At 42.6% G+C, this 139,004-nt stretch overlaps 7 protein-coding genes and 2 long non-coding RNA genes across 25 annotated transcripts; 3 read left to right on the top strand and 6 right to left on the bottom strand.

The window, feature by feature from the left end:
• Positions 1-4,289: 4,289 nt before the first annotated feature.
• On the top strand, positions 4,290-14,262 carry EIF2B2 (eukaryotic translation initiation factor 2B subunit beta). Its single transcript, XM_083618934.1, has 8 exons — positions 4,290-4,571; positions 6,919-7,039; positions 8,386-8,540; positions 9,131-9,294; positions 10,368-10,463; positions 11,352-11,489; positions 11,921-11,987; positions 12,717-14,262. Exons 1-8 carry the CDS (start codon positions 4,406-4,408, stop codon positions 12,872-12,874), a joined length of 1,065 nt encoding a protein of 354 aa, XP_083475060.1. The 5' UTR covers positions 4,290-4,405; the 3' UTR covers positions 12,875-14,262.
• On the bottom strand, positions 13,666-31,520 carry MLH3 (mutL homolog 3). 11 transcript variants are annotated; one of them, XM_083610300.1, is made up of 13 exons: positions 31,385-31,519; positions 26,652-29,946; positions 25,911-26,009; positions 25,151-25,221; positions 23,896-24,000; positions 23,252-23,324; positions 22,102-22,173; positions 21,222-21,330; positions 19,972-20,131; positions 16,937-16,960; positions 15,712-15,790; positions 14,770-14,921; positions 13,666-14,082 (listed from the first exon to the last, which is right to left on the bottom strand). In XM_083610300.1, exons 2-13 carry the CDS (start codon positions 29,881-29,883, stop codon positions 14,002-14,004), a joined length of 4,257 nt encoding a protein of 1,418 aa, XP_083466426.1. In that variant the 5' UTR covers positions 29,884-29,946; positions 31,385-31,519; the 3' UTR covers positions 13,666-14,001. The 11 variants fall into 11 exon arrangements, 6 of the variants coding, with proteins under 6 accessions (XP_083466426.1, XP_083466425.1, XP_083466430.1 ...); XM_083610299.1 differs by having other exon boundaries at positions 31,265-31,471; XM_083610304.1 differs by lacking the exon at positions 25,911-26,009 and adding an exon at positions 30,936-31,033 and having other exon boundaries at positions 31,099-31,469.
• A 1,312-nt stretch (positions 31,521-32,832) lies between these two features.
• On the bottom strand, positions 32,833-35,156 carry ACYP1 (acylphosphatase 1; the record flags this gene model as incomplete). 4 transcript variants are annotated; one of them, XM_083621952.1, is made up of 3 exons in its annotated part: positions 32,833-33,265; positions 34,188-34,283; positions 34,980-35,156. In XM_083621952.1, 3 exons carry the CDS (start codon positions 35,154-35,156, stop codon positions 33,050-33,052), a joined length of 489 nt encoding a protein of 162 aa, XP_083478078.1. In that variant the 3' UTR covers positions 32,833-33,049. The 4 variants fall into 4 exon arrangements, with proteins under 4 accessions (XP_083478078.1, XP_083478075.1, XP_083478076.1 ...); XM_083621949.1 differs by lacking the exon at positions 34,980-35,156 and adding an exon at positions 34,746-34,853; XM_083621950.1 differs by lacking the exon at positions 34,980-35,156 and adding an exon at positions 34,596-34,736.
• On the top strand, positions 34,544-40,748 carry ZC2HC1C (zinc finger C2HC-type containing 1C). Of its 4 annotated transcripts, none has more exons than XM_083615603.1 (4): positions 34,544-35,100; positions 35,619-35,698; positions 37,095-38,382; positions 39,401-40,748. In XM_083615603.1, the coding sequence occupies exons 3-4, from the start codon at positions 37,114-37,116 to the stop codon at positions 39,704-39,706; spliced, it is 1,575 nt and encodes a 524-aa protein (XP_083471729.1). In that variant the 5' UTR covers positions 34,544-35,100; positions 35,619-35,698; positions 37,095-37,113; the 3' UTR covers positions 39,707-40,748. The 4 variants fall into 4 exon arrangements, with proteins under 4 accessions (XP_083471729.1, XP_083471728.1, XP_083471730.1 ...); XM_083615602.1 differs by having other exon boundaries at positions 34,963-35,100; positions 35,619-35,714; XM_083615605.1 differs by having other exon boundaries at positions 35,046-35,086.
• A 1,788-nt stretch (positions 40,749-42,536) lies between these two features.
• NEK9 (NIMA related kinase 9) lies at positions 42,537-68,141 on the bottom strand. Its single transcript, XM_083611858.1, has 22 exons — positions 66,839-68,141; positions 64,516-64,693; positions 63,780-63,835; positions 62,082-62,152; positions 61,193-61,298; positions 60,472-60,603; positions 59,772-59,882; positions 59,319-59,383; positions 58,966-59,016; positions 57,784-57,976; positions 57,126-57,270; positions 56,330-56,530; positions 55,637-55,683; positions 54,327-54,482; positions 53,851-53,959; positions 52,389-52,550; positions 50,734-50,904; positions 50,492-50,554; positions 49,268-49,458; positions 46,663-46,824; positions 45,701-45,913; positions 42,537-44,935 (listed from the first exon to the last, which is right to left on the bottom strand). Exons 1-22 carry the CDS (start codon positions 67,025-67,027, stop codon positions 44,813-44,815), a joined length of 2,895 nt encoding a protein of 964 aa, XP_083467984.1. The 5' UTR covers positions 67,028-68,141; the 3' UTR covers positions 42,537-44,812.
• A 3,762-nt stretch (positions 68,142-71,903) lies between these two features.
• On the bottom strand, positions 71,904-96,968 carry TMED10 (transmembrane p24 trafficking protein 10). The gene is made up of 5 exons (XM_083620548.1): positions 93,237-96,968; positions 87,562-87,682; positions 79,346-79,425; positions 74,978-75,104; positions 71,904-74,101 (listed from the first exon to the last, which is right to left on the bottom strand). Exons 1-5 carry the CDS (start codon positions 93,483-93,485, stop codon positions 73,980-73,982), a joined length of 699 nt encoding a protein of 232 aa, XP_083476674.1. The 5' UTR covers positions 93,486-96,968; the 3' UTR covers positions 71,904-73,979.
• Positions 96,969-110,874: 13,906 nt separating this feature from the next.
• On the bottom strand, positions 110,875-115,501 carry LOC310766381. The gene is made up of 2 exons (XR_014550117.1): positions 113,693-115,501; positions 110,875-113,384 (listed from the first exon to the last, which is right to left on the bottom strand). It is a non-coding gene; the product is annotated as an uncharacterized lncRNA (long non-coding RNA).
• A 5,802-nt stretch (positions 115,502-121,303) lies between these two features.
• On the bottom strand, positions 121,304-124,403 carry LOC310763854. Its single transcript, XR_014548851.1, has 2 exons — positions 124,242-124,403; positions 121,304-121,616 (listed from the first exon to the last, which is right to left on the bottom strand). It is a non-coding gene; the product is annotated as an uncharacterized lncRNA (long non-coding RNA).
• Positions 124,404-127,808: 3,405 nt separating this feature from the next.
• FOS (Fos proto-oncogene, AP-1 transcription factor subunit) lies at positions 127,809-131,270 on the top strand. The gene is made up of 4 exons (XM_083615921.1): positions 127,809-128,300; positions 128,959-129,204; positions 129,562-129,669; positions 129,791-131,270. Exons 1-4 carry the CDS (start codon positions 128,160-128,162, stop codon positions 130,397-130,399), a joined length of 1,104 nt encoding a protein of 367 aa, XP_083472047.1. The 5' UTR covers positions 127,809-128,159; the 3' UTR covers positions 130,400-131,270.
• Positions 131,271-139,004: the final 7,734 nt, after the last annotated feature.

Raw genomic sequence — 139,004 nt, forward strand, 5'->3', positions numbered from 1 at the left:
ATTTTAGCAAACTTATAATTTTGTTCTTTGTGCCCAGCATTCTATATTACGATACCTCTACTATTAAGTTTATTGCTATGGTTCTCTGTTTTGTTTGGTACTATTTTATATATTTGGACGAAGTTTCTTTTTGGGATAATTGTCAATGACTGTAAAAAAGAGATTATATACATACATACACACTCAAAATTCCATTCATAATATAAAGTGATCTCTGCTATTCCTGGAAGATTGACAGCAGAAGGGAGAGGGGTGGGGAACTGGTGTCTGGACCAAAATAATGTACGTCTTCTCCTGACTATATCACCTCTCTCCCCTTTGCTTCTTGAGGGTACTTGGTGCCAAGGTTACAATAACCTTCCTGGGAAGAAGCCAGATGGGCTTTCTCAGAGTTTATAATGGATCCGCCTCCCACAGCTGAAATAACATCAGCTTTAACCCAAAACTTTGATATTGGGGCCAATAGGAAAGATGCTAGACGCAGAGCAAATGATACAAGGGCCGGTGGCGACAACTCAAAAGTAGCATCCTACTGTAAGGCCAAGGGAAACTGACAAACCAGGCTGGGTTGGAATAAACCCAGCCAATTAGAAGCAGGTTGCTGATACTCAAAATCGGAACAGGAAGCTCTCTGCGGACATGTATAGGAAAGAGCATGACCTCAGAAATGTCTTGTTCAAATGAGAAATCGTGGGATTGTTACTATTTGGGTCAGGGAACACCAAAGAGAGTTATGGGTAAAGAAAACAAAGTTTCTGAGAATTGCCAAGATGAACCTGTGGGTGGGAGACACAACTCAAGTCTCATGGCGTTCTTTTCCAAATTGACCTCACCAGAACCCAAGTTAGTGAATATCAGACTGCAAGCTGATGAGGAAAGCAAAATGTGATGGGCTACTTCCAGTAAGCCTCAGACATCTGGGAGCACGTTCTGGGTGATAAAACATTCTCCAGAATAATGATTCAGTTACCAGCACAAGCACATATCATGACATATCAATACAGAAATGTGGAAATATAATGTGGTTATTTCCTAACTGTGATATGATCAGATTAGAGAAAAAGGAAGTGTTATTTTTATTGTTTTTGTGTGACTTGAAAAATACTGAATTTAGCTGTACAACAGCTGAAGAGAATTTAAACCACCCAAAGATGAGACTTCATTCTCTGAGCATTCCTTCTCTCTGCTTGGTAAATCTGCTCAGTTTGGCTCAGTGCATCTGAAGGTTGGTGGTTCCAGCCCATCAAGGACGGCTGTGGGCAGGAACTCCTACATGGCTGGGGTTGGACTAGATCAGGCATAGGCAAACTCGACCCTCCAGATGTTTTGGGATTACAACTCCCATCATCCCTGTCCTGTTAGCTAGGGATGGTGGGAGTTGTAGTCCCAAAACATCTGGAGGGCAGAGTTTGCCAATGCCTGGACTAGATGATCCTTGGGTTCCCTTCCATCTCTACAATTCTATAATCTATGATTAACCTAGCACACCATATAAAATGAATATTCACCCCTGTTACTGGGAGGACTGCCTAGATTCTCTTTATTTCTTTTCCCTACCTACTAAGGAATCTGTACCTCCATCTATGAATGGAGACAGAACTGAGTAACAGCTGGTTGTATTTCTAGAGTTGGAGGATCAACCATCATGTGTTTCCTTCTTCCAAGGAGGAATTGGTACAACCTGATACCTACATAACAGCTAAAGGAGCCTCACTTAAATGTCTGCTAACTCAACTCACACACCTCCTTAAGTCTCTTATCAGATGCAGAGAAGCAAGGCTTGCACACCAGCCCAAAAAAGCATCTTTTCCTGATATCCTGCCCCTGCCCAATCAAGCATGATGAACAGCTCTGAAGCACTTGAAAGGTTGCACACTATTTTGTGACATTTCAGTTGGCCTAATAAAGGTATTGAGGATGTTATTCATTGCATCCCTTCCTTTATTCCATATCACGCCTTCTCCTGTGAGGCAGCTCAGGTCAGGCTAAGAGAGAGACTGGTCCAAGCCCAGTCACTGGGTTTTATGGCCAAGCAAATACTTGAAGTGTTTTTTATAAATATATATATATATTTGCATGAGAGAATGAACTTGCCCGGAAGCCATCTTCTACACATGTTTAAGACAAGAGCATTCTTAAGAAATTTCTCTGAATCATTTCCACAGAATTCAAGTCATCTGCTCTTAATTTTATCACTCTTAGCAAATGTAGATGATGTTGAATTAATTATGTACTGCTTAATGCCAAAATAGGCTTCCAAGCCAGGGGTTCTCAAATTTTCTAGTCCCAGGGCCCTCTTGAGATGGCTGAAAATTACTGAGGCTCACAAAATTATGGCACAGAGACACAGTTACTAAATGGTAGAAAATGGAGGGAGAGTTTGGCATATCAGCTGGCAGTTACTAACATCATTTTTTACTGATATCCAATCCATCTTTGGAAATTGTTAAATTCTTTGTCATGGCATTTTCCTTGTGGCAATGAGTTCCATTGCTCAGTTTTTCTGAGGTCCTGTACAACCCCCCAATTATTAAGCAGAATTTGCTGATACAGATACACATGGTCCCCATCTATACTACACATTTAAAGCAACATAATGCCACTTTAAACAGTCATTCTAGGACTGTTAGTTTGTTAGGTGTGCTGAGAGTTGTCAGGAGACCCCTATGCACAGAGCTACAATTCCCAGAGTTCCCTGAGACGAGAGACTGACAGTTAAACTACTCTGAGAATTGAAATCCCTACCCTTTTCTTGATCCTTACATATTTTTGCTCTTGTCTGTGCAAACCTTCTTTTTAAAAAGTCCCAGGAGGTGTGCAATATACTCAGCAACTATCTCTCCTCTAGCTCCCTAAGCATAAAAACTGTATCTTCTATTCTCAAATAAATCTCCTTCCACTACCAACCAGTATCCCTTTATCTTTTGCCTCCAAAGTCCTGGAACATTAAAACCCTCCATGGCTTTGCCCCACCTTATCTCTCACATGATCATGAGCATAGCCAGGATTTATGTGGGTGTTCTGCCCACCCCACCCCACCCCACCCCATAAATACTGGCTATGAACATGACTACAATATAAGATGGGGGAGATCTGTCTAGCAGTTTGGAATGAAATGTCTCAACAGGTGTTTTTTTTTTAAAAAATATCTTTTTACCCCAAGTGCTCAGAAAAATCTGTCAAAAGCTTTCTACAATTTCTACATTTAGTTAAGTGTTTTTATTTGTTTACTTGATTGGGGGGATGCAGCACTCCCTGCTGCTTATGCCCGTGATCATGATGGACCCCTTCCCATGATAACCTTTGCTCACCTGTGCCAATACTCACAGCCAGCCAAAGGTGTTCTGCTCTGCCAAAAGACTCTTTTCCTTCCCCAGCAAATTATGACAATTAACAGTGGTTCAGCCCGGGCAGGGCTGGATTTAGGTTTGAAGAGGCCCTAAGCTACTGAAGGTAATTGGGCCCTTTATATGTCCAGCTGTCCTTTGTCAACAACAAATTGTTGCTGTTTTTTTGTGTTGAATATATGCTATATGGTAATTTATGGACCTAATAGGTATCTAAAGCCATTTGCACATGTTGCCACGCAACCAGTCCATGCAGAATGTAGGCACCTTATATATAGAAATGAGCAAACCAGTGATATTTTAGGGAGTAGGCTAGCAGGCGGGCCCCATTACTTACATCATAGGAGCCTACACAACACAAAACACTGTTGCTGTATGTAGGTTTTGTTTTACTGTATTTGTTTTTTATCTTATATTTTGGAAATGTACATCCAGGGGTTTTTTTCCTTTAATTTTTGGGGGGGGCCCTAAGCTCTAGTTTGTTTAGCTTATACGTAAATCCGACACTGGGTGCGGGGTACAGCTTCTCCATCCTATGCAGCACAGCTACCTGACATGCTACACCTGCCAGCATCCCTTTTGCAGCTGCGCAATAAGCAGGGACAAAGGAAGCTGGATTAGGCCACGGGCCACCGTAAACACAGAATGCTGGACGAGATAAACCTTTCTGGTCTGGTGCTGCAGCGCCCTTTCCGTTCTCAAAACAGGTGCCGCTTCCTTTGGTCTCCCCGTCCTGAAAACAGCGCCTTCCTCCTCCGGCTTCTTCCGCGTCGATGACGAAAGGAGTCGGAGCGGCCACAACGACGCCGCGTCCCTCCCGAGAACGCACAACCAGACCGCGAGGCAAGCCCCGCCCCCTCTGGAGATCGGGCCTATCAGATCTCAACGGGCGGCGGGGCAGGTTCTTCGGTCGTCCAATGGCAACGGGCCTACCCGGAAAAAGCGCGTGTGCGTCGGTCCGGCTGGCTACAAACTCCTTTTGCTTTTCGTTCCCCCGGCCGGATTAGTTCCCACGCCCCGCCAACCCTTTCCATCAACCTTCGCTTCGAATTGCCGGGATGTCGGCCGCGGCTGCGAAAAGGGAATCCGATCTCTCCGGGCAGATCGAGGACTTTGTGGCGCTGCTAAAGCGGGGCGGGAAGAGGCCTCGCTCGGAGGATGTTGCCCGGCAGACGGTGGGCCTGCTGCGGAGGATCGTGGCGAACGGGCGCTGGGACAATGCGGGTGAGAGAGGAGCTGGAGCGGCGGAGGCGGCGAAGGAGCCCTCGCCGCATGCACGGGCTCCTGTCGCCGGGCTTAAACCCTTTCTTCCCAGTCGTGCCCTCCACCCGTTTCTTCCCTAAACCGAGAAACAAAACCGCGATTTTACTTCGGTTGGCTCCTTTCTCCACAAGTAGCTGCAACGATGGCAGGACTTGCCTAGCTCACCACACATATTTTGCCTTTCCACCTCGAGCGGTCACAGGTGCAATGGAAGTTTATGACTCCTGCACCTTTTAAGCAGAGATTGGTGACCTATGGCCCTGTAGATGTTGTTGCCCCTCCAGATCCCATCGTCCCTGACAATTGGTCGTGATGGTTGGGGCTGATGGGAGCTGGAACACCTGGAGGGCCACTTGTATTTTAAAGGGTCGTATTGGAGAGCTGATTATGGAAGGTGCTTCTTTTCCCCCCACCCCTATGTAGCTGCCAACATTTTCTTATACACAATTCTTTTTTTTCTTTTTTTACAAATAATTTTTATTAACCGACCAATCAAATCAAATCAAATCACATCACATAAATTCCAAATTACAAAGCCAAATTTTTAATTTTTTGTTGGGGGTACCCATATTTCAAGTTCCGAAGGGGGATCCAATCATCTTCTTGCTGCTGCATTAATGTCCACAAATCTGTCCAAATAATGTTCATAATTCTATCCAATCCTATCTTGCTGTTTCCCACATCTCATCTTGCTATTTTGGTATATTTTTCCTTTCTCCTTGCGACCTCTTCTGATAATCTCCTTAAGCAGGTAAAAACAAGTTGTAATCCTGTGTGAATTTTTCCGTTCCTCCAATAGCCATATCAAGATGGTTTCCATATATCATCACTTCCATAGATAAAAGCACTCTTTCCATCATTAATCTTCGCAAATCTGTCGCCTTCTTTAGTCTCTGAGGAGGTTCGCCCACAGTATAAAAACAGATCCATTCCTCCTCCCAGACATAAATCTTTCGACAGAACTTGCCAAAATGGTGACGCTGTTTTTTACTGCGTCATCCCAAAGCTCTTGTACTTTCCTCGATCTCCTTAAAACATGCTTTTGGTTAGAATTTATTTTCACACAGTCTTAGATCATCCAGCTTAGGTCATTTAATCGGCATTTCTGACTTGTGGGGGGGGGGGGATTATTGGTTAATCACAAAGAAGAAAGAAAGAAAAGTTTTTCCCCCTCCCCCATCCAGTCCTGCTGCCGACATACCGAGCCTTGATGTGTCTTCTCATGATATATTCCTGTTTATCCGACCCGTCTTCTTTCACAGAGGTCCCTTCAATTAGCAGTCTTTACTCCCCATTCTTCACTTGAAATATGTGCATTTGCTTCTTCCTAATTGTTTATTTTCAAGTTGCTGCAGCTAGTGGTGCGATCAGAGACAGCGTCTAGGAGAGCCGAAGTCCACACAAGGGCGTTCTGCCTAGTGCCCTCACCCCCTCGAATCTGGGGGTGATTTATGGGCACAGCAGGCAAGGGCAGCCCCCCCATTCCCTTGGGGGGGCAGGGAGGCTGCATACTCCCATTACAGCCTCTTAATTACCTCGTGTGGGTTGGATAGATGTTATTGTCGGCCATCTTCCAATGCGCCCCTAGTGGCCCCCTTCTTATACACAATTCTTAGGGGGTCCCTAGATTGGTGTGCAACCCGTCTTCCATGTGATAATGGTGCATTAGTGGTGGTTTTCTATTGGACCTCCCATGCATTATTACATTTTATTAGTATTTCTGCAATGCATCCTCAATGTCATCACATTATTGCTGTCTAGAGGGTCACTCTTGCGCTGGCAAAAGACAAAACAATAACTCCAGAGCCTCTGTGATATAAGTTACAATATTTCAGTTAAAAGCTATGGGAGATGCCCTGAATTGAAATGAAGCAGTATGTTTGCCCCAAAACATTTGCAGAAGTAAACAGTATTGAGAGTGGGATTGCCTATAACCACCCCAATACAATCATGAACACAAATAATATCGAATGCCCAATAAAAAGGATGTCTGGGGCCCTTAAAAGGTACATAAGCCAAACACCCCCACACCCCGCCTGCAAGTGGTTATCCTGTCCTTGCCTCTGTTGATCTGTGTAATGTAGGCACTTTTTACTGGATGTATCATCCTGATCTGGGTAGGCTTGTTTTAATCACCAAAAAAGGGGGGTGGTGGAAAGTAATTCAATGTATCACACAGCCCCCCCCCCAGGTTCCTGCCAACCGGATGCAGGCAGAGTGAGTAGTTTGAAGTATCATTTGAGTGTCTACTGTGAGGAGTAGACACCCTGTACTATGTAATTAACTTTGAAAGTTCCTTACATTTCAGGAGAGCTGATAAGCATAATTCGTCAGGAGGGTAAGAAAATGACTGCGGCCCAGCCATCTGAGACCACTGTAGGCAATATGGTGAGACGAGTGCTGAAGATAATTCGAGAGGAGTATGGCAGGTAATGGTTGCTTTTGTTTGATGAGAACCTAGCCAATCTAATTTCTCTAATGTAGAAACCACCTGACCTTACCACACCTGGAACTTTCTGTTTAAAATTTATATATAACCATTGGAACTCATTTGTAGAAAGGGTTTTGAAACAGTTGATTTTGGAGTGTTGAACCTTTATTCCGCTATTTTTAGGACCTAAATTATTCATGTGATTATAAGCTGTTTTATTTTATTTATTAAATTTCTATACTACCCTTCACCCGAGGAACACAGGGTGGTTTACAAGCTAAAAATAGAAAAATACATAACACAGTAACAAAACAATACCCCCCCCCCCCCGTTTAAAAGGCCAAAGTCTGTTTAATTAGTAAACGTCTGAGAGAGGAGGAATGTTTTTGCCTGGCACCTAAAGATATGTAACAAAGGCACTAGGTGAGCCTCCCTGAGGAAAGCATTCCATGTCTATGACAGGGGACTGATATCAAAATTCCCCACTTTCAGACCACCCTCTTCCTGCCCAGTTGAAGGTCCAGAGTGTGACCTGCCACATGTGTTGGGCTGATGATATGTTGAGACAGCCCCAAGGTCATCATGGTAGTGATGAAGCCCTGAGCCACCCCAGAGCACTTTACCATGGCTGTTGAAAGCCCCCAAAACCAGCCGTCCAGGAGCCCTCAACATCATTCTGAGACCCGCTCTGTCAGCTCAGGTTGGGAGACCGTGGGCAGTGAGGCAGGCAGTAAACCAGCAGAATCCCTAATCTGTCCCAATTGCTTAATGCCAGGAACAAATACTTAGATCCCCCACAGCAGCCCTGTTTTTATTTCACCAGCCCAGCTAGATGATGTATTTCAGCTGGGGGTAGAGTGACAGGTGTTGGTGAGAGTGGCTGAGTCCAGGCCTCAGGGCTTTGGTCCTGCAAAGAGGCATCCAAGCTTAGGAGTCTTCAGCTGTTCCTGGGGTCCTCCCTCGCTTACACAGGAGTGGTGTTTTAATCTGTTTTTAATATTGTGTTTTAATTGTAACCCGCCCTCAGCCCTTAGGATGAAGGATGGGTAAGAAATTATAATTAATAATGTGTTGCTACTGTATGTACCATTCCCTGGCAAAGTAATTACCTTGAGTTAAACCACAATTGCACATGCTATTCTTTTTCTTTTCTGGCCAAACACACTTGAGCTGTGTAAGCAATATTGACCCAGGATATTTGGTTTTTAGAAGGACTGACATAAATATAATCAGATGTTCTTAATTCCTTCTTTGATGGGAAGCCACAATGCCTGGTCCAGCATGTAACTTAGTCTTCCAGCAGGATTGTTTTTCTGTTTTGAAAAAGTCCCTTTTGTTTTGCAGGCTTCGAGGATACAGTGAGGAGAGTGACCAGCAGGAATCACTACACAAACTTCTGACCTCGGAAAGTAGTGACGACACTGAGAGTTTCAATATCTACTATCCTCCACTCAGGGCCAATATCATTGAAATTATTAGTGAACTGTTGATTGAACTAGGTAAGAGAGAGCAGTATAATAACAGGAATAACTGTGGGAACTACATGATTGCTAGTAAAATGAGAAAGTTCCAATAATGAGTATTTCTGAAGTGTTCCACCCTTAACTGCTGCATAATGCTGCCTTCCTATTAGGAAGATCAGAAATGAGAAGAAACAGGTAGAGCTTTTTCCATCATTTTCAGCTGGAGTAGTGTAAGAAGATTTTAGTACTCATGATATAGTAAGTGGTACAAATATAGCCCACCTAGGTTCAAGATACAGACGTAACCACAGGAAGCTACTTCTTGCATGGAATGAAAGCTAAACAGTTTGTGTCTGTAATCTGTAGGGACTGTTAAAAGTTTATATAATGCACATAATGCCCTTTCATCCAATTGTAATTGCAAACCATATCAGTAATGTGTCCTTTTTTTCTTTTTTAATGCCATAAGCCCTTGGCAGTATACGATTCAGGTATGGTAGGAAGTAATGAGATTCCACCCTGTTTGGATTAGTGCCTCATTTCCTAGCTAATTTGCAGTGGAGGAGGTGTTGGGCCTGTCTTTTCTCTTATGGCTGGATTTCTTTTTTCTTTTCTTTTATTTGCAGAGGGCACCACTGACAACATTGCCATGCAGGCCCTGGAGCATATCCACTCTAATGAGGTGATCATGACCATTGGCTATTCACGCACAGTTGAGGCCTTCCTGAAGGAGGCAGCACGCAAGAGGAAATTCCATGTAATTGTGGCTGAATGTGCACCCTTTTGTCAGGTGAGGCCTGTTATCTGGGCTATCCTTGTCCCCTGCTCACTGTTGACTATGGAACACTTCTAATTGTATTTTTGTTTTGTTTTATTTATTTAACAATTTTAACAAAAATAGAAACTGTATATTTTAATCATAAATGAAATATTTTTTTTCCATTTATGGGAATGTATACGCTTTGTGAACAGGCAGTAGGTTAAGGGAAACTTCTTACCTTTCCCAGTAGGAGGATGGTAGTTTTTCTGATGATAATGGCTTTTATGGACAGTGTGAAAACCTTGCATGCCTGAACAGCACCCATTTCATAATAAATTCTGATTCCTGGCAGTTTTGAGATACAAGAAAGCATTTCTTCATATAATGCATAGTCAACACACCATTGATATTATTCCCATGCTGTATCAACCAACACTTCTTGTTGTTCCAAAGTCTGCTGTTGCAGGCAAAGCTCTAATACGGGCTCAGACTTTCTCTGTGATGGAATTCCCTGTCTGGAATTCTTCTGCTGGAAGTGGCAGGATAATAGTGCCAGCTTTAAACATATCTGTTCTCCTAGGTGTTTGGTGACTGACATATAGGCTATTCAGCTTTGTGTTTACTGATAAATCTATTTGTTGTTTCTTTGTTTAATACATAGTTCTATAGTATTTTGGAAACTGTCCTATGGTTCTTTTGTAATGAAGAACAGTCTAAAAGGTTCTGTCAATAATTGTTATAAATAAATAACATAGTGATTTAATTGCCACAAGTCTTTGTGGTGAATGATGAGCATTACTGTTTGTTTTTAAAACATTAGGTGAATACTTGAGGGATAGATAGTAGAAAAATTAAATCATAGGTGTGTATCTCCATCTTCAGACTTCTGACTGACCGATTCTGGGGTTAAGAGGTGATGGATATTGTCAAGGAATCTGTCTCGTTACTGTTGACAGAAATAATACTTGGATTAGTGGGACTATTGGTGTGACCTGGCTTGAGATGAACTGTGTGCTCATAAAGCTTCAGAAACTCTAGCTTACAGGCATTACTTGCCTGGCCTTTCCAATGCACATTGTCACTTTCCCCTTTTTCCTTTTCAGGGTCATGAAATGGCTGTCCGTTTGTCTAAGGAGAACATAGAAACGACCGTCATGAGTGATGCCGCCATCTTTGCTGTCATGTCTCGTGTCAACAAGGTAGGCAGGTTGTGATTGTTTGGTTTGTTTCTGCTGCTATGTGGACCATACTGGGAAGCTTGTAGATTCAGAGTGGTGAAACCCTTTTAGGCCAAGGGCTGCATTGAACTATTGTAAACCAGCCAGGGGACAAAGTGTAAACAATGGATATGGCTTTTTGAAAAAAGACAAAAGACAAAATTTGGTGGGCCACAGAAAACAACACCCCCAAAACTTTTGGCATAACAGCATCACAGTGCAATACCTATGGAAGTAGTCATTGAAATAACTAGACTTTAATTTTTTTTTTTTAAGTTTTAAATAGAAGAAATGGAGGGCGGGCTGGGGGCCCCACAAAAATCTTTCAGCATCATGGCATCAGAGACAGAGTCCAATAGCAGTCAAAATTCCTGTTCTGAAAAACTGGAGCTGGGGGGGGGCATCAAAAAAAGCTCTTGGCTGACTACATGTTATCTGGGGAGTCCCATAAGAGAGAAATTGTGTTGGGTCAGATGGGTCAAGATCAACCTTTTTGACAAGCAAGAGGGCCAGACTCAACTACAGTTTTGCTAGTGGAAGCCAGTGCAAGAATCCCTGCTAGTGCAATGGGCTCCCCCCCCCCCCGTGCTTCCCCCAATACGCTCTGGAGGGCTGAGAGTCACCCCCAGAACAATGTGCAGGGGAAGGAGAGATCACTTCATTGGGAAAACAGAAATGCTTGTGCTGCCAGAATGATCTCCTTAGTGCTATGATGAATTATACTCAAAATTTGCTCCCCACTCAAGTTACTGGTTCTATCATACGTTAGGAAGGCTTCTCATCATGCTGTGTCATGATCTAAGATAAATAACTTCCACCACATTGTAGTTCATTACGATACTCTGGTTTCTTAATATTTCTGTATTGCAGGTAATAATTGGAACAAAGACTATCTTGGCCAATGGTGCCCTGATAGCTGTCAGTGGCACTCATACCTTGGCACTGGCAGCCAAGCACCACTCCACCCCTCTTATTGTCTGCGCACCCATGTTCAAGCTCACACCACAGGTAGGTGTAGTAACCTCTGAATAGTATCTCTACAGTCAAGAGCAACACAAATGCTCAGAGAGAGCCAATGCTGCTGCACATGGATGAATCCAAATGCATACATTAATATGGACCTTTGCTAGCGCAAGCAAGTTGCAAAATGCCCGTGTGTCTTTTAGAGAAGACCATAAAGTAAATGTGTCAGTGCACTCAAATCCTGTCCTGCCCCGCTGGGTACTATTTGGATCGTATCTCTTCTGAAATCTAACAAGGCATATGGAACAGACCAGGGCTATGTGAACATACAAGCGCTGAAAATGATATTGGATACAGAATTCAGAGGCTTAATAATAGTAAGAAATGATAAGTTTTAAAATGTACAAGAAAAGTACCCATGCTGCATCTCTTGCATAGGATGATAGTGATGGTGCCCTTGCTGTTCTCTTTTCCAGTTCCTTAATGAAGATGACTCATTCCATAAATTCGTCTCTCCACAGGAAGTGTTGCCTTTCACAGAAGGTAGAATTTTTAAAAATTCTTTTGAGAGGAGGCTACTTTGTAAACTACTTTTAGTGACTCTGGACCTTTGAAAGCCCAATCTATACATGTTTTCTTAGAAAGAAATCCCATTGTGTTCAATGGGGCTTACTCCCAAGTAAGTGTGCATAGGATTGCAGCCTGAGTTATTAAGCTTCAATCTTAAATTCACTGACCAAAAAGCAAGTCTCATTGAACTTCATGGGACATACTTCTGAGTAAACATGCAAAAGGTTGCACTGTTAGTACTAGGGAGATATTCACTATGCTTACATCCTGATCTACTTTAAGCAATAACTGTTCTGTAACTGTTTCTTCAGCTAATATATTTTGTACATGCCTTCCTCCAACTCATATTGGGCACCGAAGGCAAAATATGGTGTGATATAAGCAGTGATATACAATTAAGATAATTTTGGCTAAGCAAGCACGGGCAATGGTCCCCAACTGTGTCTTTAAACGCTGCGGTTCTGAGGGATTCTCAGTGCAGTTTTCTTTTGAATAAGCACGCTTATGATTACACTGTTGTGTACTCAGGCTTTGAATAATAGAGCACATGAGGCAAGATAGGTTTTTATCTCACATCTTTTTGCTGCATTGTCTCAGTTTTTTCACTGATTCTTATGTGCCATACACTAAGTGCAAGGCCAATTTTTTTCTTGTTCACTTCTGTTGTTCATTTTTCACTTAAATTGCATATTTTTCTTTCAGGAGATATTCTGTCTAAGGTCAACATTTATTGTCCGGTCTTTGACTACGTTCCTCCAGAACTTATCACACTCTTCATTTCAAATATTGGAGGCAACGCTCCTTCCTACATCTATCGTCTAATGAGTGAACTCTATCACCCGGCAGATCGTGAACTTTGAGCTGTGGACACCATTTATATCACGGAGTAGATGTGTACTTTCGCCTGAAGAAGCAGCGGCAAAAAAAAAAAAATGTCACACTGCAGGAAATGGACTTACTGTCTTCAAAACATACTTTATTTGATCTTTGCTTTCTCTGTCAGAAAAATCACTGCTCCAGTCCTGGGTTCTGTCAGCTTTATTGAAAGACATAGTATAAATCTTGGCTGAGAAAGTTTTAGGATAGCATAGAGGCCATAGTTCAGTGGTGGCCTAAACATTGATAGGGAATTTGCTTGCAGCTGCTAAGCCACCTTCAGTCTGTCATCACAAATTCTCCTGTAACAGGTCCAGCTCCTTGATTCTTCTACTTTGCTTCTTGAAATAGGACATAGAAATAAAGTTTAGCTATTCAGATAGTTTCTGATGGGAAGTAGCCTGCTCTCATTCTTGTTTCAATTAAATGCTGATGATACTTGCATTCAGGGCAAGTTAAAGTAACCAATTCTACAAAATAGCATCTGAATGCTTTAATTATTTAGTGAATTATTATTATTTATTGAATACCGCCCTATACCCAGAGATCTCAGGGTGGTTCAAAGAATAAGAAGCATTTTATATTGGTGGTAATTCAGTTTGAAACTCTGCATCAGTTGGATAATGCAAATCAGCATTTAAAAGTGACTTGAAATACCAAATGACAAAAATACTAAGGTAAGCAGTATAACAATTTGGTTGAAGCAACAGTTCTGATCAAATGTTGAATCTGTGTAGGACCATAATGGTATGACCATAAAGCAATGAGACAAGAGTGTGATTCTATTATTATTTTACTATTATTATTTTACAAAACAACCTTTCAAAAGCATTTAATTATACAGTGCTAGTGCAATGCAAGTCACTCCACATTTTTCAGGAGCACAGATGTGAATATTCTGCCTCATATTTTTTTAAGTATTAGACAATCCTGGTCCTTGCTGAATGAATTCAGGATGCTGAAGTTCCTTCTTTTCTTGCGCTTTCAGAGTTGATCCCAGTCCCACAGTAATTTGTGTTCCATAACAGGAACATCTATTGGCGTTTGCCTCAAGCACTACCTGTTGAGAGGCATCAGCATTCAATGAAATTTTAAGATCTGGTCAGCGCTTTCAGGTACAACAGTCCTTCTCTTTCCCAAAGAGTTGCCAGCACTTCACCATTTTCTTTAGTTTAGCCAGATTAGGTTTAGGCTGAAGCGGAAAAAAGAACATTAATGACTTGGTCACACATACCTTAACTCAAAGAAAATAATCCAATAATATTGCTTATAAAATCCTGTACAAATTGATATTTAAATGGAGAGTACCCTCCGAGTTTACTTTTTGTTTTTCTGCAAAATTAATTAAAACTTGTTATACAATTATCATGAACAGTGCTTGTTTCTACTTGCCTGAGAGTAAGCCCCACTGAACTCAATATGACTTACATCTGAGTAGACATTGTATAGGATTGCACTGGAAAAGATCTGCAAGAAATGTATTAGATTCTTGCCTGGTCCTGTTCAGAAATCCACATGGACATGGATGTTCAGTTCTGATTCCTCATGTGTTCCTTTACAGGTATTATTCAAAAAGCTAAATCTTATTTTGAAAAGGCCTTTATAGTAGTAGTTCACATAGGACTTCAACTGAACTAATTCTCAGATGAGATGCTGGATAGTTTTTGCACATTATTAAATCTCTCTATCCAAATTTGAAGTAAACCACATCGGGAAGGTTCTACCCTAAAAGGTTGCATGTAATATATACACATACAGAAGAAGAAAACTGAAGTAGTGTGTTCTACCCAGGCAAACTTGATAGTTAGTATGAAATTTCTGTTAGGATAGGCACACTCAGTCACTACATCCTGTGTATTTTGTCTGCTGAATGTAATACCTGACTTTCCTGCTGCAAGTGATCTACATCAGCAAGAGGCAGCATCGAAGGTCTCCCATGAGCACATTGAAAAGGTAACTGACAACATGACAAAGCTTCCATAAGATGGCAGCTCTCCTCCAAAGTCAAGCTGTGATTGAACTTAATAGCACCTGAAAAAAGAAGAGGCTGGATGGAGTAACTCTACAAGAAGGGCAGCTCTTTCCTAGCCATGAAGTTGCATAAAAGGAGAGGGACCTCCCCCCCCAAAAAAGCTCTATAACTATGTTAATATCTGTTTCACTACGGCAACCAACAGCACACAATTTGCAACTCATACCTGTAGTAAAACCCGTTTTTTGCCCGTGAGGGTGAGGAAGAAACAATAGTTGTGAAAATCAAAGGCAGATTTCTCTCCACATTTCTGCTTGTGTATGCAAGTTTTTCACAGAATACACATGACATCATCCACACAACATCCTCCTCATCAAAATGCCATTTCATTCCCCACTCCCCCATTACTGTTCATGTGTATCTGAAGAAGTGTGCATGCACACGAAAGCTCATACCAAGAACTAACTTAGTTGGTCTTTAAGGTGCTACTGGAAGGAAAAAAAATTTTTTGTTTTGACTATGGCAGACCAACACGGCTACCTATCTGTAACTGTTCATGGGGAGTTTGCTTCGGATCCTCCATGAAAATGGTAAATCTGGATTAAATGGGAAAACAACATGGGATGGCATTTTGATAAGGATGATGCTTTTTAGATGCAGCACAAAACTTGCATGCATGAGCAGCACTGAGTTCACAGTAAACTGATATACGGAAGCACAGTTTCAGTATGAAACATCATAGATCCCTGCTGTTCTGCTTTTAATGAAAGCTACACCTGTCCTCTCTGAAAGTGTGAGGAAGGTTTCTGTAGAAGAAAGGTGGCCCAAGATAAACAATGCTTTCCTTACCATGGCAAGCCTGGGAAGCCAGCACCTTCAGAACTGTTAGAGGGAGTGTCCCTCGTGCCCCTCCTGTGGATTGCAGAAGCTGAAAAACAACAATTGTTTCTAAAGACAACTAAGAATGAAAAGTCACAGCAACTAGAGATAGTGAGGTCCCAGGTGGTCCATATAACCTTGCCTTTCTCATGCCATGCTCTGCACCAGCAGTCAACTAGGCATATCCACGCTTCCTGTTGCCCTGCTGCTTTCACTAGGTGAAACCCCTCTTTAGCACTCAATCAGAGCAAACAGCAATTCAGCTTTCCCCCTGGATTCACACTGGCTCCAATTTAGTACTAAAGAACAGTCTTTCCCCGGGAAAGGAGCAGCGCAAGGGGAAAACTGCTCAGACATGGCACAAGTGGAGGTGTGGACAAGCTCTAAATTTGAAACAATTCACTGTTGCATCCAAGCATTAGACTCCTTCCTCAGCAAGGAGGGGGGAGTGCTCAGCAGAGAGCTCCCTTTAAGGATTTTGCTCCCAGTCCCCTTCATAATCCTGGGGATGGTTACTAACTGTTTTCCTTCTCCTAGTAAAAAATCTCATTCAAGGGTAAGTTGTGAACAGCCCTTAGGCTGTTACAGACTGTTAGTTCCTTTAACAAGGGAATATGAATTCTCCCCTGGTTATTTTAGAACCCTACACAATAAAAGAACAATTTATGTGGAGCACTGTATATTTCCCCCCCCCTCCTTTTCCATGTAACAAAAGCTTGTACCACAGATTCTCCAGTGAAAGGCCATTTGTGGTTTAAACATACATGGTTATTTATTTACTGATGTATCTGCTACCTTCTAGACACTGTTTTGTTACTGTGTTTATTCTGGGAGCTTCACTATTTCTGGGCTGTGTTGTTTTAGAATCTCAAAGAAGGGGGTGAATTGCCGTCTACCAATGGCAAGAGTGAAGAATGTACATTTGCTTTGAAACAGTTAGATGTCACAGGTCCAAGGACAACATGATGCGGCTGCTCTCTTTCTTCCAACTCCTCCCCAAGCATAGAGGGAGGGCTGGCTTTTCTTATCCTCCTGTTCTGGCCACCGGTGGGAAGGAGTCTGCCCCAACCTCAGGATTCCAAAACATGCAGATGGAAATTCAATATGCTTTCCGACTTTAGGAGGGTAATGTGCGAGTCATGTCTAATTCATACAGCTCTTCTTTATAAACCACACATACCCACACACACCATACCTCAATTTCCTCTCGAATGAACTCCTAAAAAAATACAAAAGATACAGATCAGACAAATGAGGTTATGTTCTTTTCTCACCCTCACAAACAAAATCTCTGTCCTTCAAAAAGGGATTATCAAAACCATGGTAACAAAAAAACAAAAACAAAAAAAAATCAGAATACAAAGGATCTATACATGCCCATTTCAGCACACCAGATGTCTCAGAGGAAAGTATGTGGATGGAACTAAGAAGCCCATTATGTAGTAAACTTGAAGATATAATGTTAAATTTATTGTGTTTTAATTAGTTATTATAAACTGCCCTGGAAATTATGAATTGAAAGATGATACAGAAATGTTTCAAAATAAATTAATTGGTAGAAGTCAACTAAGTTTACTTGGAGTACACCCACTGGAATTAATGGACCTAACTTAGTCATGTTCATTAATTTCAATGGGTCCACTCTGATTAAAACTTGGTTGACTATCAGTCTTAATGGATTTTCATGCATGAGTATGACTGCAGTTTCCCCAAACCCATCTTGCCAATTACAATGGAAAATAGGCCAAGCAAATTCTAGGTATAAAATGCTCTGTAGGTTTAAGTATCATTTCTATATATTTGGATGTTAAATAGATTAGGATTAGGCTGCTATCTGTATGAAGCAGCTAATACATCTGCAGAGTAAATAACCTATCCACTTTAGGTAAGAATTATTAGCAAGCTGTTCCAGTCTGCCTGATCAAGACCTGTATGTAACACCGCCAAAGCTCAGGAAAAACTTAACTGATACAGTGGAAACAATACTGAAAGATCATGCTTTAATCTGGTAGCATCTCTGAATAGAATTTTCCTCATACGTCTTCCAATATTTTTATTCTCCTCACCATTCCAGATCCTCAGAGTCTATGCCTAATGTGCAACATAATCCACATGTGGAAACTGTTTTCAAATACAGATGTCCAAAGTGGATGCATACAGGAGAAACATAACCTATAACCAGACAACACATACCCAGCTTCTGAGGCACCCTCTCACAGTTACCTACAGTCATTAAATGTGAATGTAATTCCCCAACTATATTAATTACATTATTTCCCTTAAAAGTGCGGCCTTGGCTGTCATTCAGTGCATTTTGTAAAAACTCTGGTTATTACAGAATGTCAAAAACTGAATGTGCCCTTCTTACACAGTAAGCAAGATGGTATGTGTGCCAACACACACACGAACCATCTTGGAGGAAAGGCAGCTGTTAATTCGCTTCTTTGTCGGAAAGAGTACCCACTCACAAGTCTCAATAGGCCAAGTTGAGGAAAGCAAACCTATCTCTGTTAACAACGTAAGACTTCCAATACAATTGTATGAAGTGCTCCATCCCTCTTTTTTTAGCATTGGAAAGAGCTTTATAAAACTGCATTGACAACCTGTAACCCACGAAGCAATCCTGAGGTTGAAATGAATCAGAAATCATACGTGGTAAATGAGGACATCTGGTTTCCGAAAAGTAATACAAGCTCTAAACTGATCTCTAGCCTGTTTCTTAAATTAAAAAGTGACAAATATGAGGCTGTATTCCCCAAATGTCTCAGCAAATGAAACTGATTTGTAAAAATGTTACATGGAAAAAATACGAGAGACATTACACATACTTCTGTAAAACAAGAAAATCTTTAATAAAAAATAAATAAATAAGAGAGAGATCATTACAAGATGCTGGGTGGCATATTAAAAGGTGCTAGGTGGGTAAGAGACAGGGCGATATTTCCTATCCAACATGCCTTTTCACCCATCATTTTTAATTTTTGTTGTTTCTTGCATTTATTTCTTCCAATCAATGAGGTGGGTGAGGTTAGGAAAAAGTCTTTCTTTTTGTGTATAAAATTTGGTGCCCTTTGACCAAGCAATAAACGTTTTTTATATGATTACTCTAAAAAAAAAAAATATTATCACTGGATTGTTTCATCTTATTGTATATTTATTAATAAGAGATGTTTTCATTAGCCTATTGTTTATATAACTATTTACATGTTGTTCTGTCTTGTAAATGCTCGTGAATTATGTAAACTTTTTGAAGTTGTAAGCTGCTTTGAGCATGATCTATGATGAAAAAACAGCATACAAATAAACAATGACGACACATGAAAAAAAAAATGAGGCTGTAGTGGGTGGCATGGTAGTGCTGCTCACCTGGCCCCCCACAGCTGAGTTTCAGCTTGTGGCGTTTGCCTCCTAGGTGGGTCATAAGGAAAGGGTTAAATGAGTGTGAAGTGATTGGCCAGTAGAAACTGATAGGAGGAGTTAGAGTTAGAGTTAGAGTGGTTGAAAAGTGAGTTGAGAGTTGGGAGTTGGAGAAGGAAGAGGGAGGAATAGTCTGTGGGTTGGTCGAGTTGTGTGGTGAGAGAGTGAGAGGAATTGTTAGGTGGAGTCAGATAGTTAGTTGGGATAATCAGTTTGAAGTTGTTAGGAATGAATAGGACAGTTAAGGAAATAAGATTAAGAAACTGACAAGAAAAATTAACTGAAACCATAAGCTTGTTCATGCCTATAAATAAACTTGATTATTTGTTAATGTTAACAACTGACTGGACTCTGCGTGAGAGAACCGGGTTGGTGGCAGTGAAGAAAGCAATTACAGTGGTGGCACAGGGTAAATAGACTGTCAAACGCCCGGGGACCCTGTGTGATCGCCACACAGCTGTTTGCCCAGAAGGTGAGGGAGAGGGGCAAGGTGGCACAAAGGTTGGTGCAGTGCGGAGCCAATCTGCCACACCAACCGGTGCATTTGCACCACACCAACCTCTCCAGCTGGCAAGCAGCAGTGGCTCCACTGTCAGGTCAGTCCCACCATGCTGTCTGTTACTGGTGCAGGGTGCCACATAAGAGTTCTCCCACACTTCATGGTATCTTTCTGTTTTCAGGACTTCTTACAGACTCCTAGTTATGAAGGGCAGGGAACAAGAGTAATTGTAATGCAGACAGGACTTCCAAGCAACTTGCTGCCGATCGTTATTATAGAGCAGACATAGTAAATTATTCACATCCACATATCACCTGCACAATGCTCTTCGTCACTGTCTGCCTGCCACGGCGCAATTCATTGGCCTCTTTCTCCACAAAACACAGTGGCACTTTCCCAATAAGAATCTGAGAGCGATTATTCTCTGGAAAGGATAATTCAAGGCCGAAGTCCTCCAGACTTTTTTGGCAGCACCTAGAAATTAAAATGTAAGCACAAGACTCTGAACTGGAAGATCAGCACTGGATATTCCTTTCCACCCAGTGCACAAACTCCCAAACTACAATTACTGCACTTTCTTAAAAAGAAACAGAGTATAATCAAGGATCACCACAATCATTTGCTGATATACTTTCTTTACCATAAAAAAAAGTGAGAAATAATTCTATGGAGGAACAGAGCTTCTATTACAGAGCACCACTCATTGTTCAGTTCAGGAAAAAAAGTTTATGATTAGATTTAACAGCAAATGAACTTGTATTTGAACCTATCTTTTTAGATTGTAAATTTTATTATGATTTATGGTCAAAACATACCCTCTTACACCACAACCAAATAAATGTTTATTCAGAAGTAAGTTGCTTATTTCCAGGTCAGTGGATATAGTACGGTTTCTTTAAAGTTTGAATATTATTTATTTGTATAGCTGAAGACATTGCAAAAGATTAAAAATGTAAAACAGAATAAAAGCAGAATACATTACACAGTTAAAATAAATATTAAAACCAAACTTTCTGTCAGATAAGAGTTTTCTCCATTGAAGAATTTATGTTATCATCCCCACTAACTTTTCTCCTTAAATTGCTGCTTTAAAGGCAAAACAAGCCACTTTTTCAGAAGTGTTGGGGGGCCTGTACCCTAATAAAGTTTAATCTAATACCCAATTGATCTCCAACTGGGAGATTTAAATACTTGAACAAGACTGCTCTTGGAGATTGAGCAAACAAATCTTTTTCACTTCCAACCAATGTAACTTGGAACTTCATAATTCGTCTACCACAGAAGAGGAACAACTCAGAGAAGGAGATACTCATTCAGCTTCAATATCACCTGTGCGATACCAGCTACACTGGCTGCCAGTGTGTGTCCAGGCCTAATTTAAGGTGCTGGTCTGTCTTATCCTTGTGAATCTGTGTTATTCTTGGTTTTAGAAATAATTGATTTTTTATACTTGTAGTTTTTATTGTTGTAAGCTGCTTTGGATGGGCTTAAACCAGAAAAAGTTGTGTGTATTTTAAAAGAGAAATAAAAAGCACAGCCAATTCACAGTCTGGCTAATACCAACCATAAGAGTCTCCTCTGCTCCTCTGTAATCTCAATCTCCAATGGGGGGCAAACAGTGGAGGCCAGCAATTTCTTCTTGCCCAATTTTTCTGGTTGCTTCTCATAGGAATCTGATAACAACAAATGCACTGTTATCTATCTTATATATAAGAAATGTGCCTTACTGCCTCATCCTACAGCCCTATGTTTTAGAATGCAACATGCATGCAGTTTGAAGTAACATAGTACAGTATTTTCTTCAGCAGTGGACGCGGGACCTATAATATTAAGAACTGAATATTCTCTATTTTCAACCACAAGCTTGCTCATGAGACATGAGGATTCCCAGCCAGTATCAACCACGGCTATCCGAATAGGTAACAATTATAATTTCCTTTAACGCATGACCCACCCAAAAAATAGCCAAGCAAGCTGTTACAAGTATAGTGACTCCATTTAAATCCTTTAGCAAACACTTTTTGCAGTCCCAAGGGCTTTTCACATTCTTGAGCAATTTTCGCTGCCAGGCTACAACCAGAAAAGTTTCTCTTGGACTCTTCTCTGCAGAAAATTCATAACTCTTGTTGACAAGGAGGTCAACGAACTGTTATAGGCACAATGGACTGCTGCTGTGTTTTACTGAGTTGCAGCCAGAATCTCCTGAGGCTTGAAAAATACACATCCCTTGTTGGACAGAGGAGATTATTCACAATCAGCTAAAAATATGGGATGTAAAGAAAAATCAAAAGAAGCCAACCTTGGGGATGCTAGTTCTCACAATGAAACTGATCCCGTATTTTCATTCTCTACAATTAACTGACATACATCACAACAAATCTAACACAGATTTGCATCAGAAAAGAAAGAAAGCTGCTCTTTTTTTTAACTACCTGTAACTATACCTGTAATAAGTTGCTCTAAGCGGATACGCTCATGGGCTGCATGCTGGTCCACCAGCACTAAGAGATTTCCACCTAGATCAAAAGCATCATAAAAAATTCAGCATATAAACTTGGCTACAATTTTCTTTTGATCTCATCTCATCCAATAGAATAAATACAAGTTTTCTGAGCATATGTTGGAAATTTTTTTAAAAAAGAAAGAGGAGATATTATCTTATATGTCATGCAGCAAAAAAGTATCGGGGAAGAAGATAAAATGCGTAATAGTTTCTGTTATCGTTTAAAAGATTCTTTTAAATCCCATTTTTGAAAAACTAAATTATGTCAAAGGCTTGGTATGGGGAAAACCCCCCACCAAGGAAGTAACTTCTTACATACAAGCTGTGGCAATAATATTGTGTGGAAAGGATTGGAGATAACAAAGAATACTGAAAGTAAAAGAATAGCTAAAAAATGTTGAGATTGGGCATTAATGGAAAACCTGTCATATTACTTTCAAGCACTAGAAAAAAGAAAATTGCAGTATTTTTACACATTACTTCCCCAGTCAAAGAGCGATCTTAAGAGGTTTTAAGGTGTTAATATTGTATAGTCTACTCTCGATGCAAGGTTAAATAGGTTCTCTTTTGATATGTTCTACAGATGAATTCAATAAAAGTCTATTCTACACACTAATTTATGAATTAGCAATCATTATTTGAATCTACATCATATCATTAAGATATTTTGTAGATTTGTCCTATTGACCAGGGGTTGGGAACCTCCAGCATGCAGACCAATCCTGCCCCACAAGGGGGATCCAATTTGGCCCACAAGACCATCTTCCCCAGGTCACCCCCATTGGGCCATCAGCTGACAACATTGGTGACATCAACTGAGAGGCTGGATGATGGAGTTTAGTCTTGCACTGCCTGTGTGCCCCATTCCCAGCACGGAACAGGATCGTGCAGCCAAGGGAACAGCATTTAATTTCTGCTCTTCAACTGAGGAGTAGAGATTAAAGTCTTCTCAATAGCAACATGGCCCAAGATGCCAGCCTAGAAATGCCATTACTGGCTCAATATGAAAAGAGTTATGTCATTGTCCCGGGTAAAGCCAAGTTCTACAAAAGCTGCAAAACCCCATTACTCAGAGGAAGTAGCATTCTTACCTGTGTCTTCATTCTCATCAGCCGTAGTATTTATTAAACAAGCAATAAATTTATTGTCCACTTGATTAAGAACCTGTAACACATTCAGTTGACTATTCATTAAAACTTGCAAATAAATCTATAATAACTGTATAATAATTCAACAAAGATGGGACGCGGGTGGCGCTGTGGGTTAAACCACAGAGCCTAGGACTTGCCGATCAGAAGGTCGGCGGTTCGAATCCCCGCGATGGGATGAGCCCCTGTTGCTCGGTCCCAGCTCCTGCCAACCTAGCAATTCGAAAGCACATCAAAGTGCAAGTAGATAAATAGGTACTGCTCTGGCAGGAAGGTAAACGGTGTTTCCATGCGCTGCTCTGGTTCACCAGAAGTGGCTTAGTCATGCTGGCCACATGACCCGGAAGCTGTACGCCGGCTCCCTCGGCCAATAAAGCAAGATGAGCGCCGCAATCCCAGAGTCGGCCATGACTGGACCTAATGGTCAGGGGTCCCTTTTTAATTCAACAAAAATATTTCACTAGTTCAACAATTTGTTGACATACACCAATAAAACATTCTTTGCTAACAACAGCTATTAACTACTGCACTGTCTGTATCTTTCCAACTCAAAAGAAATGTTTTGTGCAAATTGTTAGCATATTTACCTGCACTGAATCAATCATCTTCTTGGTGAACCTATATGGGTACAGGATGTTATGGATTTTCACAGCAAGATTATCAGCTTGCCCACTGCTCACATTAAGAGCAACCTATAAAACATATAATCAAAATTAACTTATTAGGATGACCGCTGGAACAACAAATATCAGAACTCAAAATCATATGAACAATTGTTTTTAAACAATGCTCTTCATAACAGAACTCAAAGTCCCATTTAAATAGTATTGACATGGGTGTTTCCCACACCATCTTGCAAACCTCTGTGGGACGCTAAATGAAGTTGTAACATCAACAGTGTGCAGTCCTTCTGATCAAGATAAGTGGTTTTTTGCAGCAATCTTACCCAAAACATTTAAATTGGTCCCACTGATATTTGAGAAGCGATGTGGTCACCTACTCTAGTATCTGCATTTTGTTGTATTTGGAGTGGATGCAATGAGCTAGTAAAACTATCACCCACTATTGTTGTCACCTTACACAGATGCTTAATGTCTACATCAGTTTGAGATGATAACGATAACGATGGAAGCTATCCCTTACTGGACTGAAGCTTGAAGCTGATGTTATTTTTTAAAAGGCAACAGCAGAAGGTTTGCTACTTTGACTTGACTACTGCCAAGTTAAAATATGAATATAACCTAATGGGCATAGTGTATACTTTCCATCACTGACCAACTCCTTCTATATATTTACTTGAAAGAAGTTTCATTGAAGCTCAGTTGGACTCAGTTTCAAATAAATACCTTTATTCTAAAGATAGCCATATCCCTCATGAGTAAAGAAACTTAATTTAAATGAGCAGTAAGTGCAATGGATAATACTATAGCTTCCCTATCACATTACAGAATCCAGTTAGTCCTACAAGAATAATCACATCGCACTATTTACATTGCCAGAGATAACTGAAAACTGTGCTATAAACCATTTAGCTTATAACTAGGGCACAGTGCTTTATCCTCAAGTCAAGATTGTTGTTTTGGTAATCTAAGCAGGGCCTATAAAAGCAATTTGGCTTCCAAATGAAACAGGATAAGCTTTTGGAAAAGTTTGAACAAAAATACCACCAATTTCCAAATTGCATGAAGGACTTGTAGACTCAATAAGCATAAGAGGCGTGAGTGTAAGTTTTTGGACAGTTCCATAAATCTATATAACAATTATTATCTCAGTCCAAAAATCACAAGTCAACATAAAACAGAAGCAAATCCCAATAATTAATGGTGACGCAATTCCACCCACCTCTGGAAAGTGAGCAAACACAGGATTGTCCCATTCAGAAAACAAGGACTGGAGAGATTCTCCTTGCGTATCTAGAAGAGAATATATGCAAAGTATTGAAACTATGGGGGTTGGTTCATATTTTTTTCATCTACAAGTTAAGATAATATCCAAGTAAAAAAGCACACTGCCCATTATGACATTTGAGATTTTATTTTATCACATCTGCACAAGATTAGAAAACCACTTCACTGCACTATTTATATAGAAGGGTACAAAGCAAAGTTTGTATCTCCAAACCGCTGCTTAAGTAGCTCTGTCACCTTTAGGTGAGATTTTTAAAAGGTCAGGATCTTCCTCCAGTGTGTGTTTTAGTACAACAATCTGCCCTGCCTTGAAATGTTAAAGAGGGCTTGAAGTAAGTTGCTCATTCCTACTAGAGAAAACACATACCAGAACAATGATTCACCTTTCCTTGATTCATAAAGATCTCAAAAATTAAATATGGTGTCATTTCCAGACAAGAACTAGGACAATCAGAAGAAAGGGATTAATTTTCCTCTTCAAATCACTGTTGTTTACATAGAAGTAGGCACTGCATGCTATCCACATTTTAATTGACTTTGACCCTTAAAAAAGTTATTTCCAATTCCACACGTCAAGTGATTCATACAAGTCCCATTGTTAACAGACCTTGAATCACTCCAAGTTCCTGTTGGGACAGCTGGCAGAATTCTTTGGTTTGTTATTATTTAACATAGTACTCTATGTCCTGGCCTACCTCTGAAATCTTGGCTTGCTAAACTCCTCTCTTGCCGAGGTCTTGGAAGGAAGGGCACAATAAGCTCACTTCTAAATGGGTGGCATCTGCACTGAAACCCTAAATACCCAACAAAAGAATTACTTCTATAGATGTGCTTACAAGTGCTAGTCTACAAAAATGTCGACTTGCTGTATTTATTATAAAAGGATCAATAGGTGATTAGCATAATACAAAACATTAAAGAATCACATCAGTGCAACACTGTAATGATGGAGAAATAAGATTTAGTCAACATTTTATGAATTACGAAAGACACATCAGCAAGGAGACCTGCATATAAACTGTTCAGAAATAAAAGAACAGTGGTTTTCAGCAGGGAGTGCGGGGGAGGAAGAAACTCCCAAGTGCTTGAAGGAAAATTCATTCCAGGCCCAACATGTTTCAGAGGCATGTTTTGAACAGTTCTCATCAAGTGCATAAAAACACTGGTGACAATTCTTGTTCAGAGAATGTATTCCCTCTCCCTTGAAGGACTGTTCCAAAAGGTGTTGAGACTGAAATAAATATTTTTTTCAAACACCTGGACTTTCTTCCTCCCTCTCCCCCTACTGCCTATCCTGCTACAGGTGGTTACATGGTTTTGTGCTTATAGAATCACAGAACTGAAGGGGGTCATCTCGTCCAACCTCCTGCAATGCAGGAATCACAACTAAATAATCCCTGACGATAAGCAAACCTGAAAAAACACTGTGAACTTACCACTCTCCATGACAACGTTTACAGCCACTGTGCTTATATCTTTAGTACATATAGCCTGAGGTTCCTCGCTGGGAGCAGTATAGGTGCTCAGTCCACTCAGTTTGTTGATGTATACCATCCTACCCAACGAAGCATCAAACTGCTGAAACCATTCAGAATGATGCAACTGTGGCTCTTCCTCCTCAGCTGCACTTGAGTCATCTGCAGCATCCTCCGTATTGCCAGTCAAGTTCACATTTTGCAGTTCAGAGGCTTTCCCAGCTTGCTTTATAAATCCATCCACAATGCCTGCATTTTCACAGGAGCCTTCAGAATCAGCCTTTTTGTTGGACAAAGCTAAACTTCTGTTTGGGGAACCTGCATATTCCCCAGCAGTGTCAATGAAACAATGGCTGACAGTATCTTCCGCGTTCCCAGGTCTTGTGCTAGAGATTCCTACAGGATCATCCTGCTCATCAGAGGCTGAAGCAAAAGAAAAACTCTCCGCTCCTATTTTTCTTGGGGAAATTTGAGGTATTTGGCAAGCACTCTGCAAAAGATTATTTTGGGATAGGTGGTCATGTCTGACTTCATCTTTTTGGCTTGAATGTGCTTGGGATTGTTCTGAAGTATACCCTAGAGGTTCTGTAGTTAAAGTTTCTATAAGGCAGTCCTTCATTCTAGATACTTTAGAGGCAAGTGTTCCTGTGAAGTTAGTGTCAGAAAGAGGTTTATTTTTTATCTGAGAGTATTCTGTCAGTGTCAGAGGACTCTCCCTTATATGAACAGCTTCTCCATGTAATAGACTTTCTTTTATGGAGTGCTGAGATCTTTCTAAAGAAAAAAGGCAATCATGACCACTGTTATTAGACACAAAATGTTCCTTAGTTGGAATTTCACAAGTACTAGAGTTCTGAAAATTTGTATTCTCATTAGTGGGATACCTGCCACAGGCTGGCCTTTTAACCTCACTCTTTTCCGCATCAGTTGTTGGCGTACTCTTTACGTTCCCATAATGTCTTCTGAATCTATCTAATGACCCCAGCTTTGGATGCAAGCTTAGTTTTGTAAAGCCACAGGATCCAGGCCTAACTGAAGGATCAATCATTTCCCTAGTCCGAGTTGCACTGTCTAGATGATGAACAGGATCTGAAGGTGCCTTATAAATAAATTCTTTGCCATGTGATGTTACAAAGTCAACACTACCATGTGGAGGAAAAGAAACTACCTCATTCTTTTGACCTGACATGTTCTTCTTCCTCATACATTTGTTTCCAATGGCAGCACTGGTCCTCCAGTTTTCTTCAGCACTTGGAGTTTTCTCTGAAAACTCTAGCTTTTTTCCAAATATATCCTTGGCACTTATTGGACCCAGTTGTGTCTGTCTGTCTAATGAACTGTTAATTTCTGTTGTTTTGTGAGGTGGCAGATTTTGCATCAGATGTGTTATAAGGCCTGTGGAACACAACTTAATTTTTTTCCTTCCCATTACCACTTCTCCATTGACATTTGATCCTGCAGACGGTTCCCTACCTGTCACTGGCTTATATTTTCCTATCAATCCATGTCCAAGAAGAGATTCACCTTCAAACTCATTAACATCTTCCATAGCTTCAATATGTCTCAGAGTGACAGTGCTGGGGTTACTTTCCTGAAGGGCTCTGTCTTGTTGCCTATTTGCACAGTTATCATGTTTCTCAGTACAAAGTGAAGTAGAAGCATGCTTGTCTATTTCTAAAGCACCTGTCCTGTCCTGTTCGCCGATTTCTTCGGGACACTTGGAATTAATTGGCTCAACAGGGAGATTATCAGAAATGTTTGATTCTTGGTGTAGGTTACCCAACTTTGGCAAGCTGGGAATTGTGCCATTTTTGTCAGGCAGAAGATTCTTCACATTACTGCTCCTCAGATCATGAACAGGTCCAGTGCTAGTCAAATCTGAGCCAGCATCTATTCCCTCCAAATTGTTAGTTGGTGCTGTGTGGTCTGACGTCTTATTTTCATGAATTAATTTCCTTTTGACAGACTTTGACTGCAGATTAAACATTTCATAAGAATCCACAATATTATCAGAAGCTCTCTTGAAACTCTCCTGCAAGTCCTTCTCCTCAAGGAGAGATGGGTGTAAATCTACAGTTTTAACTAAACAAAAGTCATTGTTTTCATTAAATTCCTTAACGTCTTCACCACATAGCTCAATAAATAAATGTTCTCGCTTTAAAAAATATTTTACTCCTTCCTCAATGCAATCTAGGAGAGCATTCCAGTTGTGAAACTCTATTAGAGTTTTTGCAGGTTCCAAACACACATCATACGCATCATATGGACATTTCACATTGATAATAAAGACTCCATAGAGCTCTGGGCCAGAGCGCTGACGAGCAGGACTTGAAGTCGAAGACCCACTTTTTATCTTACATATAATGCTTTGTTTTCTTAATAAAAAGTCAATAAGTTTATGCAATCTTGTTTTTAATACCAATCTATTATTCACATATAGAAACTGAATATTCTTATTGTAATGCCCTTCAGAACTGATAAAACCACTTATCTCGAATACTGCAGATTTATAATTTATTTCTCGTAATTTCTGGGATCTACCTAGATCATAAATCTGAGAAAACCGAGATCGTGTATCTTTAGTCTTTGGTAACTGAAGCACCATTGAACAGGAAGCATCATTCCTTAAAGAAAATGAGATGGAGGGATGAATAAGTGAAAGAGCCTCTACTTTATGCCTCACTCTCTCAAATTCCAATCTGGAATCCATGCACTTTCTTCTCACAGGTAATTGGTGGAATAAATTGTATGCAGTCACTGTTGTTCCAGCACTTGGTCTATTCAATTCTGTTTCAGAGACTTCCAGTCCTTTTCCATTGTGAAAAAGTTTTAGGAAGGTTTTTGCTACCTTATTTGTCTTGGATGATATTTCCAATATACTGGCCATGTTTGCTATGCTTGCCAAAGCTTCTCCACGGAAGCCATAAAACTTTAGATTTTCTAGGTCTTCCACTGAGTAGCATTTACTGGTAAAATACCTATTTCCCACTTTGTTGAGGTCATCTCTTCCCATCCCACTGCCATTATCCACCACCTGGACTTTAAAAGTTTCCATATCCAATCGGACAGCCACACATGTTGCTTTAGCATCTATGCTGTTAAGGACAAGCTCCTCAACACACTGGCCTAGTGAGTTGATGGCCACTCCAGACCGCAAGCTGGTTTGCACTTCTTCAGCCAAGCATTTGATCATCACAAAAGTGGAAGGATGAAAACCTCAGGAGACTGGTATGTACTGCCGCTTTCTTTGAATCCCCTATAAGAAAACAGAGTGAAAACAACCAAAAGCTTAATAGATATATTTAGCCAGACGCCTCATAAATTCCTTAACATTTCCCTAGTTTGTTTCCATGGTCATTCCTGTTGCTTTACAGCACAATCCTATATTTGCCTACTCATAAGTAAGCCTCATAGAGTCAAATGGTGCTTAGTCCCAGTTTGCAGCATTTGTCAACAAAATTCAGTTCTCATTTTAGAAAAGTTCAGCAATTGCAGAATAGCTCCATTTGTTTCTAAGTTGATTCAACACTTCTTTATGTTCTGTCCAAACCATATGAACATGCACATATACACAAAATCCAAAGCCATCAATGCCAAAGCTAAATTATGACAAATAACTGATTTTTGGTGAATTCAAACATATGGTTTCACAAATTAAAAACAACACACATATACACGCAGGATTGTGTCAACTTAATATGGGTGAAATTAAGCATAACTGCTGGACACTAATGCAGAGTGCCATAATTTAGCCGGCACACGAATGGTAATAAGTATACACAAACATTGTGCTTATTACAAATGTTCTAGATGGGGGCTTAATATTGTAAATGGGGCATTAGCAACATTTTTAACCTACTGGATTTTCCACAGAAAGGGTAAATCTAGGAAAAAATTATGCTCTGGTATTTTCATGCGAATAACATTACATGGATGCTGCAAAAATAAATAAAAAAAGAGAACTGATTTCACAATAAACACTTATTTGGAAGCACCCAAAAACTGTACAGTCCATTCAGACTAGTTACACACAGAAAGAAGCTAGTGTGGTGTTGGCTTTGAGAGGATGCATAAAGTTAAAAAAGGAAAAAGGAAGCACCAGCTAGCCACCGCTTCCTTTGCTTCTTGGTTACTGCAATGCCAACTCCCATTGCTTAGGCCAGTATTTGCAGAGCAGGTATAGAGTCATGGTTAAAATACTGGCTGAAGCACAAGTTCAAAACTATCCTCAGTTTTGACACTCACTCAGGAGATCTTGGGCCAGTCACCCACTCTCAGTCTATCCCACCTCATGGGACTGCTGTTGTGCCAACCAGGGTTTGAGAAATAGAATAAAGGAGTGCCTAGAAGGAATTGAATAAAGCCAATGCACTTTTAAAAATACAATTAAGACCCCTTATGAAGCGACTGCAGCTGATAAGAGGAAAGACTTTGGGGTGACCAAAGCTGGAGAGAAAAGCAGGTGCTCCAGACTTTATAAAGACAAAGTAGAAAGCTGTTGGGCTGCCCCAGGTAAACCACTGGCCAGACTCTGTCTCCTCCCTCCTTGCATCCCAGGCGTGGTCGCAACAGACCCGCTTCTCTTCCTCGCTCCGCCTCCCGCAACCGGATAAGGCACCAATCCACATCGTGGCAGCCAAATCGACTTGCATCTCCCGCCGCCTCAGCCGGTGAAATTAACTGTCAGACACCACCTGAAAACTCGACGGCGGCAGCGCTGAGGACGGAAGCCTGTCGTTGTTGTAGTTGTTGTTGCTGCTGCTGCTGCTGCTCAACAGCCACCGGCGAAAGTATCGGGACACCGATTCCCCGCGTACAGAAACGCGTTGCAATGCACCCTGGGTATTGTAGTCTTTTCGAAACTCTCATTCTCCAGCCCCGCTGGTAGGATCCTTTGTGTTTGCCGCACACAGTCTGTGTTGGACGTCTCTGGGGCGCTCCTAATGAAGGAAGGGCCGATAAGTCAGCCCTGCAAAAGCGGCGTGGAATAAGCAGCAGCAGAAGAAATCTCTGTAGGCAAGGGAGCGAAGGAACTCAGAAAATTTGTTTCTAGCGCTGTGCATTCTTTCCATCCGATGAACTGGGCTCTAATCCATGAAAGCTGATAACATAATAAAATTGATTAGCCTTTAAGGTGCAATGATAGTGTTTTAGCTGAACAGACTAATGCAGCTGCCTCTGTGAAAATTATTCAGAGGCCAAGGCAAATCAGGGGATGAATGTTGGGTTTGAAACACACAGGTTGGAGCCTTTTTTGTGCTCTTTAAATTCGTCAGATCTGAGCATTAGCTATATAGCCTTCTCAATGCAGTGCAGACTGCATACACATGAAGTGTTTGTAAAACAGTTTTATATGGATAGGCTCCACTGTTAAGAATGTAAGAGCCTTGCTGGATCAGGCCAAAGGCCTGTCTAGTCAAGTAACCAGTGTGGCCAAGCACATACCAATGGGAAGCCTACAAGTGAGAAGTGAATGCAACAGCACTCTTCCCACATGTGATTCTCAGCAACAGGCATTCAGAGACATACAGCCTCCAATAGTGGAGGTAGAACATAGACTTCATGGTTAGTAAGTAGCCTTTGATTATCCTTTCCTCCGGGGATCATTCATTCCACCAGATTTACCAAAGGCCCAGCTTCATCATGTACCTCCTACCCCTGAACTATGCAAGCTTGTCATTATAAAAACAACTGTTTTAAAAACTAGTGTCCGAGTTTGATGTATTTTCCCCTCTTCCCTCCTTGTCCCTTTTCCCTTATGTGCTGTGGCTTTTTAGATTGTAGGCAGAGGTGAATTTTGGGCAGTGCAATCGGTTCCACCGCACTGGAGGGCGCTGCAGGGCTTTGCAACTATAACGTAGTGAATTGAGCAGAACCAAAGGTGAGAGGCTGAGGTGGTACCAGATTTTGGCCTTGCACAGGGTGCCACTGACATTTTAAAGACCAAAGTCTGCCATTGTTGTAAGCCTGTGGACAGGGACTGCCTTGTTTTAATTGATTGTATGTAAAGCCACTCTGGGAGCCTTGTTGATTTAAGAGCAGGGTACATATGCTCTAAACTTTTTTTGGCATCTGCCTGTCTCAAGAGACAATGGAGTGCACCTCCAGGGGGTGATGTTAAATAAATAAATTAATAAACAAACCTAAGCATACACTTTATTAACAACTCTTAACACATCAAGTTCTTAGAACATTCAGTGTAACCAATGTAATTACAATATAAATAAATTTAAATATACTGTTAAAAGTGAATAAATCTGTACATAAACAATTAATATAAAAACTAAAGGGAGTGCTTTCTTCCCAATGAGCTTATTGCTCTTACTATAAATATAGTGCTTTCCCCCCCTGGGGCACTATTATTTGACAATACAAAAGTCACTATGCTCTAAACGAGCGATCTTCTTCTCATTGCGGAATTCAGCTCTGTCGATGCGGGACTTGGGGCTTCCTGTCTTCTGAAGCCATTCTTGAAGTTGTCGCACCTTGACAGTAGGACCTTGGATTTGGCCTTGCACAGTGCCATAGTCAGTATTCTGCACCCAGCCAACGACACCCAACTTCTTTCCTTCAGTCTAAAAAAATATATAAAGATGCAATTTATATGCTGGAAAAAGAAATAATAATACGCTGCCTTGTGGGACATATCTGAGAGAAGGAAAGGCTAAGGAGTATACATTATACAAATCCAGAGTGGAGTCCCTAAGACAGTCGGATGGCGCCTTGTACGCTCCTTCCGGCAGCTCCTGCAGCCATGTTGGAGCAAAACATATTGCTTTCCTTTCCTTTAGACCACATCAACAAGGCCAAAAGGAGTGTCTTTTTGTCTAGGCAGCCCAGGACCTCCATATACACTGCCCAGGCTTGCGCCCCAGGGAGGTCACTTCAGTGCTGCTAACACAGCAAAAACAACACAGGAGGCAGCAGTTAAGAGTTACTGGTCTCTGCTGCCACAGCAGGCACTGTAATTCTTCAGCAGTTTGGCTCCGTTGTCAACATATATATGCTGAAACACACATACATACACACACACACACACACAAACACACAGAGTAATTAGTCTGAATAGAAAGGAAACTACAGAATATATTTGCATAGCAACCAATACCAAAGAAGAAAGAAATAGCCACTGTTTAAAATCCAGGCCTTTTGACAATACAAATTGAGGATCAGCGTGGTTTACTCTTAAATAAATGGACTGGAGATAGGACTGTAGCCCAAGGCTGTATCCACATACCCAGCTTAAAACACAGCTAGAGATACAGTTGTGGCTAAGTAGTGCATGTATCTCAAAGAGGCAGTAGGAAAGCACTGGAGGCGGGAGTGTATACACAACATCATCTGCTCAGCTGCCCAAGCAAAGCTTCTAAAGCGCTCATAATGCTCACGCTTCCCCCCCAAATGCCTGTGTGGGCGCGCTGGGGAGACGACCGGAAAAGTCACACACCACCTTCCCTTTGCCTACCCCAGGGAAACCTCAGACTAGAGCACACCCACCTGTGTGTTTTTGCGGAAAAACACCCCTTGGACTTTCCCGAACACTTCGTAGTCCACTGAAATGAGGCCGTCTCCCTCCGCCATGGCCGCTGGCGCCTGGACCAAAAGCAGAAACGCGATTAGGCAGAAAAGGAGACGCCGAGGGTGAGGGTCCCATATTGCCCACCCCCGCAAATGCTGGGAGAAGACGACGGTAATCTCCGCAGCCTCCGACGAAGGAGCCATGGTTGTGGCGGCGGCGCCTACTTGGCCCAGCGACTCTCCCAGGGAGAGAGGCCCGCCTCCCACTCGGCGCCAGCCCCGCGTGCTGCCCCATATTAGGGAGGGCAGAGGGCGAAGGGGCGCGGCGGGGTCAGGGCACCGCCCATCATTTGCATCCCCTTGGCTACAGAAGAGGGAAGGAGAGACCTGCCGATTCAGGAGCCTCTCGGCGTGTTATATCTAACCGCGCGAAGCTCCCGCCAGGCTCGTCGCCAAGCAGCGGAGCCGGTCTCCGAGCTCCCAGTCAGGAGCCAGGGGCACCTGGTGGCACCAACCGCCACTAACGGCTCGCCTTACCATGGAGCTGCTCTGGGCCCAGGTGACTAGAAGGGCCCCAGAAGATGGAGCGGAAGTGGAGACGGTCGTCAAGGAACGAGACCCGACGTCTCTTTCTCTAACCCTTCCCCTGCCCCCGCTGCCTCACCGGCCCTTTTCACGCTGGAACGGCAAATAAGCTCGAACCATAGAGAGGGGACGACCATTTCCCTTAAAAATAAATAAAAATAAGTCAACGCACAGAGATATACAGACCCTAAAGATGCGGACAGGAAGCGGGGAGGACGGAGCCGGATGTAGCACGCGGGCGCTCGTTGCTAAGCAACGGTGGTAAACAGCTGCCCTGAGGATCGGGTGCTGCGGTAAGAAGAGGCAGGTGAGAATAGGCTTGGCTTGAGGGGCTGGGGACGAGTGTCTGGAGCAGCCAGACATGCTCTGCGAGGGCGGGCGAGCAGGCAGGCCTTGCGAAGCGCGGGGGTCCAAGTTACCCTGGAGACTGAACAGGTGGGTGTGGGTGTCCCCTCACCCACTTCATCCCATATCTCGGTGGAAGATGTTTGCTTGGCTCCTGTTGCCCCGCGTAGAACTGACCAGGTAGTCGCTTGGGGCGAGCGGTAATAGGACGCTGGGTTGAAATCTTTTAATTCCGCACCTAACTGGCAGTCTTGTTGAAGAATAAGGGCCGGGGGACGGGACCCTGTGGCCAGACACAAATTGTTGGTCTCCAACACCTGTCAGCCTTAGCCAGGATAGGCAAGGGGATAGTCAGGGATGATGGAGGCTGGAGTGCAACATCTGGAGGGCCGCTGGTTCTCCACCCTTGACTTGAGGATGCAACCTCTATTAGTTTCCCATAGGAATAGCTACCATGATTTAAAAGAATTATTTTGGCAGGTATCTTGCATCAGCTTTCTGACATTGAGGCCCATCTCTTGCCAACATCTGATGAAGCTTCTACTGTAGTCTAAACAACTGTTCAGTTACCTTAAGGTTAGTGTACCTGTAATGAGCTATCAAACACCTGTCAGGCCACCTTCCCATTATTAGGAATTTTGCTGATTCCATTAGGGTCAGTAGCATCATTACCCTAAACACTGCCTTAGATGTACACTATGTTACTGTCTTCTATTACATGAGAACTGTCATAGTGAATGAGAGCAATAGTATATCTAGTTAAATATCCTGTATCCTAGATGCTATACGTATACTGTCAGCTGGATGCTATATATAGAACTTTATCCATTTTATTTAGTCTGCCGCCTTTGATTGTCAAAACCTTTCATAAGCATAGGTTGGTGCACCAGTTGAACAGATAGCTTGATCACAGTTGTCCATACCCTGATATAATCTAGGGTTGACAGATGTGATACATTGCATGTGAGGTACTTTTGAGTAATGGTAATTTCAGTTGGTTCAGCATACTTTCTGATCATTTTGAACATATTTCAAGTGTATTTAAAAACTTCACTGGCTGCTCATCAATTTCTGAGAGCTGGTGCTTATCTTTAAATGACTTGATACCCAGGTACCTGAAGGAAAACTTACTACCATGTCAGCTTTCCTGTGCTTATCATCTTTGGAGGCTCTCTTCTAGGTACCCCCACTATTTGAAGTAGGGAGGATGGAGAACAGAGAGGGTCTCTTGGTTGTACCACCTTGTCTATGAAATTCCCTCTCCAGAGAATTTTGTCTGACACCATTATTACTATCTTTTAGCAGTAGGTAAAGGCTACATACAAATAGCTTGTTTGTTAAAAGCTTATTAAATAATTGGGTAGCAGAAGCAATATTAGAGAAGTGTTGTGGATCAAACCTGTAGACAGAAGACCAAGTGTGAAAAGGTTTCCTTGCACTAACCTTGAATCAGGGGTGGGATAGTGGATTGCATCAAGTTATGAATCTCCCCACCACCATTTATTAAAGTCTTTGTAAAAGGCTTTCTGTGCAGATATAATGGTTTGATCCCTCCCTCTGCCAGTCCATTTTAAGAGAGGAAAGGTCTGGACAACTTGATACACTGTTGACTTCTTGTCCCCTTTTCTACACCATTCCTACTCCCTTAGGCCCTGATGTCAACACAGAAATTTCTAATGGCATAGGGTCAAATTTGCCTGGTGAACTTGCATTTGCACAGATTTAAGGATTCTGGATATTGTGATGATACAATGTCAGGCCCTCATGGAATATTCTGTCATCTTCCCCATATGCCAGTGCTGTTTCCATCACTGCAAAGCAAGGGCCCCCTGTATATATCTGTAAAGGCCCCCTAGAGCTGATGTGTACTTGCTTTCCCCTATTATAGTAGGGGGAAGGGATTCTAGCATGAGGGCCCCAACCATAGCATGTATGTAACTTGTTGCATTCCCCCAGGCTTTATTGGAAATGCTGAATGGCTCATTTGCAGCTGGCCGTGTGTTCACATATGGATCCAATGGCAGCCAATTCCAGCCTTCCTGCAACAAGCCAGGAAAGATGCCACCCTGAGGCTCTTAAAGAGCAGGTCCAGCTAGAACACTTGAGGAGTAATATCCAGCAGCAATTCCTGTGCAACAAAGATAAGAAGCTGGCAGATCTTCATATCCAAAAAGGGCGGAGCTCTTCTTGTTCTCAGCCTGCAGAAACTAGTCAACTGATTTTGGAGAAGGCAGGTTTCTATTCTGCTGGCCCACGCAATTGGTACTTCAAGGGCCAGGCCAACAGTCTGCCCTCCCACTGGAGAACCAAACGGAGAGAAGGTGTGGACAGGTCATACCCTCTAAAACCAGTCTTTCCCCATACAGCTGGGAATGTTCACCTGCCCAGTTCTTGGCAAGTTGGGAGCCCACCAGCTAGAAAGACTCCTCCCATTAGCCCTAGCTCAGAGAAAAAAGGAAGGTCACATGCAGTGAAGACTCATCATGTTAGAGGGCCTTCTCCTTTTTCTGTAGAGCAATCCAAGAGAGCAGCTTCTCATTCCCGTAGGGCAGAGTCGGGCTACATTCAAAAACTGGAGGCTGCTGGGCGGAGCTTAGAGGAGGAGATCCAGCGCAAGGAGGCCCTGCTCAGGGAGAAGCTGAGGAGAACGGAAGAAGAGCTTCGAAGAATCCAGTGGGAGAGGCAGCAGGCAGAAGCAGAAGGAAGACGGCAGCGGGGAGGACTATGTATGCCTGAGAGGAAAACAGCAGGTATTACTCAGGGCCATGTTTCCAGGTCTATAGCGCAAACGCGTGACTGTCCAAAGGTACATATTCCAGACAGCCCTGCTGTCTCAGTGGGGACTACCCTGCCTCCCCAGGCACTCCACATGGAAAAGCTAAAAAAGCAAAGATTGGTGGCTAGCAACAGTAAAATTCGAGAGAATGTATCCCAGATTTCAGCCACTTCTAGCCCAGAACTGGCTTCCATGCGTGACCAGGCTCCTTCTGCAGCAGCCTCGTTGGGACAGGTTGACTGTGTGGCAGCAGAACCCTCATATACAGAGGCTCCAAGCAGTGTAGAGGATTGGGGAGAGTGCAATTTCTGTGGGCGAAAGCTTTATTGCTCCAGGTTGGAGAAGCACATAAGCATCTGCAGGAAGAATCATGGCTCCAAGAGAAAAGTGTTTGATTCAAGCAAGGCTAGAGCAAAAGGCACCGAATTAGAGACCTATTACCTATTGAAGGGTACAGACACCTCTCAGGTAATACATTTACTTACTTGTTATGCATACCCTGCTGTTCCTTTGGGTCTGTTTGGAACTTTTAGACAGTCACTGATCAGCCTGGGCTCTTTTTAGCTTTAATGATGTACCAGCATCATTTGCCATCATTCTCTGGTTTCCACTTTGGTCTGGGATGATGGTCATTCTTTAACGCTTGGAGTTCCTTTCAAATCATGTGGAATTCCTAATAAATCTTGATGATCCCTAATATCCCTCTAATTTCCATTCATTTACTTCAATTCAGCCATGGGTAGGGTGACTGCTAGAAATTAGACCAGACAAGAGCCCAATAAGTAGGTTGAAGTCCTGGTAAAAGTTTAGTTAAATACACCAAGACTTAGCAGGGAGAATGCTAACTATTTTACCTTCTTTCATCATACAAAAACGAGATGTTGAGGATGTGAAAACAAATTTTCAAAATTATCAAATAAATTTTATGTAACAAGTCAAGTCACTCATAACTAACCTACAAATGTCACAGCTGCATGGTAAGATTAAGATCAGGCTTAGAACGATCCTCTGAAATTAAGAATGAAGGAAGTACTCATATTTAAAAGTATGGAACAGTCCAGTGGCATTAAAGTCCTTCTATTTTAGAGGGTCTGTTCAATTTCATCATCAGATTAACTCTGGTAATTTTACCCCAGTTTAAGAGATTTCATCTGCATTCCAGTTACAATGTTCAGATGATCTGAGTATTGGCAATGATTTTGGTAGAAAACCTAGTGATATCATTCTGCAGTGGACCTGTGAGTTAGTGATATGACTTTTTAAAAGCATCACATGTTCTGTCCACCTAGCAGAACTTTGGTCTTCACATATGCTATGTAGTTCCATTTGCCTTATAGGGACCAAGAACTTGTTACATTAGAAATGTCCTGCTATCTGGTATATGATAACTAAACTGTGTCCAGAACAAAAACAGTGGCAGGAAATATCAGAGTGTGAGCTAACAGGTTGTACTAATAGTTTCTCCCTTTCCCCCTTCTCACTACAGAGAAAGAATTCCAGACAAAATTTTGAGGCTTCCAAGCAAAACAGTGAGATATCTAAGCAAAGCAACTGGAGACAGAAGCACGAATCGTTCATCAAGACATTGCGTAGGGCTCGTGAGCTGCAACGAGTAATCTCCAAAGGAGGGAAGGCATCAGACCTCCCCCCAGCCCCTGCTATGGAGAACCCAGACTACAAGTTATGCCCTTATTGCACCCGTCAGTTTGCACCTAAGGTGGCTGAGAGACACATTCCCAAGTGCAAGAACATTAAGAACAGACCCCCACCGCCACAGCAAAAGAAGCGCTGATAGTAGTGGGCCAAAGTGAGATCTGCAACTGGCATCATCACATTGAGGCTCCCTGCCATTTCCTTGTTTGATAGCACAGAGTAGCAGACAGCATTCCCAGTGCTGCAGTTTCATTTTATATATAAATACAAAGGTGTGAAATCAGTGAGAAGCCCATAAACCATGAACAGATTATTAAACCCCATGTATTGCATATTAAGGTCCAGTGCTTTGTAAAATAGTTAGACCTAAGGTAGTGCTCTTACATCTGTGTTGCTGCTGTTGGCTGGTCCTCATTCCCTCCCCTTCACAGAACCCATGCACATTAGGATTTCTGTCTGCCTCCTAGGACATGGGATTATGTGCTAGAAAGATACTACTGAGAATTATCAGAAGGAACTCTTACCTGTCTTGAGGTAATCTTCAACTTTGTAAGGCACCTGCTAAGTGGACTACCATTCTTGGTTTACATGTTCATACAAGAACAGAGAATTCTTAGCTCCCATAACTGAAATGAAGGTCTTAAACTACCCAGATGCTCAGCATTACGTAAAGCTCAAACTATAGAACTGTATTACTAATATAACTGCTGGGAAGGGGGTGATACCTACTTAGATATATTGCATGCTATCCATCTCATCTGGCCATTAAGTTTTCTTGCCTATCTACAAATACTGGCAAACAGAAACCTGGTCTGTCCAAATTTCTCTAAAGCTAAAAAAGAATGGCTATGGGGAATATGAGAATGGTGATTGTAAAATGGATTGATTACTTTAGCATGATTTGGCCACTGAATCCTACCTCTTTATGCAGTCATAAGCTCGGGGAGCGGGGAAGGAAAACTAGTTAGTTATTCAGGAGGTGGGCATTTGGACTAGCCATATCTCTGGTGTCAGGTTAGTGGCTGAGACATTTTGGGGGCTCACCAACTAGAGAGAGTGTTAGGCAAGCAAGGGGAACAAGTGCATTAAAAGTGCATTAAAAGCAGGGTGTGTATGCATTCATTGTCTCCCAGTGATGAACTAACTGTAATAAAATATGTGGAATGTGGCAACTTGGAAAACATGGGGGAAATGTAATAATTGAACGTGGGAATCTATTACCTCCATCACAGCTTCTTCAGAGATACCAGCATTATTTTATGCAATGCAGTACTTCAACAGATTATGTGGTTCATAAGCATTGCTACGGATGTCCGAAAGCTTCAAAATGCAAGTGTTGATTCACTTGTGAGAAATACTGATATGGCTTTAGAGATTGTAAGGACAAAACTAGTGGTGTGCATAAGCCCCTTTCATATCACCGGTCATAAAAAAGAGCAGCAAAGAGTACTGATGTGTTTAACTTTGTAAAAAAGTAGGACATGGAATTCAGGAGAGTATCCCCACTGTAGGAGCTACTATAATGGAAATATGAAACAATTTTCAAAACACACTCCACATTTCTGTTACTAACAAAGTTAAAAAAAAATGTTGAGGACAAACTGGTTTTCTCCATTGCACGCATGGCTATTGCCAACTCCCCTTGTTTGCTTTCTGTATGCTTTCAAAGGTGATGTTATCAAAGGTTTTCACTGCTTCTCCTGCACCAGCCAAAGGAAATTTTAAAATCCCTTCAAGAGGAATTAAAGAAAAATCCAGAACCCATTTTCCTTGAGTTACAACCATTTAGAGATTATCTCTTCAACAAAATAGTTTGCACTGTCTGCAGAACAGTAAGAAATATGCACTTGGAGAGATTCAGATTGTTTCAAAGGAGTTAAAAACAAGCAGACCCCCCCAAAAAAACCCCTTGCAGTGTACTCTATTATGCATGTGTGGCTAAGGAAGATGCCAAAGCCATAGAAGAGAGAGATGGCTCTACTCTTATTTGGGTCTTTCTTCATATGCAAAATATATATCGTCAGTTGTGTATAAAGTTTCTGAATACACTTGAGCCTTGATTTGGCACCAGAGGCCTGAGGAGGCAATTTAAATAGATTGATTTTTGCTGCCATCTGTGAGGTATGGAGTTTTTTGACTGTGAATCCAAGCCAACATCAGCATCACCTCTGATATGCAATATTAATAGGGGGACTGTATTGCAGAGCTTCTGTAAGTAACTCTCTCTCAGCACAGCCCTTCAACCTGCTATGTGGGTTTAACAGTGAGAGAGTTCTATGCTGATGAGCTGCATAATTTTTAATCATTTCTAAATAAACACACCATTGTCCCCAAGAATGACAGTCAGCATATGGGAACACTACACAGCACTGCAAATTCTAGGAGGGCGCATCTCCAATAAAAAATATCTGCTATACCTGCTCTCCTTATTACCTTAAAAAAACAACAACCCAGAGATATGGGTCCTCTGCTTTTCCAAGATACAGTACTCTTGAGAAAACAGGGAATACTCATCTCTATTAGTTGTTCCAGACTCAAAGATACATATCCACCTCTCAACAGCAAGTTATATTTCTAACCAGTGTGTGCTACCCCTGTCTTCTTAGTGCACTGGTTACTGATGGCAAATAAAGCTGATATTGCTAACGAAATTCACATGACGAAAAATATGAGTGATGATAGCTAATTCTGTAGAGCCAAAGTTGTAGAGATTTTAAGATGTGCCTTGCGGGGGGCGGGGGGGGAGCTAAACAAAACTAGAGGCAAGCTCTGTCACTGAAAGCGCAAGACATCCGTCCTAACATTTCTGATGACTGCAAGTGTACAACCGAGTAATGGAAAAAGTTTGTTCCATTCAAGCAAGATGAGAAGTCCAGAGTTGATGCTGAAATCATGGATCTGTACTTGAGCTACAAGTAAGCATACATTATCTCATTTCTATTAGAAGAATTCAGAACACACGAGGCAAATGAGTGTCAACATTTATTTAAACAGAAAACGTCAAACCATTCCACCATTGAACCTTTCAAAAAATAGATAATGACAAACTAGTTTTCAACTAGAGTGTCAGTGCAGGCATGTTTCACATTCCATTATAACAAATTAACAGCAATGCTAGCAAGAGACTGACATCTACAGAGCTAGCACTGCTGAAAGAAATGGGTCTGAAACTGCTCAAAGGCACACCTGGCCCATTTGCCCTCTAGCCTAGGGCAAGATATGTGTTTAAACTGCTTCTTTGGTTGCATAGCAGGGTTGGTGCATATATTATGGTCTGTAACAGGCACAGCTTGAACAGCGTGAATCCTAAGGCACATACATATATTGCTGTGGAGCACAGATCATCCTCATTATAGTATCTAGTACTCCACAAGATCCAAGGGGGAAATTGTCTGTGCATTTCACTTACCAAACATGTAACACGGAGCAACTCCCATTTGCTCAGCAATTCCTTGAGTTCAGCAATATCCAAGAGTTCATTCTCTCTTAGTTCCTACTTTATAACAGGACAGTCTCTACAGCCGCAACAGCATTCTCATATAAAAATAATAAAACTGCTCCAATACTTTTGGAGACAAGATTATCGATCAAATAACACAATAACCTACGGTTCATTTGGTATTTTATATTCAAGCTCTTCTCCTTCCTCCACCAACAGTAAGGAAAGGCATACCAACACTATTCTTGGGGATGAACAGAAGAAAAAATGGTATCTAAGTCAGTTCCAAGACAGTATTTGGAGAAGAACCAGGTAACTCCTCAACAATGGAACTATTAGGGTAGGATACTCTAGCACCTGTTTCCAGCCAGAAAATGTTTATCAGTCTGATAATAGTTCTAGAAGAGAAAAGTGCATAAGGGGATATTAGAGACAAGTGAATGGAAGATTGTAAACTCCATCTATGACTAGCAAATAAAAGATAAGGGACACAAAATAGATACAGCAACTGTTCACAAAAGTTAGATTAGGGTATTATTTCCTTAAATAAGGAACAGTGGGAATTCCACTCCAGGGTGGGGAGTATGCAGAAGTGGCTCCCAGGAATCACTATTATGCCAATTACACCATTTAGCGAAAGTATCAATTTCATCTTTAAGGTGAAAAGCAGAAACTCTATCTTCAGAGTTCCCTTATATACAGTTTAGAACTGATTAAACTAGAAAGCTTTGAATTGGTATATGTTAGTCTATTACAAGCCAAGATAGCTCAGTTGGTAGAGCATGAGACAATCTCAAGGTTGTGGGTTGGACAAGATGACCCTCATGGTCCCTTCCAACTCTACCAAGTCTATAGTTCTAAGTAATTTATTTGGATAAATTATTAAAGCTGACACTGCTTTCTTCCAGCTTCATCAAGCATTAGACAGGAAATGAAAATACTGATTTGCAGAAGGGGCGCAAAGCCAAGAGGCTTTCAACAACTCACTCCAGTACTCAAACTAAGATGAAAAGAAGAAGCAAATAAGTTGTGTGTCCAATTTCAATTTCACGTAGTCCTTGGCTGGCTTGAAAAATAATTGTTGTGAACTCTAGAACTACAGACTCCTTAGATAACTGGAAAATACAGCCATTTAAAAAAAAATATGTATCAGAACCGTACCTAGAAGTGCTAAGAAAAGGGTGACAGAGATCCTCTCCCTAACATCCCTTCAGTTAAAAGTTAAAAACACCTTCTGTACAGATTGGAGGAAATATAACCAGAAATGCATCTGCAGTGAAAGACAGATTTTCTCTGTTTCCACTTTCAGAGTAGTATTTTTCCAGTGCTTCCCCTCCTACAAAGCTGATGTCCTGCCCTTTGACTTTAGGTTGAAAGCAACCTGGAGCATGACAGTTTGACTGTTATTGTTGGTATACATTTTCTTTCCTTTTTCAGTCGCCAGAAGATGATGTGTCAGGGCTCAATACTGCCTTTGCAAAGTTGGGGGGGGGGGATTAAGGACATGCTATTGGAGCCATTCCTGCGGTGTGGCTACCTGACCTCAAGGGCAGACTGAGATAATGTATTTATAGAGAGGGCAGGCTGCTGATGTCTGAACAGACCCTGGCTTGAACTTTGGGCTCTGCCTTTCTCTAAATGTCCTCCTAGGTTCATAGCTTAGGGAGGAGCTTCCCCTCTTGCATACATGGACGCTGTGAAGACCCTGACCTTCTTGTTCACAAAGGACCTGAAGCCAGGAAACCTGCTCTCTTCATTCAAGTTAGTGTGCTGTGAAATTGGATAGATTCCAGTGAACTTAAAAGACTACAGGCTGAAGCGGCATGAGTCAGTTCCCAGGAGACACCAGGAGTCAGAATCCAAGTCAGGCTTTGGATCTGCTTCCATCTCTTCCTTGGATGTTTGTGTGGCTTTGGAATGAGCCTCAAGCTGCCCAGACAAACAAACAAAAATTACTCCTGATAGAATAAAGAAACACATTATATATTGCACATGAACTCTGTCACTTGGCTGTTCAGTTAAACCGTGTCTGCTGCATTCGGTTATCACACACATGTACAAAGAATAGAATAGTGAGGTTTAGAGTCGAACAACCATCTGCTCAGACTGCCAAGGAAGTGTTATTAAAAAATCTGCTGCTTCCCAGAGACCTGCTAATCTGGAACATATTTATGGGGGGCAGTCTGCCTCTACTATTAGCTAACAGAGCTCAAGTTACACTCCAGACATGGGATGACCAACTGAAAGGAAAAACAAGTATGTTTTAATAATCAACTTTCCCCCCATTATCAGCCTCCAGGGGTCTTCAGGCAGGGGAAGAGAAATAAAAGTGGAGTGATGTAAGAGAGACCCCATTTGTTTCTAGGTTAAGCCAACACTAGCATCCCCAAATGCTGCTGGTAAATGTAGAGTCAGGCATCCTCCAGCCTTCCAACAAAACAGTCATCACTATATTACAGTCAACAATTCCTAACCACAAATCCAACAAGCCCAAGGTTGTCTGAAGCTACTAGATTACTGCAGTATAAGCCACACGTTCTGCATCTCTGTTAGCTTGCATCCAACTTTATCAACTGGCTGCTACAGCCTAACTTCTCTTAATCTAGATCTCAGCACCAATTCCACAGAACTACAGGAACATTAGGAATTACTCCAGCATTTAATATGTCATCCTTCTCACAATGGAAACCTTACCTGCTGTGACCCTTCTGTCCTCCTGGAGAGACTCTGGAGCTGGGCACTGAGACGGTTGGTTTGTTGCTGCAGCATCTGCTGGTCAGCCAAACACTTTGATATTAAGCCATGCAGACGTTCCACTTCAGTCTGCAGCAAACTGCATTTGCATGCAGTTGGTACCCCAAATGTCTTCTGCCCACTACAGGGCTCTGCTGAATCCAAGGGTTGCCGCTGCACAAGAAAGACAGGAGATTCGGGAATGAGCTTGTTTGTATGTACATATACAGGGTGAGTCTTTTAAAAGAGGCCCCGTGGAACATGTGTACTCTGTATCCACAGGCTCTCTTTTAAACGACTCACCCTGTATATCTATGTACAATGTGGAAAATTTTCAAAGCCTATACTTGCAGCAAGCCATGGGTAGAAGATGAGAGCAAAAGTACTGAGAATTTAATACTAAATAATGGAAGCAGAATTCTTGAATAAGTGATGTACTGAAATATTAGCTCCTAGAGAAATCATTGTCAAATCTGTAGCTGCAAATGTCATATGCACTCTATTTTGAGACTGGGTAGGTTAAGACTACATCCTTTCCCACAGCTGTACCTGTTTCTTGAGATGTTTTCTTTCTTTAATTCTCCTCCTCAACCATAATCTGATTTCTTGAAATGAAGGGTAAAAAAGTGCCTTACCAAAGGTGCTCCTTAGGGCAAGGTAAATTAAATTATGAAGCCCTTAAACAGCATCAGTTTAATTCTCAGCAATCTGTCTCCTTGCTAAATCAATTGCTGCTGGGATTAATTTCTCACTGTTATTCACTATTCAGAAATGAAAAGACTACATCCTCTCCTATGTACTATCTCTCTTTCCCATGTAAAGTCTGTATTTATACCAGTCTGAATTATTATCCTTGCATCCTATTTCTACCATCAGCCTCAAACTGTCTTGAAGAGTTCCATATGTTTAGCAATTTACATTACCCAAGATCCTGCTTCAGACTTGTTATCAACATGTGTGGGTGAAGCCAAGTGCAGCCCCTTAAGCTCATTGTAGGGAAGAGTTTCTTTGTCAGATTCTGAAGAGGCTAGGCTCACAAGAGAGGGGTTTTCAGGCATGGGGATGAACTCTGCATTCTCCAGCTCCTGGTTACACACATACAGAGAGAGAGAGAGAGAGAGAGAGAGAGAGAGAGAGAGAGAGAGAGAACAATGTCAGATTTTCTTCACTTTCTTATCTACCTTTGCTGCAATCTGAGGAATATAAAAAAGGAACACAGGTGGCATTCTCTTTCTGTTTAGAAAATAGCCACAGTGTGATTCACACTGCAGTTAATGGCTCTAAGAGTCAAACATGTGGAGGTTTATTAAGATTTACCAATGCACAGTTCACATGTTTCCAAACTTTGTTAAGAGTGTAACGATTTTTTGATTTATATCTTTAGATTTTCTGAATTTATGTATTTTTAATTTTTACAAGGTTTTGTGATTTTATGATGCAATAACAACGTCCTTTATTCTTATATTTATCTTTGCTTATAGCTTCTGACAAAGGAGTTTTTTCTCTGGAACACATTGAGCTAAATGAACATCTTATTCCAGTAAACACTGGAGCCTGTCTCCTTTCTGTTCTACTTGTCTTCGTGCTATTCCACCAAAATATAGCATGTGTCATTGAATGTAACAGAGAGAAATTATGTGTTCTTGCAATATGTATCCTTCTATTCTTAGTGACAGACTGAATTCAATAGAAGTGGCAGAACTGATGAGCTATACCTGCCTATTTGAGGCAGAATCTTGATAGTTTGGGTTTCTGCCCCAATAATATTTTCTTTGGGATGATTCAGTGGATAAGCTTTGTTCAGTGTCAGGATGCAAATGACTGCCAAATTTCATAATGTTTGTTTCATTGGCACTTACAATAGACTGCTGTCCAACAATGGCAAACCATGCTCTGATACGTGTGGATTTATCTGTGAAAGAAAGACTTTGGTATTGCAGCAATGACGGGCTGATATTAAATTTTAGGCTCTGCCACTTTTACTTGCATTTCACTTACTTATCCTGCTGTTCAATTTTACAAGGGAGGTCAACAAAATGTATCCTACACATTATGAACTAATCTGTGCAGTCCTACAAAACTATTTTCTTGTTTCTATGTCGCTTTTTAGGGTTTTGGTACTTATCTATAAACTAAGGAAAATTATCTGAAATGGTTATGTTTTTAACTGCTTCAGAACCTTTTTTAGCATTATAGTCGTACCTCTGAAGTCAAACAGAATCAGTTTTGGATGTCCGTTCGACTTCCAATACATTCGGGAACCAAGGCGTGGCTTTCAATTGGCTGCAGGAACGGCGGACATTCAGGTTCCAAGGAACCCGGAACAATTGGTTTACGGTGTTTGGGAGCCAAAACGTTAATCTTGCAAGGTGTTCAACTTCCGAGGCACGACTATACAGTGGTACCTCTACTTACAAATGTGACCCGTTTCAGGGTGTCTTTCACACCCCCAAAAAGTCAGTGAGTAGAGTGCCGCTACTGCGCATGCGCAAAGCGCAAGAGCGCTTCTGTGCATGCGCAAAGCATGCAGGTCGCTTCTGCGCATGCGCGCACGGCGAACCCCGAAGTAAACACTTCCAGGTTTGCTGCGTTCGTAACCTGAAAAGCCGCAATGTGAAGCAAACATAACATGAGGTATAGAAGAACAGGCACTGGATAAAAAGAGATCTCATTGATACAAAAGGCTAGATGGGATATATTGTAGCTTTAACTTGCTTCAGCTCAGTTATTTTTACTAGAAGCTAATCAGAATGGGAAAAAGGAATTTTATATCAACTTTCAACATCAGCTTTCAGGGCATTTACAAACAAAATGATAAAAAAGCACATCATGAAAAGGAAAATATAAACAAAATGCCAAAGACAGTTTAAAATGGTTTCTACTTTAATCTTAATCTCTCAAGCTTTGAATCTGGATTTCTGAGCCCATTTCTTGTTTATTTGTTTTAATTAGAAATATTTATTCACTGCTAAATCACAAAACACTCCAAGTGGTATACATCGTAAAATTATGGGTTTGGAATTCAAAACCGATCATCCTTCTAATCAAGGTTTCTCTTCCTTCTTCTGAAGTGAGTCTGTTACCTGAAAAGCCCCACCTACAAAGCTTTTCAAACTACGCCCTTAGAAGTGATTCCGGAACAGAGGCAAAATTTACCATGGTGTTTTTATGATTTGCCAAGAAAAGAACATTCGGAAGAACTTTCTGACAGTAAGAGCTATTTGAAAAAGGAGCAGACGACTTCAGAAAGTGGGAGACTCTCCTTCACTGGAGATTTTAAAACAGAGGTTGGATGGGCACCTATCAGGGACTCTTTAGTTGCGATTCCTACACCGCAGGGGCATGAACTAGATTATCCTTAGGGTCCCTTCCAACTCTACAATTCTATGATTCTGAAGTTCTATGATTCCAAAATTCAACTAAACTTCAAGGAGAAACCTCTCACCCAAAAATTCTCCACCTTTATTGGAAAAATGCTATTCAGTTTTCCTGTACCCACTTTGCTTTAGGTGAGATAGAAATTGTTACCTTGCGTAACCAGCTAGGGCAGGAGCTACTGGCAGAACTGCTGTCTGCAACTGCTTCTGTTGCACTAATCCGATCCCCCATCCCATGGTCTGCTTCCATGGTTCCTCGGAAACCTCTGCTGGGGTCAGGGGTCTCAGAGTCCCGCTCGCTTTCCTCCTCTTCTCCTCCTTCAGCTGTAGAGCTTTGGGCCACTAGCAGAAATGGGTAGAGTATTAAAATCCTTAAATATTTCCCTTGTTCGCTCAGGAGCATTTTCAGCCTTGGGAATGCAGGTCTTGTCAGACCTCAGAATGGTGATGCAAAGAGAAGATAATCCAACAGTAAACAACATATGAGACTCAGGTACATCAGCTCACATAGGATCCTGGGCACATTCAGAACATACACACATATACCCCAAAAGGTTTGGAATTATTTTTTACTAGACACACAATTTTGGGCAATTGTAATAAATTATACTAATGTCCATACACCGGTTGTGGGCGGCGTGGAGGGGGAAAGAAACTAATTCACTGGAGACTTACAGTAGCTTACGCTGAGCCAAAAGTTACCACTTTCTGGAAATGCAGACCCCTTAGATTTTTGTGATAGATAAACCTACTATATATTATCAGACATTTGTCTACAAACCATTATTATTTCAAATGTAATAGGAAGAGACTTAATTTAACAACCCTGTGCCTCTTCCCCAACTTTAACTTTCACCATCTTTTTCTTTTCTGGCAATACCACTTATCCATCTTCTTAGACTAGTTCTCCCATCTACTGATTCAACCAGGTGGGCCGAACCAGGTTAGTCAAGGAAAAGAACCTTTGTGCTCTCCGATGTATGAAATGGGGGGGAAAGAATAAGCTACAAAAGTAGAATAATCTACCTGAGGAGTTTTAAAAAAGAAACGGATGGGCTAGGTCAAGATGAGGTTTTCAGATAGGAATGAAGGTACACTGAGTCGGCCCATTTGGTCCATCAAGCAGCAGGCAAGATGGCCTGAGAGCCACATGCAGCCATTGAGGCCTCTCTGGTGGCTCTTGGCAACATCACACCCACACCCACACCCCGCCCAGCCCTCATGCTGCCTTCCCAAAGCCAGATAAGCAAGGCACTGGGCTTGGGGAAAGAGGTAAGAGGGCTCTGACAGGGTCCTAGAGTCCTCCCACCTCCTTCCTAAAGCCTAGTTGGTGTTTTCCCAGCTTTGGCCTATTATTAAAAGCCTGATTACTTACCAGTCCCAATTGAGAGGCCACTGCTACTGGAGCGGAGGATGGTTTTAGAATTTATAACTTTTTCTGGAGAGAAAGTAGGAAAATTTTCTCAGATGAAGGTTCCAAAAACATGCTGACCTATTTCCTTAGAAAGGTTATCATCTACTCTTCCAGTGAACTTGTTACATTTTACATTTCCCTTACGATTCGAGAAGACAAGTATTCCTGAATAGGCTCCTGTTTCCCAACTTTTTAATACTCACCAACAATTATGATGGTGTGCCAGCCACGGCAAGATAAATCTGGGACATAATGCAGGGAACCAAAAATGGGTCGAGGCCATGATGTACAAATATCAGAACTATGAGCCCTTTCTGTTGGTGTCATTGCTAGACGGCCATTTCCACCATTACCCCAGGCAAAGATATGGTTATCTGGGGAAGAGAAAAGTCTTATTAGTCTCAAGTCAAACACTCCAAACTGCCTTCCAAGGATTCCTATACAGCTGCATTTCATTCCACTCAAATGGCTCACCTTTAGTTGAAATTTTAATAATGCAGTCTAGAAGAACACTAGGAGACAGGGGTTGAGAACCTATTTTCCGCGAGGGGCCAGAATGGTGGGTGGGTGGAAGCAGTGGCGTAGCGTGGGTTGTCAGCACCCGGGGCAAGGCAAGTAATTTGCGCCCCCTAACCCATGGATTTGCGCCCCCTAACCCGTGGATTTGCGCCCCCCAACCCTAACCCCCAGATGTTCCGCCCGGTGCGGCCGGCCCCCCCTGCACCCCCCACGCTATGCCACTGGGTGGAAGAACTCCTCAGAAAAGACAAATGCATGTACCTCTAATCCCCCATTGAAACACATACACCAGACACCTCTCAACTTCTCACATGCATATACATACATGCAGTAATATACAGTGGTACCTCGGGTTACATACGCTTCAGGTTACATACGATTCAGGTCACAGACTCTGCTAACCCAGAAATAGTACCTCAGGTTAAGAACTTTGCTTCAGGATGAGAACAGAAATCGCGCGGCGGCAGCAGCAGGAGGCCCCATTAGCTAAAATGGTACCTCAGGTTAAGAACAGTTTCAGGTTAAGAACAGACCTCCGGAACGTATTAAATACGTAACCAGAGGTACCACTGTACTCATACATGCACTCTCACGCCAGGTACGCATCATGCATGCATTTCTAACTATCTCCACTCCAGTTCTTGGAAGGGGTGGCTGGAAAGATCCCTCTGCCTTAATTTAACAGACGATTAGGGATTTTATCACCCTTTATTAGTGCTAAGCACCACAGCACTAAGGTTGGAGACAGGCTCTCTACTTGTTCTTTAGAGAAAGAGCAGACAGATGGTTTATCTCCAATCTTGGATATATGTTGTTTCGCACGAAGATATGAAGATAAAGATCAGGCAGAGCTATCTCTTAACAGTAAAAGACAGAAGGCAGCATTTCTACCCTCACCCCAGAATTACAGTGGCAGTAAAGGGAAAGACTGCCTTTTATTGTCAATGAATAGCCAGAGGGCTTATCTCCAATCTTAGTGCTGTAGTGCTTAGAATGAAGATTAGATATTCCTTTTACTGCCTCACGCCTGACATCACAGGTCATCGGATGTTTGACAGGTGCGTGTAGCTTGCACAAAACAGTTTGGCAAGCCAAATGGGAGAGGTCTGGCAGGCCTACTTAGGCCAGAGGTTCCCAACCACCAGCATATGGCACTCCTGCAGGAACATTATGTTTTGTGTTGCTTTACTACCATTATTGCTAGACAGCAAAGTTCCTCTCCTCTAATGCAAATCAGTCGGGATGTTATTCTCATCCAATACTGTAGGTAGCCACCCTTGGCCCTCTGTAGATGCTGCTTACAAAAAATCATGGCCAACTCACCGGCACCAACACTCACCATCAGTAGCAGCTATAGTGAACTCATCACCACAGGAAACCCTGATGACCTGCTTCCCCCCAAGAGGTCCTCCTAGCAGATTAATACCCAGACGTTTCTTATAGTCTCCAACACCCAGCTGCCCACACTTGTTGGAGCCAAAGGTAAGCAAACGACCCCGTTCTGAAAGAAAAGAAGAACAAGGCTCATTGTGGATACCACATCCATGGCTAAGCTCTACTGGAGAACCAGACAGGCTTCCTCTTTATCTGATAGTTGGGTTTGCTACATCACTGGTAATTCTCAGGTTTCAGATTTTTTTACTAATGTGGAACAGAAACTAATTTCAAAGTCAGCATTGGTCCTGTTCAATAAACCTCGAATAGTTTGCAGAGCTTAAATTTTGAAACAGCAGATTTAAAATACAGTGCTAAATGCAAGGGTGCACTAATTTTAACAAGTCTGTTTTATTAATTTACAATGTTTTCCAGTCGCAAACGGATCTATGTTCGCGAGGGATGTGATGAACAGATTCTGATGTAGAAACATACTTTAATTCCACTCTTCAACACTCAATCCATTACCCTCGTCATTTGTTTGGGCCATTAAGCACCCCCCCACCCCAAGTACCATATTTTTCGCCCCATAGGACGCACTTTTCCCCCTCCAAAAATGAAGGGGAAATGTGTGTGCGTCCTATGGGGTGAATGCAGGCTTTCGCTGAAGCCTGGAGAGCGAGAGGCATCGGTGCGCACCGACCCCTCTCACTCTCCAGGCTTCAGGAAGTTATCCGCAAGCCTTGCAAGCCCAGCGAGAGTTCCCGTGGGCTCACAAGGCTTGCGGGCAGCAGCCTGCAGCCCCGGCGAGCGTCCGCAAGCCTTGCGCGGCCGGCGGGAGGTCCCGCCTAGCGCGCGAGGCTTGAGGCGGCAGCCTGTTGCCCGAAGCACAGGGAGCCCTCCGGAGAGCTCCCCGTGCTTCGGGCGAGTGTCTGCAAGCCTTGCGTGGCCGGCGGGAGGTCCCGCCCGGCGCACAAGGCTTGGGGCGGCAGCCTGCAGCCCGAAGCACGCGGAGCCCTCCGGAGGGCTCCCCGTGCTTTGGGCGAGTGTCTGCAAGCCTTGCGCGCCCGGCAGGAGCTCCCGCCGGGCGCGCGAGGCTTGGGGCGGCAGCCTGCCGTCCGAAGCAGGCGGAGCCCTCCGGAGGGCTCCCTGTGCTTCAGGTGAGTGTCTGCAAGCCTTACGCAGCCTGCAGCCTGAAGCACGCGGAGGAGCCCTCCGGAGGGTGCCCCGTGCTTCAGGCAGGCGTGTGCAAGGCTTGGGGCGGCAGCCGCGGCTGGGGGGGAAATAATTTTTTTTTATTCATTTCCCCCCCGCCAAAAACGAGGTGCGTCCTATGGGCCGGTGTGCCCTATAGAACGAAAAATACGGTATTTTACAGATTTTATTTTGTAAGAATAAAATACAATTACAATGGGATTAGATCTCACCATCTATGGCAGCTGTGTGTGTCTTTCCTGGGGCAATGGTGCGAACTTTGTAGAAGGAGAGTTTCTTGGCCAAAGTGAAGCAGGTGGTGTATGGAATTTCTTGGTAAGCCTAAGGGAAGAGAGCAGACGGTCCAACAAATCTATCCATGTGGTGCATCACTAAGCCATAGTATCATACAAGTCCTTCCAAAGCAAACAATTTTTGCCTAGATCAAATTCTATTTTCTTGTACAGACTGCTCAAATACACCCAACCTGTAGCTGAATGTACCACACAAAACTGAAAGCAGCCTACTGCCAAGCATGGTATATCACATTAGTTTTTCTTTTCCTTCTATGGCTCCAACCTAGTACTCAATAAATATGTTATGTTTCATTTATTAATGATTATTGAAAATAAATTCATTTTTATTAATAGATACGTGTTTGCTACTTCCAGAACTTTATTTCCCACGCAATTTGAAAATTACTACTCACGTCGTGATTAATGATCCCTGAAGTGCATTGGTTCAGGCCCAGTTTGTTGAACTCATTCAGACCGCAAGCCAAAACCTTGCCTGCCTGTGTGAGTAGGAAGGTTCCATCACTGCCGCACTGGACTGAAACAATATTGGAAGTCTTCTGAATTTCTACCTAGAGAGGAGAAACATGATACATCCTTGCAACAGAATAATGCAGAGTCAACAAGTAAGAGAAATTTTAGTTCAATAGCAGAGTAGATGCTTTGTATGAACAAAGTCCCAATGCAATCCTTAGAACCTTCACTTTTAAAAAAGGATGAAGTAGCAGGTGACATGAAAGACCTCTGCTTAAAACCTTGGAGACCTGCTGATAGCAAGAGTAAATAATTCTGGGCAAATTGGACAAATACTCCAACCTGGTTTGATAAGGCTCCTATGTTCCTAAGTGAAGACCAAATATAATAATATCTGGACTAGGTAGAAAGGAGATCCAGCACCGAGAGCCTTCTGGTGGTTCCCTTGCTGCAAGAAGTGAAGCAACAGGGAACAGGCAGGGTGCCTCCTCAGTAGTGGTGCCAGAGTTAGAAACTGAGATATGAAAGCTAGGAGCTAAATGGAACCATAAACCTACACAACAGCAGAATGTCTAGGTGCTTTTATAACAAGAATACAAAGATGTAAATGAATGAACTGAAACTAAAATATTATGCTCATTTTTCACATGGTCTAGTCCAGGGGTCGGCAAGGTTTACCTCGCCTGGGCCGGTTCACTCCCGCGGAGATCGCTCCGTGGGCCGGATTGCGTCTGTGCAGATGCAATTTCTGGTGTCTGCGCATGTGCAGAAACGATTTCTGGCACCGCAGAAGTGAGTCCCTGCTCTGCGCTGCGCCGGTTTAGCGCAGCACACGGGGACTCACCGAGTGGGCAGCTCATGGGCCGTTTAAAAAACCCCCAAGGGCCACTTGTAGCCTGTGGGCCGCAGGTTGCTGACCCCTGGTCTAGCCTTCCCCTGCCCACCTCCCTAATTTTCTTAAGAGGGTCTCTTCTCCAGTCTTCAGAGAGTAGCTGGAAGTGGGGAGGCAGAAAAGGTCCTCCTTTTCTTCCACTCTGCCGTTTTAGTCTGAAATCTTAGGCGCAATAAGAAGCGATCTTTGAATTACTTTCTTCCACCAGCTTATCCCTACTGATTATTGAACTGTAGCAAATTCGTGGTCTTGAAATTGTAACTTTAGAAAACTGTCTTAAGAGAGGACATACTTCACAACAGAGCCACAGTGGACCTGTGTGAAGCCCATAAAGTATGGCAAAAGTCTAGTCAGTTTTACCTTCTGTGGGAGGCAGTGATCCTCTTCTGAATCCAAACCTAAGCGACCTGCAATTGAGAAGAGACAATAATGAGAAATTTCCTAGTGCTGAAGGCAGTGCCATAGCTAGGGGGGGGGATTGGGGTTTTTGCCCCGAGTGAAGCATCTAGAGGGGCGCCATTGAGGCTCCAAACCTGTGTGTTTGTACACAAATGCGTGGGGTTGTGTGCGCGCGCGCGCCAATCTGGGTCTTTGACCTGGGTGAAGCAAAGCCTAGTTTCGCCCCTGGCTGAAGGACACTATTACAGATAATGACTTTCAGATTTAAAGCAGACTGTCCAGTCTGAGGAAACAGGGCTGCCTCATTTCTCATGTTCACAGATCCAACATCATAGATATGACCATCCATCTTTCCAGAATTAAGGATCCCAATTTAATCTGATGTCTTTCATAACAGTAAAAGTTGGATCTGTCACCGGTCAGTTACCAAAACAGTGCCTCTCAATTGCCTGTGATTATACTGTAGTTACATTTTTATTTCACACAAAAAATTATACCATTTGATTTTAAGAAAACATCTAAGTGGTTCACAACCATATAAAATGAAACTTGAGAAGGAGCATGCATGTTTTTCCTTCGAATGACTCTTTTTGTGTGCATTTTGCCTCAGTCTCTACTGCCAGTATTAGAGACTGCAGACAGAAAGCCACATACCATATTCGCCACAGCCCCACGTGTAGACCTCTCGGTTTCGGGTCAGCACAGCCACATGGTTATCTCCACAAGAAACCTGCTCCACCGGGTTGCTGAGGAACACGGTCAGCTGCCTGGGCTCCAAAACCTCAGAACCAAATGCCTTGGAAACACCTATACAGCCATAGTAGTCTGAGCCGAAGGCAAAGGCTTGACCCTCATCTACATGAAAGGAAGGGACAAATGAGTAAGATACGAGATTCTGACTCCTTCAAACACAGGGAAACCAGACTACCATGTTATCTCATTATCTAGATAAAGTTGGGTCAATTACATGCTTGGACTAATGTGCCCTGCCCTGCTTCCACTAAATGATAGGGTGCCCCATATCTACACCGTGTATGCATATCACAGAGGTTACCATGCAGAATCTTGTTTGACTGTAAAACATGTTTTCTTCCTCATCTGTTTGTGTTTTATTGTATTGGTTTTATGCTGTATATAGATGTTGGTGATATATAAATGTTTAAAGCAACATGAAATAAATATTGATCTTAGGAAGCTGCACTAATTCCAGTGCAGCAGTACAGCAATTCCCTGTATTTACCTATGCCATAATATTTCATGCTCTCTTGCTGCAAAGGTCATTTTCTTTTTCAGCCAATACATATGTTATTTGTTTATTTATGTTTTAAATTTATGCATCACCCTTCATCCAGGGACCACAGGGTGGTTTACAATGTATATAACAAAAACAGGATAGCATTTGAGTTCTTCCACACCATTTATCTGCTGGTACATTTTACCTGTCTCTTACCTGTAATGCAGACAGTAAAGTCATCTCCACAAGACACTTGGCGAATGGCTTTGCCCTGCAGTTTTTCCACATGCTTAGGCTGCCGATAGGAGGCTTTGTCTCCATGTCCCAGCTGGCCATGCAATTTGGTGCCCCCTTGCATGTTCTGTAATATGCAGAAGCATGGTAAAGGATGCATCCTGGGAACTCCAAGGAGCATTATTAGCAGGTCTGATGCGAAGGAACCAAGTAACAAACTATATATACTTCAGCTGGGATCCTGAGAGACCCATGTACACCTTCATGCACACACCGGGGAGAGTGCCCTATTTTTCTTTCAGCAACAGCCTCTCACATGTTATACGGTGTTGCTGCACTTGTCTGAACCTTTGGGGCGTTTTCCGGGAGGTGAAATAACTGCTGCCATGTTCAGAAGGCAAAACAAACAAACAAACAAAAACCCTGTACATGTTTTAGACCTTGAACTTAAGCAGCATAAACTCTTGAATGGGGAGTAACACCTCTTACAACTTTTTGCAACTTATTAACTAGGAATATCCAACTGTACTGACAATCAGTAGTGATGTGACACCTTAAATATGACTCATGCAAGATCCATTCTGCACTGCCTTCACACATTATCCAACTTTCCAAAGTACTTTTCATACACTTCACTTACCACCCACGTATAGAGCTCCTTTTCCACTGTAACCACTGCAAAATGGGTGTTTCCTGCACAGACCTGTCGTGCACTGCAGCCACTTTTAATGGCATCCAGCTTCTGAGGGGATGACTTCCCACCCCCCCAGACATATACTTCACTCGTGCGTGATGTCACCACAGCAATAGGAGCCTCGTTCATGGTGCTTGTTCTGTAAAACATGAGGTCAATAGGGGAGTTATGAAGAGTCATCACTGTTTAGCATGAGTAGCTTTAGAAGCCCTGAAATAGAAGACGAGCTGGAAGAAAATTAAATTCCCAGGTTCCAGGCAGAAACATTTATATAAGCCTTAGTGGTACTCGTGTTGTTCAGAAGCCACATAAACAGCATTAGGAATTTAAAGGTAGGGAACCTAGGGATAGATAAACAAAGGTTGAAGAAGATTACTCCAATCTGCATACAAATAAAGATCAGAATCCAATTTGATGACTCAAGCAAGGCTTTTGAATTTCCAGAAACAGTAGCATGAGCGAAGCTTCACAGTTAAAAATTGAAAAAAAATATGCAAACACTTCAGCAACTTTGTTTAGAACATCAACATTTTGTTACACGCAAATTTACAGCATTCCATGAAGGATAATCTTCCACAGCAAATGGCTTTTATCTTAAAGAGAAAAAAACGTAGTAATATCAGCAATGCAGTATTTTTTAAGTGCAGTTTGGTGTCAAGTCAATAGGTGGCATACAACTAAACAGTTCTGCTAGCTGCGCACAAGGACTTTTAGCTGCACAATGGAATTTCCCCACCTTCTCCTTGTGCATCCCCTGAACAGATTTAAGTGTCACAACAGGAAGAGTTGTGGGCAGGTAAGTTCCACTGCGCAGCTAACTCCTTGCATTAGCAGAACTGCTTAGTTGGATGCTGTCCAATTCAAATCTGTAGAGAAGAATGGGCACAGTTTACAACAAGAGTGGAAGCTGCCTTCTTCCCTTTTGGAACTCAAGACAGTGTACACATTGTACGGAGGTGGTCTCCCATCTAGGTGCAGACCAGACTCAGACCCGCTTAGCTTCAGCAAGGTGGTAGCCTCATGCATTACCTAAAAGATAACATTGAAAGTGTGAAGCAATCAAGTAAGGGTGAGTACGTCTAGGGACCTATTTCCTTTAATTCCGCTGTACAACACACACTCCATTACCTTGGTCGTTTGTTTGGGCCATTAAGCAGCACAACTTTCTCTTCCATCTCCCTGCCATGAAAAGAAAAAGCAATAAGAAGAATAGCAACCATCTATTATTACAGCACTTCTGACAGGGGATTCCAACAGGCTTAACAGACACTAAATGCCATGCAGAAGAATTCTACCTAATCCTACTAGATGGCCCTCAGGGTCCCTTCCAACGCTATGATTCTAAGATGTGCCTCATTGGTCAATGGCCAAAGTGAATGAATGTGGGAAGCATTGACATGACTAGTAGGCTGTACAAGATTCTGTAGCTCTCTCCCAAACAACATGGCCTGTTCATGTCCAAGGAATGTACAACTCTTTACCTCCTGTGCTTGCTGATAAGGGGACTCTCAAGCAGCTCATCAGCAGTCGGCCTCTTCTCAGGATCCTGAAAGAGGTGAGTGACAGGTCACTCCCTAAGGAAAGGGATCATTTTTCAACAATTAAGTCTCAGGGCAGATTAACTAACCGCATTCTTATGGTCTTTACCCATTTCCCCAAAACACAGAGAATCAACGGAACATTAAAGTTAGCAGAAAGTGTCAAGTTAAAGGCCACTGTAGATTCTTCACTTCAAATACAAAGGTATTTTAACAGTTTCTAAGCTGCTGCAGATCTTGGGCAGCCAAGAACACACATTCTGCAGAGCCCATACACAAGGATGCCCAGAAACTTACATATCCAGTCTTGTAATTAATACAAGGCATTTACCCCACTTTCCTCTGAAGTTGTGTCACTGAGGCAGCAAAGTTGAAAGAAAATTGTATCTCACCAACCTGATCAAGGCAGGAGTGGACCATGTGGATGAGGTCCAGAGAATAAACACTGGAATCTACCTCCATTGCTCGGTTCCCTTGCACAATCTTCACACAGAGGTTCAAGGGATTCTAGAAGGGAAATAGTGTGATCATTCAAGTGCATCTGGAGAACCTGTTTAAGAAGATGTCCTGTGGATCTGCATTATATCCTCTCTCTCTTTGATTGTTTCAGATGTTACGTACTATTGGAACATAGCTCCGTGGCAGAACATTTGCTTTTCATGCAAAAAGTTCTAGATTCAATTCAAGCATCTCCAGGTAAGGCTGGAAGAGACTCCTACCTGAAACCCTAGACAACCACTTTCAGGCAGTGTAGAAAATACCAAGCTACATATAGCAACTTTATGATTCAGTAGAAGACAGCTCCTATACACTTTCTAGATAAGACTCAGAACATCAGCAAGGGACAATTTACTGGGTGATATCCAAGTAAGTCACATTCAGAACCACTTAAATCAATGGACTTGTTATTTGGGTCCATCAATTTCAAGCATGATAATCATCCCTGAACAGGAGACACCCAACTGACCTACAGCTCTCACTGTAACACATTCTTCACAACTGGGGGCTCCCTCTCACTCTCTTAAGCACACACAGAACATTAAAAATGACGAAAGGAAATTATGTAGTGTTAGTGACCAGCATAGGTGTGACTTACTGTTGCATCAAAAGTTCTTTTCAGTGTGAGGAGCTCAAAGGCAACACAACCAACTGCCCAGATATCAGATTTGAAGTTGTATTTTACTCCCTGGCAGAGCTCTGGAGACATGTAGTACGGGGTTCCTACCAACTACACAACAGAGGAAAAATGTTAGAGGTAGTCTGTCCAACTCCTTGATACCAGTGGATCAGACACAGTTCATTGTTTTCCCTGCAAGTGCTAATTTCTAGTCATTTTTTATAAGAACACCCATCTCCCAAACATGCTTATATTGTGCTTCAGCATGCAAAGTAAAACTTAACTACTGGATTATAAGACATCTTCTATTCTCTTTCTGGGCTGGCCCAATACTGTTTTGTCACTAAAGGCAGAACAGAAAATGCCACTCCAACCCTCCCACTGCCTCTGCTGCACACCTACCGCCTGCATGCCCACGCCACCTGCTTCTGGGTGACAAACAGGTGCAGCAGCAACAGCATGACTGCATGGCTGTGGGCATGCAGAAGAGAAGGAGGCAGTAGTGGTAACTTACAAGAATGCTCCACGGAGGCTGGATCTGCTGCCCTTCCCAACTGAAGGCTTGCAAATCTGAATGAATACATATTTGCTAATAGCAGGTTACAAAGTAACAGGATATATTATATTTCTAACAAGACAATTCAGAAGTGGAGTAGGAAAAGAAGCAAACAGCATTAGTTTCAAAGTTTCAGACACTCACTGTTTCAGCCATCGAGTACTCAGAGTTCAGCTTTTTCGCCAAACCATAGTCACCCAGTTTTATAAGATTTGCTTTAGTGAGGAAGATATTCAATGTCTTTATATCTCTAGAAAAAGAAGCATTAAAGTGATGTAGTTCTTCCAGTCACCAGGTGTAGGATTCAGTATGCTGCTATTCCTCCTTTATTAATGTTACTGTGAAAGGATTTAACTCATTCCTCCCCACGCCTGATGTCACAGATTTTCGTAGCCCTACAACAGCTGGTGGTACCAAGGTTGAGGAAGACTGCACTAGGGTATTTAATTATCTGTAATATAGGAAATCCAATTTCTGTGCTAAGAAGAGTGAAGCAAATCAGATTGCTTCCCTTTACTCTACTTTTAGGATGGCATCCAATGCACTTGTTCCATTAGCACAAGGATTTCCATTTGCGTAACAGGACTCCCTGCCCCACACATGCACCCAGTGCACTCCCAAATCTGCTCCAGTGGGTTGGAGGAACCCACAGATTTAGGGAGCATGTGGGAGGCTCACATGGACAGCTGGGGAAGTTTCACTGATAGAACAAGCATATTTAATACCGCCCACAATTTGTTATGATAAATATTTATTCCCTGTCATCATATCAAATGCCCTAAGCAGTTAACAACAATAAAAATACCAATTACAATAAAATACCAAGTAAAATAAAATGCTGTTAGTAAAATATTTAAAAATAACAACAGACCATTTAAAATGGAACCACTGCTGATGCTCAAAAAATGCAGCAAGGGAAAAACTAACTACAGTAAAATGGTAATTGCAGCAGCAGGCTATCAATACTCTCAAGCCTGTTTTACCTTCAGGCACTAGGCCACAAGTTAGCCCAAGCTTCATTAATCACATCTACCTGTGAAGGATTCCTTCCCTGTGGATGCAGCTCACTGCTGATGCAATCTGAAATAGGTACCACACTACCATCTGCAAAGAAAGAGAGTTCACATGGGAAACACTGCAGGAAGTTTATTTTAGAAAGATAATTTTATTATTCCAATATGAACAACTCAGTGTTGAGATCTTTTTCAAGGTATAATCTTTCCAGGATAACGTGGTCTCCATGGTGTAAAATGACAAGTGCTTGTCTCTTCACGATATAGTTTATTCCAGCAAATGAAAATGTTTAATTGTAAAGGCTACTGCCAGAATCTGTCAGTTACAAACACTTGTTATATGCTTTTGAGTTTAGTTTTAGCTTTTTTAATTGTTTTAATATGATGGTTTTTAGAATGCTTTAAATCATTTTGAGCACTAATTCTAGATGCACTTACTAGGGAATAAGCCCAACTGAACACTTACTACTGGGACTTACTACTGAATAAACATGCAAAGTATTGCACTGTCAGCTGCTGTAAATATGACTAACAAATTTATAAATAAATAAAAATCAGTAATTGCATGTATTATTCTACTTACCAAATTTAAAAATTAGATTAAGGATATTGAAGAATGTAAATGCTTTTGTTCCTTTTAAAAAAATATAGAATGGAAGAGCAAGTTTGGAATTCTAAGCATACTGGCAGGAATAATCAGTTTCTACATTAGAGTTGCTATCCTACGATTTGCTGTGTAATTGTAGTCATGCAGATTCTTAAATCTCTTAATAATAAGCCAAGGGGAACCTACAGAAAACTAGTAATAATAGCTAACCACAGTTAGGCTGCAATCCTATATATACTTACCTGGCAGTAAGTACCACCGAACACAGTAGGTTTTAATGCTGAGTAAACATGCACAGGGATTGCTCTGCATAAGAATCCTACAGATAGACACTTACTGCACTACTTACAAGCCATGTTTAGAAATATGGGCTGAATATCAGGCCAAAATAAAAAACTAAAAAAGATAAAGACTGTGAAATCACAGAACTAATTACCACGGCATGGCAACCCCTCTGCCTCCTCCCATGTGTACTTTCCCATTCCACAAGGTCCTTAAGCACAACCCTGTTCTTTATGCTCTCATTTACTAAGACGAGTACCATTAGAGAAAGGAGTAAGATCTTTACAAAGGTTGTGTTTACACCCTGGAGCTCCCTTCCCAAGCAAGGCTTGCTCCCTAACTGTACTCTTGTCATACAGTGAAGAACAGTTCTGCTACTAAAGAACTTTTTTCACTGCAATTCTGCTGCTCACTTTTCTATGCTATTTTTAATTGTTCTCAAAATTACACTAACTGTTTAATTAACTATTTTATTTTTAAAAAGACTTAATCTTTTTATTTATTTACAAATAAAATGTAACATTCTACAAGATTATTTGTAAATTAATGAACAATCCCAGAAGAATACCATTCCATGGGGGCAGGGAACAAAAGACCTGGACACCACTGAAACCCAAGTAACATCTTTATTCTTGCTAAGTGATCAACAACGAAGGATCAAAGTGTTCTGTTCAAGACTGGAACACCAGGAAAAGGCTAATTGTTTCCTGGCACAAGTGATGCAATTTGCTAATACTATAGCAATAAGAATGAAATAAATACTGGGAAAATGTGGCACATCAAACAGTACTAAACTCTGTTCTGTTACTTCTCAGTTTGTTCAAGTTACCTCTTCCTCAAACAACTTGTCTTTCTGCCGCAGGATCTTATCATAGAGATTTCCCCCTGCAATTAAAAGAGAGAAATGCTTACCTATCGATTGTAAATGTTCTATTAGCATTTACCAGAAATCCTCCAGGAATTTGCCATTTCCCCAAGCTTTTTCATTATTATAACTATCACCTGCTCTTTACCCTAAGCATCCCAAGGCAGGTTACAACAATCCAAAATGCAGTTTAAAAGTATTAAGAACTTATAATTAAAAAATACAATCATCATCTTTTGTTGTTTTTTTAAGGGTGGGTTCTGAAAATGCACATCTCAGGTGTCAAAGGCCAAGGCAAAGAGGTGTGTATTTTTTAGTTGCTGAAAGCTGTATAATGAAGTTGCTAGATGCGCCTCTGTGGGGAGGGAGTTTCATAACTTAGGGGCTGCCACAAAGAATGCCCTCTTCCAGGCTTCCCCTGCAAGATTCTGCAGATTTGTATCTGATTTATTGAGCATTTAGTGCCTCATCTTTCCTTTAGCTATTTCTGCTTCCCAAGTTTCTTCTTCCCACAAATACATTTTAGAATATGTATCTGCAAAACGTAAGTGGCAGTTCTCCAAGATGACTCTGGTTTGTGTTAGAACTGTCACTAAAGCCTGCCATCTATAAACAAGACAAAGTGATTCTGCATTTCATCTTCCCCCACAGAACCTAAGATGGAAGAGATGTCTGCTGTTTACAAGACAAGAGTTCTCACCATTACAGTATTCCAGTTCAATCAGAAGTGTAGTGTTATCCATGAAGTGATTGTAATAGGCAATGATGTTGTCATGTTGCAAAAGTGCAAGGATAACAATCTCATTCAAAGCATCACGCCGTTCTTTTTCTGACAGTCTTGTAAGATCCACTTCCTTCCACACTACAAGTGAGTCATCCTGGAATACAAAAAATCTAGTTAGTTAAATGCACGTTTAATTTCTTACAAGGTATCAATCTTTTTTGCATTCACTTTCAGATTTAGTCTGAAAAATTCTCTGTGGGCATTTCCTTATTTCTGATGCCAAAAATCGCTATCTACAACTAACACTCTCTTCCTTTTGAATAATTATCAAATAGCATAAACTTTTCAGAAGAAAGGTTATTGTTATTTCATACACAACTCCACACAAACACTGTCTAAATTCGCTAACAGGAATTGATTAGTTCATAGGAGTTGTCAGATATTCCAGCAACAACATTATATTAAAAATGATATAAAAACTTGGGAGTAATTAGTATTATATCCTTGAAGCAGATTCCTGATCATTCTATGGTTTTATCTTGCCAGTCAATTAACTCCCTGAAGCTATAGCAGAATCTGTGATCAGGGGCCTTCAGGTTCTCTGTAATGCCATATTAAAAATATATCACAGACTGAACTGTGCCATCAAGTTTCCTTTTCCGCACAGGAAATGCTGGTGAACTGCCCTGAGATCTTTGAAGGGCGGTATATAAATTACGTCAATCAATAAAGAAATAATAACCTACCACTGTTAATGATGCATAACAATTAATAAAATGGAAATATATCAAGGGAAGAGTTTGGCTGATATTCTGGAAAGTGACAGAAGTGGGCATTTCTACCTCAACCTCCAAAAACCACAACTACACATCTTCGGGTCCTTTAAATTAACTGGGCCCTGTTAGCCTTTTTGCTGAGGAAGCCAATGATAGATGTACCCTTTCACAATCTATATAGCACTGACTAGGGTTGCCATATTTTGAAGAGCAAAAAAGAGGATGCTATGATGGCTATTCAAAGCAAATAAATGCATTTTGTCTCAAATCTCACCTCTGAAAAAGAGGACATGTCCTGGAAAAACAGAACACATGGCAACTCTACCACTGACTCGCCAGCTCTGCAAAGGTTAGTGTCTATATGGGTGCGACACTTATAACCTTGTGTAAGACACTTTCCTTAAAAGTTGTGCTTGTTTTTTCTGTCTATGACTATCCTTTGTTATCAGCCTCTGTGCACTGTAAATGATATGCCTGGCATATCCTTGCAGAAATATGATGCAGCTCTACAGCTGCCTTCTCCCTCTTCCATCCTGTCATTCTTTTTATCCCTGTACAGGAAGCTGTTTGAGAGGAAATATCACCACTACATCCTTGTGCCACATTTCATTTTCAGCTACCCAAATTCCATCAGCTTCCAAGTGCCAAATTAGAACTGGGAATTAACAACTGGTATCAATGGAAGCATCTCTCCCACGCCAAACAACAGCTTCAATTTTAGTTGAGATCATGGGCCAGGAGAAAAGCGTTTACCCCTTTCCTTATGAATATCCAGATTAACCAGATGACATTTTCAGTTAAAGAATCAATCACACAACTCCAATGAGGCATTTAGCAACAAGTGTCGTTTAGCCCTAATTGCACCCAGTTCAAATTAACGCAACAGAAGCTCCTGGGTTTTGCACCCTCCTGATTTGATCAACCCCTATCAGAGAGGCATATGTCTTCTGAGGGGCTCTCACACTTTCCAGAATCAAGAACTGCTTTGTCATTTACCCTCCTGTGATAGCTCAGTTGGTACAGCATGAGATTCTTTATCTCAATATTGTGGGTTCAAGCCCCTCCTTGGGGAAAAGAGTCCCTGCATTGCAGGGGGTTGGACTAGATGAGCCCCCCCCCCATGATCCCTTCCAACTTCGTGATTTCCGAAGTGTTAACTCGTGTCTTCCTTTGCGAACAACTCCCCTGAAGAATTGTTCACACTTTAGCCTAAGTATTCGCGCAGACGCTACTTGGATGCACGGCCAAAGTTTGCTTGCTTGCTTGCTTGCTTTCCTGGCTGGGTCTCTGGCGTCTTTGAACATCTGCAGGATATGTCAGTGACAAGGGAGGGAGGGAACCCCGAGGGGGTGGCTATCTAAGGAGCATTTCGTGCCCAATAATACTGCCCTCCTTCGCGGGGTTAGAGCTGGGATTCAAACAACGGGGGAGGAGGGGAGCCTCTTCAGCCAACGCGCCCGCAGATGGGAGGAGGGAAAGAATGGCGGGGCGAGGCGGAGGCGGCGGGGCGGGCGCAGATTTACCTCGGTCCGGCGGTACAAGGTGGCCTCTCCGAAGGCGCCCCGGCCCAGGACACGGATGGGGGCATAATGCAGCTCCTCTTGCTCGCCGCCTAGGACAGGGCCAGGCCGGGGGCCGCTCCTGCCGGAAGACTCGTTGTCGAAGTCGGAGTTGATGGAGTCGCAGTGCCTCTCGTACTCGCCCAGAGACATGGCTGCTGCCCGCCTGCCCTGGGGCTGAGGAAAGGGGCGCCGAGGCTTCCCTGCCGCAGGGCTCGAGCGCCAGCCGCGGCCCCGCTGCTGCGAGGGAGACGGTGGGCAGCAGCAGCAGCTTCCTGCTGTGGCCTCAGACGCTGCCGCGGATTCCACGGGGCTCCGGCAGTGCGCACGCGCGCGCCCCTCTCGCGGCCTCAGAACCAGGCGAGCAGCAGGGTCCCGTCCCCCCCCTCGGGCTGCCCCTTGCCTTCCTTCACCGGCTTCCCGGAGGCCCCGCGGGCCCCCTACGCTCCATGTTGGCGGCTTCTCCCGACCCGGAACCACTTCAAGCCCAGGCGCGGCCTCGCGGCAGGGAGGTTCGCGACAGGCCGTTGGCGAACCAGGCGCGAGGCCGAGGGGAGAGCCACGCGGGGAGCTGGCGGGAGCAGCGCCTCCGAGGCGGCGTCTGTGCTGCGGGGCTGTCGTGTGCGCGCCTCGCTTGCATTTCAGAAGACACCGTCGGCGTCCCTGCCGAGCCCCAAAAGGCAGCTCGCTATTGTCCCGGCTCTATATAAAATGATGGGGCGGCTGTTGCTTCGCGGGGATTTGAGCCGGATCCTCCCATGCCGCTTAGGGCTGTCCCCTTTTTGCAACAAGCGATAGTCTCCCCCTCGAGGTGCTTGCTTGCATCCCGGGCCAAGGGAAAGCGCGGCCACCGGCTGCCCTCCGGCGTTTTAAGCCGGGTTTTTTTTTTGTTTGTTTGTTTTTACTAGCGTCGCTTCACCTAGTTTTGGCATTTCCCGTGACTAGAAATAAAAAGGACATTTGGCCGGTGACTTCGTTCGAAAGATTCCCGGTGTGAAGTAAACCCATTTACTACAAAAGGGTGAGCAGCACGAATCATCCACAATGAGCTTCGTGCTGTCGCGGTTTCCACAGCTGTTGGCAGAATATGTTCCACGAGTTTTTAGCCCTGAAGATGCTTCCGGACTCTGCATATTAGGACAGTTGTTCACGTAGGTTTTTTAGTAGTCTGCATGCACACTTAAAATATACAGACACAAAAAGCCCACAAAAACACAGTATCTCTGTGGAACCCTCCCTTCAGATGTCAAGGAGAAAAATAACTACGGCACCTAACTTTTAGAAGGCAGCCCTATATCGGGAAGTTTTTAATGTTTGATTTTTTTATTATGTTTCGATATATGCTGTAAGCCACCCAGAGTGGCTGGAGAAATCCAGCCAGATGGGCAGGGTATAAATAATAAAATTGTTGTTGTTGTTATCTACACGTTGGTTATTCTTGGAAACTCCTGTGTAGGTATTTGTATATGAAACAGATAATTATTAGTAAAGTATCACCAAGGTATGCATTCTTTTTCTCTTACATGGATGGTGAGCAATGGACTGAATATTCACTTAAACATGAAAGAATTGAGTGCTCCATTATTATCCCTCACCACTGCACACCATTCTTCGTTAACATATACTACTGGGCACTATTGAAGACACTGTATTCAAGGTTATTAAAAACATGTTTTATTATACTATTCATATAAAAATAAGCACACACAAAGTACCTTTCATCACCATAAAAACAGAATGCAATGATAACCTATTTCCACCAGGAAGTTATATACCAGGAATGGGGAACCTGTAGGCCTTAAAATGTTGGCTGGCCTTCAGTCACAACAAGCCGAGGTGGATTTAGGGGAGCACAGCCAGTTTGGTCGCACTGGGCACAGAGCCTTGGGACACTGCAACTATGATATAGAATGGCAGGCAAGAGGCGTGTGTGTATGTATTTTGGCATCACACAGGGCACCGCTGAAATTTGAGACCAAGGTCTGCCATTGCATGTCAATTCTAAGAGCAACGCAAGAAAAAAGCTGAGATACTGACTGTAGGAGTGAATCAGACACAAAGTTCTCAAAATCTTTTATTACTGCCCAACGCATTCTGAAAACAATAAATTTATTCGGGGGGAGGGCTTAGTTTTGAGCTATAAAGTCTTAAATGGCTCAGAACCACAATACCTCAAGAAGCATCTCTCCCCTTATGAACTGACCCATACCCTACAATCATAATCTGAGGCCCTTCATGTGCCGCCTCAGCGAGGTCTGGAGGGTGGCAACACTGAGAATTGGCCTCTTCTGTGGCGGCCCCCACTTGTTAAATGCCCTCTCCAGGGAGACTCCCCTGGTGTCTTTGTTACGTATCTTTAGGCACCAGGCAAAAAAAAATTCCTGTTCTGCCAGGCCTTCAGCTAATTAAACAATCCGTGACTTTTTAAACTGTAGTGGCAGGGGATTGAGGTTTTTTTGTCATTATGGTATGTATTTTTGTGTTTTTAATATTGTAAACTGCCCTGTGATCTTTGGGTGAAGGGCAGTATAGAAATTAAATTAAAATTTATTATTTTTCTCTGATTTATTCCAGCTGTAATCCAACAGCATCTGGAGTACCACAGGCTTCCCACTCCTGTTCTAAGTGGTCAGGATTCACACCCATTACCAGAACTAAAAGTGAACTTTAATTACATGAACATGAGTCACTCAAAATTCAGTTTTTCATCAACACAACTTGCAATAATAAAACATCCTGTATTTTAGACATTTGCTCACAGGACAGCTTGCTAAAAAAGATCTGATCTGATACAGCAGGGTTAACAATATAAAGCAGTATCTTTAAAGGAAAGTTTGCCCCCGCACCGGGTTAAATGGAACAAAAACTGAATTGAAGCATTTTCAATGTAGCAATTTACTCCCATATCAACCAGCAGTAAAGTACTTCACCTTAATTAGCTAGCCCCACTACTTCAGTGGAGAGTAAAATTATTGCAAGTACTGTACTCTGTTTTGTTCACAACCTGACAGGAAGAGCAGAGGTTCCTGCTCATTGCAAAACAGCAGACCATAAAATTTAATAGCTGAGGAACTCCTACCTTTTTGTTTTCCAGAGTTAGAATAAAAGCAATATACAGAAATCACATTCTCTGGAACTTTGTTGAGGGGGGATGACTGACTCAGCACCATTTCTGTCCAAAGCCTGCAGTGCATTTGGATACACTCACTCCAAATTACTCACTCCAGTTTCTGTATCCAGCCCTGGGAAGAAAGATGGTTGGTAAAACATCTTATCCCTATAAGGCTGGTTGGATATTTTCAGTCCTGGGTCATTGGTGCCTCTGAGAACGCACAAAGTGCCTTTCTTAAACCACTACCAAATCCAGCATACCTTATCTGTGGAACTTCGAGTCATACTCCTGTTTCAGAATATTAACTGTTAGAAAACAGCTTTGCAGCACTTACTTGAAGCAAGGGCAAGTGGACAGAGTGTGCTAACTTGAAGATGCTGGGAATTTCCCCTTCTTAAAGATCTCACATTGTACTTTCAAACTAGACTTCTTCACATCTGACTGAACAAACCCTTGGAGGTATTTGACTCGGCACTATTCAAATACGGTAGTCTAGAGAAGGTAGCTCTAAAGCGGGCTAGTTGTAACCTGCAATGCAAGTTCTTTGTGCAATGAGACTAAACTTGATACACACAGAAGGATGGATTTCATTGACTTGCCAGTTATCGGGTTGCAAACTCCTTTGAAAACAACCTGCATTCAGATTTGTAATCTTTCACTTCAGTCACCTGTGATTGGGAGTCGGTTGAGTGCTGCGAGGGGGAAAACACTTTATTACCATCCTCAACTGCCATTCCCAATCAACATCCCCATGCAGTGCACCTTGGAATGTCGTTAAGTAACACTACTTCCAGCAGCAGGGTTGAGTTCCTTCAAATGTAACTGTTTTTTACCCCAAAGCAAGTGCTCTAAGATAGCATTAGAAGTGCCATGCAAGCTCTGTTTTAAGGTTGCTGTTGTTTACAGCTGGAACTAGGCAGCCTGGAAACCTGGTATAAACATACACCATATACACATGATATGGGGAAAATGCACAATTGTGCTGAATTTCACACAATCCATACAGAATCAACTCCTGTTCCAAAGCAACACGGATACAAATCTGTCCCCACTCCCTCATAAGGCTTGCTGCTAGCACAAGCACCCCAGACATCAAGCTGCTAGCATGCTAATTTTATTAACTGACAAATCAGATGTGCTAATTGTGTGCAATGGCTCCATCCACCAAGGCCAAGAGCAATCAGGTTTGCCGTCCTGACTTAACACACACAGACATGCTGCTCTTCCTTCAGGAAACTCAAAAGTAGTTTAATAGAGAGAACATGCAGAAAGTGTTTGTTTTAGGCAGGGACTAGGCTGAGATCTAGTAAACATGAAGAGTTTTCTGCGTTCTAATACGATTATCCAGAGAAGTCTCTTTTAGTTTTAATTAACCCTTTCAGGGATAACTGATTTATTGGCAAAGAGGTTACCAGGCTTTGCTCTACAACTTGAAAACCATTTAATGTTAAGAACTAGGGATGGTTGAGCTTGCTATTTGGGTCAGTATGATATTCTGGGTAAAGCTTTGGGTTTTGTTGTAGGGTTCTAGGTTCAAGTTCCTACTTAATCGTAAGCATCTCTTGATGGGGATGATAAATGAGGTAAGAGTTATTATACCTGTACACTGAAGCGCAATACAGAAATGATTCTGGTGTCTTGTAAAGATAAGACTTTCACCCAGGCCTTTTTAATCCTGACCTATAATGCTTGATCCTGTTTTTACTAGATTTCTCTTTTATTGTTTTATGCTTGCATTTTTGTACACCGCTTCGAATTAACAGTTTAGAAATGCTTTTTTCAAACAAACAAACAAACAAACAAACAAACAAACAAACAATCTACTTAAGTAACAGATGCTAGAAGGAAATAATTGATTAAGTAAATTAATGCATAAGCTTTTGAAAGATTTACAGAGACACCGGACTGGAGAGCATGTCCCCCCTGCAAAAACCTTTATTGAGAAAAATTGACAAATCCCCAACCCACTTGTTACAGGTAAGTCTGTACAGGTTTTCACTGCCCGTTCTACTCAGCTTCAGTTACACCACGAGTTAGAAGTGAAGCCATGTCAAGCTACACCACTAAAGCTAAAGTTTAATGGTTCTCAAGACGTCACATAACCCATCAAAAAAGGTCATTTCTCATTGGCAAAGTAGTGGTAAATTAAAATGAAAGGCCAACAGGGTACCAAAAAGATGCTTTTGCTTTGAACTGTAGAAAATTTGCTATGGGAGTCTAAAAAGAGGAGCCCAAAAGTACTCACTACATCTGTAGCACAATCTTCCAGCACAGTTTCTATTTATTAACTGTTTCCAAAGTAAAAAAAGATAAGCAGGAAAGGTCTTAAGCTCTGAATTTAAAAGCAGCACTAGACACATGAAGGCAAAAGTCACAACAATAATTTTGGGCAGTGGGAGAAGAGACATTTTACAAGTTCCAGCGTTTCTGATCAGTGTAGTTAGCTGTCAACATTTAGGCTTAAGGAAATTTGCAGAAGGACATTTTCCCTCCGCCTTCTCCATTTGCCACTATCAGTATCCCCTGGTTTTTCAGTGTGGGATGGGGAGTGAGAGGGTGGCTGAGGGAGGGGAGACAAGGATAGGAAACTTCCCCTTCACAAACATCCTTAGGATTCAAAATGGATTTGGGGTGATTTCCCCACTTCCCCTTGTGTATCATCCTGTGTTGTCCAAGAGGGGGCCCCAACCCTGCCAAGGGGCTTTTTAGGGGACATAAGTGCCTGCAAGGGAAAGGAGGGACATTAAGATTTATTTGAGAATTTAAGTTGGGACCCAAGACTTTTTTTGTGATACACTGCTCTGAAACTTGATATGTTTTGAGTCAGGGATGATGTATTTGTTGCTGCTATAAGCCCTGAAACTTGTAGAGCCCAGAAAAGGCACAAATGTCTTAAAAATTGAAATGACACTACAGCTCATCTACAGTTGCTCCCACTGACTCACCTGCCTGCCATTTTGCATCCAAATAACTTCCGGTTTCTTGCTGTGGGAAATGGCTGCCTCCCACACGAACAGCCCCCAGCCGTGCCAGTAATTCAGGGTTGATATGGGGGTAATTAACCCTGGCAGACTCCCCAGGGTTATATGGTGGGTTATAAGCATCTGGATATAACTTACAAGTTCATTAAAATGCAGGTCTAAGATTGCCCCAACTTCTATCTTTGGTAGAAGACAGGGTTTTATATCGCCCATGGGGGTGAGGGAGAAGAGACCTATCCCCCTCCCCTAAGGATTAACCCAACTGTGTATTCAAGTATGCATCAAGCTGGTGCCTCTTACCATTAAAAATGGCTTTTCACAGTATCCAATGTGCTTTCAAGAACTGCTTCATTTTAGAACAAGGGAAGCAATGACTTCAGAGAATGGGATAGGATGAAAACAAGAGCATTTGTAGATAAAGCCTTTCTTCTGTAATTTAAACAACACAGCTCTGTTATTTTCCAACTGTCCTTCCTGCTTCTATACATAAAAATATCAAATATTCTGACAGACAAATGCCACTGACAGTTCCTTCTCCACTCCAAAAGTGTAGCTACTGATCAATTTGCAACAAGATCTCTTCTGGGATGGTTGACTCCGAGTGGCTCCCTCTCAAAACTCTGTGGTAAGAGATAGAATGCTGAAAGTTTAACAAATTGCATGTATTCAAGTGGCTTACAGGATCAATCTGGTGACATACAGGAAGAGGTCACCTGACCTCATTTGTAAGGGAGAGAAAAAGACAGCGTAAGAGCCAACCACAGCTGTCATGACAGTTTTATTTCATCCCTGTCCAAGAGTCCCCAAAATCACAACTCCCACCGTCTTCCATGTCTATCCAATAATAGTTCAGAAGCATCCTGACCGCGTTCTATACCAGCATTTCCCTCCCTCCCCCTGGGGAGCCATTGCAGAAAAAGCTCTGTTTGGCAGGTCAACCCTGAGGTGGCTCTAAACAGCCATAGTTGGGTCTCTGTTGTTCTGCTGGGGTTTAAAAGAGGGGCAACTGCCCCTATTCAATCAGCTTCTTGGCCTTGAAGAAACGACGCAAATAGAAGACCTGCCAGGTAGCCAGTCCAATGAGGCAGAACATCGAAAAAATGCTGAAGTATAGTACCCGAATGTTGGTAGATTCTGAAACGGGAAAAACAAAAAGCAAAAAGCTTGTTACTCAGAACAAATGGCAAGAATCCCTAAGCCAGCCCTCCAATGCCTTCAACCCCACAAACCACCTAGTATTTTTCATCTGAAGCATTCATATAAAACTAAGTACCAGAAAGATAAGCTCTTTGAACTGTGGGCCAAGTGGATCCAAAAAAGGCTCAGCTTTCATTCTGTTAAAAAAAAGGGCAACTCAAGATCCTCTCTCTTAAATTTGAAAATTGTGCAAGCGGAAATTATTACCATTTCTATTACTATTATTATACAGGGGTTCTTGCAAAAGGCTTTGGTGTTCACAGATGGAGCCTGTCTGCCACACAAGAATATTGGTTCCTTCACCATAGAATTTTTATACGTCTGCTGCCAGCCTCTTGCCTATACCTCTATTTCTTTCACTGGAAGAAGGGAAAGTCAAAATTCTACAAAAGCTAATAAGAGTAAAATACACACTGAAGTTGCTTATACAAATAAGTACAAAATAAAATTTTGCCCATTACATTCTACACACAGAAATTGAATTTTCTTGGGGCCAAATAAGAAGAGTCCTGGCTGCATATGATAACAAGAAAGTAACAGAATCCCAAGTGAGTGTAAAGAGAAGGGAGTGCCATGACTCCAGTAGATTTGGTGGAAAGGGGGCTTATGGGCATAGCAGCATAACAGTTATGGTGGTGAAACATTCCAGTGATCCTAACAGTATGTTTATAAGTTGATAGATGATGCATCAGACAGCCTTGTCTACACTATAAAGCAGGTATCAAGTAAGCATCATGGCAACATTATCCCCAACCATATGCATTAGTGAGAGCAACATAACAACAATATTACTCCCTGAGTTGGAGTACGTACCATTGGTGTCCCGCATCTCCTCTTCCCTCTTCTTCATGTAGGCAAAGTCATTGACAATAGACTCTGAAAGATCCTCCAGGCGTCGCAGCTCCAGCTCCAGTGGCTTCAGCTTCTCTACTTTAGCAATCTGCAAAAAAGAGAGACAGAGACTGAAAATCACAGCCAGAATAAGATTGTGTTCCCATCACTTGAAAAGAGGGTCCTGATGCAAACAGTCCTGTCTGTGGCATAGTCTCTAGCGACAAAATCAAAACCAAACTAACTAACCACTTGCACCACAGAGAATGCAAATGAAAGAATGGGGAGGGCGGAAGGAGAGGCTTGAATAGACATCCTCATCTGCTGTTCGTAACCAGGGAGGATGTCTTCTTGTTCAATTGCCTCCTTTTCAGTGCCTTGGCATGCATCTCCCCACCTGGGTAACCTAAAATAGTAATCTGGAAGCCTTCACAGCAGATTTTTGAGGTCAACAAAGCCATAATTTTTCAGCCAACAGAATCTCCAATATCCTTAATTTCTTAGAGATGTTAGGAAATTTTCCAGTGCCTAAACCAGTGACAAAGCCACTTTCATAGTTTCTTGTTTTAAAACAATCAAGCAGTAAATAAATAAATAAATATTGAACATTCACACCAAATCTATAATTAAACACCCATATTTGCATTTTCCAGGAGGGGAGATACATGCCCAAAGCTGTGCAAAGGCAACCTTTTAACAAGATGGTAGCCTCTCCATATAGCAAATATGGATGTCTAACCAAGTGTTTTCAGTTTTTTCATTTGCATTCTCTATGGTGCAAGTGTCAAATTGGTTTTCATTTTACACTACACTTCTGGACAAATTTCAAGGTATTTCAGAGGAGCACAAAATGTTTGGTGAGAGGATTCTCATTTTGCTGCTCCACATGGACAGCGCAAGAAACATTTAATAAATTTTGTAGATTAATTAAGAACAGATATGCATGCATTGCTGATGAGGAGTACACCTCTTACTTATCAAACTACAAAAGCCTGGGCAAATAAAGATGTTTTCAATCCGCATTTGAAACCTCACAATGTGGGACAGTTGCATCGCTAAGGGCCATTATTCCAGAGTAGGGGACCTACTACAGAGAAGGCCCATCTATACATCCTTTTACTCTAAACCCTGGTGGGGGGCAGTGAACAAGCCCTACTCTACCAATCTTAAGGACTGAATTGGTTTGCATTGAATGAGGAGCTCCTGCAGGTATCTGGGCCCCAAGCTTTGTAAACCAGCACCAGCACCTTGAATTGAGCCCAGGCACATATAGGGAGCCACTGCCGTGCTTTACTCCCAGCTAAATGGGTACAGGACTGCAGCCTAAGAGTAATCTGGTATCACCAGGCCCATGCAGAGCTTGTCTTAGGCCCGGGTTGGTCTTGGCATGACAGCAGCCCGCCAGGGCCCCCTGGCCCTCTTAGGCCTCCCCCAGGGCAAGTGTACCTGGCTGCCCCTGTGCCTCCCACATAGGCCTGGGTATAACCCCAAATTAAAAATCCACATTTTTGTTGCTACAACAGAAGTAGGAAACACATTGACCTAGCCTCCTTTGCCACTACAACACTGTGAAAGAAGAAAAATGGACATACATGGTAAAAAAAAATAGAGAGCATTCTGTGTTACAGATGTGGATTAAAGATGGTGCCTGGCTTTGAGAATGTTGAAGGCCACTGTTCTGTATTTTTTATTTTATGTTATTGTTTTTCAAAATGGAGCAAAGTAAGTCTCTGAGGCTTACCTTAAACACATTTGCCCAAGTAACCTCCACTGCACACAGTTGGACTTACTTTTGAATAAGCATGGGAAGGACATCTCTTTTAACTTTTTGGCTTACATATTTCTCCAAGTTGCACCATACATCCCTGTTCAGGAAATAGGCTTCCAAAGATTTAGTAAACCCGATCCCACCCTCTGATGTCTGGCCAATGAGAGTAAAGGCACTAGGATGATTCACAAGCAAGGGAAGCAGTGATTTCCTGTTTCATTTCCCTCCATTGCCTATAATAACCATTTATGGAGAAGGGCAATGTATCCGTACTTCCCTTCTTTGTCAATTATTTAAAAAATAATTTGTTCTACGTTGTCCTGATTTTTCTGACTTGTGAACAATAGCAGCGGGTGCACTGTATCCTTTTTCCTAGTTCAGCTTGGCGGCCTCTAGGCACTTTTAAATTAACATTTAAATAATCTTTTAAAAAATTTAATTAATAAGCATATTCGTCTGCAGCACAGAAAACAAGTCTCATGCAGCCAGAAAAGCTATTTGGGAAGAGCAGCATAGTTGGAGGAGCTATATCCAAATACAGTAATAGGTTTAACATTTCCGCAAGTTCAAACTGCAAGGGGTTTAATGTAGCTGCAGTGGAGCTGGGCAGTGACAGTTCATCACAGCAGCAGGGCACAGAAGGAGTGGGCGGAGGTGAGGAGAGGGGCAGAGCCAGAGAGGGCAGTGGGCCAGGTAGAGAAATGACATCGAGGTCACTGACCCCTGTAACAGAACAAACAATAGGACAGCAGATTTACTACAATGGTGGCTGTTCATTGCAAGGCCACAAGGGGGCAATCAAACCTTGAGAGACAGCAAACAGCAGCTTTTCATAATTTAACTAAATAACTGGATTAAGTAATCGTCTCACTTATGTTTTAATTCTGAATGATAAAATCAAGGCTTAGAAAGCTACATGGCCATAGCTCTACCAAGCAGAATCTGAAAGTTTCAGGAGAACCTTACAAGTTCTGTCAATTTTTTGTTTGCGTTTGGTTTTTCATAAGCAAGGATGCAGAAAGGGGGGGGACCAATGCTCTGTTTAGCAAGAGAAAAATACTGAAATGCTGGGAACAGTTTTTGCACAAATCTCAATATCCTGAAAAATACCTCAATTCATGAGGTCAGCTATCAGCTACTAGCCTCTGCCCTCTCGCCCATATACCTTGTCGCAGGTGCCTACTGGACTCCAATCGTCTGTTAAACCAACATCTTCTCTCATTAAGGATATGTTTTTAGGATTACATGGCTGTGAAAAGAATCTGCACTCCTGACATATGCAATCCATGCATAAGGATTGCACCGATTCTCCTGCTGTTTTCTGCTAGTCCAAATAGACCCCCAAATCAGCACAGTACCAGACCTCTGCACTCACAATTTATTTTATTAAGTGCCCTGATTCCCATTTAAGTATACCGATACAAGGGAAAACAGCATTCAGAAGCACCTTTAGTCTCCAACAACAAAAAACGAAATAGGTTTCTGTTTTGACTCTTAACAAAGCATGCCAACAAGGCATGAGAGCAATGGCCCTTCCCTGCCACTGTGTATCCTAGTATACTGCCTCTGAAGATGGGAAACTTTATTTAGTGACCATATGTTATTAGCCATTGATAGACCTATCCATGAATGCACCCAATCAGCTGTAAAACTATATATGAAACAATAAATTTCTCCCTGCAATGAGATAATCTCTTTCTACATTGGGGAAAATTGTGAATAAAGCAACCATGAAATGTTTATTTTAGACTGGTATCATGCTCCTATCCCAGTCTGTGCAGGAAAGGAACTGAAATGTAAGCAAAGGGTTCATGGCCATCAAAAAGCAGTATAAAAAGGGAAAGGTCATACCTTAGTACTCTGAACATATGAGAGTTACTTTCGTCTGGATTGCATCAAATGAAACTATCTTATCCAGTCAGATAGTACTGATCCATATAGTCCTGTATCACGTCTCCAAGATCTCAGGCAGGAGTCTTTGCTAGTACTTCCTGCCAGAGATCCTTTTAACTGGAGATACCAATTCAAGACCCTCTGCGTGCAAAGAAAATGCACTACTACTGAATTATGAATTACCCTTTGCATGCACAAGATTGAAGTTTCAATCCCTAGCATCCCTAGAAAGACCTTTTCTGAGCTTTTAAGAGAGCCATAAATACTTGGCTAGATGGACCCGTAGTCCAACAAAGTACAAGGTAGCTTCACTGGTATGTCAGCAGTGTTAGGGGCAGTATTTTTCTGAATGCTAGTTGTTTGAAACTGCAAGCTGAGGGAGTTCTGTTCAACTTGGGTCCTGCTTACAGGCCTGCTGTAGACATCTGGCTGGCCACTCTGAGTGAAAAAATGCTACTGAATAAATTCAGCTTCATAGTTGATAAATTCCTTGCCAAGCAGCAGATTCCTAACTGTGTTTAGCAACTTCAAAGCAACTGTTCTAGATAAGCGCTTCACTCAGGGAAGCCCTAGGAATCAGGGAGACTGGGAAAACAGCATTGAACTGTGAGCCTCAAGGCCACATACAGTTGTCACGTGAGTGTCAGGAAGAGAATCAAGAGGCACAGGCAGCAAAAGCAGAGATGTACCTCCTCGTAGTTCTTTGCTTCTACTCCATGCTTCATGTTCAAGGTCACGAACTGGTCTGGCATCCGCCCTGTTCCTGGAACTGCAATGAAAGGATTCATTGTATGAAGCGCTCAGGCTGCCAGGAAATTCCCAGCCACCCGCCCCCCAATACACAGCAGGGAGGGATTTGCGGCTCTCCTCCTGTACAAGCCTCGGAACAGCTAAAGAGGCAGCCCAACTATGCCCAAAATCACAGAAAAATCTACAGATAGCATTGGCTAAGGTAGGAACTCTGAGAAGTAATGAGAACAAGCTGCAATGAAGCATGTGGAGCGTGCAAAACACCAGGCACTCCGATTTCCTGGTCTTCGTTCCACTCTTTAGCAATAAGGAAACATGGGATCAGTTTAGAGCGAGACAAGCTGGTAAGAACTAAGTGCTAATTCTAGTCAAATAGAAAAGCGAGAATAAACCTGAAGTGGTGTGTTAGACTGAACAGATGAAAAATAATAACACAATGAACAGATTTTTCCAAAGTTAAAGATCACCTAGCCAAATATAAAACCACTGTGGAATGGAAAAGCAGAAACAACCCTTGTGGCACTGCTATAATACCTGATTGACTCCTGCCCTCCTTCTTACCTCCCTTCTCCTTATTCAAATTATTCCTCCCCAACCCCAAACTTTAAAACTGCCACAAACCTGGTTATCTAGTGAGTATAAATAGTTCCCAAGCAACCAGGTCTGGTCTAGAGGGTCTTCCCTCTGCAATTTACCCCTTGATAATCCAGTTCAACCCCTGCCAATGCAGGAAATCCACTACTACTATAACCTCAACAGTTTCTTACTAAGGAAAGCCCACCTTCCTCTCAAGCAGTTTGTTCCACTGCTGAAAGCTCTCCCCAGTGAGGTCCACTTGGTGCCTCTACCGACATAGTTTTGGTACCAGGTAATAAAATACATTTTTTCCTCAGACATTTGATAGATTATGAAGATGATGCTGTGTCTGTTGTTTGTGTGCTGCCAAAACTTCTGGCAGCTGTTATTGGGTGGGTGGGTGTGGTGTTGTGTATATTTTTCATGAAATGCATGTTTCTTTCTGAATGTGTTAACATTACAATGTATTTATGTTTTTGTTTTTAAGTATGTTTCAATTTGTTTGGAAACCTCTGTGTATTAAGCAACTTACAAGTCTACTATATTACGATGGTAATGATAGCAGTTTATACTGTTTAGAAGTTCTTCCTAATGTTTAGACAGAATACTTTATATTTTAGCTACCTGCTTTGGAGTCTGATTTCTAGGACAACACCAAATAGATTTGCTCCATCATCTATGTCAGTGGTTCTCACAGGGCGTAGTGCGCTACACTGGTGTGGCAGGAGAGGATGGCGATTACAAAATAGTTGTGTCCTGTGTTATAAATCAAGAACTGCTAGTTGTTGTTTCTTTTTGTTTTCCGATGTATTTCTGATCAATAAAAAAAATCAGTGTGGTGTGAGCAAATTTATATTCAGAAAGTGTGGCCCAGAGAAGAAAGTTTGAGAAACACTGAACAATGTGACACCCATCCTCAAGTATCTGAATGGCACAATCCTTCTTAATTATCTCTTCTCAAGGCTAAACATACCCTAGTCCTTCAACCTTCCCACAGAGGACTTTATCTCCAGGCCCCTCTTCATCTTTGCCATCCTCCTCTGGATACATTCCAGTTTGCTGATATCCTTCTTAAACTGCAGTGACCCAAACTACAACTATTTATCTCTTAAGAAAAAAAGGGAGGTAGAACTGCATGCATTTTTCCCCTCAGGCTCTCGGTTCCTAGATAATTATGTTCTCAGCACTGATAATAGGTTCTGGACCTAGCAAGGTGGACCAGATTGAAGGAGGGAAGCAAGAATATGACCATCTACCTTAAGCTCAGAGCTATGCTGTGAACAACCCCTTTGCATGTTTACTTCAAAATAAGTCACCCCAGTTTATGGGGCTTACTCACATTCCTATAAACACTTACCTGGGAGTAAGACCCACTAATAATATTGGGACTTGCTTCCTGAATATGCATGCATAAGAAAGCTGCATTTGTCAGCTTGGTCAGAAAAGAGAAATGTTTTGAATACACTTTTTTAATCTGGCTATTTTGGACGAAGGGGATGATTGCTTCTTACTATTTCTACTTTGAAGTAATTCTCTTTCTTTGTTAATCTGCCAATCCCAGATCAGCTGTTTTTTGACCCATTACTTTTAAGGGCATGGGATTAAAGGATTTTAAGTGGGGTTACGAAACTGTAGTTATGCCAAATGGAAGAAGTATGGCACAGTATCAATTGGGTCATGTTATGTCAGACACAGCATTACTTAAGGTAACAGATATCTTAAAACAAGCTCAGGACATAATAAAGAGCCCATGATCTAGCCAATCAGTTTGTCATTCTGGTGTTTGCATTAAGCATGACAGGCAACGAAAACACTGTGGAGAAAATAGTATGAGGCTGTTCTCCTCCTCCCCCCTTTTAAAAAAATTAAGGAACTATCCCCTGTTTTGCAACATATGCAAATAGCCTGCCTTCCCCAGACTTAAAAAAAAAAGAAAAAGCTAGCTAACCAAACTCCCTATCCACCAAAGAGCCCCTAGCTAGTACATGCACCTCTACTACCATGTTAGAAATTAGCCAGACACCAGGCCCATTTTGCGACGGGTGCAGGTCCAATTGTGACCACGTGGAGATCTCTGGATGCCAGGTTGGCAACTGACATCTCCATCTGGCTTTCCCTTCCAGCTTTCTTAAGCAGGTAAGCAGAAAAGCTTATTTATTGCATTTATATCCCAACCACTTTCTCCAAGGAGTTCATGGTTCATCTCTCTCCTCAGTTAATCCCTACAACAACCCTGTGAGGTGGGTTAAGAGGCTGTAACTGGCTCAAGGTCACCTGGGGAGCTTCATGGTTGGGTGGGGATTTGAACCCTGATCTCCCAGGTCCTAGTCCAACACTCTAACCACTACACCACACTGGCCTCCTAGAGTACTTCTGTATGGTTTGCCATATGTCTTGAATTTCCCGGATATATTCGGAACACTGCAGCTGAGATCAGTGTCTGGGCAGAAAATGGCGAAATGTCTAGGGAAATCGGCAGGATCCTTTTTGCAGATTTCCCTCAGAAATAGCTCAAAAACATCCAATTTCTTTGCAATTTTGCTCAACAACTTTTCAGTCCGGATCTTCACTTTCAGAAATATGGCAACCCTAACTTCTGCTATGGGACAACTATATAAACTAAGCAGGTAAATAAATATGGGGAAAGCAAAATGTCACTTAGAGAAGGATCTGAAATATTTTCCTTGAAGCTTGAATTTGTTTTATTCAGGATTGTTTTATTTGATGTTTTGATGTGTTGTAAACCGCTTTGCTTTGAGATTCCCCCCCCTTTAAAATATGAAGTGGTATAGAAATGAAATAATAAGAATAAGACAAAATCCCACTGGGGGGAAATGGTGCCTAGACATTCTGCTGTGGCAGCTGTAACCTAGGTTTAAGCTGCCATTTGGAGATAGCTTATACACCTGAGTTTCTAACACTGTTCTACTACTGGGATCAGATACATTAGGCTGTGGTCTCACCTCCTCCATGAAACAGGGAAGGCACCAGGCATTGGCACTGTTGCAGTACCTTTAAGGAATGGCCACCAGCAGTTTCTGGATCCTATCTGCCAACTTCATGCAGCCAGTGGGCAACTGCTGGTTCCCACAGGAGGAGAGAGTACTTTGGGGCTTAAATCCTGCTTGCAGGTTTGCCACAGGCACCTGGTTGGCCAGAGTCAGAGCAGGAGGCTGGGCTAGATGGACTACTGGCCTCATCCAGCAGGCATTTCTTATATTCTTATATACCCACCCTTCTTCTATGATTCTGCCAATGAAGGTAGACTTATTTCAGTGTCCCAATTCACAGGTAGGTGGCAGCACAGCACAGTATATGAAACGCAATGTGGGGGTAGGGAAGAGAACTGCTCTTCTTCACTGGATAGAAACAGGAGTACTTTCCATGGTGCTGCTCCTGACAGCTTCCAAGATGCCATAAATATATGTAGTTTTCATAATGGTAAATGAGCAAGGCAGTCCCCTGCTACACATGCCACAAGAATCATTGTTTTCAGTTTTTATGCAAGCTTTGAATTTCTGCTATAGCCATGGAAACTAGTTTACACAGTGAATTTGAAAAATACTAATTTCAGTGACATAAGTGAACTCAGCAGGGACTTGTGAATAAAAATGCACAGGATTATGAGGAACATCCATAATTTGCAGAAACCCTGGTAAAGCTTTGGGTCCTTAGACTGAGATGACAGGAAGATAGGAAGAACCGCATATGGACTATATGCCTAACTCGTAACATAAAAGTAAGAATTGTTAGGATAATAAATTAAAAGTGCTTAGAACTCATGTTGGATATGCACCATACAAATGTTTTAAATAAGAGAAATGACAAAGCACCCCAAATGACTTCAAAGGTAGAGAAAATACAGAAATCAATACCACACTGACTTAAAAAATCCAAGTGATGATATATATATACTTTGCTTAGGGGGGAAATGTTCATGATAAAAGTGAGAATGAGCAAGTAAAATATACTTGACAGGCTAGAACGTGTAATAAAAAACCAAATGGTCACTTCCACTTTAGAAGATAAAGTGTCTTCCATGCCACTATTACACATTCTAGTCTCCCTTAAAACTTAAAACAATCTCCCTTAAAAACATAAAACCACACAACTGTAGATTCTACAATCTCCCTTAGAACCACAGAATCACACAACTGTAGAGTTGGAAGGGACCCCCCAAGAATAATCTAGTCCAATCTCCTGAAATGCAGGAATCACTGCTAATGCAGGTTTTATATGAAAAATAGTTTGTACAACATTCTAGCCAAACGCTGCCGTAACAGTCTGGAATTGATGAACCATATAAAAATCAATATGGGATAACTATTTACACTGCAACAAGGCAACCTACAAATCATGCACTTGTAGTTGCAAAGTTGTTCCTCAGATCAGAAACAAGAATCCAGCAACATCTAGTCTCAGTACAGTATCTGCTTAGAGAATTGGACTAAATCCAAGCTCATAATAAAATTAAGACTGTTTTGGTTACACAATGTTATGAAGTATGTCTGACACTCATTCAAAAAAGTCACTTAAGCTTTGATGGTTAGAAAACAATTTCTGGTTATGGGTCCTGTGGGAAGGAACTTTTTAACAAAGTCTTCCACTTTTAACAGCAAAATAAATAGATAAATAAAGGGTGAACAAGAGAATGAAAGGAATGTTCCAGGTTAGGCTTTCAACATGTGCTTGTTGTAAAAAAACAATAGTAATACTTATGGAGAATTAATTTTTACATAGTAGATCATTAAAAGTCATTCTGCTGAGGAGGATACAAAACAGCAATAAGGCAAGTGAGTAACACATGCAATATATTCCAAGCTTCCACATACAATACAAGAAGCAGAGGGGCTGGGGCAACCCAGTCAGATATGTGGCATATAAATAATAATTTTATTATTATTTTATTATTACAAGCATAGAATTACACAAGCACAACTGTGCTGCCCCCAAAGCAGAATGTTTGACGCAAGGGAAGAGCTCTGGGATAACAATTTAGCGCTCACAATGGGGATCTCCCTAAGTCTTGCAAGGCAGCTCTTCCCTCTACCGGGGTCCCTGCGCAAAAAGCTGTGCCTTTCGCTTCCTCTTCCTCATTTTTGTGGCCAAGTGCTTGAGAAATCACAGTTGCTCAGGCCTCACCTGGCCCAACCGCCCAAATGTTGCAGCTCTGCCTTCTCAAGGCAGCTAAAACCCTACAGCCATTGACCACCACAGGGTCCTCAGCTACTCTGCAGAAAACATGTCTAAACTTAATGCCACTAATCTAATAATACAAAGAACTGTAGAGATTATTTGTTTAGGGGCACTCTACTACAACTACCAAGGTTTGAGATGAACAGGATGCTGCCGTTAGTTATCTTGGGACACAGACAATTCAACATCCTTCAAAAGGCAAAAACAGTCTGTAACAACCTCTTCCCCTTTTTTTGCACAATAAACTATTAAGGCATAACCCCCAAAGTTAGCAATCACATAACTAAAGTTTTGCATGTTTCCACACAGTGTGTCTGGGAGGGAGGGAAAAGAATTATCTCCTCAAATTTACACCTCTTAAAACCTTCCTTAGTAGGCTAAACAACACCATTCATGCATACAGGGAGAATCTGACAAACCTGACTAAATTTTTGTATTCTCGGGGCCCCTCAACAGAACTCATAGCTGCTTTGTCCCCATCTGCCTTTGATGGACACTGCTCAGAATAGTGTCCTGGGATCCTGCCTTGTCAATACAGGGTATTTTGCTAATCTTTTATTTTTAATGCAACCTACCATCTTCTGAATCATTTAATAAATATATTAAATTTAAAACCTAGAGTTTAGTCATGAGGCTCCACTTTAGGAGCTTTACACACTATTCTGCTGATGCTACTGATGCCTACTTAGGTCTATCTCCCATTTATGATGCTGTTACATTTACGTCACCCATATAATCAGATTAACGTATTTAAAATGTATTCTAATAAAATCCCACACCTATATTGTTCTGTTCTCAGAAAGCATACAACTTTAGCCAAGGAATATACTCTTCCCCTAAAAACAGTAGTGAATTTCACTCCAACATAGTTTTTCTAGTATAGACCTCTTTTGGTAAACTAGAGGTATTTTTACATTTAGAAAGGCCATAACACATAGGCTCACTGGTAAGTATGTTGTTAGCTGGTTTTAACAAGTCTTTTGATTCACCTGTTTGTTTTTATGTGTTTTTTAAAAACTTTTATTGCTGTTTGGTTGTATTTTTAATATTTTGTTGCACTTGTATTACTGTTAACTTGTGAAAAGGAAGGGCATAAAATTAACAAATAAATAAATCTCTGAGATTCAGAACATTGAGACTGTCCCACCTAAGTACATCATGGGCTCATAGAACAGAAGACATATACATGACCTAGAAGTTCCAACAGTGACAGTGAAAGCAAGAAGCTCCCTTGAACCTCAACAAGATGACCACTGTCCATTTGTGTTGAGAAGCAGCATTAAATATGCCTGGAGGTGTTGTGGACTATTTGCCCTAAACTTCAAGCCAAATCTTCATGAGGAAGAGGGGCAAATGCGTCACTCCCAAAGGAAATGTCAGCTCTAAGACTTGTTAAGCAATTGCCCTCAAGATCTGGGTACATAATCAACGTCCTGCACACTTCCCCTTCTTCCTCTCGTGATAGAATATACCAATGCAACGGGCCCTCGGTCATTATAACTAAGTGCCACGTATCTACAAGAAAAGGGTTTCTGGCTGGTTTAGAGATGCTAGCAACTGATTAATGAAGAGACTGAGTTCCATCTCCAAGAAGTGGAAAGTGAACAAGCAGGGGTGCATGGACCAATAGAGCAGGGGACAATAAGACTTAACACTGGCTTTGAGGAACCACACAGCACAGAAAGAGTATTAGCTAAGTGAGGGAATGATAAAGACCAAATTTAGTATTCCCTTGCCTCTTGTACAGAAAATTCAGTGTACTGATGGTGGAATCCCTCTTGGATGTCTCATATGAATAGGGAACAATGGTGTTAATGAAGCAAAAAGGAGAATCAACTGCAGTGTCTGTGTTTCTTCCTTTCCCCTCTCCGTTTACTGGCTGGGGACAGTTGGTTGTGCCTGTGCCCTCTCAATGGCAGGTGTGTATAGGCTACAGTGTGGAGAATTTGGGCCCTCTCCTAAATAAAATTCCAGTAACTACACATCTCTATCTGCTGTGGAAGACAGCAAAGCACTTCTTTCATGAAGAGACTCATAAGACTTCTGTCATAGCCAACCAGTCCTCTTCTATGGCCCTGTTTTTCTTGTGTCTCATTCTGGATTATAAAATTTCCTTTGGGTGGGCAATTGTGATTTCAGCACTGCTCAAATGCAAACACTTCTGGGAAGGAATGCAACAACTGGCATTCATTAGTAATTTTAGGAACTGACTCCCTTGGGATTAAATGTTCTCTCTCAGTCCAGAAGACCTCAAAACACTTGGCAGAGCAGATACCCCTGGCCCTTGCTCAACATTACCCTTTTAAATGGATCGTACAAGAGATGGATGAGAAAGTAGAGAAGAGGCATACCAGGAGCACCAAACAGGGACTATCACACTTACCCACAGGGAGCTTGCTCTCAAAGCAGGCTTCAAACATGTCATAATCCTCCGTGGTGAAAGCAAATTTGCCCTTAGTTGCATCCTCCTTGACATAGAGAATATGCCCAGCTGAGTCAGTAATCTGTAGGAAATATGAAAAATAAGAGAGGCAAAGTAGTTAACATTCAAATTCTATGTTAAATTTTATGGGAGGGGGAGGAAGAGAAGACAAAGATCTTCCTAGAACACTTGGGCAACTGACTTCTGTGCTTTCCTTGTCCCCACCATAGGTGAAGAGATTTTTGCTAAAATTTTAATTTCAAATTCATTTATACTGCCTCCATTATTGGCCTCTGGCATGTTAAGCTGAAGACATTCCCATAAAAGCATCCACTAAAAACAAAAGTCAGAAGGTGATGTGGGAATGGGGGGGGTGAACTCATTCACTTTACAAAACATACATTATCAGCAGCTCTGAGTAAGACAAGTTTTGGGTTTACAGTGACCAGACAATAATTGCATAATTTATAATTGCATAACTAATAGCTCTGGGAGACAGCACATTTGTATGCTCCCCCACTGCCAAAGGAGCAAACATAAAATAAAGCAAGCTTTAAAGGTCCCATGAGAGCATGTTAAAAGCCATGTGAGGCCTTGTTTACTGCAGTAATAGCTTCTCCTTAAACATGGTTCTTCCATAAAGAAGTGACTGATGCATGCACACACAAACTAGTTCCTTTCCACCATTAGATGGGCCACGTCCAAAAATATATTATGCCAGCTCTACTTTTCTCTTCATCTGGCACAACAAGATAGTTGCCTACATACTGCCAGGCACGTTGCCCTAAGTATACCTAGTATGGGCAAACTGCTTAAAAGTCAGCCTACACAATTGTGGGGGAGCAACCATTCAGGGAGGGGGGAATGTTCCACCACAATACTCTGGCATTATGCACAGTAACATCATCATCCTTCACAAACACAGCTTTTCTCCCCATACTGCCAGCCTGAACAATAAGCACCCACACGAGACTGAGTTCAAGTAGGATGAGAGCCATTAAAGAACCTCCACTACGTAACCAACTAGCACATTGGGTACATTCTTCCAGAACGGAAAGCCTAACTGTTAATTATGAGATGTCATGATCAGAGAGCAAGCACCACAGTGATGAGCCATTAAAACACGTGAAAATGGCATGACAAAGAATCACTGTTAACTGCAAATGATAAATCCCAGTCAACAGCTGATCTGAGACTAAGGTCTTCAGGCAGAATTTTGTCTCTGGAAAATAAACTAATGTGTGATCATTAATAACTTGTCTACCCTGACAAGTTAAGGTGCTAATGTGAGCAGCTGGTCAAAAACACCCCCAGACTTTAAAACTTTTTATTCTGGATGAGCAGAGCAGGCCCATGCAGACGTGGGGGCAGCCAGGTACACTTGCCCCAGGCCTTGGAGAGGTAAGCAAGCTGGGGGTCCCCACCAGAGACCAACTGCTTTTTTGCTTGAATTTATAACTTTATTCTAACAAGACTCCCACCCCAGGCATCAGAGAAGATCTTTACATGCCTGGAGCAGAGGATATTTGCTCTGTAATTTCATCAATTGCCAAAGTCAGGACCCAACAAAGGCTGCTGGCATATAACACCCTATTACATCAGTGTGGCCTTCTGGGGGAAGGAATGCTTAATGTACAATCTCAAACTAAGTTAAGACTTCATTGACCAGCATGCTAGACCACTCCTGGATAATGAGTATTTGGGTGGGGGTGAAACACAGGCATCATTAACAGCAGTTTTAGGTAATTAATGCTAAGAGATGGTTTGTTTAGTCAAATTGTGGTTTGTTTTGATGTCTGAACCCAGTCCAATGTATTAATGGTGGTTTGTTTGCTAGCCATAAACTATGTGAAGCCATGGTTTGTCGCTGGCTTATGAAACATGGCGTGTTTCAACTCCTTTGGCACAATGGGGGTGTGTATCTGGCTGTTAACCAGAAGGATTGTGGTTCGAGCCTACCCAGGGCAGAATGTGGGCACGGCGTTGATGGCCCTTGGGGTCCTTTCCAACTCTACAATTCTATGATTCTAACTATATTTTGGTCTATATTATGTCTAAACCCAGCAGCTTTGCTTAACCATTAATTGTTTGCCAACCCCACCCCAAGCTACAGAGCCACAAGGCAAGAATAGTTGGAAAACAAACCAAGCTTTGGAGAAACAAGTCATGGCTGATTTGCTAATTTACAGGACAATTCATGCTTTGTAGCATTTATGGGTGAAAGCAGCCATTGTGTAGTAGCATCCAACTCCCACCCACCCAACCCACAAGTACATGTGTAGTGCTGCATTTCTGAAAAATGGACTTTCATAAGCAGGCTGTTTAATTTTTATATGTTTACAATTTTTTGTTTCCAAGTCTCGCGAAGGAAAGCATACACACAGAGAGAGGAACGGGGGCAAATGGACATCAGACAACATGGTGTAAAAAGTACTTGTATCAAACTAACATCAGAACTGGGGAAGGGGGGCAGAATCCACCCACATATGAAGCAATTGCCTTTTTACAAGAGATTCAACTATTTTTAAAAATACATTTTAATTCCCAGAATCTTTCTGACAGCTTAAGAACTTCCACAGCAGGAAGCATTTGTCCAAAAAAGGATGGTGAGGAACCTGGAAAGCAAGTCTTATGATGAACGGTTGAAAAACTAGGGGGTGTTTAGCCTAGAGAAGATGGAAGGGGAGGGAGGAGGAATGTGATGATGGTCTTCAAATATATTGAAGGGCTGTCATGAAAAGATGAAGAATACTTTTCTTCTCTGTTGCTTCACAGGGCAGGATTAAAAGGAATAGGTGAAAATTCCATGGAAGCAAATTTCAGCTAACTTCCACACACTAAGAGCTTTAAAAGAGTACTGTATTAGACAAATTCATGGAAAACAAAGCTAACAACAACTACAAGCCATGATTGGCCATGTTTTACCTCTACTGTCAGAGGCATTATGCCTCTGAATATCAGTTGCTGGGAATCATGGGTGAGTAGAGTGCTGTTTGTGTCCAGCTTGCAGGTTTCTCACAGGCATCTGGTCAGTCACTGTGAGATAAGGATGCTGGACTAGCTGGGCCACTGGTCTGACCCATCAGACTCATCTTATGTTATTTATAAAAGGGAACAGACTACCTCATAGGGGCTCTCTTTCACTGGGATATTTAAACAGAGGGTGGAGAGCTATCTGTCAGGGATGCTCTAGTTACACCTTATGTAACAGAACCTGCACTGAACACGGGCTGGGTGAGATCACCTTCAGGGTGCCTTCCAACACGTATTTATTTATTACATTTATATACCACCTTTATCTTCCAAGCTCAAGGTGGTATACATGGTTCTCCCCATTTCATCCTCACAACAACCCTGTGAGGTAGGTTAGGCTAAGAGATGGTGATTGGCTCAAGGTTATCCACTGAGCTTCATGTCTGAATGGGGATTCAAACCCCGGTCTCCCTGGTCATAGTCTAACCATTACGCCAACCTGTGCCTAATTTCCTCTAAATTAGACAACTATGATGAAGGAAGGAAATATTAGAAACCAATAATGGTGCTTTGTGTGACAGGAATGCTGTGGAACGAAAACAAATTCCAGGGTTACATCCCCTTCATTTATTTCAAAAGTACATTGCCTCTTTAGCCACTATTTTGCACCTGGCTTTGGTTGGTGGCTGTTAGTATTCTAGTAATAAAGCAAAGGAGATCCTGCCAGCATGAAATCTACCCACCACTAATATACAGAAACCTGGGCCACAGGCCTTTCTGCTTGGTTTTATGCATGCTGACTCAGACATAAGTAAGTCCCACAACTTCAATGTGATTTATTCCAGAGGAAGGGTGGTTAGGAATGCAGTCTCTGCTGCATGTAACAGACTGTGTATCCCAAAACTGACACATCACTCTAGTAGTTGCAAGTATTCTTCCCCAGACTGGTCATACTGCATGGTATCCAAAACCAAAGCAAAATCCTTTTCTTGGTCAATGAGGACAGATCAACACAAGAAAGAACCTGGGGTTGCTGCTGAAAACCAACAGCCATATTTCAAGGGCCCTACATTACTGGCTACTATCTAACCCTATGGGAACACACAACATACCGATAATTTAACATGGACCAAGTTTAACTAAATTAGTACCAGGATGATTGCTCTCAAAATGGGGCTTCTCCATATGCTTTGTAACAAATTGTTCTGCTCTTATATTTAAAAGCAGCTGCAAAAACTAATATCAGAATGTCACAGCAGTGTTAGATACTCAGATATAGAAGCTAGGCGCTAAATGGCACCTTAAGCCTAAGTTGTGGCCACCACAACAGAATGTCTATTTGCCAGCAGGTTGGACTAGATAACCCTCAAGGTCCCTTTGAATGGTACAATTCTATGATCTCAATTACACTGCTTGACTATAGCTTACTCTTACCACAATTTACTTTACTTACCACTCACAGTATGTGAGGAGAAACATACACAGTGGAAATGGTATTAACTATGTATTAAGGCAGAGGTTTTTTTAATTGTGGTGAGTTCCATTTGTGTGGCCTGTGGAAAAGCTGCGGGACAGTCAGCTATATCTGTACTCAGCCCTGCACTTACTTTCCTAGATGTGACAATGGAGGACTAAGATGCCCAGCAAGGGGTCCATGATTCACACAGCAGTGCAGAAGCACAAGACATGTATTTTGCTGTGCCTGAATCAGCAGGCTCAATGGAGATGCCAGTTGCCAACCTGGGAAGAAATCTCCACCATATTGTTGCAACTGAACTCGCGCCAATAGCAAAACGGACCTGGTGCCTGGGGAATTTTGAGCACCGTGTCACAGAGCCCTGACTTTTCACAGCTTGGGGATACACCTGTCTTGGTAGCATCACTGCTGTCGTGAAAGCTACAAACCGTTGCACCATTTCATCACTGGAATTCATCTTTCCATCACCTGGCAGCCTAACAACCACTCTCTTTGTTTTCTGTTTCATGGTGGGGGGTGGAGGTGGGAATGCTTTCCTCCTCTTGAAACTTGGGATGGAGTTCTTCAGTCCACTTCTTATTCTGAGGATGCAACAGCCCCCTCCGACTATGGGCTGCATGCTCAAAAGCAAAGGACAACTGTACTAAGGAGGAACAAAATAAAATAAATAAAATAAAAAATTCATTCCAGTAGCACCTTAGAGACTACTGGAAGGATTTTTTAAATTTTATTTTATTTCGACTATGGCAGACCAACACGGCTACCTACCTGTAACTTGTACTAAGGAGGGCAAAACTCAGCCAGGGCGGGGGTGGGGAAGAGATGGGAAGTTAAAAGAGCTGTCGTGAGTATGAGGCACGGAAGAGTGTTTCCTCAAGAGAGCAGAGGAGGGCCCGGAGCTGAGGCCTAGTTCCGCCTTCCGCCTTTCGGCCTTATCAGGAGAGCCGCGCAAAGCTGACGTGTCCTTACAAGGGAAGGGCCTGGAAGGCAGCAGAGCCGCCGGTAGCGCCCCGAGGCCTACGCAGCGCCTCCGCCCGCGGCTCCCCGCCCTCTCACGGCGCGCTGTGAATAACACGGGCGGGGGGTGGGCACGGGCGAGGGGTGGGGGCGCTGCCTGCCTGCGCCTGTTCTGGGTCAGCCTCCCGCTGTCCCCCCCCCGCGCGAAGCCCCCGCTTCCCCTCTGCACCTTGAGGTTGGCGGACGGGCCGCTCGACGAGCCCGGCGGGGCGACGACCTCGTACTCGCCGGTGACGAGCATGTCTCGGTGGATCTCCTCGCGCAGGCATTTGCGGGCCTTGCCCGGCAGCTGGAAGGAGATGGGCCGCGCGGGGCCCGGCAGCAGGACGAGCAGGAGGAGGGCGAGGAGGGGCGGGAGCGAGGCCGGCCTCGGCGGCGAACGGCCGCCGGGGAGCGGCAGCGGCAACGGCAGCAGCATGGCGCGAGCACGTCCGAGCGACACAAGGCCGGGATTTCTGCCTCCGCCCCCCCCCCTCGCGCCGCTGCCGGCTCCAGGCACGTGACCCGCTGCCGCTTACGTGACGGGAGGGAAGTGGCGGAGGAGGCCGCTGCGCGCCCAGCCAGGCAGCTGGGAGAAGCCTTAGCGGGCATGGCCTGGAGAAGGAGGGAGCTGTTGGCTCCGAGATACTGGGGCTTAAATTGAACCCCAGGAGCACCGTTTTCAGCGTCATTTCAGGGCTGGGGCGCGAAGAGTCACCCTGAGGAGGGGAGCTGCCTTTGAGTATACGCAGTGTACCTTGTTGTTGTTGTTGTTGTTTAGTCGTGTCCGACTCTTCGTGACCCCATGGACCAGAGCACGCCAGGCACTCCTGTCTTCCTCTGCCTCCCGCAGTTTGGTCAGACTCATGTTTGTAGCTTCGAGAACACTGTCCGCCCATCTCGTCCTCTGTTGTCCCCTTCTCCTTGTGCCCTCAATCTTTCCCAACATCAGGGTCTTTTCCAGGGAGTCTTCTCTTCTCATGAGGTGGCCAAAGTACTGGAGCCTCAGCTTCACGATCTGTCCTTCCAGTGAGCACTCAGGGCTGATTTCCTTAAGAATGGATAGGTTTGATCTTCTTGCAGTCCATGGGACTCTCAAGAGTCTCCTCCAACACCATAATTCAAAAGCATCAATTCTTCAGCAGTCAGCCTTCTTTATGGTCCAGCTCTCACTTCCATACATCACTTCTGGGAAAACCATGGCGTTAACTATACAGACCTTTGTTGGCAAGGTGATGTCTCTGCTTTTTAAGATGCTGTCTAGGTTTGTCATCGCCTTTCTCCCAAGAAGCAGGCGTCTTTTAATTTCGTGACTGCTGTCACCCTCTGCAGTGATCATGGAACCCAAGAAAGTAAAATCTCTCACTGCCTCCATTTCTTCCCCTTCTATTTGCCAGGAGGTGATGTTCCCAGTGGCCATGATCTTCGTTTTTTTTATGTTGAGCTTCAGACCGTATTTTGCGCTCTCCTCTTTCACCCTCATTAAAAGGTTCTTTAATTCCTCCTCACTTTCTGCCATCAAGGTTGTGTCATCTGCATATAAGTGTACCTTATATGTGGCCTTTTCTTGCTACAGGATTAAGCCGAGGTTGGATGGCCATCTGCCATGGATGATTCAGCTGAGATTCCTTCCAGGGTTGGACAAGATGACACACGGGACCCCTTCCCAACTCTATGATGCTATCTATGAACGTTGCCTCTGTATTTGGAGTATATGCAGCTAGATCAAAGCGGGTAGGTGGGTGGGTGGCCGAACCTGCCTGTGTCGGTGCTGTAAGATGGTGCTCCTTACTCACCTGAAATGAAGTCTTACTTAAAGCAACAGGATTACTTTTTACTGGATGGGTTTAGGATCAGCATGGCTAGTTTGTCTCTGCATACCAGCTGCTGGCAAATCAAATGTGGCCCCAGTGTTGTTATTGCTTCTTCTTTCTTCTTCTTTGGCAATCACTCGTAGCCGAGTAAGATTGTCTTCCATAAACACGGTTTTAACAATGAGTCCGTAAGTGATTACAGAGGCCAATTCTGGATCCACACATCCTTCCACAATGGGGACATTGGTTTCCAGGCGGGAGTTGATCACAGTGTGAATTTGCCAAGCATGCCTTCATCTTGGCACGTTTCTCCCTTGCGTCCTGAGTTCGAGTGTCTTTTAGTACTTCTGTTAAATGGAACATTAACTAAAATACTAAGTAGCCTGGAAGCTGCATAGGCACACACTATAGTTTGTGCCACCATTGGAAAGGAAATGGCATCAGTTGAAGTCAAGGGATTGCCAGTTTGTGATCTAGAAAAAGCAGCCCCTGTTTAACAACACCTGCCTAGTGTTGCAGACCACTAACATACACAAACCTAGCTTTGAAGAGGAGCTGCAGTCCTGCCTGCCATAGCAGGCAGAAGGCTATGTGAGAAGAGGACTCCATAACACCAAGACTGAAGTCAATATGCTTGATTAGCGTCTTCCTTAGCAGTCTTTCTGTGAAGATCTTGTTCCATAAAGTCGGTGCCACACACTACTGATTCTTATCCCCATCTTATGTTTTTTATGTGACATAGCATATCAGTATACTTCTTTTGCATCTAGTAGCCTCTGATTTTGCATAAGCAGTACCCACTCCTTGCACGTATGTCTTTTTTTAAAGCTAAGTTAAGCCAACGTTCAGAAGAAGAAAACTATTAAATTAGTGTTGGCAAACGTATGTCTCTGTATAGCTTTTATCAATAAAGTGTGAAATTCTGCATTGACCCTGGGACGATTAATGCACAACCTAAGTGTGCGGATTATATATATGTAATAGAAGAACCAATTTCAGGCTTGTGCATGGCCTTTGACCATGCATAGAACCTTTAATGTAAACAGAGAACTGGGATCTGTGTGCCTAAATACAAGTGCAGGCCCTGCTCCTAAAACCCAGGCACACTTTGTCATGGTATATGAATATTGTGCAAGCCCAAATTTATGTGCCCCACCATGTGTATAACCAGACACCAGGACTGCGTGTGAAATGCACTTTGCAGTGGTTTAAAGGTCCATGTACGGAAGCATGCTTTCAGTTAATGTACTGTATATCTCTCTTAGTGAGTTTATTTGTTGTTCTAGGCTTGGCACAAGGAGTTTTAAAAAAGTCATAGTTGTCCAATCGTACAAAGTGTATGTGCATATGACAGGAGATATGTATGTGTGCAGCCAGAAATCATCTTTGAAGTTTCTGTTCATGGCCAAACTGGCAAGTTGCTATTCAGCTTAAAATAAGCTTGCTTATTCAGCCGTGTTAACTTCAAAGACACCACCAGCTGCATATGCACATGGCTTTGTAGGATGTTGGCCAAAATCAACTAAAAGCAAACATGAAAATAATTTCTGTATTGAAGCAAACTACCATCACTCCATTTCCTGCACCTGGTGCAAGGTTAAATTGGTTTTGATAGGGAAATGAACATGGCAGAATCTGGTCTGAAAGATACATATTAGGTCAAAAAGAGAAGTGTAGAACTCAATACAACTGAGGATCGAACAATTCTTCTGATTAGATTTCATATGACACATATTGCAGCCTGTCTCCACTGAAGATGCTACAAATGACTGAATAAGTAGTCATTCATGCTTTTGCTGCTCTTCAGCTAACAAAGGTCATGGTTTCATTTTTATAATAATTTGTGCTTCCAGGACTTGGGACAATCTTAATACGGCACATGAAGAGAGATAACATGTTCCAGCTATCATGCTCCCATCTGTCAGTCTCCTCATTCAAGGCTTCTGAAAAGGAACACCACAGTTTAGATAGGCTAGTTGCAGTAGTAGTCAATATGGGAGACTAAATTATTTCACTCTCAGGAACTGAGAAGAAATAATAAAATTGCCTCCCTAAGAAGGAAGGATCAGAATACAGGTGATTTATGACTTCATTACAAAACAAAAACAAAAAACACGCCACAAAAACCTCTCAAAACCTTTATATAGAAAATTTACAGATTGAGAGAAAAGCAGCACCAAAATTTAACAACTCCAAAACACAGGTCTGTTGTTCCCTCAGGCCTGTTTCCAGAATCTTAACACAAAAGATCCCAAGCTCACTTTTTCTAGCATTAACCTATAACTAGATTACTTCTACGGGGTATGTAAAGGACTGGTCCTCAACTGGTGGGTGGGGATTTACGCCTGAGAATAAGCTCAACTGAACTCAGTAGGATTTACTTTGGAATGGACATGTCTGGGATTGTGCTGCCAGACACGTTGCTTGGCTATTACAGTGGTACCTTGGTTCTAAAACTTAATCTGTTCCGGAAGTCCGTTCCAAAACCAAAGCGTTCCAAAACCAAGGTGCACTTTCCCATGGAAAGTAATGCAAAATGGATTAATCTGTTCCAGACTTCTAAAAACAAGCCCTGAAACAGCAATTTAACATGAATTTTACTATCTGACGAGACCATTGATCCATAAAATGAAAGCAATAAACAATGTACTGCAGTCACTAAATCAATCAATCAGTAGCTGTACTGGGTTCCACAAAGTCACAAAAACCAAAAAAAGAGCCGCAATAACACAAACACAAAATAAATAGCAAAAACAGCCAGACCTCAGCGTGACACTCAAAATGGAAGTGTGGTACTCAAAACGGAAGCATAACACTCAAAACGAAGCAAGTTCGGCTTCCAAAAAAAGTTCACAAACTGGAACACTTCCGGGTTTGCAGAGTTTGGGTTCCAAGTTGTTCGAATACCAAGGCATTTGAGAACCAATGTACCGCTGTACAATAAATGGAACCTCATCTCTTGGATGTTTACTTGGCAGCAGTAAACTTGGCTGATCCATTAGGGCAAATGGAACAGTGCCAAACCAGTCTTGATTCCTACAAGGCCACACGCCTGCCTTCTTGCTTACAAGTGATAGGAGAAAATGTTTGGGAACCACTGGCCTAGACAATGGAGCAAATACAATACTTCAAAATCAGGACATCTTAATGCCTTAAGATTCCCTAGCGCTATATGTCTGTTGTGGGGCATGGGGGTTGAAGGAAGGGGGAAGTTGGCTCGATAAAGACTGAGTCAGCATGAGGCCAGTGTGCAAAAAGGTAGGAATGGGAAGCACTGAATGAGCACAGGAAGTCCCCTTTCCTCCCAGCACAAGAGGAAGGCACTTGTCCTGGTCCCCCACCCCACCAAAAAAAGCAGACTGGCACATGGAGTGAGGTAGTATTAATATCTTTTCTAAAGTAAGACTTCTGCAGGATTTGGTGCCTCATCCAGACCACAATAAGTGTGACTTAGACCAGATGTGGGTACTTCTGCATTCTGCAGTTCCGTAAGAAGGGCTAGACTCACCAGCTTGGTTGGCTTGAGGTTCAAAATGCCCTCAAGGACATGGAAAAAAGGAACTTGCTGTTAATATGGCACCATGGATTAAAGCCATCAAAAACATTTTGCAAAGGAGGCATGTTAGGCAGTAAGGTGGTTTGACACAGGAAAATGGCCAGCATCCTTCGTTGACTTAGCATAGCCAGTCTCTTGATCTGTGGTGCTTTCCTGAAGAAGAGCTTCTGCTGATTTGGGGAAATTTACATAGGTAAGTTGTTCCTCTAATGCCTGTGAAGGGTCCCTGTGTTTTAGGCAGTTAATAAGCACTTGCAGGACTATCGACTATCTAAACCCAGAAGACAAGTATGATAAATGCAGCAGGCTGGACTCCACAGGCGGCCTAGATGTGCGTGTGCAGTGCACACATTATTTTTATTCATGAACTAACACAGCAAAATAAAACTACAGATACAACTACAAATGAAAAGCTAGAAACAAAGGAAAGTCGAATAAAAAGGCCTGCTGTAACATTAAATGTGTTCATTACTGTTGGAATGCCATCAATTTAGGGATCAGGGCTCTTCCACCATTCTGCTTGTCTTGTGCCTAGAAACATGGGCCAGAGCAGTTTTCCACTTGACCCACACTTTCTAGGCGTGAGTCTGAGCAGTTTCCCCTTGTCCCACTCCTTTCCTGGGGAAAACCCTCTCTTTAGTACTCAATCAGAGCAAATGTCAATCTGGAGAAAGCCCAAATTGCCATCTGCTCCAAGAAGAAAAGCAGCGGAACAAGAGGAAGTGTGGATAAAGCTATTAGTGCTGGTGTGGTCTTTCCCATACACTTCCTAGGGTTGCCAGTGCCAGCTAACCAGAAATTGCTCTTTGAGAAATCCAGGAGCCAGAAATGGAGGATAGAAATACCGGTATATATTTCTGTGATCATTCATACCTGTGTAGAGCTCCACACTTTTGGTGTATGTGCAAAAGCAGCTACCGTATTTACTCGAAGGTAATGCACACCTTCTTTGGCCAAATTATGTCACAAAAATTAGGGTGCACATTAGATTCAATGCAGCGTTAGATTCACATAAATATGGTATATGCAAGCTTCTGGACAACAGCTCATTTTCCATGCTGGAGGAAGACAACACCAGCCAGTCCATGGAACTTGAACCTAAAAGCCCATAACTTTATGTTGAGTTGGCTCTGGACTGAAGCATACAACAGGGGAGCTAGGACTGGTCTCTGAAAAAAATCTATATTTAAGAACTGCAGAGAGAATAAAATTCCACCAGCTGCTGAATTCTTAACACTGCAGCCCTGTAATGGGATGAAGCACACCTCTCGCCGCATGCAACTTTCACGGCAAGCGTCTATTAAGAGGACTGTGTAATTTTAAGAGAGTCAGCACCCAGCAACCCTATGCACTGGTATTCCTCCTCCTTGGGTCATGGAACATTCTCTAGAGGTCACCACTACAGAGACACAAACCACAAATGGGCAGAGGGAAACAAAACTTAATTTACTTAGGGGTGCAAAAAAACCCTGAGTGTTAAAAATCCTTCCCCCCCCTTAAAAACACACACAATTGCACTTAAATGAAAGAGTGTTATAGCACTGATTAAACATTTTTACTACCCCAGCCTGTACTGGTATTGGATTTGAAATTGTTTTTATATGAGTTTTTATTGCTAAATTACTTTGGGAAGCAATCAATCAATCAAGGGGCAGAGGAATCCAAATAAGAGCTTTGTGCCATGCTGGACGGGGTGACAGCAGATTGGGCTGAGGTGTTCCTCTGCCCAGCTAAAGCAGCCTCCCATTGGCTGCCACTGGAGTGATGCAAGAGTCCCTCCACCAAGGTTATCCTCTGATGGCACTGGACACCAGTCAATCCCTCCCTTCCCCTTTATGTTGGAAGGAATGTGGAAAGCTTGGTTCATTTATTCCTGTTTGGTGGGAATGCCCCCATGTTCAATTTTTTTTTGGAATGGAGTATTCTCCATTATATCCTCAGTTACAGGCCAACCCCCTTCTCCAAATCCCTCCTTCCAAGAAATGTGGTTCCCCTTCTTTAACTATGTTAATGACCAAAATCTAGACCTTGTTATTCCAACAGCTCAATATTCTCAGTGGAGAGGTTACGTTAAGGTGGAACACTGAATGTGTAAGTGTATGTCTAGAGACAATGGATAAAAGAAACACCAGTACAGTGGTACCTTGGGTTAAGAACTTAATTCGTTCTGGAGGTCCGTTCTTAACCTGAAACTGTTCTTAACTTGAGGTACCATTTTAGCTAATGGGGCCTCCCTCTGCCGCCATGCCACTGCTGCGCGATTTCTGTTCTCATCCTGAAGCAAAGTTCTTAACCTGAGGCACTATTTCTGGATTACCGGAGTCTGTTACCTGAAGCGTCTGTAACCTGAGGTACCACTGTAGATGTACATCTATCTAGATGTAGACAAGTGTTTAATGGTTATTTTATTTGTTTAAAAACCGATAAATATTTTTCTGATTTTTTAAAAAAAACATTCACTCCACCAGTGTGAAGCTTCTCCTTCCACCCTGCAAAAGTGTGGGCAGGGCATTCCAGAGGTGGCAAGGTTTTTGAGGCCGAGGGACAGTATTTCTCAGGATTGTGGCAGGAGAGTAAATGGTTAAACCTCACCTTCCCTAAGCACTGTGTTCCAAAAACCCACACACAATGCAGCAGGGCACACAGTTAATGTCATGTGTAGTTAAAGCCCTCAGTGGCCATAACACTGCAAGGTTAACACTGCCTTTGGTTAACACTGCAATGTTAACACTGCCTTTGGTCTGGATGGGGGAGACCTGGAAACCTCTCAAGTTACCATTGATACAGAAGATATGAAGAAGAGCTTGTGCCCTGATGCAGGTAGCATACAGACATCCTGATGGCTGTTTTTTTCTTCAAATCTGAGTCAGCCAGACAGACCACTGAAGCTGTGGGGATTTCCAGGGCAATTATCAACATTGAATTCCCCTTGGATGCCAAGGGGTGCTGTTCATTCATATAATGGGCTTCTGCTTCCCCTTTGTGCAGGAAGTACCAGATGCCATAGAGAGTTTATTTTGGGGTTTAGGGATCAAATTTGCTAAGAAGTTATATGCAGAAGGCAATAGGAGTGAAGCATTCATTTTCTCCAGTTCCTCTTTATAATATTGAAGGACCAAAGCTTATGCCACCATCTTTATGCGCCCCCTTGCCCAGATTATCCGGAGCTTTGGGCTGGGCTGTCACCAATATGCTGATGACACTCAGCTCTATCTGCTGATGGATGGCCACACCGACTCAGCCCCAAACACACTGACCAGATGCTTGGAAGCTGTGGCTGGATGGTTTCGTGGGAGCCGATTGAAACTAAATCCTTCGAAGACAGAGTTCCTATGGCTAGGTCGGGATGGCATGGGGATGAGGGACCAACTCCCTTCTCTTGCGGGGGCCCAATTAGTGCCATTGCCTTCCGTTAAGAGTTTGGGTGTAATCCTTGACGCCTCCCTTTCCATGGATGCGCAAGTTACAGCAACAGCCAAGGCGACATTTTTCCACCTTCGCCGCATCAAGCAGTTGGTCCCTTACCTTTCCCACCCCGACCTGGCCACAGTGATCCATGCGACGGTCATCTCCAGGCTTGACTACTGTAATTCGCTCTATGCGGGGCTGCCCTTGAAGCTGTCCCAGAAACTCCAGCGGGTACAGAATGCTGCAGCGAGGCTCCTCACAGGGTCTCTGCCATGGGAGCATATTCACCCGGTGCTTTTCAAGCTGCACTGGCTCCCGGTGGAGTACAGGGTCAGATTTAAGGTGCTGCTTTTGACCTTTAAAGTCCTTCACGGCCTAGGACCCTCGTACCTACGGGACCGCCTCTCCTGGTATGCCCCACGGAGAGCCTCAAGGTCCATAAATAACAACACCCTAGTGGTCTCAGGCCCTAAGGAAGTTAGATTGGCTTCAACCAGAGCCAGGGCCTTTTCAACTCTGGCTGCGGCCTGGTGGAACGCTCTGCCTCATGGGACCAGGGCCCTGCAGGATCTGATTTCTTTCCGCAGGGCCTGTAAGACAGAGTTGTTCCACCTGGCCTTTGGCTTGGAGCCAATTTGATTCCCTCCCTCCCTCTCTTTCTTTTTTTCTTTTCCTTCTCCTCCTGCAATGAGGCTACATTTTAATATTTTAATGTTCCATTATTTTAATGTTGTATTTTATTTTTGTTTTTAAGTTGTAATCATTCATCTTGTTTTTATTATTGCTTGTAAGCCGCTCTGAGCCCGGCCTTGGCTGGGGAGGGCGGGGTATAAATAAAAAATTATTATTATTATTATAGTGAAAATAAACTAAAGTAAAATAAATGAGAATCTCTAAACATTCTGCTTCTATTCCAGGGCTTTGTTGTTGCTGGTGTGTTGTTTTTATGCTCTTAATATTTTAAACTCTTGGCTACTTTTTATAGTGTGTGTGTGTTGTATTGTATTTTACGGCATCTCATGCTATCTATAAGCTGCCTTGCATGTCAACAGAACCATGCAGCGGAGTATAGGTTTTATAAATAAGTAAAACAGGAACACCATCCTCACAGCAAAACAAGCATGATATTCACACTTTCTCAAGCAGGAATAGCAGTTTCCCAGCAACTGCATTTAGTAGATTGAGTGCTGGGAAGCAGCAATTCCTCCACAATGGAAGAACTTGCTAGGTGACATTGTCTGGGTGAATTAGTGATGGTCGTGAGGTCTGTTTTCTCCCCTTCCTCCGGGAAAAGTGTAGTGCCTGGAAAGACCCTTGGCTAAATTAGGCTGTACTGTATGAATAATTCTATTGCTGCTTTTTTCCACCAGCAAATGTAACTGAACACTTGAAATCACAGGACCCAGTTGGTTGCAATTTTTTGTTTTTTTTAGCACTCTGACTGATACAGGCTGGGAGACAGACAATAGCTTTGTCAATACGGCCCCTGCCAAAAATTTATGTTTGTTTGAAAGAAAAAAAGTCATTGCATGTGGGACTGACACTTATCTTACTTTCACCTAAAGTAAACAGATGTTGCAGGTATTATTATTTCAATCCCCACCCCCTAAAAAAACCCCACCTCTGTTTGTCCAGAGGTAAGAGACAGCTGCACAAAGAAATGTGCATATTCACCATGGGAAATGATTCCCTTCAAGGAAAGACTAAAAAGAGGTTGGGGCTTTCAGTTTAGAAAAAAAAGATGACTAACTGGAGAACAGCAATGGACAGAGCAGCATGAAGAGAGTTAATAGGGAGAGAGTGTGTGCATGTGCACACAAAAACACACGACTAGAGCCTAAGGTCATCCAACTCAGCACAACAATTTCTATACCTTTACAAACAAACAAACAAAAGGCAAATTCATGGGACTGTAGCTATTATCTGATACACAGGCTGCCAACAATGGTGTGGGAACTTCTGCGCCATGCCTGCTGTCACACAACTGTCAGTAAAATATGAAGGATAGTAATTATGTGCTGCCTTGTTCTGGGAACCAGCTGTGTTAATATTTTAAGTAACAATATTGGAAGTAACTCAGTCATTTGACTGTTTCATTCCTTTAAACACCTGTGTGAAAAACTTCTCCATTTCACCAAGTGTTGCCGCTACCATGTCACCCTCCTGTTCTGACAATCCTTCATCCATAATGTTCTTCAAAGTCTCTGTGTTCTCTTTAATTTCACTTTCCATTTCATCCTTCTCTGGTCTGCTTTCATTCACCATTTCATCAAGCTCAGCTCTAATCTCTTTTATTTGCTCATCAAACAATTGCTGAAAAATGCCAAAGGTCAATGGAATGTCCAACGATGTATTTGCCGTACTGAGTATTCTTGATCTTATTAATTCAGTCTCTACCTCAAGATCTTCACAGTCTCTCCCTTAAGAATTTAACAGCATTGTCTCTTAATAATAATAATAATAATTTTATTATTTATACCCCACCCATCTGGTTGGCTTGCCCTAGCCACTCTTCTCAAACTACATTCCTTTCCCACAGAGGAAATGTGATGTAGCAAAATTACTTTCAGTTTAAGGGCAACACTTTTGTTGGGAAAACGGAATTAAAAATAAAATTTAAATTTAAAAAAATTAGCATTCGGAACTCCGTTGATAATTTTTAACTTTCTTGGTTAAAAAAATCAGAATATGCTCTTTGTTCTGAAGCCTTCAGTCTTTTAATGATCAACTCTTCTTAAAGCCAGAAAGTAGATCACACACCAGATGTAAATTTCAACCAGCAGACAGAGAAACCTCTCAGTTGTAAATGGTACCCATCTCAAAGATAATTAGAGAAAGGGAGGCTTTTGCCGACCTTATGATCTTCAGGACACTTATTTGGGCACGATATTGATTCATCTGCTCTAAGTCACTCACCCTGTCCAGATTCCAAGGAGCTGATAGATTCTCAGTCTCCTGATGTAGTAAACAACTTTTTCAGAGCATCTGAAGTTAATCTCCTGTTCATTCTTATCTCTAGAGTGAATTTGTTAGCCAAGATTTATGCCTTGGCTATCATCAGTCACCATGTAATTATCTCCATTGGCCAGCTACCAACAGATGTTCAGTCTGCCATGTTCCTCCCCCGGAAATCCCTATCCTATACATTTTACTGACAGTGATGTAGGATCCACACGGCATCAATAGTCATGCTGCTGCGGGTAAAATATGGTTTGGGTGTGACAGCTAAGAAATAAAACCTCTTATGATTTCAGGTGCTGCATGACTTTGCTAGGTGCTGGAACTATACAGCTGGGAATGGCTATCTCTTGTGAGTTTCTGAAGGGGCATTTAGTTGGCCACTTATGAAGATAGATCTTTTAGTCCAATTCAGTGAGACAATTATTAGGTTCTTATGACACTCTCAGTAGTAGACCCATACTGCTGAGAGGGCCCAGCCTCCCCACCTCCAGAATTCCAAATATCCCAGAGGCTGGCCCAGTCCAGGCAAATATGGATGCAGTTACCTCAGTCACCCATAAAAACTTCATCTATACTTAATGTTCAGAGAGAAAGCACTGATTTCAATGGAATGGAAAACAACTAACAAAAATAAGTAAGGGACACCCAATATTAGAGGGAAGGAGGACTAAGAATGTGGTAGGAACAGATGTAGACTGGTTGTACTGGTATTTGTTGGGTGTGTCTGATTCCTCTCTATATTTGGCTTCTAGATAATGCACAGCGTGTCTATCTATGATTTTGCACTAAGTCATTCTGATCTTTTTCTGAAATAACACCTCTAATTAGAATCTGGGCCATAGGCTATTGAAAAGAAGCTAAAGTCAAAGTGTTCAGAGTACAAGCCTGACGTTAGATACACAGCCATATATAGGCCCTTAAATCAGCTTTGACCTGGTTTTCCAAAGCCTGATCATTGCTCCTTTGAAGGCATTGAGAATCATGGCCAGCATCTCTGAAAATCAGCTTCAAGCATATTTACATGCTTTAATATGGATCTGAATATCTAATACCATCTGTAACCTGGGCATTTCCACCTCATTTTCTTGTGTAGTTATTCTGAGTTTTCAACAAGATGTAATTTACAGCATTACCCCTTCAGCAAAAGGCCTTTATCCATTCCAAAGAGGTGATATCTCAATTGCAGATAATCAGGGAACCACAATGATTCAAACTAGCCACTTCACCACTGTCATTGCCTCAGATTCCAGTAGCTTTGAAACCTATTTTTATATGGGTTGACTTAAACAAGCTGTGTATTTAATAAAATTCTGATGTAGATACAGGAAAATTCATATTAATTTGGAAATATCCTGTGTGCGTGAATCTGCAGTAGTCATTTTTCCCATTTGCTTTTTATACAACTCCGGTGTTTCTTAATCAGAAATGGCTATGCACCATTTAGTTACCTTCCCCATCTCCTGGGTTCATGCACAATTGCCCTAGTGACAGATTGTGCTCGAATGCTCTGGCAGCCTGTGTTACTGATGGCAATGCCCTGAGCCTGGCTTTCTCTGTCTCCCTGGAGTCCCTATGCAGACGTAGGCGAACGTCACTGCCTGCTCTAAATTTATCCACGCTTGATGGAGGAGACTAGCTGAGCAGCAGGGAGGCAGCTATTTTGGTTTTCTCTGTGGTTCTGGGTTATATAAAGCATCTAGCCATGACCCACATTGCTTTGGAGCTGCCTTGTTTCCTCTCTGGTTCTAATGCAGCTAATCAGCACCATATATTTCCACACAATTTTTCTCACAGATGCTGAGTACTCTGTGCGTGTGTGGCACTTGAGTGCTATATGCGTATGACTTGGCTGATGCCACTCTTTTATGAAAAGCAAGGAAGCTTTATTTTTAAAACAAAAACCCCCACACAGATGGAATCCTTGTCCCAGCTATTTATTGGGCACAATTTGTATGGTGAATTACCAGCTGCCCATCCTGTGCTTTGGAAAAGGTAAGCTAAAACATGCAATAAAATACCAGTTAACAGTAATCGAAACAGAGAGTATTTTTGCCATTTAATTCTCAGTTAATGTTTAAAAACACCACACAAAGATAGGTGTCACAAGATCAGACTCTCCAAAGTCTCCGTTTCCTTGGTTAGGCTAAAAGGTACATTGCCACTATCAAATTACTTCAGCTAGCTGATTATGGAAATAAGGAAGGTATATCCGGAAATGGGTTTACCTGAGCCAATGTGTAACTATCAGGAGATTTAATACACAGCTAATTACTACAACTAGTTTCCTGCTTGGACTGCTGCATTTTTTACTCACTCTGGGAAACCTGGGCCCTCTCCATGGCATGGAGTTGCTATAGAGAGCATCAAAAGAACACATGAATTGTAGGATCAGACCAAATGTGTCCATGCAAAATCTCTAAGCTTTTCCAAGGAGGCAGGACAAAAAAATTTAACAGCAGACACAGTAAAACAGTCCTCACTTCCAAGTGAAATCCCAGATAACATTTTAAATACAGAGAATGCACACATGGCTTTTTCAAATCAGCTCAAATGGAAAGATCTTACTACAGTTGCTTCCAATGAAACTCAGATTTTAGCTTTTGTGTCTATCTGGAAGAAGGGGAACACCAGTTACAAGTCATCATAAAACAAATCTGTCACATTCACCAAAATGATTTCCAGGGCTTCAAAATAGCCTTTGCTTAAGGGAAAAAATACCCCCATTAACCAATAGTTACAGTATGTTTTTGTTATAAAAATAGAAATTAATGAGACATATGCTTTACATGTGAGTTGCAAATGTTATGTGTATTTATGAGCTTTGCTCCTGTCACATAACTCCCTGGGCCTAGGGGCTTCTTGGATTTCATCTCTGGCAAAGATCAGTCTTGTCCCAATTACAGTTCCAGTAATTTCCCTGGCAGAGCCTATATTCCCTCATGAGATATTTAAGAGTACATATGATAATTCAATACCATTTGGGTGTTTTTAAAGGGGCAGCTACCGGAATATCACTTTCTCTGTTCATACACTGGTAAAATGGTAGAAGGGCAATTTGTTACTGTCAAGCTCCTAGAATAAACAGAAAACCCTCATATCTGCTTATATGCTCACAAAATAAAACAACTGTATCCCAATCTGCCAGCAGTTGGTGGGAAATGACCAGAGAATCAAGCTGTTTTCAGGTTAAGAAAGCTGGACCATTACCTTAAGTAGCAAAATAGTGAGTTGCGCTGTAAAAAATAAAAATCATTTCTGGACAGAACACAAAACTGCACAGGACGATGTGCAGAATTTTTAAAAATGCCTTCTGCGTATAAACAAATACAGCTCCTGCCAGCACTTTTCATTACATGTATTGGCTATGTAAACAAACAAACAAAAAAACCATGAAACTAGATATGCAATAAAAAAGAAAAACAAGGACAAGGATTAAAGATTAGGCAAAAATAATCACTGATTATAATCAATGGGAACAGAATGTGAAGAAAGACAAGGCTATGTCCCAGACTGCCAGTACCAGAGGCTATTTATCAAGGTCCTAACATGGTCCTACATATTCAGTAAACTGCCTGGCCAGGTATCCTCTCTATTTTATGTTTGTGCATTGCGTGGTTCATTAATGGGTGTGACTTTTCCAATTGTCAGTGTTGAATTTAATTTTCTTAGCACCATAGTACTCGTTTGATGAAATCATTTTTCTTTCATTTATTCCAATATTGAAAATGTCTGTAGTTCTTCTCCAATTTAGATCATCTGCTAATCTGACATGTATACTAGGCATTGCAACCTTTCGTTTAATGATGGACATATCATATGTTGAACACCACCACATACTTGTCAATCTACATTTATGATGTTTCTCCACTGTGATATCAATCTGCTAATAATCAAGTAAAGGACTGAATTTGTATAGCCGGGCTATTGTTCTTCTTATTATTATCAGCATAGCATAATATGGCTCCTTATGCCATGCGACAACATACCATTCATTTCTTACATCCCCAAGATAGTTGTGTGCAGTGGGAGAAGGGGTGCACAGTGATTGACCATCAATCTGACACAATTAAATTAAATTAAATTTGTACTGAGTACAATTTTTAAAACCTTCTAGAAGAAACAGCTATATAGATCACTTTCATCAAGGCTTTCTTTTACAATGTGGAACAAAAGTCATATTCATAAATGTTCTTTTTCTGGTTAACCTCTGTAAAATTCTGAAATGCTATTTGCTAGAGCATCAAAACGTGCCACTTACTAAACTTCCACATGCATAAAAATGGGAGTGCATGAATGGAAAGTGGTTGATACCTAAACTGGATGTAATTATTTCACAAAAGGGAGCTTGCTCGCAAGGGCCATCATATAATGCTACTGAATAATGTGATTATTAAACGCTGACTGCTACCCTCAAACCATCTAATTAAGGTATGGTTTACTAAAGTATGTGGTGCTTCTGAGGAAGAGATACTCTGCAAGTGGCAGCCACCATATTTATAAATAAGAAAGAAAGGAAATGCGTATTTTTAAAACCGCAAGGTAATACTTAGTGGAGCCAGTGTGGTGTAGTGGTTAAGAGTGGTAGTCTCGTAATCTGGGGAACCGGGTTCGCGTCTCCGCTCCTCCACATGCAACTGCTGGGTGACCTTGGGCCAGTCACACTTCTTTGAAGTCTCTCAGCCCCACTCACCCCACAGAGTGTTTGTTGTGGGGGAGGAAGGGAAAGGAGAATGTTAGCCGCTTTGAGACTCCTTAAAGGGAGTGAAAGGCGGGATATCAAATCCAAACTCGTCTTCTTCCCTCTTCTATAATGAATGCATTTTACAGAGTATCAGAGCCATATGATAATATTCATCCAGAGAACCAATTATCTCGAGAGAGCAAAAGAAATGAAGAATCACAACAATGAACAAAAAATAAAACCTATACAATCTACATACAGGTGGGAAAGAAGGAAACACAACACAGCACATCAACAAAGCAGTTATCTCTAAAGTAAACATGCAAAACGAACGGTGGCTTGTTAGTTCAATCTATGGTTAAACCTTATTTCTTACACTCATCACTGACTGGGGAAAAATCAACTGCAGATGTGACTTAAAGAGAAAAACCAATGGATTAAAATACATTTTAAAAAATTGTCAGGACCAACCCAAGACATTTTGCTGCCTGAAGCAAAGGAAAAGATGGTGCCTCTTCCCTTCCCCCTCCACATACAGAAGCCAATGGAGACCAGCAGTTCAATCATACTTCAGCACTAGCAATAGGACAGCATCCTCCACAGCACCAAAGGACAACAGGTTAAGTTAAAGGGAAATGGAGAGCCTATCTTCCATTGTTGCTCCCTGCCCATGAACACCTTCTGCCTAAGACAGCCTCCTCACTTTGCCTAACGGTAGGGCCAGCATGGCTACCTCTGATTTTTCCAAGTCCACATACCATCTCTGAAAGCCTAGGACCTAGGTACATCAAGAGTTCATTGCTGTAACATCAATTGTATCATACACCAAATGAGAAATATTTATTTTTACCACCATTGGTTGTTTCTACCTAACTGAACCAGCAAAACACCACATATTTAGCAAGTCTGGGAAAAGATTAGGAATTACGCAAGGAGATAATAGTGATGTCATATGAGTAATTCACTGTCTGCTCCAGTACATGCTTAAATCCACTGATGAACAAGATTAACAAACTAGATGACTGGGGATGTTGGACAATATACAGTATTGTATAGTGGTGGGATAGTATATGATATCATACTACATTAGGATAAGAGATGAGATTTTACCCAGCTGTCTGTATTCTGCTAATGGCTTTTGTTTTTAAGTATTGCTACCTTCCCAAAAACTTTAGGATAGGGCAAGCTGCGGGTCCAAAGAAATAAACCGGCTATAATGTGTTTAGGTGCATATCTAATATTTTGGAACATTTAATAGGTGATTCCTTTTTCTAAGGCTGGATACTTCTCTAATTCTGCTCAGAATGCACAATTGTGTACCCGTACTTCTGGATTTAAACTATACCCAGAATACAGTCCCTAAAATATTTCTGGCAACCTTCTTCAAAAATGATGGAAGTGATAGCTGAGAGAAATATTTATTTATTTATTAAGGAGCATTTGCATTGCCAATGGAGGAAAGAGAACTGCAGAGTAAGGTAACAAGCCCAGACTTGTCCCAAATAAGATAGGACAATCAATCAGTAATTTCTACCCTTTGCATAAGAGAGGGACTAATGTCAGATGTTCAGACCCGCATTTGATTAAAAGTGCAGCCTGATCCTACTCATGTTTGCTTAGAAATACGTACAATGGAGTTCAGCAGAGTTCACACACACCCCAAGCTAGTGTTCAAGATTGTATTTCCCTATGTCAACAATCACTTCCTCTTTTTTACAGCAACTTATCACTATTTCAGAATTGCTGCCTAACCTTCCACGTCACTCTCCTGAGGACATGCATCTTACAGACTATAGTTTTGTAACATATTCATTATGATGAAAGGGAGTTCATAGATTGCCGTGAGAAATTGCTGTTAATTCCCACCCCACCCCAGGTTCAGGGTGAGGGAATCCCCATATGTAAGTACTATACTACTTATTAGCAGATAGGTGTGGTGCAAGAACAAGTCTGAACTGACCCTGCAGTCTTTTAGCAGGCAGAGAATATAGAGATAAAGAAAAACTTAAAGCAACAATTACAACTGCAATCTGAGAGAATGCAGTGGCATTTAACAGTTCAAGCAGGCATATGGTGCAGAGAATTACCAAAACTGGGCTAGTGCCCAGATGTCTCTACTTCAAAACCGATACGTTATCTCCCTTCCCAACAGACAGTATTCAGTCACTAGTTTATCAATTGTCATAAATGTCTAAGTATATTTACAACAGCATTTGGAAACACCATCCTAGTATTCCTGGGAATTACTTGTAGGTGGGTCTTCCGTAATCAGACTTGTAAATTTAACTCTAATTCAAATATCATCATGAGTCAGCCCTTCAAAATCCAATATTCTGAGTTAAAAAGGAATATTGTAGAAATAATGAATATACACTCATATTATTTGCCACCTGCTATATAATCTTTTTTCCAAGGTCTAATTCCGAAGCATTTCTCCACACTCATGAGGGCTAGAAGCTTATTTGAAGCAAACCTCGGATTTCAAGATTACCATAACTGTAAGGACTGGAGTGCTGAAGCTAACACAATTATTGTGGAGTTTACAGATATAATCACAGCAAATAAAAATGTTCACTGGGATTTTAACTACTGTGCTCTGCAATGTTGATTGGACAAAGGCCATTAGAAAACCAAAACATTATACATACCAAGTGGGTAATGTGATAATTTTTCATAGGTCCAGCTTTGACTGATCGGTATTTCTTAAACAGGCAGGCAGCAGAATTGATGGATAGGTATATCTTAGCGATATAAATATGGCAAAGTAACAAAGAGCGCTTTGCTACAAATTATAATTTAATACTGCTTTTTAATTGTGCTGAATATGACAATAGACACACCATACTGGCTGCTGCCATTGAAACATGCTCAGAAATTGGCTGCTTTAACCTCTTACTCTCTATTGCTGAATTGCTGATTGCTGAAACTGAGTTTGTAATTTATAGAATAATACACTGACTCTGAACCATTGATTTAACCAGGAATTTTCAGCAGGGTGTGTGTAAAACAGGTATGTACGCTCCAAGGCCATATAGTGAGTAAATTTTAAAGCAATTCTTGAGTCTGTTAAAAACAAAACTACCTTGGCTCATGGATTTGCCATACCACAATTCCAAAGCAGCCGTGTGAGAATATAGAATATAAAACACTTGAACAGTGTCTCTCCCCCATACCCAGACCCAGTATTCTTTGATAACACTTTAAACTGCTGGTTCAATTAAGAACTAAGCTAAGATGAGCTGACTGATGGCTATGTATTCAAGCAAAGCAATGCAGATGTTAACATTTGTATACACCCTCTTCATACACATAGACAAAATATATTAAATGGAATATAACAGAAATATCAGATAAGCTGCCATTGCAGTGAGATATTGTTGGACTCCAGCTCCCATCATACCTGACTGCTGGATATCCACCAACATCTGAACCTAAACAACATTTAAAAAATAATAATAATAATGACTACTAATTATTTTGTCAGTTGGGGCACATGCTCAAGCCGGCTTTATTTCTCTCTTATTTTTTTAAGATACGATTTGCTTTATCTTTTTATTAAAGGCACGAGGACAACGCTGAATTATTATTTTTTTGGGGGGGGATGCAGGGATCACGGCTTGCGTTACGTAAGAAAGAGCAGAAAAGACTTGAGTCGAGAGCCGCGGGGGTTGTTGTTGATCGGTGCGTCAGACTTGGGTTTCCCTTTTGGTGCGTGTGCGGCAGACAGCGCGAGTGCGCTTCCTCACGTTTCGCCGCTTGAGGCAGACACGACAGGATCCACCCCCTTGTCCGTCCCCACAACGAACGTTTGCCGGGATCGACCTCTGGTCCAGATCTCCGAATATTGTGAGGCGGACACACGATGTATTGTTTTTAACACTCGATTGGGAGCCGCCCAGAGTGGCTGGGGAAACTCAGCTAGATGAGCGGGGTATAAATAATAAATTATTATTATTATTATTATTATTATTATTATTATTATTATTATTATTATTATTATTAGAGGGAATCCCGATTTCAACCCCCACCCCCACCAGTTGCTCCCGGAGCGTCACTTCGAGACACCAAAGCCCCCGGGATCTCAGAAATCAAAACAAACCAGCTTCCCTCTCGGTCTCTCGCTGTGGGGCCGCCGGCACCTCGCCGCCCTCAGCCCTCGCTTTCTAATTACAGCTCCACCTCAAAACAAAACAGACCTTCCCGCTGCCATGGCAACCGAGCCCTACCTTCCCTGCTGCTTTGGCAACGGAGCCCCACCTCCCTGAGCTGCTATGACAACCGGGAGCCTCCTCCTCCTCCTCCTCCCCTCAGCGGGTGACGCCGCCGCCTGCGTGGCTAACGATTTCTGAAGGGGAAGGGAGAAAGAGCGATGACGTTGCGGGGCTCGTTTCCGTGGTTACTACGCGCTGACGTCGGTGTGTTTTGTGAGCGCCCAACGTTCTTGCCGTCGCCAGAGCAACGTCAGTTAGCCAGCCAAAGCTCGGCAACAGGGACGGGATTGGCTGATGCTCAGGAGAGGAGCTCTGGGATTGGCGGGGCGCTTTGCTCAGGCCTGAACAGGTGGGCCTACCTGGCCCTGAACCTGCAACGGGGGTCAGACGGGGACGGGAGGAGGAGGATAGAAGCGTTCGCACGGAGTCTCTGGATTGTTGGGGGAAAGCTGTTTACATATGGGGAGAAACAGACCTCATTTGCCTCTTGAGGTCGTGTGTATCGTTCTGGTACCATGGACACGTGTTTATGCACTATCAAGTATTGCATACCTTTAGGATTCCTCAAACTTCTACGACTTCTCTATGGGATATCAATTTTATTCTCTCCCCCCCACCCCAGTTTTGGTCATTAATTTTTATCAGTGCCATAAAATGCGGAACACATGTATAACTGCCTCTTGTACAACACCTGTGTGTTGAGGCATTATGGATATTTAAGAATTAGCACCAAACCTGCAACTAGATTGTCATGTTTGATGATTTTGTATGTATACTGTGAACAAGAAAGTGGGTAACATCCTCAGATGTAGCAACCTACATGTGGGTTTTATGCTAATTGTCTGTGGGGGAATGGTGCATTTCTTTTAATATGGTAACATCTATACATTACGTTTAACATATTTTGTTTATGTGTCTGAAGAGGGTGTATACCCGTGAACATCTGCATCACTTATTTGTATACGTGTTTATGGCTGGCTACACGCCTGAAAGTCTTGCATGACATTCTGTGTGTATCTGTATTCATTCCTCAACACATATGCGGACCTATGCAGTTTAAAATATTGCTTGAGTAGCCATTCATTTTAATTATTGTTCTGTATTGGTTTTGAATGTTTTTATGTTATTGTACACCACCTTGAGGTTTTGCAAGAGGACTGTATATAAATACTTTTGTAAATCAATAATAAACAAACATGTGCATTAATGTGTATTCATTACCCCAAGGAAGAGATCATTTTATGCTCTTAACTTGACCATATCTTTTTCATGCTGAACCCTTGCTGTGTTTCTCTTCACTCGTTCCCACCCACCTGTGCTGCCCAGTTGCTTCCCTGCACTTTTAAGGAGCAGCTGTACATTGTTATTTCCTCTGTCCAAAAACACTAATAATTTTGAACTATGACAGGTACTATAGGTAAACAATACTTTATCCCAGTAGCACAAATGCCGCTTTCAAAGGGTAGGTCAGTTTTATTGCATGTCTGGTTCCTTGCTGCTGTGCGGGTGGAGCACCATTCGTGGGTAGCATATCTGCTTCCTGCTTAGCCCAGGGATGGGCACTTACCTGTATTTGATTGACGATCTTTCCAGACAAATAAATATTACTCAGGTGTTGTGCAAGATCAAGACAGGTTTTCTTCAAGTAGCACTTCCGTTGCTGGCTCATTACTCTCCATTTGTGAATTTAGCACACGTGCAGATGCTATGCAGAAATTAGCTCCACTTTTGGCTTGTGTATCTTGTAATATGTCTTTGATAGTGTTATCTATGAAAGTGCAATACCATATCCAACTTTAATAAATGTTATTATGTTTCTGAGGATACAAACATGGCACCGTTCTGTCTCTTTTTTTGATTCCCCCATTGCTCATACTTCCAAAACCTGACCTCTAGAGAGGGACATCAGACTTGGTACTACTTAGAAATAATCCTACAGTTGACTTGTTCTTCTAAAGACACAGGATTTATAGGCATATATCAAGCTGTAGCCACAAGTTATACATCATCGTTATGATAGCACATTTTCAAAGCTTAGCAGGGTCTGCTATGGTTTCAAGTTGGAAGGGAGACCACATGTTGAGATTCCTGCATTGCAGGGGGTTGGACTAGCTGTCCCTCAGAGTCCCTTCCAACTCCATAATGCTATGATTTTATAAGAAGACATTTAAATGTATTGTTAGAGACGTTATGCCTCTGAATACCAATTGGTGGGAATTGCAGGTGGGCAGAATGCTGTTGTACTCATTTCCAGCATGTAGGCTTTCTGCAGGCGTCTGATCAGATGCAAACTGGACAGGCCATTGGCCTAATCCAGCAGGTTCATCCTACATTCTTACAGCAAAGTATATGCAGATCCACACCAGAGGTTGAACTCAGCTGCAGGCTGCATTTGGGGAAATGAGATTTCATAATGAGGGATAACACTGCTTCCTAGTGAAACAAAACCAGTTTCTATAAGGTTAGCCATGTTGATCTGTTACGGCAAAACCAACAAATCATCTTTGGGCACCTTAAAGACTAATTAGTTTTTTTACGGCACATGTTTTCATAGACTGGAGTGAATGAAAGATCATGCAACAACAAAACTGGCTAGTCTTTAAGGTGCTGGAAGACTCTTCTTCGTTTTGTTTTTTGTTTTTTTAGTAGAATGGCTTACAGCAGTATTTCTGTGCTTGAACACCCATCTCATGACGTTAGAAAAGAAAAAGTGATGAAACACTGAGGACACACCCTTATGTACAGAGAGAAGAACCCTTTTGTAATATTATTATGTTGGTGGGGAAGGCTATCAAGTTTCTGACACACATCTGTCTTTCCCAACTTGTGGGGGTCACTGTACTGGACCTGTTTGGAAAGGCACTCAAAGTGAAGAAAACCTGCTCAAGGAGCCTGAAAAGCTGTTGGCAGAAAACAGGCATGTGATAGGAAATTATTATTCTTTGTCTTGCTGCTGCAAAGGAAATCAGAAATGGACAACTGGCTGGGGAGAAAAGATAACTATAAACTTTTCAATACCCGTTTCTGCTAAAAATTGTTCTTCTTCCCACCACCTTTTATTGCCACGGGGAAAGGATACAGTATTCCCGTACAAAAAACCAAAACCAAACAGGTAAGATTGCAAGTAGTACAGTAGACTGGTGTTGCCATCACTGGGTTAGATGCCAGTCTAGGAGGTTAAGTGGTACAGCAGGTTTAACTTGTCTCATTACACACCTGGAAGTTTTTGAAGATCTGTGCGAGCTTTCCCTGAAAGTTAATCTCCGGGAACACCCAGCACGTGAAATAGTTACTCCCTTCTCAAAAGGTGTGCATTGTCAGTAAACCTGTGGACAAACGCCGGATCCCTTGGCCTGAAGCAAGATGAGCGACACAACCCCATAGTTGCCTTTGACTGGACTTAACCGTCCAGGGGTCTTTTACCTTTTTTTTACCTTTACCTACACATTAAATAGCTCTAAAGTTTCCTTAAGACAGGAGTAGCCATCACTTCAAATGTGAATGCTGAAGCCAGAACAAGCAGAAAGAAACAAATGTTGTTTTGCTTCAGAACTGATCAGTGGCGTAGAGTGGCGGGTGCAGGGGGGTCCGGCTGCACCGGGCGCAACATCTGGGGGTTAGGGTTAGGGGGCGCAAATCCACGGGTTAGGGGGCGCAAATCCACGGGTAAGAGGGCGCAAATTACTTGCCTTGCCCTGGGTGCTGACAACCCACGCTACGCCACTGGAACTGATAGAATTCCCTCTATCTTACTCACTGCAGTAACGTTGCTAATGTGTCTGTTTGAAGTAACTGCAGGACGTCAAGGTCCATACATTAGGTGGTTTTAGTGAGTAGACAAGAATGTGGGTCTCAATATAGCCCACAACTTTTGTTCGTACAGCCTTTGCAAAGGCAAGTTGGGACAGTTCAAGATGACTGACTGACAAATTTCATTTTGCCCCTTAGAAGGCAGATCCTCTATAGTAGATGCAGCTAGGTAATTACATCATGCTGCTTTTTGCTTGGTAGCCCAGGGAAATAAAAGTATTTTCAATTGGCATCTGAAACCCAACAATGCAGGAGGCAGACACACCTCTGAGGGGACAACATTCCAGAGCCAGGGCCCCACCATGGAGATGAACCTTCTATGCATCCTCTCACCCTGAAACCTGAGGGGGGGGCAGGGGGAACTATTAACATGTTGGTATTGGAATTGTGGGGTGGGGTGCATTTGCTGTTCTGCCTCAGACAACAAAATGTCTTGACCAGGCTCTGTTGCTTATAATATCCCAAATAAACCCCAGTATAATGATAACTTGTCAAATATGAGACTTGTGGTGCTTTGAAAATACATTGACTAACTCACTAATTTAGCTATCCCATGCACGGCTACTGTATTGAATGGGGCTTCGTCTCAGTGTGGTAGATGGAAACAGTCTTCAGAGCTTCCAGTGTCCCATAGGACAGCTGAATGGAACAATGTATCTATGACTTCCTTTCTGGGCAAACGGATGTTCCTGGAAGTACAGTACAGTATGTTGTGCATGAACTCATGTCTGGCACTCAAACATTAGTTCTCTTATAGTGAAGCAAAGTGGATGGTATTTCATCTTTCCAAGACTGTAGAGCAGGGACTGGGAATCCATGGCCCTCCAGATGTTTTTAAACTACATCTCCCACCACCTCAGACCATTGTCCATGCTTACTGGGGCTGATGGGAGTTGGAGCCCAACAATGTCTGGTCTGGAGGGCCACAGTTCTCCCAAACTGTACTGAAGAGGGCTGAAGACAGTTTGCATCTAGTTGTTTTAAGTTGTGTTCTGTGTCAGTAAACAGCTCTTCCAATTCTGAAGCAGAATAATTATTTCTGGATGTGGCAAAATAAAAGAACCATTTCTGAAACAGAAGAAACAGAGACATCTGAAATGAGGACTATGACCTATATTTTGCCGGAAATACAGACACCAAAGAACTAAGAGACTGTGCTTGATAGCATGTCATAATGCACTTTTATCGTTAAATATTAGCTTTAGATAAATAACAGCAGCCCTCAGCATCAAATCTACAGGAAATGTTAACAGCAGCTAATCCTTATCTTAACAGTCACAGTTTTTAAGTTGGCTATTTATGGCAGGAAAGAACAAAGCAAGCAATAGCTCAGCAAACGTATCAAAGCTGCACAGTAGTTTAAACTGGTTATTGGTTATTGGTAAGGTGCTTCATCTTAATTTTTGAACTGCTAAATATTTTCATAACAAGTTAGTGCTGTGATTAAGAGTAAAATAACCTGGGAATAAGAGGTCTTATGTAAAGTAAGATAATTTTTGTTCTTGGATAGCTGTGACCAAGCTGACATAGGATTTGGATGTGACTTCTTTGATTATTATGCTGGATCCACTTAGAACCGTCTTCTAAGTCTGGTATAATATTAATACCATTGCATTTGTCTTCCTGATTGGAAGGTGAGGAATGAAACATGGATTTGCAAATAGTGGAGCCCTCAAATGACCTTTGTCCATTAAAAATAAATGGACTGTAAGTACATTAGGAACATGCAGTCTCATCATACAGCCATAGTGCTAGACATGCTGTGCAAATTACACTGAATACCTCTGTGTGTAATAATGGGCTGGGGTTTACATTTTGATCCTATGGGGTTGTGTTTCAAGTTCCTACTGTGGTTCTAGAAAGTACAGTACTCCTGCTGTTTCCTGTATTTGGAAAAGGAAACTATTATCTTACAAGCATCAATCAATTCCTGTAGCATGGGTAGCATTTTATTCATGGGAAGATTCCAAATATTCTGCAGTGCCCTTGAGTTCCATGGGATTTGCACCTGAGCAAAGGTACATAGGTTTGCAGTTTTAATGTATTTGAAAATCCCACAGATTCTTGCTTCCTGGTCATTTGTTTCACTTGCCATTTGGGAGGACCACAGACAGAAATAGTGGAAACATACCTAGGGCACTGGCTTGAGAAACACAGTGGTCAGTTGCCAAGAAAAAAAGTATGAAAAGCTACTGTACTGGAGGCAGCAAGGATAGTTTCCTGAGATTTCCCCTGGTGGCTGGAGGGCATGTGATATGTTTTGCCGGGGAGAGCCATGTAATGCTTTGGGCACACTATCATTTTATGAAATCTTTAAAGACTGATTTCTGCGTCATAAATATGCTCACATTCCTGATGGTGCACACATTCCTGATGGTGACAGCTGTCAAATGTCTTCACATGCTGAGGAAATATAGTGTGGTGTCTGTAATACGACAATGAAGAGGACAAGTCATTACAGACAGAGAGGCTGTTTCAAATGGTTTTATCTGACAATCATAGCGTACAGAATAGGCCTTGCTGGTCACAAATATGGACTTGGCGCAAAACAGCAGCAGTTACCCACACATGCACACACACACACAAACATATTTCCATTTCTTTCTCATCTGTTATGAAAAGGAAGCCTTTTTATATGTAATTGGACTGCCCACGTCCTGCTTTCCTACTGTGGATTAGCAACACAAGTAAATGACACAATATTGTACTATTATTCCTATCAGAGAAACATGTATGTCAGTCCTTGGCTAGAAGATTTTAAATACACTGCTTCTAATATTTTTTTATTTTGGCAGTTCACAGGAAGAGGGGCCAGAACACATTTTGTCTGGAGTATCAAAATAAATGGTAAATAATGTGTGACTCCTTTTAATTCCTTAGGCTATGAAAGTACTGGAAGATGTCACTGGAACATGGTGCAATCCATTTGCTTTAATAATGGCTATTCCGAGCTGAAGCATCATTTAGTTTCAGGACACTACAGGAAGGAACTGAGAACTGAGAAAATAATAAGGCAACAGACCGAATAACTTAAAATCCATGTTGTCTTATTCCTGTGCCAAGTGGCAGAGATTTTGGACTGGGGAAAGTCTCGGGCAAAGCACTACCAATGGTCTCCCTTAACCTAGAAAAGGCAGAGTGGGTAAAATTCTCGCATAATGCTCTGCTCATTTCATAGTGAAAATGGCAGTGAGGTTGTGCTGGTCTTACCAAATCTCTAACTTTTCCACCCTCCACAGCTACCTCTGCCAAGTATAGTTTTGCTATAGTAAGAGGCCTACCTCCTTAATGAATGCTCCAGCTTCAGAATTAAGCTAGCTGGCAAAGTGTAGGCAGGGATGGGCAGACAACTTTCAATGTTTTAATTGCCTGGCAAGTGACATTTGTACACATCAGCAGGCATTCGTGAAGCCTCTGTGTGTGCAAAGGTTTACCTCCCTAGAGAGCATCAGCCACTCACTCCACCTTCACTTTTGCTTTTAATTGTTATTTTTGCCACATCATAACAGGTCTCCTTTGCTCTCTGCTTAGACAAAATGGGCAAGCTTCCAGCCAAGGCTACAAATGATGTAACCTGTAGCCCTTTGAGAACTTTTTAAGGGGAAGAAGAATACTTATGGGCCAGGGTGGGGGACTTTGGATACTTAAGGGGCTTTTTGGTCAATTTGTATGTCTCACAGGTTTAACAGTAAACTTTTATCAAGTTAACTAGACCACAGAGCAGCATTTGAGTGAATGCAATGATAGTGATCATAATACCACCTGCACAAAGAATTTATTGTGATATAGCAGAAAAATGTTATAGAGCGGGACATCTTTGGAGAAACTAATGATGGATTTATTGTTCTGCCTCTGAAGTTTTATGCAGCTCAGGGGTCTTGCTTTAGGCTCATATATACAAACACCAGTCAGATTTGGATAGTATGCATACAGCCATATTCAAACACTCTCCTGTCTCCCCTAAAAGCTTTGCAGAAGGGTGGGAGAGACTACAAAGGGGACTGTCTTTTTGAGCTTCTCCTGCATCTGGGCAGAGGAGGCTGGAAACAAAAAGGTGTGTAGCGTCTCCATATTTCCTGAAGTCTGAGCAGGACACAGCGCAGTTGGAGAGTCAAGAATGGTGAAGGTGCTGTGGGAGATACAGGAAGGGCATGGCAGGGGAGAGAGAAATATGTCTTGTTAGGCAGTAGTAAACATATTTCTATCTTTGTTTTCATTGTCAACGTATATCACGGAGGGGGTTCTTTCTTCTTCCTGCTCCATCACCCGTGCTTTCTCTGTCATCTGAGGTCACGCAACTGCAGCTGATGCTCACAATGTATGCAATGCTGTGAGAAAACTACAAACTCATAATGCTGTACATCAAGTATTCCTGATATTAGAAATATATACTGGATAGGTGTAATCCTTTTAACTTTTCTTATTTATAGAATCATTCAATGGTAGAACTGGAAAGGTCTTCAAGGATCATCTGGTCCAACAAAACTATACAAGCACAATTTAGTAACCTGTTCTAGTGGAACTGTTTCTTTCCTCCTGCACTATTTTAACCAAATTACCGGTACCTCCAAGCAAGCAAACCTAAACAAAACCTTCTCTCAGCTCTGAAGCTCACTGGGTGACTAGGGGGTCAGTCACTTATCTCACAGGATTGTTGTGATGACTAGATGGGCAAGGGAAGAAGTACGCAAGCTGTCTTGAGCCTCCTTGGAGGAAAGGAGGGGCATAAATGTAATCAATAAACAATAAAATTAAGTAGATTAGGGCTTTATTTTGACTACTATGCACTTTGAGTTGGTCTAGTTTGTGGGCAGCAATAAAACACATGGAGCTGATGAACTGAGTTAAGAAGTCCTTTAATGGCTTGTACAAATATTTATTTACAAATTAGTTTTGTCCTCAGACCACTGCCTTCTGTGTCCAAACTGAAGGCTGCTTCTGTTAGTTATTCCCAGCAATGAGCACATTTGGCAAAAGTCTGAAAAATCAAGACAGCTGTGAGACCTGGAATGTGGTCATTTTACTATGTGAATTATTCTCCGTCACAGTCCAACTGGGTGAGCAACTCCTTAAACACTCGAGGCTTGGATCTAACCTTATCATGCTCACTGTCCATTGCTGCCCTAGCTGATTCTGATTTAGTCTACTGAAGCTATTTATGTTCACACACTGCTTTGAAATAGTTTTGTAGTGTAGGGGTTACTGCAGGGTTGTCTGCTGGTGCTTACATGATTGGAATTACCATATGTTCCTTCTTTTAGAAGACACTGTATTTTGCAGAAAATGTAATTGGCAATATAAAATTGTCATGTTATTGCTAATCTGCTCAGCCCCATACTCAGGTCTGTTTCTTGGTCACGGGAAACTGGCACTGTAGTATGATGGAATTTTGAGAACCAGCTTTTATAAACCAAAACATATATTATATTATATTATATTATATTATATTATATTATATTATATTATATTATATTATATTATAATCCAGTGAGCATCTTTCATAACTCAGCAAAGCTTGATATAATATTTCAGCCATGTACCTTATTTTTGATATGTTGATAGGATGACCTACTTTAAAGGCTGCTTTCAACATGGCTTTTTTGCAGTCTTAAAATACATCACAATGCAACTTTAGACTGGAGGTTATATGAGTGCCTATTTAATTGCTGACCAGAATTCAACTGACTGACTGGCTGACTGGATTCTTCCAGACTTGTTCGTCTCTGTACATCCCTGTACAGCTTGATGCCAGAGACACTTTGACGTAACATGAATTGTGGTTTTAAATGTGGAGTATGCTGATTGGTGTGGGGTATACATTTCTGAGAATTGCTCTACCTAGCGCTTGGGACTTAAGAAAATGTTATAGAACTGAAATCTGTGTGACGACATGTTCGTCATGTTGGACAAGTTACTTTCTCTTGGCCTCAGTTGCCCGTTTGTATAATGGCAATAATCAGGTCAGACCTTCCAAGTCTGGACAAACCATTTCTGATTTCAAAGAAAACAACTAACAACGTGAGGTCAAAGATTAACCGATGAGCTATTTGAACAACAAAATCATCTACTGTACTGTATTTACTTTACAAAAGGATCCTTTGTCCTTAGGCTAGAACCTGGGACGGGAGCTTGTCGTATTTTGCTCTTGATGGGTGAGCTGGCAACAAACACCAGCAGGCCTAAAGCAATTTCTAGCTGGTGCAAGAGGAGGGCCGCGTTTCGTCCTGAGTTTGGGCTTCTATCTCTCGGGGGCCTGAGCCGATTTATGTAATCCGGGGAGCCAGAAAATCGCCCCCACGGACCTGTCTCGCCCCACCCAGGAGAAGAATCGCTCCACTCCCCGGGGCGAGGCGCCTAAGCTGCCTGTCCCTGGCGCTGACGGGGACACCTCGAAATAGCAGCTGGCCCGATTTCCCCGCCTCGCCTCCAGGGCCCAGATCCCTCCCCGCATGTCTGCCTTTCTAGCCTATGAGCTCAATCGGCAGGATCGGGCTGGGCGAAGCTCCTCCCTTGCCTAGAAACTGCGCCGGGGAGAGAGCGAGCTTCTGTTTGTTGTGACCAACGCGCCACCCGGCTCGCCTCGCTGCGGCGGCGGCGGCCACGCCAGCTCCTCCCCGGCGGGCGAGTGCGGTCTGGCTGGCTGCCTTGCCGCCTCGCTCCCTCCCTCCTCGCCGGCTCTCCGGGCTTCCCTGCAGAGGACAAGCGCGGATCATAACAAATCCCAGCTCCGGGAAAGGAGAGAGCCCTCCTCTACCTGTTACCGCAGCTCCCTGGCAGCCTCCCGAGAGCCCCTACCGGCCGCCAGGGGCGGGCTGGGCGCATCCCAGCAGTCCCGGCCGGGTCCCTCCTCCCTCCTGGCAAAGCACTCTGTTTCTGGGACATTCCAGTAATGGGGACTAGCCGGAACCCCGCGCGCAATTTTCACCATTCTCCTGGAGAGAGACTTTTGCATCAGCCAGTCCCTTCTCCTAGTGTGAGCCCCCGGGGGATTAAGTCAGTGTCTCGTGATCGCGGCACTAGAGAACGTGCAGAATATTCCATAGCTCTGTGCTCTCTCTCTTTTCAGGAAGGACGTTAGGTTATATTTTCCATACATAAGGCGCACGTGCGGTATTCCTTCCCAATCCAAGACTGCACGCAGAAACCATTCGGGTCCTCGGAGACAGGAATTTTATTTGCAGGAGCAGTAAATATAGGTTCCCATGGTAATGGCTGCGCGGTTTAGGTTGCATACCATAAACCTCAGTTTATTTGCTTCGTTTTGCTGCATAGAAGCGGCTAAAAGAAATGTAGACTGAAAGTGAGGCCCCACTATGGGAAGAAAAGTGTCATGCGGGGATTGCTTTGAGATGTAGCCTCCAGTCTGAAGGAGTGTTCTGTGTGACTTAAAATCTTGCTATTTTATCAACACAACTGTTTAAGTAAAAAAAAGGGGGGGCTTCTGAACCACTTAGTGGTTAATCTGGTGATATTTCCAGGTTAAACTGGAAATCTGGGTATCCTGCTGTGATAAATCCAGTGCCTGCAAGGGGAGCCTGAGTCTATTATCTCTTGCTTTAGTCTGTTTTATCAGTTAAAATATATAGTAGTTGAGAGGATGGGTAATGAGCTGCATGAAGATTATTAGTTCAAATCTTAGCACTGCTATGAATTTGGTGGGCTGCCTTAGATCACTGGCTATGTTTGATCCTCTGCACTATCTATATTATTATTTTAATTCATTAATTAAAGTATTTTAAGCCACTTTCTAGAACTATTTTCTCACAAAGTAATGAGCAAGGGAGTGAGAGACAAATTACAATATAAAAATATAGTCAAACATGGGTGTAGCCAAGGGGGTGGGGCGGCAGCTGCCCCCCAATCAATAAAAATCAATACAAATACTATACTTCACTAACTGAGGTTCGCCCCCCAACAAAAGCCTGCCCTTGCCACAAAAATCCTGGTTATGCCCATGTAGTCAAACAAATGAGAAGCTGCTCTGGAGACCCAAGCTGTTTATCATATAAGTTGAAGGCAATTGTAAAGAGGAAGGTCTTTGGGAACAGAAGTTGAATGGTTTGGGGATCACCACTGAGAAGGCCCATTCTTGCATACAGCAACCTAACTAATCGTGACTGTGGTAGATTTTATATCAGTAAAGGTGATCTTTCAGACAATCTGTACCCAGGCCATTTAGGGCTTTAAATTGTAATATTATTATATGGATAATAATTCTCAACTGTGTTTACAATGATATGCAAGAATCTCTGTGATAATCTATGTGAAGAGCTCTGAGCACAAGGAAAAGTGTGAAATTCTTATTGCTGAAATTCAGCAGCAAGACATTTGCTTCATAAGTCCCATTAGAATATATTCTGGTGGTTCCAAGCAAGTCACAGGAGGTGTCCACCTGGAATGAACCTTCCTCTCACAAGCCCCTAGTACCTAACCTACAGATGATGACCTCAATAATGACCTAAAACCATTCTAGAAACCCCTGAGCAATCAGTTTCTCCAGTACTGTGTTGAGTAAATGGTACATGAACTGCAGTGTTGGTTTCTTCACATGCATTTTTGCATGTAATTACTAGAAGGTAAAATGCTGACACAACTGAAATGAATGGAAGTTTTGTAACTGTTTGTAGTGGAGACAAGGATCGTCCCTTGGATGAACTAGAACAACCTTTGTGAACTGGAATGGGAAAGCCTTTAATTAGGGCTGCCTATCATGTTACAAATTCCAAAGAAAATGAACAAGCGATAACAATTATGGAAGGCTAAAACAGATTATATAATACATGGGTTTGCAGTCCACATGATAATATTTTCTAAAATTTCACAACGAAAAGTTACCTTAAAATGTCCTTAATGTGTGTAACAGTCTGAGCCTATTCATGTTTACTTGGAAGTAAGTTCCAATAAATTCAGTGAGACACTTGTGGGTAAGTATACATAGGATTGCAGCTTGAAATACTGAATTCAGGGGAATATCATTTTCTATAACAATGTTTCTTAAGATTAATATGAGTTTGAAAGCGCATCCAAGTGCAAGTAGATAAATAGGTACTGCTCTGGTGGGAAGGTAAACGGCGTTTCCGTGTGCTGCTCTGGTTCGCCAGAAGTGGCTTAGTCATGCTGGCCACATGACGGAAGCTGTATGTTGGCTCCCTCGGCCAATAAAGCGAGATGAGCGCCGCAACCCCAGAGTCAAGGGTTCCTTTACCTTAAAGCAATATTGAATTCACTTGATCCTAATAAGAAGTGAAAGGGTGATAATGAACAGTTATGTGCACTTACACTTAGAAGTAAATCCTATAAAGTTCTGTGGGGTTTACTCCCTGATAAGTGGGTATAGGATTTCAGTCTCACCAAATTTCATTCCTGTAGTGTGATGAGTAATATTGATATTAGAAAAGCTTTGTTTGGTTGTAAATGTAACATTCTTAAACATGAACAAACATAAAATAGAGATTTGATAGTAGTGTCAATATTAACATTTTAAATCCTTATAAGAAGAACTTACCAGGCCCAGAGATGTGGGTGGGTTCACTTACGGCAACAGGAAAGCTCAGGGCATTATGGGCAAGACTGCTCATCTCATTTCTGAGACAGTAATGTGGGAATAATGACCACTGAGGCCTGCTGCATGTGTGAATATGATGAGGACTGCATTGCCTATATCCAGAAGAACAAACCATGTCCAGAATAAATAATAATAATTCTCATATGATCACTGCACTCTTTGGACTTAACACCAAACAGCAGAAAGGTAATTATGTAGTCCAATGCAATTGAAAAACTAACCTGTGAGTAAAAATCTGTTCTGTATCCCCCATTTAATCACCTTGGCTTTATGCTGCATATCATCACCCCTATTTCGGAGTGGGCAGAGGACATTCCTGTGAATGCCATATCATCTAAAATTTAGAAATTCCAGAGCTGCTGATCTTATGAGATCATAGAATCAGTGAATTCGTGAAGGTTTATATGACTCTCCTTGTGGAGATGATGGGCAAAATTGCATCTCTGTCTCTTTAAGCTGTCACTTCAGTGTCTGGTCAGCAGTAAATGGGCAGAATCTGCATGCAGAAGCCTTTGCTGCGGCTCTTGCTGCTTTTACTCTCCACTCCCCCTGCCGTTGCTACCACAGGCACGCACCATCCCTTGGCCTCAGCCCTGAAGCGTTCCCGTCAGTTACGCCCCCTTTGCACAGGATGTATGCCATATAAGGATATTTACGTCAGGGGTTCCCGAGCTTAGAGCAAACCATTTTGGGAGAGGGAATCGAGCCCCTCTCCTTGACTTTTAAAGGCTGAGACCCGCCGCCAAACTTCCTCATAATCTCCGCGACGCTTTGGAGACGACCTTCAGCTTGTTTTCAGAGCGATTCTGCTAGCGCCAGGCACTTCGCGCCGTCTCAGAGGTCGTTCGTGACCGCCGCTGCTCCCCTCCCGTGAGGATTGGTGTCGCCCGTGACGTCGTCTCATTCACAAGTCCTGGCCGCAGCGAATAAAAGGCGGAGGTGCCGCGCTTTACTCCAGCAGCAGTGTGGCTGAAGCAGGCAGAAGCATAGAAGCGGCTGGGGTTTCTAAGTAACCCATTCGCCTAGCCGAGGACTCGCTCAATTCGGATACTCATCTGGGAAAGATATACCACCCTGAAGGGCTTTTACACCCCCAGATTAGCCGACATGATGTATCAGAGCTTCACCGCTGACTACGACGCGTCTTCCTCCCGCTGCAGCAGCGCTTCTCCGGCTGGGGACAGCCTCACATACTATCCCTCACCAGCGGACTCCTTCTCCAGCATGGGCTCGCCTGTCAACTCACAGGTGAGGAATCGGGGGGGGGGGCTGCTTATGGCTCACGGGGTGTCGGGTTGGGAGAATAGCTGCCTATGTCTGCTTCTCTGTCGCTATAGGGTTCAATGACAGGACCCGAGCAGCTCCTAATGTTGATAGCTGAGGCTTGGGAGAGCTCCCCTGGCCTGTATATGATGCATGCTTTTCTCTTTACTTTTCGGTATATGCTACATTGTATGGTGTGTTTCCAGCACTTCTGCCCAGGGAAGGCAGTATTGGCCATATAGAAAAAGAGAAATGGGTGGTGGTGGACGACTCTAGCTCTTGTCTGGTGCTATAAATGATGAAGGGGTTGGGGGGCGGAATGGATCTTCGCCCGGGAGGTGTTCTGCAGCGGGTGCGTAAAGCGGTTTCATTGATAAATCGCGGCTTCATTCAGGAGACTCCGGAGCGGCGCTTGCGTCAGCGCAGACGTCAGAGATATTTATAACAAGCCCCTGTTCATGTGTAGTCTGATGATGGCAGCAGCAGCAGCGTCCGAGCCAATCTGGCCCCAGGGACTGCAGGCCCAGCTCAAAATAGCGCACCGGCCTCTGGGGCTTAGAGCTGTCATAGCGTGCAGCGCATTTCTCTGACCCCTTCCCCCCAACTTGGTAACTAACAGGGTCTCCTTTTGTGGTTTTTCCAGGACTTCTGCACGGACCTAGCCGCCTCCAGTGCCAACTTCGTTCCCACCGTGACTGCTATTTCCACAAGTCCAGACTTGCAGTGGATGGTGCAACCGACTCTGATCTCCTCAGTGGCCCCTTCCCAGAACCGAAGCCACCCCTACGGGCTCCCTGCTCACCAGACCGGTGCCTACTCCAGGGCTGGGATTGTCAAGACGACAGGAAGCAGAGGCCAAAGCATCGGCAGGAGGGGCAAAGTTGAGCAGGTGTGTGTTCAGCTTTTGGCTGCAATGAAGCCTCTAGAAATCAAGAGAAGAGGGAGAACACGAGAGAGGGCTGTAGTTTAATTTACCAACAATATATTATTATTGCTCAAAGCCTATTTCTGGCTAAGCGGGGTGGACATTTGGGACATCAGATAGCTGTTCCCTTTAAAGGACAAAGGGCATAAAGGCAGTTTTGCAAGCGGGTGGAGATCCCCCCCCCCTTTCAGATCCGTAGCAGTATCTGGGTCGTTTGCTCCATGCAAGCGCAAGAGTTGTTCCTGTGATCCGAAGTTAGGGAGCGCACTTTCTGGTCTCAAGCACTGGATACTGACGTCCACGCTTGTTCTCTCTCCGTAGCTGACACCAGAAGAGGAGGAAAAGAGGAGGATCCGTCGGGAACGGAACAAGATGGCAGCTGCTAAATGCCGCAACCGAAGGAGGGAGCTGACGGATACCCTACAAGCGGTGAGTATCTCCGGTCTGGCCGGCGATCCTGCCCTGTCCTGCCTGGCGCTGTCCTTTTGCTTTCTCTCCCGCCCGGAGGAGACTTTAGCTGACTCGCCCCTCCCCTTGCTTGTGTCCCCAGGAGACCGACCAGTTAGAGGAGGAGAAATCCGAGCTGCAGACCGAGATCGCCAACCTGCTGAAAGAGAAAGAGAAGCTGGAGTTCATCCTGGCCGCCCACCGCCCCGCTTGCAAGATCCCGGAAGAGCTGCAGTTCTCCGAGGAGCTGGCCGCCTCCACGCTGGATCTGCTGGCCGAAGCCTCCGTGGCCAGCTCGCCCGAGTCCGAGGAGGAGGCCTTCGCCCTCCCCCTGCTGCACGAGCCCAGCCGCGCCGCGCCGGTCAAGGAGAGCAGCGGCCTGGAGCTGAAGGCCGAGCCTTTCGACGACTTCTTCGCGCGCTCCACCCGCGAGACTCCCCGCTCCGTGCCGGACATGGACCTGTCCGGCTCCTCTTCCTTCTACGCGGCGGACTGGGAGCCCCTGGGGGCCGCGGGCCACGTGGATCTGGAGCCGCTTTGCACCCCGGTGGTGACCTGCACGCCGTGCCCCAGCACCTACACCTCGTCCTTCGTCTTCACGTACCCCGAGACCGAGGCCTTCCCCAGCTGCGCCGCCGCGCACCGGAAGGGCAGCAGCAGCAACGAGCCGTCGTCCGACTCGCTCAGCTCGCCCACCCTGCTGGCCTTGTGAAGAAGGGACGCCAGATCCCCGAGCCGTCGCTGCGGGCCTAGGGGCATCACCACGGCGGAGACCGAGCCCACCCGCCCTTGCTGCTGCTGCATGGGGCTTTAGGCCGCCAAGGAGCCGCTCTCTCCTTCCTGTGGAGCTCCGAGATCCCACCCGAGGCCTAGGGAAAGACGAAGCCCTCCATTCCGGAGGTTTGGTATGGGCAGCCCACTTGGAGGGAAATGACTTTGCTGGAGGGGCTGCCTCGCAGCCAGACGCCAGGCCTGATACCTCTTCCAGAGATGTAGCAAAACCGCATGGAATCTGTCTTGTCCCCCATCAATGAGAACTAGTAGTTTCGTAGCATGTTCAACATGGCTGGGTTGGTGACTCCCTTCCCTCCTCTTTACTATTCACTAGCATTAACTAATTAATCTGTTGGTTTAATGATTGGAATTCTTAATATGGTGCTGGGTATCTTCAACTCGTATCTAGTGCAGCTGACTAACAATAACTACTGTGTTCCTGGCAATATCGTGTTTTGATGACTTAGCAATGACCCAACTTAACTGCGAAAAGATACCATTTTATTTTCTAGTAGATTAATAAATAGCTATGTTGTCCATGTACTAAAGTTCTCCTTGTACATCAATGTTCATTGTAACTTTAACTGATCATACATTGTTGAAGTGGTCTGAATGGTTTGACATAAGTTTTCCATGAAAACGTTTTTATTGTGTTTTTAATTTATTTATGGATATATTTAATTTTTTATTTTAATTTTTTCTACCTTGAGGTAATTGACATGTGGAAAGTGAATTTGGATGACATTTAAGCATTGTTTGCTTACTGTTCAAGACACTGTCAATAAAGCATTTAAGTTGAATGCTATAAAGACTCTGGAGTCTCTTTACTGTAAAACCTCTCAAGTAGCAAGGCTTCAATTTAGCACAATCCGTGTCCAAATCTGCTGTGGTTTGCTGGAAGGGGTTAGATGCTGGTAAATGGGACTAGCATAATCCTTTGTTTAAACACACACTTATATCCAACTTCTTAGTATATGGGTTTGTTGCACCTTTATTCATCAATTTGTTTAAATAATTGTTGTTCAGCACACTAGTATAGGCATACACAAAATTTTAACACCCAAATTTACTAGGAAGTAAATCCTCTTTGTTTAGTTGGACTTGCTCCTAGGTAAATGTGCATAGGCTTGCCACCTCATACAAAGTTTCTATACATCTCAGGTGCACTCTTGAAAAGGAACATGGGTTCAATAATCGGGAATTGGAGGCAGTGAAATATCTCAATCATACGGTGGAGAAATTACACTTCCTTTAGGCTTGTGATTATTTCTATTCTGATAATTGCTCTTTCGTCACATCAGACTTCCTGTTTCCTTCTCCCTGAGTATATCTGACTTTGTTCTTTTATCTTCATTGTTTCCTACATCTCTGCAATGTTTCATTTTCCTCTGCCTCATGTCCTTCATCACACACAAACACATGAGAAAAGCTTTCTTCTGTTGCTTGTTGTGGAAAGGTGAAATAATGTATTATTGAGTTTTGTTCAGGTGCCTACCACAAAATGGATAGTTGAGTGCTGTTTTGGACAGAACAGTTGCATCAGCCCAATAATCAGTTTAAAGTTAACATGCCACCTAAAACTTCACTACTCTTATCTCAACCCCACCTGTTCAGTCCTTCAAACAAGGGATGCAGGTGGTGAATACCAAAATAAATGGAACCATTGAGAAACAAGAGGGGAGTCAGTTGCTTGAAACAGCAGCAGAAGAGTGCTCTAGCCTATGGGAAGCCTGCAAACAGGACCCCAGTGCATCTAGTTGGCTGCTGTGAGAACAGGATGTTAGGCCACTGGCCTGATAGAGCAGGGCTTCTGTTAAGAAGTAGCAGCATGCTTGGGTGAAAAGCCACAAGCTTTGCAGAAATACACTTTGTTCTAAATAACCTTTGTAAGGTGCCCTTCCAAGCAACCCAGTAGAAGGTCTATAGAAGGTGACTGGGAAAGAAAATGAGGTGTGAGAGGGCAGCATGGAATGGAATATCTTGGGGAAGGACATTGTTGGCTGTCTCTTGTTCTGAACAGGAATGCTATACTGAGTAGGTCTTCCTTGCATATTTGTGGCAAAAGCTCTTTAGTGGCCAACATTGCTTTCAGACACATGATCCCTGTGGATGTGAGGCATGCTCACTGAATTTACCCCAAGCCCAACAAAGGACTGGGCTCATAGCTTCCTGTTTAAAGAGGCTGATATGGCAGACAGCACAATCCACACCTGCAACTGTAATGCTAACCCACTGTGTCAGCTGGTACTTCCTAGCCTGATACCGTGACTACAACTCTGCTTTTGGCATGGAGAGAAACTGCTGTACACACAGTCGTAACAATTACTACTCACATACGTATGTACTGCATTACATAATAGGTGTACATAGAGTTTGCTGTGTGTTGTATCACAAGTAAGATAAATTGGGTCTCGCATGATGTGAAGATGAGCGAGTTTCATCCCACATCTAAAAGAGTTCAAAGTTGACAGCTGATGGTACACATTAAGGCTCTAGAAAAGGTGTTTTTAGTGATATAGTGCATATTCTCTAGAACAGATACTTGAAAAAGATTAAGGGAACATTACAGACCCAGTAACGTGTATGTAGAGCTAGATCTAACAGCGTGCTAATAGTTGACAAATCATATGCAAAATGGTAAATCTGGTACCCTAACCACAAAAATATTAAATGAAAGTCACATATTTATAATTTGCTTTGATATTACCATTATGGGGGGAAACCATATAGCTCAGTGGACAGAGCACATACTATGTGAAGAAAGTCAATGCGATACATGTACTCTACAATCAAACAATTCCATGGCATCTGCAGCTTGAAATATTTGGTTGCAAGTGATGTGACAAAGTCTCTCCCTAATACTGCTGGTAGTCAGAGAAGTTGGATCAGACAGCAGCTCTCCAGAGCCTTAGACAGAGACTCTGTCACATCACTTGGGACTTGGGGGTGCCAGGGAATGAACTCAGTAACAACTGGGATGGATGAACATCTAGTCTCTTGATAAATAGTCTCTGGCCTAAGAGAGCTTCCTGTGTAGTACAGGAACTCTGATGTTTTCCTATTAGCGGTATTTCCAGAGGGATATATGCTTAGAGCTGTCCCTGTAAATGAATAGGGAAAATAATTTTGTGTACACATCAAAGATTCTGGAAGCTTGCACCCGTATACTGGGCCAGGTTGAGTTATACAGATTTTCAAGGCCCTTAACAACTTGTGTCCAGGATATCTTAAGGACTGCTTGATGCCTTATATCCCAATCGCTAAGGTTTTGGAGTGAGTCAGTTATTTCCCGTGACTCAAGACACTTGACATAACCACCAGGAACTACGCGTTCAGGATTGTGGCTCCAGTTCTGTGGAACTACCTCCCAGCTGATATCCGACAGGTTCAGTTTTCTGAGGAACTTCCAGTGCTTCGTGAAGATTTTAAAAATAATAATCAGAAGGCATTTCAAGCAAGCTTTTTAAAAATGATACTTCATCTTCATTGATTTTATGCTGTATCCCTTTCCTACACCGCTTAGAAGCTGTGGTACTAAATGGTATCTCAAGATAAAATAAATAAATTAAAACAATTAGGGTGGGGAACCTTTTTGAGCCTGAGGGCTGCACTCCTTCCTGGGCAGCCTGCTCTGGGATCCGCATGCCAATGGAGGGTGGAGGCAGTGGCAAAAGTGAATGGAGCAACAGTGGGTGGACTCTTATTCTTGTACAGCAGGCTGCACTCCAGCTATGCAAAAGTCAGAGACATCTACACCCACATCTCTCCATCCACGCAAGCGTGATGCATTATCACAGTTCAGAAAAGACATTCCAGCCAGGCAAAAGCACTTGAGGAGGGTGAGGGCAAAGCCAATGGCAGGTGTAAACTGGTGAGAGGGGTGGGTAGGGCACTGTCCTGAAGGCGGAACCCAGTGGCCCAGAGAGATGCATCTGCCCCCCAAGCTTAAGGTTCCTCATGGTAACCCCTTGCCCAAAGAAGTAATATTTGAGTGCAGATAAAACTGCTGTTTTCATTCTGGTAGGCGACGGTTTCTCCAACAGCAAAAAAGAAAACCTCTTTCTAAGAACACTCAGAAACTCACCTCTTTGCCTGTAGAAATTGGTGGTGCTGCAAAACTCTTTTAAAGGTCTGACTACATGCTTAGTTTGTACAAAGAGCTGAGTACCAATAATATATTTTAGAGCAAAGTGCTAAAAAATAGTATGATGGAAATATTGATATTGTAGACTGATATTAATATTTGTAGCACTAGCAAAATACCAATGAATACCAGTGAAAAGTACCAATGATTACATCTAAGTAACACGACAAAACCATTGTTAATTTTGCTTCCAAACTGGCAGGGAGTGAGAAATTATAGATGCATACAGAAGAAATGACAAGAGATGTTATCTGGATAACTACATTTGTGTGGAACTGAGAACAAGTCTTTTCCTGGCCTGGGGAGAGAAAGTTGGAAAAATGCTCTCCTTAAAGCAGATGCTTCTAATAAACTATGATCATTGCAACAGAGGTTGTGGGCTGAGTAAGAATAGTATGTATTTTACAATAATCATATAGAATAATAATTTAAAAATCACATGCCCCTTGTACTCTAAGCATTTGAACCTGCTTATTTCTTTGCAACTTCTCCATAACACATGTGCAACACTGGGAAATATTCTGTCCAGACTATCAAGGATAACTGCATATCTTGGTATTTTTATATTGAGAATAGAAATACCCTTTCAAGTGAACCTGTAAAAGTAGCTATGTATTTTGCATGGGACAAAGGGTACGGTTATTGGATCAAAGCTAGATATGTTTCATTGATTTTCCTGCTTGCAATCCTTGTGACTCTCCTATATTTCCCTAAAACATAGTAGAGTCACAAGGATTGCAAGCAGGAAAATCAATGAAACATATCTAGCTTTGATCCAATAACCGTTCCCTTTGTCCCACCAAGGTACTACGGTAGCGTTCATTTTTATTCTACTTCTGAGAGTATAACTACACAGTCCAAACATTGGTTAATAAAATGATCACTTGTCTAAATCACACAGAAAAGCTGAATAGAGCTGGAAGCAATTTTCCTGTCATGGAATTTTATCTTGAACCTTGAAAAGCTAATTTTCTAGATTATATTTTTCAATCTCTTTTAGTGGCACAAAATGTAAGAAAATAGTGTAATCACATATAATTTAACAATGAGAAATGAGGGCATAATAGAGTTCCCATTCAAATAAATGTATTAAAATGAAACATGACCTTATGAAAATCCCATGAAGAATATCCATGTAAATTATATAAAAATATTTTTAAAAAGACAGTTTTTACATTCTTTGGGATACCAGCCTTACAGTGCATTATCCAAATAATCCATGTGCAGCTTCATTTAGAAAGTGTTACTGATATTTCCCCAATATAGTATTATACTGTGTCTAATATCTCTCACATCTCAATATTTCAGAAGAAATATTACTATTATGAGTAATACTCAGTTATACTGCTTTCTAAATATAACTGCAAATGTATCTGTGCATGATAGACTGAATTGTTTCCAGTTTTATAATTATATTCTTTTGGTGCAGAGACCTTACAGATTTCATAGGATGCCTTACATTGTGATTTGTCTTCCCAGGGTTATAATCCTATTCACATTCACTTAGGAGCATGCTTAATTGAACCCTGTCAAATTAACTGTTGCACCTTCTACTTTACATATCAGGCTATAATCCTAAACACTCTTACTAGGAAGTAAATGCTATTTAACACAGGAGGATGTACTTCTGAATGAACATGCTTAGAGTTGCACCATAGGATATGCAGCATACATGCAATAAAAAGGTAGTGTGGGGAAGAAAAGGAAAAAAATCTTCTATGTAATGAGGCTTTGGTATAGAAAGCTTATGGGTGCGAACTCTTGTTGGAGATGCAGGGCCAGTCAAGCATCACTGACATATGTATTATGGAACTATCATGTGGTTTTGCTTTTCTGACAGCAACCTTTCCATTCCTCGAACGTGCTAAATGTGTATTTTGCTTGAAAGAATGGCTTTTGAAGTATTTCAAACAATTTAGGAACTTGACATGGAACAATAATTGCAGCTGGGTTAGACCTATCTATTTCTAAATGACCAATTAAAACATTGGAAGCTGAAGGTATCTCCAAAATGCCCAGGACAGGTCAATGGATCTTTGTCTATTGTGAAGGATAAGAGAAAACTGCATCTGCTAAGCAAAGAAAATTACTAGATTTGCCCATTTTTCTTGGGACTGTTTTTGTGTATAATGACTTTTCCTCCTCCGCCTATTGGATTTCCTCTTAAGCTTAAGCATGCTAAGCAATGAAAAAGAAGGAACCCATGAGTTTTTTAAAAAGTCATTATTTGTTTATTTTATCTAACACATTTCATGCTCTGTTTTAAGTGTTTCCAGGACAGTCCCAGCTCTTCAAAAAATATACATATGAAATTATCTAAAACATTTAAACAATATAATTCAAAAACAAGAGGAACAAGATAAGCAACCTGATCAATAAAAATGGTGCATTGTTTATTAGTTAGGTTTTAAAATATAATTACATAATACATACAATAAAATATTAATTTAAAAGTATGCTCATCTTTTATGAGAATTGTTTTCTAGAAGGCATGTATCAGTAAAGAATTCTTTTTGACAAGTTTAGCATAAATCTACAAGTATATTTGTTGGTATAGCCACTTTAGGTGGCTAAAAAGGGATATAATTTTTCTCATGGGAGAGAAACTGTACTATGGGTACAAATCCAGATGCAGTTGCATTAAAATCCGGTTTCACTTGCACATGATGCTGAATAATGGGAGAAGACAGCTTTCTACAGTCTGGTTCTTGACAGGGAGTGTTAGCTTGCAGAATTCTGTCCAAGGCAAAGAGGAACAATGGTTTGTGGTATACAAGTGGGATTGCATCGTTGTTTATTGCACAGTATGCAGATGGCGTGGATCCTGAAAGCAAAGAAAGGTGTCTGGGGTTGGCAACCACCTATCACACTCACAAAATAGCCTTATTTATAAGAAGTTTCACTGCTGGCATATGAGTGCCTCCAACATATCTGAGATACGTTGATTTTTATGGCGGGGGCATATGGGGCATTTTGAAGGCTTCTCATTTTCTTTATAAGCTGGGGAGGGAGGCCTGAAAAGCATTTTCTAATCAATGGTTTGTAGCAACATGAATCGCACAAAGAACAGATAGCAATGATCACCTGAAAGCAAAAATAGCTACAGATAGTTACAAATAGTTGGTTCCTCAGTGTTCTATTTGTATTTCATTTCCCTCTGAACTCACTCCTCTATCTACATCCCCCACCCTGTATGTATGTTTGCCAATTCAGGATTACAGTTCATACAGTTCATACGAAGCGGACTGTGGTCCATGAAAACTTGCGCCATAATAAATATGTTAATCTTTAAGCCGGTGCCACAAGATTCTTCGTTGCTCATGCTTCGCCGGACCAGCAAAGCAGCCTTTCGGCGGAAGACGGAACACGGGAAGAGCAGTGGCCCAGGATGTTTCTCGGGCCTGCCCTGCTCTTACAGCTGGGAAGCGATTGTAAGCAAAACCCAGGCGCTGAAATTGTGACAGCAAGGTGGCCGGGAGTTCCCTTGCCCCTTTGATCCCGAGCCGGGGGTGGGGAGGGCCCTCACGAAGCCATTTCCCGAGCTCCCCGCAAGTTCCAAGAACGGAAGAGACAAAGCAAAGCAAAACAAAACAAAAGGGAATTCCAAGCCGGGCTTAAAAAAGAACAGCGATTGATAGGCACTCCGCTTGACCTCGGCCCCGCGCGCACCGCCTCCGCCCTCCGCAGCCGCAGCGGGTTTCTCCGACTCCCACTCCAGGCCTCTGCCCCAGTTCCTAAGGCGCCCCGCTCTTGTTTACTGTTTGGTTTCTAGGGCGCTTCGCGAAGCACGTCAGCGCCGTGACGTCGGGGAGCCCGCAGAGACGCTGCGAGCCGACGGCGTGACGGAGTGTCTTCCGGCCGCGACCATATATGGAAGTGGAGGCACGTTCCTCTGCCTGTCCTCCTCCTCCCTCCCGCTGCTCGACGAGGGCGCGAGTTGCTCGCTCCTGTTTCGGGAAGGTTCCAGAATGGAACGCGTTGTTGCGCTGGTAACGGAGGAGCGGCGGCGCGCCAGAGCTAGGCGAGCTCTGCCGGGCTCCCCCGATTAAGAGAGTCCCCGTTCTAACCTTGCAGGCAAAGCCTCGCGTTTGCTAGAACCAGCGCAGTGGAGATTCAGACATAAGCAGAAGTGCTTTATTGAGTCCAGGAAAGGGGAGGGTTTGCTCGGCTTTGACGCAGGGATTAGGGTTTTGGATGTCTTAAAAGCAAATAGGTAAAGCCTTCCAACACAAGGGTGTCTCCCTCCCTGATCAGTGTGCTAACTCGCCGACATACGAAACAACTCGTAGGGGCTGAGGTCCTTTGGCGCCTGCCCCATAAAATATTTGTTGTTTTTTTTTTAAATTTTATTGGAAATTTTATTTACAACATAACACAACCCCCCCACCCCCCAACACAG

This window comes from Podarcis filfolensis, assembly GCF_964270895.1.
Source record: "Podarcis filfolensis genome assembly, chromosome: 1".
Lineage (NCBI taxonomy): Eukaryota > Metazoa > Chordata > Lepidosauria > Squamata > Lacertidae > Podarcis > Podarcis filfolensis.

Excerpts from the sequence above, each read along its gene's own strand:
- EIF2B2 (XM_083618934.1), top strand. The coding sequence starts at position 4,406 with ATGTCGGCCGCGGCTGCGAAAAGGGAATCCGATCTCTCCGGGCAGATC. Across the intron at positions 9,295-10,367 it reads AATGTGCACCCTTTTGTCAG|GGTCATGAAATGGCTGTCCG; the intron begins GTGAGGCCTGTT and ends TTTCCTTTTCAG. Across the intron at positions 10,464-11,351 it reads TCATGTCTCGTGTCAACAAG|GTAATAATTGGAACAAAGAC; the intron begins GTAGGCAGGTTG and ends TCTGTATTGCAG.
- MLH3 (XM_083610300.1), bottom strand. The coding sequence starts at position 29,883 with ATGATCAAATGCTTGGCTGAAGAAGTGCAAACCAGCTTGCGGTCTGGA. Across the intron at positions 23,325-23,895 it reads AGATGATTGATTCAGTGCAG|GTTCTTAATCAAGTGGACAA; the intron begins GTAAATATGCTA and ends AATGTGTTACAG. Across the intron at positions 15,791-16,936 it reads TCATTCGAGAGGAAATTGAG|CTTCTGCAATCCACAGGAGG; the intron begins GTATGGTGTGTG and ends GTTGTTTTTCAG.
- ZC2HC1C (XM_083615603.1), top strand. The coding sequence starts at position 37,114 with ATGGCTCATTTGCAGCTGGCCGTGTGTTCACATATGGATCCAATGGCA. Across the intron at positions 38,383-39,400 it reads AGGGTACAGACACCTCTCAG|AGAAAGAATTCCAGACAAAA; the intron begins GTAATACATTTA and ends TTCTCACTACAG.
- NEK9 (XM_083611858.1), bottom strand. The coding sequence starts at position 67,027 with ATGTCTCTGGGCGAGTACGAGAGGCACTGCGACTCCATCAACTCCGAC. Across the intron at positions 61,299-62,081 it reads AGGGAAGGAATCCTTCACAG|AGATATAAAGACATTGAATA; the intron begins GTAGATGTGATT and ends TTCTTTTTCTAG. Across the intron at positions 57,271-57,783 it reads AGGAGCTCTATACGTGGGTG|AACATGCAAGGGGGCACCAA; the intron begins GTAAGTGAAGTG and ends TGCATATTACAG.
- TMED10 (XM_083620548.1), bottom strand. The coding sequence starts at position 93,485 with ATGCTGCTGCCGTTGCCGCTGCCGCTCCCCGGCGGCCGTTCGCCGCCG. Across the intron at positions 87,683-93,236 it reads GCCCGTCCGCCAACCTCAAG|ATTACTGACTCAGCTGGGCA; the intron begins GTGCAGAGGGGA and ends TATTTCCTACAG. Across the intron at positions 74,102-74,977 it reads GGAGATGCGGGACACCAATG|AATCTACCAACATTCGGGTA; the intron begins GTACGTACTCCA and ends TTCCCGTTTCAG.
- FOS (XM_083615921.1), top strand. The coding sequence starts at position 128,160 with ATGATGTATCAGAGCTTCACCGCTGACTACGACGCGTCTTCCTCCCGC. Across the intron at positions 128,301-128,958 it reads GCTCGCCTGTCAACTCACAG|GACTTCTGCACGGACCTAGC; the intron begins GTGAGGAATCGG and ends TGGTTTTTCCAG. Across the intron at positions 129,670-129,790 it reads TGACGGATACCCTACAAGCG|GAGACCGACCAGTTAGAGGA; the intron begins GTGAGTATCTCC and ends TTGTGTCCCCAG.